Source organism: Gordionus sp. m RMFG-2023, chromosome 4, assembly GCF_954871325.1.
Source record: "Gordionus sp. m RMFG-2023 chromosome 4, tfGorSpeb1-WG-v2, whole genome shotgun sequence".
Lineage (NCBI taxonomy): Eukaryota > Metazoa > Nematomorpha > Gordioida > Chordodea > Parachordodidae > Gordionus > Gordionus sp. m RMFG-2023.
This window is the reverse complement of record NC_088778.1, coordinates 19,118,020-19,248,212: the sequence shown is the minus strand read 5'-3', so window position 1 is coordinate 19,248,212 and position 130,193 is coordinate 19,118,020. Positions and strand designations below refer to the sequence as shown.

At 26.4% G+C, this 130,193-nt stretch overlaps 1 protein-coding gene and 1 long non-coding RNA gene across 7 annotated transcripts; one reads left to right on the top strand and one right to left on the bottom strand.

Moving 5' to 3' along the window:
* The first annotated feature begins 16,992 nt into the window (after positions 1–16,992).
* Positions 16,993–81,853, top strand: LOC135927762 (pumilio homolog 2-like). Of its 3 annotated transcripts, XM_065463922.1 has the most exons (19): positions 16,993–17,084; positions 17,127–17,352; positions 35,899–35,967; positions 50,731–50,980; positions 51,061–51,185; positions 51,231–51,337; positions 54,739–55,339; positions 55,400–55,511; positions 58,718–59,179; positions 59,328–59,444; positions 60,126–60,707; positions 60,811–60,931; positions 60,976–61,116; positions 61,193–61,368; positions 61,801–61,883; positions 62,082–62,219; positions 79,515–79,762; positions 79,821–79,904; positions 80,233–81,853. In XM_065463922.1, the coding sequence occupies exons 2-19, from the start codon at positions 17,155–17,157 to the stop codon at positions 80,516–80,518; spliced, it is 3,900 nt and encodes a 1,299-aa protein (XP_065319994.1). In that variant the 5' UTR covers positions 16,993–17,084; positions 17,127–17,154; the 3' UTR covers positions 80,519–81,853. The 3 variants fall into 3 exon arrangements, with proteins under 3 accessions (XP_065319994.1, XP_065319997.1, XP_065319996.1); XM_065463924.1 differs by lacking the exons at positions 16,993–17,084; positions 17,127–17,352; positions 35,899–35,967 and adding an exon at positions 41,218–41,349; XM_065463925.1 differs by lacking the exons at positions 79,515–79,762; positions 79,821–79,904; positions 80,233–81,853 and having other exon boundaries at positions 62,082–62,225.
* Positions 81,854–83,878: 2,025 nt separating this feature from the next.
* LOC135927827 (uncharacterized) lies at positions 83,879–113,426 on the bottom strand. Of its 4 annotated transcripts, XR_010572189.1 has the most exons (6): positions 113,274–113,426; positions 110,219–110,324; positions 110,109–110,179; positions 109,978–110,065; positions 109,673–109,743; positions 83,880–84,786 (listed from the first exon to the last, which is right to left on the bottom strand). It is a non-coding gene; the product is annotated as an uncharacterized LOC135927827 (long non-coding RNA). The 4 variants fall into 4 exon arrangements; XR_010572186.1 differs by having other exon boundaries at positions 83,879–84,786; positions 110,109–110,324; XR_010572187.1 differs by having other exon boundaries at positions 83,879–84,786; positions 110,109–110,324; positions 113,282–113,426.
* Positions 113,427–130,193: the final 16,767 nt, after the last annotated feature.

The following is a 130,193-nucleotide window of genomic DNA, read 5'->3' as shown; positions in this document are numbered from 1 at the left end:
TGTTAATGCATTTTAGGATACATACAAAACATGTCTTTTAATATCACTATCTTGGCATCACCATAAAGCATTTAGAAACTTGCAAACCAATCCAAATTTGATTAATATTTAATCTTAAATTATATCCTTAATTACTGAATTAATGCTTGTGTATTTATATTATAGTATCAAATGTATTTACTGCAGAATACCAAAGTAAAATGTCAAATTAATATTTACAATATTCAAAGCTATTAATCTACAAGGTTCAGTTTTGGATAACACAAATAGTCCAGTTTTAGATAACACAAATAGTACAAGTAAATTTTAATTATATTGGTATAACTATTTTTTAACAAAGTTATGAACCAAGAGTTGGAGGAAATAAATGCCCATAAAAGAAATACCATTAGTCTAAGTAAATAGTATCTTTTAGATATATATATCATTTTTAAACAAAGCTATTATTTAAAACAATTCTAACAATCAAATGGTTCAATATAGTTTGATTAAATCAAAATACAACAAAAATATTATCTATTCTAACAAATATTTAATTCAATTTATACATTATCATGCAAAAAAAGGAGATTGCATTTTTATATATTAATTTAAATTTTTATTATGAGATATTTGATATAAATTTTATTAATAATATTATATATTAATAGATCTAGAGTATTAAGAGTTTGCTAAAATATTGTAAATTATCTGCAATTTATTTTTTAGTATATACTGTTCTTGTATTAATATAAATATTAATTAACATTTAGCTATTTAAATTTAATTTAAAATAAAAAGCATTTTTTAATTTATTTGTCAAATCTGTTACAACGAATCGCTTCAAATATATTTGTGGCCAATTTAGGTCATTTGACGTTTTTCATAAATGTTCATACGAAGAGGTGGACCCTAACCAACTAAACGTATTATCTTCAAGCGTTCGGTTATTTAACGCGACGTTATCCCAGCTGATAATTTTAAAAACAAATTTAAGATAAATCTAAAATAGTGATAATTTAATATATTAAAAACAGTGGCGTCGCTAGGAGGGGGGTGGGCGCTCAGGGGTTCGAGCCCCCTGGGAAATTTGAATAGCCCCTTGAAGCAAAAAAAATTTTTTTAATGGAATTTTAACCCCTTGAACTAAAAATAAATTTTTTTGATTGCCCCCGAAAATTTCTTTTATAATTCTATTAAGTAAAATATAGATTTAATTTTATTATTTAAAAATTAATAAGACTATCTAAATATTTATTAGATGAATCGCCTGTCGTGCGAGCCCATCATTCAAACACTAACAAAACATCCTGACCCCTTACTCCTACAGGCAATTGTTCTATGGAAGTCCCTCTCATTAGTCGATCGTCCATCGTCGGCATTACAGAAGGATTAGGATAAACCTCTAGTTGGCAAATCCGTTGCATTCCTTAAATCGAGGAGCCAACTAGAGGCCCATACTCTATTCTTCTCCATTTACGAAGATAGTGGATACGAATTTCTTGAGGCTTTCCTATCCCGAAACCTTGGCCAGCTCCTAAGCAATGATGAGCTACGTCACGCCATCGGTCTTAGACTGAATTGCGATATGGTAATACCTAATCACTGTATCCTCTATCAAACGTCGGCCAACTCCAAAGGCCGTCACTCTCTACACTGCAAACGCTGTAGAGACAGATTCATTACAAATTGCGGGAGAAAGTTAGTATTTTGCGGTAGAAATATAAAATTGCTAAAAAATAATTTTGCGGGCCAATTGACTTAATTATCCGCCTATTATTTTTTATAATTAGTTTATATAAATGCTAAGTCGGTAAATATTTTTCAAAATAAAATAACATCTTGATTTATTAAAATATATAAATTTATATAAAAAAATCAACGATCTTTTTTAAATATAAAAGAATGTAAACAAGATAAAATTCTATAAAAAAACAAACGATTTTAATTTTACAATGTAAAAAATATATTTTATGCGAATATCCCGCAAGACTGCAATTGGAAATCTATCGTGTGTGTGTATAACATTATAGGGATAGGCGCTTAATTATCACGTATCAAGTTTAAATACATAATAAGATATTATTGTACTCATTTCAATGATAATTATTTTATTTATTATAGTTCAATCACATTATTATAATCCGTGCAGGGGAGTGTATCTACATTCATTGCAAAACAAAAATATCCATCATAAATAAGAAATAATACAAATGCAACCACACAGTTGCGGCAATTGTAATCACTTATCTTATAGTACAACATTCACAGAATTACTTATCATTACAATGTAGGTAGAATCTTTCCCCATAATATTTAACGACTCCAAGATAAATGAAAACTTTACTTGTAGAACAAAAATAAGCAAGGATATCATCAATGTTTTAAAACCTGAATCCAGAATGTCAATTCTTGACGATTTGAAAGATGGGCATACATATGCAATTCTTTGATCCTCCGCTATTTTAACAAAATTAAGGTTTCAATTAAACTATAAAAATTTTTCCCCTCAAATAATTAAAAGCTAACCATATAATGGTAAAAATAGCAGATTTGGGAACATCATGAATGCATGTCAGCTTTCTGATCTGATAATGCCTCAGTGAATTTGGAAAAAACCAGAGTGTATTTATAGAATTAAGTCAGCAGAATGTTGGTTGCGATTTGTTCCTAATACCCGCCATCGATAGAATTATAAAATTTTATAAACCTATAAAAAAATATTTCTTAAATATAGATTATAAAAGCTGTTCTAACATTTTGAAAATTTTTTTCAATAATAAATGGCAGAGGTATATTTAGGAATGATTTTATATATAGGAAATCTACTACTATCTGTTAATGTGCAGTTGCAATCAGAAGAATCTTAACAATAATTCACAAAATTATGCTGCAGATGTGTTCATCTTTACAGTTGCCATTGCTAAAACTATATTAAAATGTTCAAATATTTTAAAATTACCGATAGACATTGATGTCTTGTTTGAGGAGATTGTAATGCTCTCTATTTTTGATTTACAATGTAAAAAATATATTTATTTTACGCGAATGTATAGATATGATTATATAAAATATAAAAAAAATATGGAAAATTAAATAGTTATAATGTTAATTATATTTTATTTGAGATTTAAATAATGGAACATAACGTTTACCGTCGTTATTGAGATATTTATATCCTGGCATGACATATTATAAATTTGTTTAACCATTAGCTCGGCCTCTAATGTTATTAAAGCAATCCGATTTCTCTCTTTTTTCCAGGCAGACCTCATCAGTCTAAAAATGCGCTCGGGTGAGGCATTAGAATGAGGTAAGGAGAAGACATAGTCGCATATTTTTCCCAGCATGGGGATTTATTGTTATTACGAAAAAATTCTACCCATTTCTCCTCAGCTTTTAGAGGATCTAACTTTAAGTAAGTATTCTGGCGAAGCATAAAAAATAGAGGGAATTACAAGCTCCTCAAACAAGACATCAATGTCTTTCGGTATTTTCAATATATTTATTAAATTACAAAAACCTCAAATGATGGTTTCTGTTCCAAGGTCATAATATTTATACATTTGTAAATAGAGTTATTAAAATCAAATTTAGATTGTAAATATTCTAAAATTGTCTTGATAAAAATATCTGCTTCATTTAAAATGTATTAATTGGAGTATTATTTGAACATTTTAATATAATATATTTAGCAATAGCGCCATAAAATATATTATCCATTTTTAACTGTAGAGATGAACAGAGCTGTAGCATTATTTTGCGAACCTTTATTAATAAAGAATATTCTGATTGCAACAGAATATTAACTACATAAAGTAGATTTCCTACATGTGAAACTAATCCCAAATATGCTTCTGCCATTTCCTACTCGAAAAAATTTCTCAAAATTTTTGGACAACTTTTAAAATCTTTATTAAGTATTTTTTTAAGGGTTTGTAAAATTTTAAAATTCTATCGATGTCAGATATTAATGATAACCACTTGATGGGTACATATCGCAACAACTCAACCATTCCAAGTCAGACCACTCCACTAACTCTTTTAATTCATTAACTCTTTTAGTTAATGAACTAAATTCGTTAAAACATTTCATAACAATTATTTCGACATCTATAGATAGCACATTCATTTCATTGCCATCTTGCAAGAATTATATAGTATATGGCATATATAGCTAATTAGAATTAATTCATTATTGTGTTGCCTCAATTCGATAAATACACTTTGGTTTTTGCCAAAATTTACAGAGGCATTATCAGTGCAAAAAGCTGACATGCATTGTCTCTCAGAATTATTATTTTTTTAAAAACGTTAAAATACTAAAAAAAAATTATTGCGGGAGAAATTAAAAAATTGCAGTAGATTTTTGCGGGAGATTTCCAATTGCGGTAGTTTTGCGGGAGAGAGATATCTGCGTGTAAACTAAATTGCGGGAGGCTCCCGCTGATGGGGGGAGACATGGCAACCTTGATCTAAATGTGGTTTATGAGCTGTATTATTTCATACTAAAAAGGACAGCAAAGAAAAACCAATAGCTTTTGCGTCGAGAACTTTATTAAAATCCGAAATAACCTATACCAATATTGAGCGTGAGACTCTCGCTATTATGTTAGCTATAAAGAGGTTCCAGGAATACTTAATCGGTACAAAATTTACAATTATTACTGACCATAAACCTCTAGTTCACATCTTTACCAAGGGTCTTAAGAATAATAGTACTATGTCCTTAAGATTCCAGAAGTGGAATATAACATTAGGAGGATATGATTTTAATATAAGGTATAAAGCCGGTAAATATAATGTTGTTCCTGATTGTCCCTCGAGATTGCCACAAGAATGTCATGATCAGGGTTTCCATGTCTCCCCCCATCAGCGGGAGACTCCCGCAATTTTTTAGTTTACACGCAGACATCTTTCTCCCGCAAAACTTCCGCAATTTGAAATTTCCCGCAAAATTTTACCGCGATTTTTTAATTTCTCCCGCAATTTTTTTTAAAATATTTTAAAGTTTTATATATCTATATTATAATTTTCCAATGTCCTCACTACGTCATCGTGACGTCATGTCATCGCTACGTCATGTCATAGGTACGTATTTATTTTTATTTTTTTTATTTGTTGATTTTATTTATTTATTTTATACAAACAGATGATCCTACCAACAGTCTTAATTTATTTTTAAATAGATTATATTTTTTATTATTTTTAGCGATTATTACTTTTAGCGATTTAGAACTATTAATAATACTGCTTAGACGATTCAACAAGTTAATCATTTTCCTTGAATTCCTGAAATCGGAGTGCCAGTTATTTAAAAAAATTCTCTAAATAAGGGCACTCTAGGATTTTCATGTAAAACAGGCTGAAGGCTATGGATCATACAAGTATATTGTAAATCTTAAAATGGGAATATCTTTTAAAATAATGATAATAACTTAATCAAAGTTTCCTTTTCACTGATTTCATAAGTTAAATATTAGAAGAAGTAAGATTATTAAATTAAGCTAAATTCTTTTTTAAAAAAAGAAAAGATATATACTCTTTTAACACTTTACATATCACTTACACTTTTCACTCCATACTCTTCATTATAATATCACAAAACCTTTCAGGCAACTAATCCTTATAATTACCTTATTCACTTATATCTGTTTGTTTTCTGAAGTTTAAATATTTAAATAAGAATATTAAATTAAGTTAATTATACTAAATGTTTTATCTACTTTATAAATTAAGAATAAGAATCTTTAATTAGGTTAAAGCGTTGTGTAAATTTAATCAAGAAAGTGTTAATTAAAAAATAGGAAATTTGAATGCAGGTTGATCTTATGTGGTTCAAAAACATTATGACCAATGTAAACTGGGTTACTCTTTAACACTTACTTTCACTAAGTATCACTAAATATCACAAAATTTCAAGCAACTACTTCATATAAATTGCCTTATTCACTCACATTTCCCTGTTTTGAAAATTTTAAATATTTGAATAAGTCTATTAAATTATGTTAAATTAAACTGAATATGTGGTTCAAAAAACATTATGACAAATGTAAACTAGGTTACTTTTTAACACTTACTTTCACTAAGTATCACTATATCATAAAATTCCAAGCAACTACTTCATATAATTTGCCTTATTCAATCACATTTCCCCGTTTTGAAAATTTTAAATATTTGAATAAGTCTATTAAATTGTGTTAAATTAAACTGAATTTCTCATCACATTTTCCTGGTTTAGAAATTTTAAATATTTGAATAAGTTTATTAAATTGTGTTAAACTAGACTGAATGTCTCATCTATCTCATAAATTAGATTATGAATTATTAAAATTAAACCAAATTGTTGTGTAACTAAAATTAATAAATTGCTGACTAATAATGATACAATTTAGGATGCTGTATGGTTTTAATTATTTAGGATGCTGTATGGTTTTAATTAACACAATGAATTCATTTTAATATAATGGCTACATAGACTTTTATACTACTGAGCAATTTAAATAATAAATGTTGCTTTTGCTCAACCTTATCTTCCAATATAATCTCCGGTAGAAATGAACGGAGAAAATGAATAACGAGTGCACTCTAATCTTAAAATAGAAATTCTAAACTTAATAAGGAAATACTTATCTAGGTTAAAATATTATATCTGAAAACAGATAAATATAAACGTAACGTAGAAATGTAAATAGTTTTATTCTTCCTTTTCCTACAATTTAAATCATTTATTTTTGGGGCCATTTCTATAAATGTTCACAAAATAAATCACCCTTATCTTATTTTGTTTCATTCGCATGACTTTTGCGCACAAATAAATATAAAATAATATTTAAGAATATATAAACAAACATAAAATAATTCTGGAAAATGTAAATGAATAGTGAATAATTCAAAAGTATCACTTTTTATCTCCTGATAAGACTTAATAATTTAGGCATGTCATTTTTTTAACTTTTTAATTAAATTTATATTATTTTAATCATCCTAACTATTTTTAAGGCTATCCAATTTGTCAGGCTACACAATATGTCCTTTTATTTCTTATGAATATTTTATCTAATTAACTGAAAAATATACAAAGTACATTTTTAGTATTTAACTAAACTAGTAGAAAGCGCGTCAAAAATGACGGGGAATGAGATTTTTATTCATTTTTTACGATAGATGTCATGCCAGGTTCAAGCTCACAATATTAGGAAGCATCCAAGATCTTATAATTTTTAAAAAGTTTATCAAGGCCAGCTCAACCCTTGATAATTTGTAAAAGATATTCCCAAGTCAGGTGCAAGCTAATATTAATTTTGAGGTTTCAAGCCCAGTCCTACCCATATAATTTTGAAAATTTTTTCCCACCTCGGAATAGTTAAATTTTTAATATCATCACATGAACGGGAAATATCTGATTTACCAATTAGTCTAATATGGGAAAAAACATGTAAATTCCGTATTAATGGAAACTGGGAAGACCTGGGCAACCACTTATTAGAGAATCATGACAAATAAAATAAAAATAACCGACTCTTATACTTTTTTGTGATATGATCAATTAAAATTATATCTAAAAAATATGTTGTTTATTATATAGGGTTATTGTTGTTTTTCAGATAAATTTAATGTATGTCTTGCATTTCTTAAATTATTTGTCAAAGAATTTGATAAGGGATATATATTTTTTTATGTTAAGTAAAAAAAAATTCTGTCTATTTAAATTACAAAAATGCCATTAAATACTAATGAAACTTATATTCAAATTATTTATATATTTTTAAAGATATTTTTTTTATTGACATATAAATTTAGGATAATTTTTTTAAAAAATAATGAGGATTATTTATTATGTATTTGATAAAATTAAGAGCAAATCCTTGTTGACATTTTAATTTTTGATGGAAAAAGCGACAAAATAAATCTGGGCGGTCGTCTGGAGAGGAAATAATTAATGTATAATTTTATATCATTTAGGGTTGTAGATGAATGACGGATTAACAAAGAAGCGTACAAAACATATTACGTCCTGATAAAGATGATATGCCTATGCCTTGAGATACTGGTAAAAGAAGAACGCAAAACGATATTTCTGTCAATGTCAACATTGGTATCCCCCTCTAAAATAGAATCATGAACGACAATGTTAACTCAACCATAAAACGGTCGTAAGTATTGTTATAAAGGCCACGACAGAACTACTGCATATATTTCCATTAATAAAGTTGATGAAATTGGCCGTACTGCACATTCAAGTTTGGACACGCAAAACTATATTTCTGTCAATGTCAGCATTGGTATCCCCTTCTAAAATAGAATCATGAACGACAATGTTAACTCAACCATAAAACGGTCATAAGTTTTGTTTTAAAGGCCACGACATAACTACTGCATATTTTTCCATTAATAAAGTTGATGAAATTGGCCGTACTGTACATTCAAGTTTGAACATTCCTCTAAATATTCATGAAAGTTTCTCTCAGTGAGTTACCTATAAGGTAACACTGAAACTCGGGAAATTTTTTAATAAATTAACTTGAGAATTATTTTTTTTTTACTTTAGAAAACTATCTCTATCTTATTTCCTCTTTATAATTGTTCAAATATTGATATATCAGCCATTAATAATGAACAAATGCAAAATAAACCTTTAGAATATCATAATAGGCTTGATAAGTCCCCCAAATAATTTTTTTGATGATAGCCCTCCAACTTTTAGAAACATGCATCTAATATTGATCCATCTACTGGTTTACATTATTTTAATGTTTGTTAATTTCAACAATAGTTTATTTATATTTTTGCCTGATTTCTTTATTTGTTTAGGCTAACCCTAATCCCTCACATTGCTACAAAACATGATGAATCTATTATTAAAGATAAGCAAAAAAAAATAATGACGATTAAACAAACGCCTTATTCGTTCTAGAGTTACTGGTAAACAAAATAATAAAGAACTACGCTTGAAATGAACTCATCTGGAGGTTTATTTTGTTTTTTTTATCTTATGTTTTATATCTATGTTTATTTTATTTTCACCCAGTTCTCCAAATGATATCTCCATCACCACTACCACAATCCCTATGCCACCTCTGCCTTTTTTTTAACAAATATATGCATTTAATTCCGTACTATCATTCACTTCACTAGGAGTTAATATAAATATTACTTTATCCGATTCTCTGAGAAACTTTCATGAATATTTAGAGGAATTTTCAAACTTGAATGTACAGTACGGCCAATTTCATCAACTTTATTAATGGAAAAATATGCAGTAGTTCTGTCGTGGCCTTTATAACAATACTTACAACTGTTTTGTGGTTGAATTAACATTGTCATTCATGATTCTATTTTAGAGGGGGATACCAATGCTGACATTGACAGAAATATCGTTTTGCCTTCTTTTTTTACCAGTATACCAAGGCATAGGCATATCATCTTTATCAGGACGTAATGTGTTTTGTGCACTGCTTTGTTAATCCGTACTTTCATCTACAACCCTAAATGATATAAAATTATACATTAATTATTTCCTCTCCAGACGACCACCCAGATTTATTTTGTCGCTTTTTCCTTTAAAAATTAAAATGTTAACAAGGATTTGCTCTTAATTTTATCTAATACATAATAATTAATCCTCATTATTTTTTAAAAAAATTATCCTAAATTTATATGTAAATAAAAAAAAATATCTTAAAAAATATATAAATAATTTGCATATAAGTTTCATTAGTGTTTAATGGCATTTTTGTAATTTAAACAGATAGCATATTTTTTTTTTACTTAACATAAAAATTTATATATCCCTTATCAAATTCTTTGACAAATAATTTCGGAAATGCAAGACATACATTAAATCTGAAAAACAACAATAACCCTATATAATAAACAACAATTTATTTAGATATAATATAAGAGTCTGTTATTTTTATTTTATTTATCATCATTCTCTAATAGTGGTTGTCCATGCCTTCCCAGTTCCCTTAATATCGAATTTACATGTTTTTTTTCCATATTAGACTAATTGGTAAATCAGATAGTTCCCGTTCATGTGATTATATTAAAAATTTAACTCTAGGCGGGAAAAAATTTCAACATTATAATGGGTAGGACTGTTCTTGGAACCTCAAAATTAATATTAGCTTGCACCCAGGGTTGCCATGTCTCCCCCCATCAGCAGGAGACTCCCGCAATTTTTTAGTTTACACGCAGACATCTCTCTCCCGCAAAACTACCGCAATTGGAAATCTCCAGCAAAAATCTACCGCAATTTTTTAATTTCTCCCGCAATTTTTTAAAAAAGTATTTTAACGTTATAATATTTATAAATAATAATTTTGAGAGACATTAATTGATTATTTTTATAATTTTAAAATAAATTTTAAACATTTATTCGAAAAACATGTCTAGTTTGTAAATTTCTTTCTATCCTGTTTTATTTTTGTCCAATAATAAATCAATATCATTTTATTCATATAAGTCAGTACAGGGGAGTATATCAACATCGATTGCAATACAAAAATATTCTCAAAAATAATAAATAATACAGATGCAACTACATTTGCGGAAATCCTATACATCTATCATGTAGTTCAACATTCACAGAGCTATATCATCACAATGTGGGTCGAATATTTTCCTGATATGACTCCAATATAAGGGCAAACCTTACTTGTGGCAGAACAAAAATGAGCAAGGCTATCACAAATGTTTTAGTACCTGAATCCTAGAGGTCAATTCTAGATGATTTGAAAAATGGGCATGCATATGCAATTCTAACAGATGCATCTAATAAGGGAAATATTAAAACATTTTCCTCGATCCTTCACTATTTCAACAAGAATAAGAACATTTTAATAACACTGTTAAAATTTTTTCCTCGGATAGTGAAAAATCCAACGATGTAGCTAGCCAAATAATGGTAAATATAACTGATTCAGGGTTATCAATGATTTGCAAGTCAGCTTTTTGCGCTGATAATTCCTCTGTAAATTTTTGCTAAAACCAAATAACTGAATTGAGGCAACACAAGAATGAATTAATACCAGTTGGCTGTATATGCCATATACTACATAAATTCTTGCAAGAAGGCAATGAATGTTCTATCTGTGGATGTCGAAATGTGAAGAAGTGTTTTAACTAATTTAGTTAATCAACTAAAAGAGTTAATAAATTAAAAGAGTTGGTGAAGTGGTCTGACTTGGAATGGTGTGAGTTGTTGCGATATATATCAGGTGGTTGTCATTAATACCTGCCATCGATAGAATTTAAAAATTTTATAAACCCTTAAAAAAATACTATTTTATAAAGATTTTAAAAGCTGTCCTAAAATTTTGAAAAATTTTTTCGAGCATGAAATGGCAGAAGCATATTTGGGATTCGTTTCACGTGTAGGAAATCTACTTCATGCAGTTAATATTCAGTTGCAATCAGAATATTCTTTATTAAAAAAGATATCACAAATTATGCTACAACTCTGTTCATCTCTACAGTTAAAAATTGATAATAAATTTTATGGCGCTATTGCTAAAAATTTTATATTAAAATGTTCAAATAATATTCTAATTAATACATTTTTAAATGAAGCAGATTAAGACAATTTTAGAATATTTACAATCAAAATTTGATTTTAATAACTTTATTCAGAAACCATCAATTGATTGTTTTATAATTTAATAAATATATTAAAAATACCGAAGGACATTGATGCCTTGTTTGAGGAGATTGTAATTCTCTTTATTTTTTATGATTCGCCAAAATACTTAAAGTTAGATGGTCTAAAAGCAGAGGAAAAATGGGTTTTATTTTTTCGTAATAACGATAAATCCCCATGCTTGGAAAAAATATGCGAGTATGTCTCCTTACCTCATTCTAATGCCTCATCCTAGCGTATTTTTAGCCTGACTAGGACTGCCTGGAAAAAGAAGAGAAATCGAATTGCTTTAATAACATTAGAGGCCGAGCTAATGGTTAAACAAATATATAATATGTCATACCAGGAATTTTATAAATATCTCAATAACGACGGTAAACATTTAGTTCTATTATTTAAATCTCAAATAAAATATAATTAAGTTTTAGCAATGGCGCCATAAAATTTATTGTCAATTTTTAACTGTAAAGATGCTGCAGCATAATTTTGTGAGTCTTTGTTAAGATTCTTCTGATTGCAACTACACATTAACAGCATGTAGTAGATTTCCTACATGTGAAATCATTCCTAAATATACCTCTGACATTTATTATCGAAAAAAATTTTCAAAATGTTAGGACAGCTTTTATAATCTTTATTTAAGAAATATTTTTTTTAAGGCTTATAAAATTTTAAATTCCATCGATGGCGGGTATTAGGAACATAACGCAACCAACATTGTGCTGACTCAATTCTGTAAATACACTCTGTTTTTACCAAATTCACTGAGGCATTATTAGATCAGAAAGCTGACATGCAATTGATTGATAATCTCGAATCTGCTATATTCACAATTATATGGTTAGCTATCTACCTTAATTTTGTTGAAATAGCGGAGGATCAAGGGAAATATTTTAATATTTCCCTTATTAAATGCATCTGTTAGAATTGCATATGTATGCCCATCTTTCAAATCGTCAAGAATTGACCTCCTGGATTTAGGTCCTAAAACATTGATGATAGCCTTGCTCATTTTTGTTCTACAAGTATAGTTTTCATTTATATTAGAGTTCGTTAAATATTATGGGGAAAAGATTCTAACAACATTGTGATGAAATCTCTGTGAATGTTGTACTACAAGATAAGTGATTAAAATTGCTGCAACTGTAGTTGCATCTGTATTATTTCATATTTTTTGAGTACCTAATTATGTATTTAAACGTGATACGTGATAATTAAGCGCCTATCCCTATAATGTTATACCCACACACGGTAGATTTCCAATTGAGGTCGTTTTGCGGGACATTCGCATAAAATATATTTTTAATTGTAAAATTAAAATCATTTTTTTTTTATAAAATTTTATCTTGTTTATATTCTTTTATATTTAAAAAAGATCGTTGGTTTTTTTTTATAAATTAATATATTTAAATAAATCAAGATGTTATTTTATTTTGAAAAATAGTTACCGACTATGTTTTATATAAACTAATTAAAAATAATAGGCGGATAATTAAGTCAATTCAAAATCCTGGCCGGGCCCGCAAATTTTTTTTTAGCAATTCTTATATTTCTACCGCAATTTTCTTATTTCTCCCGCATAATCAAAATTTCTCCCACAATTTGAAAATTTTGACATGGCAACCCTGGTCATGATGAAGTTATTAAAAATATCACAATAATAAATGAATTTGGGGATTTATATATCAATTTTAATTAAATTCGTAATGAAACTGTGAAAGATATTGAATTAAAACAAGTCATAAATGATATTAAGAACAACAGGCCTATTAAGAACAATGTCTATAAAAACAATGAATTGGAATTAAAAAGCAACAAATTCATAATTCCGTCTTCTATGAGAAAAAATGTACTACAGTCATTACATGAAGGTCAGTTGGGATCAGGAAAAATCAAATCCTGAGCCAAAGATTACATGTAGTGGTCTGGTGTAAATAATGACATAGATATGAAAGTGAAAAGCTGTGACGATTGTAATATATATCACGACAATCCTAAAAAGATATAAAAACCCTGGGTTTCGGCAACCAAATCATTTGAAAGGATACATATAGATTATGCGGCGTTCTTCAAAATTGGTTGATAATAGTCGATGCCTACAGTAAATTTCCAATTATTGTTCCTGTTAAAATATTACGACCGATGTTACTTTAAAATAAATTTTCAAAACTATTTCGCTATATGGAATACCTGAAACTATAGTTACTGATAACGGCACTAACTTTACAAGTAACGATTTTGAAAAATTTGGGTAGGAAGAATTGCCATATTTAATCTTATTAACATCTCTTCTTGAGAAATATTTATATGAAATCCCATGTCCAACTATTTTATTCTTTTTGCTCCTATGATTTCAGGATTTCTATATGCAATATTTGTAGAGGGAAACAATAATGACAAGGATACTACTAATAGTATCCCTGTATCAAATATAAATTTATGGTCTAACACGACCATAAATTTGGACTCGTTTAATATTTTATTTACTTTAATATTTATTAGATAATATCTTTTAATGAAATCAATTTCTCCGTTTTAATACTCTTAGTGAAGATCCAAAAAATCATTACTCTTAATATTCTTTTAATATAATATAAATTATATAGAAATGATTATGGTATCAAACATGTGCTCACATCTCTGCTTATCACCAGCAATCTAATGGCCAGGTAGAACGCATGTTGAGAACGTTCAAAACACATATGAAAAGGAATATTAAAAGTGACGTAGACATCACACTTGACAAATTTTTATTTAATTACAGAAACACGCGTAATGATACTACAGGAGTTACACCTTCTAAGAGAATGTTCAATTGAGATATTAGAGTTAAATGGGACTTATTAAAACCGTTGGAAGAGAAGGAGAACAAAATCAACGTTACTTTACCACGAAATAGAACCTTTAACGTAGGAGATTTTGTTTGGTACAAAGTACAAGGTGATGACAAATGGTGTAAAGGCATGGTCACACACAAAAAAAGTGACATGATGTTACAAATTAAGACAGATAAAGGTATTTTGAGGGGACACTTAGATCAATTAAGAATAAGAAATTGTTTTAACACACTTATTTATTATGACTCTAAGGATTCTTTTAAGGAGGGAAGTATGGACAAAAATATAAAAATTTCTGATAAAAATGATATAACACCGATTTCTAGACCAATGCGAATTAAACAAAAACCTGCTTATTTAAAAGACTACATAACTTAAAATATAAAAGTAAATTAAATATTAAAACGCATAAAGTAAATTAAATACTAAAACGCTAAAATGAAAACGGTAAAAATATTGTATAACAATCTTATTGATTTATCATTCTTCACTTATTCTTATATCCAACTTGATGAATTATATTTATAATTATTCGTAACTTACTGATGATAATAACAATTTTGAAAATTGATAATAACAACAAGTAATCTCAAGCAAGCTACATGACAAATCACGATACATGAGGACAACTTTTGATAAGGATAACAAGCTTACGATTATATAATACAATTATCTTCTTTTTAATCAGATACAATTTGTAATTATAAAAAATACAATCCAACGTGCAAAATCGATTTAAGCAAACCAACGATTGGGACAAGCCAACGATTATATGACTTATGAAACAACTTGATGACTTAAAACGATAAACCTTGACCAAACATTATGACAGCTTATATGACAGCCTAGAAGATTCTATAAGAAATCTTCTTTTAGAAGAAGGGGAATGTTGAAAAATGATTTTATTTTGTCTTAAATTTTTGTTGAATAATGATTTTATTTTGTCTTAAATTTTTATCGTATTTGACCTTTTATAATTTTACTTCTTATTATTTATTTTATTACTTTTTGTTTTTGTATTCAAATCTTGATGTAGAAAAAAAATATATATAGAAGCAAATTTTATGAATAAAATAGATTAAAAATAATGTTTTTACTTTTCTTCAGATAATATGAATAATTTGTAATATTTTGTAAATAAGATATATTTATTGTACCTTGACATCCAATACTTGCATAGGTTGTAAAATTTTGTAAAGATAAATTAAAAGAATATTTAAGGTTTTACTTTGGCATTCTACAATTGCATAGTTAACTTGTATAGATATTAAAAAAAAAAATTAACGTTTATTGATACTTTTAAGATAATTTTGATATACTTTTATTTATGTTTTTTCATTTAAAAAATAAAAATATTTAAGAGCAAATATTATCTCATATGTATGGGCATATAATTTAAATAAATATGTATTATGAAAATATTAAGACTAATATATATATATAATATTAAAACAAATATTATTTTTTTCCCATTTATATTTATAGATATCAGTTCAAGATTGTGAAGGATATTTTTCTCATGCAAAGGAATTTAAATCCTTATTTGGCCATGACGCCCATTAATTATTGTTAATATGACCGATTAATAATAACCTTTAAATTGTTTTTTTTTATGTTGTTATAAATTGATTTTTTTTATAAATTGATAGATTGATTTTTTTTATATAAATTTTGATATATTTTATTATGTAAAGCAGATTTTTTTAGTTTAAAAAAAGATGTAAAATTTAAAAATATATATTGTATAAAATTAAATAATTTATTTAAATAAACGATTTTTTATATAAACTAATCTTCTAAAATACTTTATGGATTACATCAAATATTCAAAGATACTTCAATTATATACAATACCATTGATGCACATATATTTTAAACAAATAAATTTATTTAGAATTTTGTAAAATAATTATAGATATTCCGCTAACTTTTATGAATAGATTATAAGTTTAATGGAAAACCTTTTTTTTATCTATTTTTGATTTCGATTTAAAATAACTTATTTAAAAATATAATATCAAGCAATAACTTTTAATTTGTACTTGATCCACCTACTCAAAAACAAGGACGAATTCTAATATTAAAATTTTTTTATGGTTTGACTAATAAATAAAAATAAAATTTTTTTTTCGATTGCTTCCCTAGTAGTAAACTTGACGCTTCATCACTGGTTAATAGAGATAATATAATTAGAAATTAAACTTTTAAGTTAGTCTATGAATTTGCTAAAAATGTATAAAACTAATTTTAGATATGTGAAACATAAAAAATGTATTTTTAGTCTATATCTAAGGCTCATATTATTTTTTAACTTTATATTTACATTATGTATTAAAATATGAAATTATTCTATAATACATTATAGCAATCAAAAAAGAAAGCAATCCATCGGAATAAAAATGATATTAATAAGCGTTTAAATAATATATACATTTTACATATTATGACAGTATAAAATATAAACAATTATAAGAATGAATTTATATTTGAAAATTAATAAAAATACATAGATTTATAATTTTTTTCGGTAATTGATTTAACATTTTTTACTCTAAGCATTATTTATTTGTTTTTAATCCCAATTTTTGTTTATCCTGTAAAAAGCCTTGTACAGATATTTTTGCATAGTATTATATTTACAAATATGTAAAATTTATAATTATATTTAGTGTATATATGTAGATAGTTTTGCTTAAAATGCACGAAGTTGCTTGGGAAAACAATAATGATATTTTTTCTCCTGTACAGGATTCGAATTCTAACAAAACAAACTCAACAAATAGATCGCAAGATGATGCTATGGTGCGTTATTTTTTTCAACGACCTCAAAATAATCCAGAGAATAATTTAATGAAACAAAAATGGGCCTTGGGAGATGATAGCATATTACATCAAGTTAAATTTTTTAGATAAATTGTGTTTTAAAAATTAATTGTTATTTTCATAAAGGCAATGAATTAACTTTATTATATCTATATTTATGATTGAATTATTTACCAACTTTCATACTTGATTAAACAAATTAATTTTGCTTAAATTTAGGATAAGATATATTCAACTCTTGACTTAATAATTAAAAAATAATATATATAATGTCTATCTTATATATATATTTTTAAACTCATTTATACTTATCCCCAATTAAACTGATTTTATAAAGCCAATAATGTTTTCTAAATTTTATTAAAATATTCTATCAAATATTTTTAATTTCATAAATTTTTACATTATTTGTAAATAAATATAAAAATTATTGGCTAAAAATTCAAAAATAATATGCTTAAACTATATTGGTGTCTTCTAGATTGTTTTTTCTGATTTAGCAAACTTTATATATTTTTTAAAGGATATATGGACTAAATTGAAAATGTTTTATATATTTGCTTAGAGGTGGACATTATTAGACAGTAGGGATTAAATTTTATTTACGGAAAAAACAGATAGCATCAGGAGAAGGTTTAGTTTATTGTTGTGACTGTTGGTTAAAAACAATTTAATCATTTTTGCATTATAAAAAATTTATATTTATTTATTTTTACTTTATGAAAAAATGGTTTATAGTATAGAAATATTAAAATGATCATTTCTGGTTTTGGAGATTAACCCAACAGTCAGCAATAATTTTTATTATTTTTATTGACCATTTTAGCATTTTATCTTTTATAATATAAATAAATAAAGTAGTATTTTAATCTTAAATTGAAGGAAATATAAATTGCTTTTATTTATATTTATTTAATATAATAAAAATAACATTTATTGATGTTTTAGTAATTATGAGATTAAGTATTTCAAATTATAGGTTTAAAATAATATAGTTTTAAATAATTTTATCATAATATACTTAAAAAATTAATTATGAATATTAGTGAACTTACAAACATGTCCACTTTAAATAACCTTAAAGTGAAAAATGTTCTATAATAATATATTGCATTTATTTCTATTAGTGCTGTAAATGTTACTACAAAAAAGAATATGTTATTGTTACTTGTTAGGCTAAAGAAAGGAACACATAGCTGTTACTCGTTACCTTTTTAAAAAAGGATCGCGCATTACTATTTAAAAAAATAATGGGATACTCATTACTTAAATAATTAAATTAATATACAAAAAATATTAATTTTTTTCCTACAATATAAAATATAAATAAAACTACAAAAAGAATATATAAGATAAGATCTTTTTATAAAAATTATATATATATATATAATTATAATATAAATAAAATTATACAAAATAATATATTATATCTAAGATAACATCCTTTTATAACAATTTTTTATTTATTTTTAGCAGCAATTGATTTTCAAAATTTTGATCAGACAAACATGAGTGCTTAGTGTTCTCAACACAGCTTTCACCATGCTAAACATATGTTCAATTGGTGCAGAGGATGTGAGATTTGATTTTATATTTAATAAATAAACATTTTAATTCAGAGATTAAAAATATTTAATGTTATTTTTATTTTGAAATAAGTTTAATAGATATCTTCACAAGGATCTTCATTCATTTCCTCTTCAAATTTTTTTTTATCAGAATATTCTGGCATGTGTGTTGGATAAAGAAATTAGGTCTGCTCTTTCTTTATCAAGATTTTTTCTCAAACTGGAAATAAGTTCTAGCATTCTTCCTTTGTTTAGCTCTAATTTTATTCAGGGCTAGTGTTGTTAAATGGCTTGTTTTGAGCCAATTTTTAAAAACGGCTAACTCAATACTTCATCCAGAAAAATATTGCCCAAGCTGGAAGATTTTGCTCATAGAAGGAACAAGGGTCTACACATATATTATAGAAATCTTGAGGTTTAGGCAATATTTTTCTGTCTAGAATATTGAGTTAGCCGTTTTTAAAAATAGGCCAATCCAATAGTGGATTAGTTATCCTGGAAGTAAGATATCCCAAATGCATTTTTTCTTTGCTCTCTAAAATTGAAAGAGTCATAGCAATCGGTTCCATAACCTATAAAATCATATTACATATCATATTTCTTAATTAACACTAACCATACAATATTCATCCATGAATGGATTTATCTTAAAATCTCTGAAATTCAGATTTAAAGATTGGCAATTCTCCTTAATAAGACTATAAATTTCACGGAGTTATAAAAAGAGTTCCATCTTGTTATAACTAACTGGTTTAATCAGTTATCTTCCCATTTTTTCCTTAAAAATGACTGCATAGTTTGAAGGTTTTTCATGTTAAATCCACAATAGCTTACACTTAGAAAATGTAATTTTTGAAATGGCTTTAAAATAGACATCGTTACTTGCCTTTTTAATGTCAATACTTGCAATGTGACTTAAATTGTATGCTGAACAGGAATGATGCTTAGATAAGTATACAATACTATCTTAGTATTTTGATTTTGAAATAGATCAAATAATAGCTGAAGAACTATTTCATCATCTGATTTCTCTCCTTGTTCATATACTCTATTAAATTTATAATAAATATATTATAATTTTTTTTACTTGAAAGCTTTTATATAATTTCTAGCATTGTCGATAATGCATTTGGTCACTTTATTTTGTAACATGGTAAAAATTTCAGATTGTTTTTGCTAGTTAATCAAATGTGTACTTTTGGTTTAGTCTTTTACAAACTAAGCAGGCTGAAACCCTCTCAAGAATGTCTGGGTGTAGCCAGTGTAACGTCATCCCTAAATAAGGACAATATTATCAATTTATAATATATATTTTTTATATACCGATGATAAACTGACCAAGAATCCACAGTTGTACTACACAATAAATCCATTAATTTCTTAATTTTAATACTAGGGTATACCTAGACATCACATTTTTAGTTGGCTGTAATTTTTTGATATTAATAAAAGCAGTGCTTTCTACATTTGAAAATGGTTGTAATTCTTCAATAAAATTAAAAACTAAATCATCAAAAACTGATTGTGTTATTTTTATATTTGATGTAGATGAATTCTGCATCTCAATGAGTGTGGTTGATTGGCTTCAATATATTTTATTAATATTCAAATGTTCATTATTCTCTTTCATTTTTTAGGAATGCACAGTCTATAATATTTTAATTAAAATATTAAAAATAACTTCGCTTTTTCAATAATGGAAGATAAATCTTTTATAAATCTGATTGCATATCCCTCACTAGCTTATCGTCATGGAAAAGTAAAACATTTAAAATTGAAATTATGATTAAAAATGATAATTTTCAATTTCCTATCTTGAATTCAGAATTATCATTTAAAAAGGAATCAGAAAATATCTAGGTTCAGTTCTCTAAAACTATATTGCTTCATAATTTATTTAAACAAAGTTTTTTAAAATCACTATTATATTCTTTAAATTTATTAGCAATATGAAGATAAACCAATAGTAATACTAAAACAGGAACAAAAGATATTGTTTAAACCCAATATAATATTTTTAACCTATACTAATATTTTGTCATCTTGGTTTTTTAATATTGGTTGCCAGCTCTAAAATTGCTTATATTTTAATTTCGTGATATGCTGTTCAAAATATTATGAAAGAATACTTCTTTTAATGGTTATTTTATAATACACATGATTTAATATTCTATTAAAGTAAAAAATAATATATTAATTCCTCTTTTTACCTTCATATGCTTTTTTAAGTTTGAACTGCTGGACATTGAGATTGAAATATTTGCATTGGGGCTTATACATATATACAAAGTGTAGATTTGTAACCTTATTTTCTTTATTGATATAAAATATGTTTCAAATTGGGGCCAGCGAAGGGTTAAATTATCTTCATCTGAGGAAGTAATTACCATGGACATAATAATCTTAAAATAAATTATAAAATATAATAATGATTTGAATTTTGATTGAATATTAATTAGATTAACATTCGGCTGAAAATTTAACAACGAGAATTTAAAATATAAACGAAGGAATAGTGGTTAATATGAATTAAAAACTCGGCTTAGTTTATTTATATTAAAAAATAATAGTACAATAAAATGTTTCCTTTTTTTCAATTTTTTTAAGAAATTTAAAGTAACTTTTTGCATTACTGTTATTCAAAAAAAAAGAAACGCGTTACTGTTACTCGTCACCTCTAGAAGAAGGTAACGAAGTTACTTTTTAGAGGTTACTTTACAGCACTAATTTTGATATATTGTTATTTACCTATTTGCTGATATTCATGTAATGAAGGTAAAATGTAATAGTAATATTAACCTTTAGGATGGGACATGATGTCCCAGACTTTTTTTGGGCTGATGGTGCTGAGTCCCCCCTTATGAATAAAATATAAAATGATTCAAGACTTAACTTTTTATATAGTCAGGAGCAACACCAGGGCCATACCTCAAAATCGAATAATTCAGAGCCTAAGAGCTTCTCCCAAACATTCCTGAACTACCCATCTGTCATCTAGCCTGAGAAAAGATTGTCACAATCCCTTGAGAGGAAGGCAAATCTCCTATTTGGGACTTCGCTTATGTCACCTCTTTCCCATCAGACAAAAATTTGAATCCTTTCCTAACCACTGAAACAAAAATAAAATATCAAACTGTATATTCACTACAATGTATTATCATCAAATTGGAATTTTCTCCCTTAAAATACAAATTTTTAAAACTTTAAAAATCTAGTTATTTACTAAAGAAATAAGAGAGTTTTTCATCCTACAGCAAAAAGTTGCAAATTGATATTTTAAATATAACTGGATCTTTTTTGGGAACCAATCTAAAAAATATTTGACTATGCTATTTAATCTATTTTTATTAAGATTTTTATATTATTATATTTTGACTTTATGCTTAATTTTTATAGTATTATATGCTTGATTTTTATAGTATTATGTGCTTGATTTTTATACTATTATATGCTTGATTTTTATAGTATTATGTGCTTGATTTTTATACTATTATATGCTTGATTTTTATAGTTTTATATGCTTGATTTTTATATACTCGATTTTTATATACTTGATTATATACTTGATTTTTATATTATGTTTAAATAATTTTTTTTTATAATATTCTACTCATAACCAATTTTGAATCATAAAATATTATACTTTTTTAATATTTACTTTATTTATATTAGGGACCTGCAGAGCTCTAAATATTAAGCCTGACTGGGATTTAATAAATATATCTTTCAAACCTGGATATTAAAAAAAAATTGGTCTAGCCCTTTCTGGGAATTTTTAAATTAATCCTGGCCCAGATTTTAAATTTTAAAATATTTTTACTGTCCACCTGCCTTGGGATTTTTAAAATTTCATTATTTTTAATAATTTTAGCCTTATTTTCTGAATTATTTCTGAAGAAAATGTAAAATATGAGCAGTAAATGAATTTTGAATGATTCTAGTTTCAAATGATTAATTGATTTTAATATAATTAAAATAAGCCCAACCTTATAATTTACGTGATACATAATGAAAACGTTTCACCCTCTAGTTGTGGATACAACAGATCTATACTAAGTTTTCCTCAAATCCATCCAACTGGATATTTAATATAAAGAAGGAAATGAGGAGCCCTTCACACGTTTGTGTGCAAGGCACATGTACGCATGCTCGTAATAGTCCTATGCTATTACTTAAATCCGTAGGCTAATATAAAAAGAGTAGGGCAAAGCTTATATTTAACTGTCTATCAAATAAAATATACTGATGTTAGCATTTTGTAATATTGTTATTCCATTGAAATTCCCACTCCATTTTCTACTACGGAAAACTCAACCCCTCATATTTTTCTAGCCTTATAATTTAATTTTTAACTTGGCTTGGATTTTAAAAATTTTACTGTTTTATGGCAATTTGCTAATTTCACATTCTAGTACCAAACTATTTTAGAGGTAGATATCGTTTTTTGATCCAATTTTTCAAATCAATAACTAAAATTAAAAATAATAGAACTCCCATTTATTTAGTTAAAAACAAATTTTTAATTTTGGTTTAACAGTTTTATTTGAAGATATTCATAATAATATTCGTTTTAAAAATGAATTATTCCTGCTCACTGATAACAAATTAGATTTTATTGAAACAGTTTTTCATTTGACAAAGTATAAATTAGTTCATGACCTATCGATGTTTGGAAGAAGGGTATGCAATAATATCTCGGCATATGTTCCTCAGATGGAAGAGGTGAAGTAAAGAAAGATACATTTTGGGACACTATTGTAGGTGACACCGAGACTGGCAGATGAAGAGGGGATTCTGGCGTGTCTGAATGGACATGTTGGAGCGAGTAATGTGGATTATTAGGGAGTACATGGAGGATTTAGTTTCGGCACTAGAAATCCAGAAGGGGAGAGAATTGGATTTTGGTGATGCTATGAATTTGATAGTTTGTAATACAATGTTTAAGAAAGAATCAGTGAAGCTGGCGGCTTACAAGTCGGGTAGTGTTAAAAGTGCAGTGGGTTATTTGTTAGTGAGGAGATGTGATAATAGCATAGATAAAAATGTGAAATTATACCGGGAGATGAATGTATTGAGCAGCACTGACTAGTTATAGGAGATCTCACTTTTAAAGGCGTCAGTGTGCCAAGGTTTGGAAATTAAGGAGAGTACTAGACAAAACATTGGCGATAAGAGAGGTGGGCATAGCACAAGCATCTGGGATAAACGACAACAGTGAAAAAACCTAGACGAGAACAATGAGGTGTTACGTGGATGGACAAAAGATCCGATTAGACATAAGGAGACATGGTTGTGGAATTCGGAGGTTTAGGTTGACCAAAATCTTACTAATAAATTTTTCCTTTATACTAGCTACTTTATTGGTTAAATTCAGACATTAATTAAAAACAAAAAATGCCATATTTTAGAATTATAGCTTGTTTAGCCAATTTTAACAAAGATTATGTAAGGACCACCGAAAATCAATAATATATAAGAATTTTCTATAGGTGGGGCTAATTGACTGAATTTGACAAGTCAATTATCCGACTTGCCAAAACTGGTTAAAATTTTGCCATTGATTTTTTATGCCTAACTTTGACAGTCATTGCAACTCCCATGTAAAACTATTACTTTGTGATTTTGTTATCTTCAATGGTTCTAGTCTTACTTTTTTAATAATCAACAAACTGGCACAATTTTTTTACATGCCCTGATCATACTTTCTTTGCTTTTCTATAATGATTATTAATCTTTAATAATAATCTTTATCCATAATTAGTCTATAATTTAATATGAGAAATTAAATTAGTAATAATTTCGCTTTCAATATATTAAACATCAATAAAACTTTTGTCATAACTATATAAAATATGATTTGTTGAGGAATTGACAATATATTTTTATTCAACTTTATCAATATCTTAAAACACCAACAAATAAATTTAAAACTTGTGATTATTCGTAAAATTTTCATTTCAGTCATTATCACTATGATAGTAATTTTGCAACAATTGTAGAATCACTAACCTAGTGTTTTTAGAAGATAGTGATTTAACAATTCTACACCGGCCCGAATTTGTATTTTTTTAGATTAAGCCGGACCCAGATTTTAAAAATAATATTTGTCCCTTTTCCGGGTCGCTGTTTTACGACAGTGGCCCCTACACTTTCTGAGCGATGAAAGCAGAATATCCCCTAGTACCCCCCTCCCCATTCGAAAAAATGGTTAATTATTTTTTGATACCAATAAATTTCAAATTTTTATTGCATCAATCTTCATATAATATAAATAAAATGTAAAAAATATATATTTTAAAAATATTATTTTTAATAATTTAGACAAATTAGGGGGAGAGAAAGCGAAAGAATTTATAATTTCATCATTATTTAATTATTTAAATAAATTGATTTCCATTGATAAAATGGTTAAATTATTAAAAAATGGATCTTTCATGATATTACGAAGTCTTGTTTTAATTAATTTAATTTTACTTATGACCCTTTCAGCAGTATATGAGGTATTAGGAATGGTTAATAAATATTTATATAAAATTGTTAAATTAGGGAAAGCAGAAAATTTTTAAAGTAGACGACGATAAGGTAAAATAAATGAAGGATTTTTCCAGACTGTATCATAAGTCTCAGAATTATCATCATCAGAAGAAGAAGCTAAAAAAGTATTAATAAAAATATTTTAATTGAATAAATACAATTCTCAGATTCTGACAAATCTTTAGATTCTTTAACCTCTAGATCACGTGTAATAATTACATCCCCCGTTTTAGCAATCGTATAAATATTTCTAAACTTCAACATTTCTTCAAAAATTTGACTTGAATTTAAATGGTAAAATTCTCAGATATCCGCGAACTCATCTTTAACAATTGACTTTTCCGCCATTCCCTTTAATGAAGTTTGATTTAAAAATATCATCGATTCATCATTAAATCTTTCATTAAACTGCATAGTAATCAAATCAAGTGCAACATAAAGCACTGGTTTTAAAGCTAAAACAAAATATTATATTTAATGATGAAAGTATATATATATATATCTCCTTTTTGGATTGTAATGTTTGGTCTAGAACCTTTAAAATCAAAAGGTAGATTTCTATAATCTCGGATAACAACCTAATTTGCTAAACATCGTCCAAAATTTATTAAAATATAATAATAATACCCCCCCCCCACCAGAGTTGTTGCTATCTTTTCTGGTAGCTATAGCTAATAGCGGCTACTTTTTTTGTTAATTTTTTAGCGCGAAGTAGCTAAATAGCGCGCTACTTAGCTACTTTCAAAGGGTAAGTATAAACATGAAAATTTAATTACAATATCATAATTAATTATAATTTTTACGATTTATTATTTAATTTTGAAATTGAAATATATTTTCAATTAGTAATTTATATTTTCATTTGTATTATAAACCTAAATCACGTGTTAATAGATCGTTATGATTCGGACAATGATATTAATGAAATGGAAGATACCAGGGAAGAAAATGTTCTTATATAATACAAATTTCCCATTCCTTAGATTTGAAAAATTTTTTAAAATAAATATAAAAACCAAAACTGGCTTCAAATTTATTTGTTTAAAATGTAAAAAAAAATTTCCTCAAATCAATCCAGTTACAAGAAACACATAAAAGTAAATTGTCATTTTTGCATTAATAGTGTTTATTTTATAAGACTGTTGATGCCAATAGTTTTAAGGAAATGGAGAAACATCTAAATAATTTTGGTATAGGCGACTCTACATCCAAAAAGACTAATTCAATTCAAACCAAATAAATTAATACTACAAATGCCAATATTTCTCAGAATTAGGCTGATAGTTATTGTTGATTTTATAATTGATACAGTTCAGCAAATGTCCTTGGTTGATATCCATCATTTGCCATGATGATTATTATATTTTATACCCATATCAAAAAAAATATTTTTTACATCTCCCACTCTTCCACCCCTTTCCCTCCCCCATGGTACAACAATTTTATGTCGCCAGACACTAATGAATAAAATAGCAGATAACTTTAGATATGAAAGATGCTCTAATAATAGAGTTATCAGAGATATCATATATATATGTACCACGGCAGATAGTTGGACACATAACATAAGGTAAAAACTTATAAAATGCAACAAATTACCATAAATTTTATTTTTATTACATAAATTTTTTTATAATCAAAACTAACTATATTTTAATATTTATAAATGTTGATTTTTATATATTTATTATACAATAACATTATAAGCAAAAAATAAAACAAATTTGTTTCTAAATTTTTTTTTTTTAAAAGTAGCTTAAAAAGTAGCCAAAGCTACTTTTAAAAAATAGTAGCTAATAGCGCGCTACATTTTTTGACAAATAGCCATAGCGGTAGCTCGCTAATTTTTTTGATAAATAGCGATAGCGTACTTTTAAAAGTAGCGATTAACAACTCTGCCACCACTTATTATTAAGTTAATATGTATTGGAATCACGAGGTCAAGTCCGATATCATAAACCAGAAATGACTTGGTTATGGATGGGTGTAGTAAAACAATAAAAGAATTATATTTAAAAATAATAAAATCTAAGTTTTTAGAAGTAGTTACTAAGGACCCCCCTCTCCCCTTGTAGGGACTGAAAATAAGAAAAATAGTGCAATTCTTAAATAAAATATGTGATTTTTTGGTCATATTAGTCTTCTTATTTAAAATATTATAGCTTTAATATTAACTTATCGTTTTATACAAGTTTTTATCCAAAATATAAGAAATACCATGTATAGTAGGAATAAGCCATGAAAGGGAACCTGGCCTAGGTCCGCAAAAAAGAAGGCGAAGCGAAACCCTTCCCCCCCTCCCCCATACCATAATAATAAGGCCGTTATAAAAAAATTGCCTAGATGATTTTTTATATTTCATATCATTATCAATCGTTAGTATAAAAATTTATTTTAAAAAACTCTATATTTAGCAATTGAATGATATTAAATATCATTATAAATACGATTTTTTATATGCTTGACAAAATAAGATGACCTGCAGTTTAGGTAAGGGTTAAATGTTGGCTAATTCGGCTCAATAAGGCTCGTGCCGTGGAAAAAATATTTTAACATTAAGGCGTTTTAATTTATATATATTAATTTCTTTCAAATTTGGGCTGCTGTATTTTTAAAACTTCGAGGCCAAAATGATCATTTTTGGCTAAAAACTTGGTTTTGTCGATTTTTTAGCCACCTAGAAATCGGCTTAAACGGTTGTAAATCTAGTAATTAATTAACTATTCTGCAGAGTCACTTATAAATTTGTTTATGTTGTATGACTTAAAAAAATTTCCATTTAGTATACTTATCTTATATTTGTAATTATATTTTTCCTGTGTAGCATTTTCATTTAATTTTAAAATAATATTATTTTAATGTATTTAAATTAGCATATAATTTTTTTAATGTATCAACATCTTTTTGAATGCAAGTTGATTAAGATATAGATATTTTAAAATAATTTATATCTTGAATACAAGATCTTTTCGAAAGGTTTAATAAAAAATATCCGCGATACTATCCAACCCTGATTGGCATCTGCTGTGGGAAAATTGCTTATTACCTAAGGAAGGTGGGGTACGAGTTCTTACATTTCGTCAAAAAATATGAATGAAATAAAATAATTTGTGGCGCCGGATGGATTTATTAGTTAAATTTTTTCTCTTAATTTACATAACTAACCAGTAGTCGATACATCAACAATATAAATTATCCATTTTAATATTATAATTCTAGATTTTTACGATCCACGATTCGGAATATACTGTTTCTGTTCCGTTCTCGTTCGATAAATTTATTTACCCGCGATCGGAAATTCTGTTTGAGGTCTCTGGGTGATATTATGGCTATATAATATAATATTAATATGAATGAAATAAAGATTTACATTTGTTCAAAGCATACTTAAATTAAAATAGCAAATATAGTTTATTCTTAAAAATTAAATTTAAAAATCAGTAATTTTTTTTATATTATCTATTTATAATATAGCGCTTAAATATTTATATTCATCAAATGTTTGAACAATATACAAACAATTTAATGTACATCTAAAGATAGAAAATAGGACAATATATTTGGTAAGAAAAAAGTAATAGATTTTCTTAAAATTTAGAATATGTAAATGCATAAATAAAATCAACTCATAAAAATAAATAATTAAAAGCGACCTCTAAACTACCTAAGTTTTTAGTGAAATTTTTTTCTTGATATGATATTGAATAAACCTTTGGGATTTGGAAAATAATATAATATTAATTACACGTTGATATTTTGAAATTGCTTTATCATTTTTTTATATTTCTTTTCATATTTTATCAATTGGTACGCTTATATTAGGCACGTGTGCTGCGTTTGAGTAACCCCGCCCCCTCCCAACTAAAAAATTTGGATGTCGGCTAAAATATTTTTCCAAAATATTACTTATTCATATCTCTTATCGCATATATTTATATTTATTTATCACCTTTACATCATAGATAAATAAATACGCTACTAATTTATTCCATACTTTTTGTAGACTTTAACGTTAGGCCTGATAAAATTCTAACGGGCCGGGCCACTTGTGCAAGGATTCTTAATGGGCTGGGCTTTGCAGATCTATAGAATCTAGATTCATTTTAGAAGTATCTTAACAAACAGTAGGTGTCCTCCATACTCGTCGTTTTTTTCTTTTAATAAAAAACAACTCAGAATCCCAAGGATAGCGACTGTATACCGTTTATTATATTATTGGGTAGAGTTTATTAGATGGATGTTTCTTTTAAAAATTTATTTATTTTCTTACTTCAATATTTGCCATGTCTGTTACTTTGATATGCGTTCGGCGTCGCGTGCTTACTTTACTCGTCTACATGGAATTCAATGCACTTCCAATAATAGATTTAAAAAATTTTATGATAGAAAACGATCAGTTTTAGGCTGGACAGTATTTTTGTGTATCTAGTGTAAATAAAACAACAAAAATGAAAATTTATTAGATTTAACTCACTAGGAAAGTGGATTAAATTTTTAACAATAATATATCCCCTATTTTAGAATTAATGTTATTTTTAATCCTCCAAAGTAGAGGTAGGCACAACTCGACTCATACAAATTGAACGAAATTATGTTGTTTTCCTTCATAAAAAAAATAATTACGGCGAGATCGGATAACTTGTACTAAATATATTTTACAGGCCAGATAAAATAATTATGGGCTCGGGCTGAAAACCCCGATAAAATATCTCCACGGGCGCCCACCTCTGCTCCAAAGCCTGCGCTCTATTATAGAATCCAATTATTAATATAATAATTATATTTTAAACATAAATTAAGTAAATTAAATATTAATGATTGTAAATATTAAATAAACTATATATACATGTGCAAGCATTAATTAAATATTTTATTATAATTTTAAAATTTTATAACAAGTTGTCCAAAAGTGTCAAAAAACGTAAAAGGTTTGAACATTTAGAAACTCGTTCAAAATTTTTTTTCTCATACAAACTTATTAGAATTATATAGTGTTGTAAACGAACGCGTTCTGAACGAAGTTCCCTTTTTTGAAGGAAATGATGAATGACGTTCCGTTTTCTTACGAACGCGTTCGTTTTTTACGTTATCTTATTTTTTTTTATAATAAAAACATTTATTAACTTAAAACTTTTAATTTTAAACAGGGTTTAACAGAAATCTTTAAATAGATTTTTTCGCTCATTTAGCAAAAAATCTATGGTCAAAATAATTGAAGATATTTTCGTAAAATAATATTAAAAAATATTTTTTATTTTGCTCAGAAATCTTTTTTGAGTATGCCCCAGTCGCGTCCGCAGGAATTTGGTCTGGGGGGATAATAAATTTTTTAAGAAATATTATTGTTATTTAAAAATATCAAGCATAAATTTATTAGAACTTATAACTATTTCTAATATACAATTTTAAATTAATGTGAATTATAAAAAAATTATATATATAAACTGGTAATATAAAAAACTATAAAATAAATGTGAATTAAAAAATATTAAACGGTTATAACTTGTGGCATATGAAAAACTATAAAATAAATGTGAATTATAAAATATAAAGTGAATATAACCACCATTGAATCACTTAAATGACGCAAAATAGAAATTCGAATTTTTTGAGCCTTTAAAATTTATGAAAGTATAAAAAATTTAAATGTTGTAAATCTAAATTAATACACAAAAAGTTTGTTAGGAATAATTGTTAATTGTATGTTATATATTTACAATGTAAAATCCAATCTTCATTAGGATTGAGATAATTTTCAATTATCTCATCCTTGCTTGGCGTCAAATGCGTATGAATATTCAAAATATCCAAACCATTCAATCTACTTTCAGAAGTTGTACTTCTTAGGTATATTTTTCAAAGACCTGATACCCAGGCTGGGCCCGAAATTTGAAAAATATTTTAATATCCAGGCCCGGCTGAATATTTTAAAACCAAATATTTGAAATCGCCATTATTAGCTATAAAATCAAAAATAAATATAAAATTTTATTTAAAAATAAACCGGACCGGGCCTGAATTTTTTTTTAAAAAAAACCAGGCCGAGTCGAAAAAAATTTTGAAAAAAAAATCCGGGCCGTGCCCTGCAAATGGCACCTCTGCAGGGCTCTGTTATCTCTTAACATCTGCAGGGCTCTGTTATCTCTTAAAAAAGAGAATGTTCTCTTATTAGTTTACTACTGGAAGAGTTGCTAATATATATAGAACCATTTTAATACATTGGAAATATAATCTAAAATGTGTTTAAGATGCAAAGCATCAATAGCATTTTTTGGGACTATATCAACCATATATTCAGCTAATAAGGCATCATAAGATACTTTAATATCCATGATAAAAATCTAAATATTCTATTTTTTATATCACCATCTGAAAAACGTTGGACAGGCATTTGTGGAAGTAATATTTGGAGATTGGTAAGTGCTGCATGATGAATTAAAAACCATTCATTTATTTGGGTTATAATGTATCTAAAAGAGGGGGCATTTGTTTTATAATACTCTTTTAATGATTCTATAATAATGTTTTGACGATGAGCTTGCTGCAAGTCGAGGGAGACAAATATTAAACACGTATAGTTCTGCTTTTGACTCAACAATAACATAAAATATGAAATTCTTCATCAACATTAGCCATAATTTCCTTGAGTTTTAATAAAATGCACTCCGCTATTCTCATCTTCTTAATCAATTCAATGTCATGTTTTTGAAAAGTATTATATAAATAGTTGTAAAATTAAATAATACATTCTAATGAGAAAAAAAATTGGAAAAAGTATTGAATCCAATAATTTTCTTGCTTCTGAGGACAGGCCATCGTGATGTTTCAGTAATAGCATTAATAATCATATCTTCTAACTCCATTAAAGCTGTTACTGCTTGATGCGGAGACTCCATCTCGTTGGACAAGCTTGCAATTTGATTCTCCCTGATGGACAAGGAGTTTCAGAATAATTATTATTTGACTAGAAATTTGAAAATGGTAGATAAATATTACGCCACTAGAATTTTTTAAATAATAGGTAAATATTACGCCAAGGAAAACTTGAAATCGAAATTAATTGATAAAATAATAGATGAATGTGATAAATATAAATATATATTTAATATTAGATAGGAATAAATATTAGCAAATATAAATTAATATAAACAATAATATTTTTGAAAAATATATCCGGCATCTGTATTTTTTGGGGGGATTTGTCCTCCTGCCCCCCCCCCCCCCTCATTTCCTAAATTTTTTGATCTTCATAAGAGACCCAGATTTTAAATATGACTAAAGAATATATGATATTTATTTATATTAGATTAAATATTAAATGAAAAATAATTATTCCGAAAATTTTGAACAACATGAACCCATCGATTTTTACCAATGAACGTTGAACACGAACACGTTTGATTTTTTGGAAATGTTAGAATTATATAATGATATACACATTTTTTAAATTTTATCTTATTTAAAAAATAATATTTACAATCCTCTTTCTTTTGTCAAATTATATTTATAAAGAGAAAGAATACATTTCTGTTACTATCAAATAGCAATGTACAAAAATATGTTGAAAAAATCAATCACTTTACAACCCAACCCGACTATCTCAGATTTTGCTAATTAGGTATATAAGTTAATGAAGTGTTGTAATTGACGAATCCAATATATTAGCCCCTTAATTTTACTAGAACCGAAGATATAGGGTTTCGAAGTGACTCTGCTTGGTCATTTTTCGAAAAAAATGATTTTTTAAAATTGGGATTTCCATTAGATGCACTATATATATCTACTATGGCTCATTTTGTAGCCCTAAAATTAATTTATATATTTTTTTTTAAGTGCGGTCAAAAATTTGTAATTAATTTTTTTAAATGTTAATATGAATTTTTTTTCTTCCAAATTTCAGATATTTTGTAAAGAGTACCTAGAACTGTTCATATAAAAATTTTCAGTGGTAAAAAAAAGTTAAGTAGGAAAAATGCTTAAAATAAAAATACCGCTAGATGGCATTAATAATTTTAAATAGCTTAAAATTTTATTTTGAAAATATAAGTTAATTTACCTTTTTTTATATTCCCTAATATAATATTTGTTGTATAAAATCGCATTTTGGCACAAAAATAAAATTTTCGCTAGGTAGCGCAAGTAATTTAAAAAAATGGCTAATGATTTAAATTTCATTATATGGTAATATGTGATTTTTCTGAAAATTAACTGGACCACTTCCCAGGTCACCCTATATCCCTTTGTAATATATTACAATCAAAGTTATGTTGCCATATCTGATTCGCTGGAAGATAAAACTGCTTATTTCATAAAAAATTAATAAACTTTCTAAAAAATTACTTTTTACCGGAGCCTAAATACATTTATTATTGTTCCGATATAGAAAAATTTTATAAATTTGTGTTATCATCCCCAGCAGAATGAGATTTCTTTGATACTGCGCATGGGAAATATGCTTGCGATGGAAGAGGAACTGTGAAACGCTTAGCTGCACGGGCCAGTATACAACACCTTATGAAATCAAATAAATTCCCCTTGCGATTTCTTCAAATTCGCCGAGGAAAACATAAAAAATATACATTTTTCTTATACATCCCATGAAAAATACCAAGAGGAGTAAGAATTTTTAAAGGATCAGTTTTCAAAAGCTCTTTCCATTCCTGGAACTCAAAAAATTCATGTAGTTTATCTTTGTTAGCTTATCACAAATAATTACAAAAAAATATTCCAGTGCTGTTCAAACCACACCACAAAATATTAAAAATCGAATAGGCGAGATATCAACCAAAGATATAAAAGGGTATGTAACATGCTTTTATGATAATGAATGGCGGTGGCCTATATGCTAGCGATTATTAGTGCTGATGAGGTAAAGGTAATATTTTTACACCCTAATGGACTTTCTAATTCCTTTTATTATCCTTAAATACCTGATATGCTTCTTCCAAAAAATTATATTCTAACTGTTGTCAACCTTTTGACCACTACAGGACGAACTTTTAATTTAACTCGTGAAGAATTCGAAATGGCCATATACAAATTAAATTTAAGGAAATCAATATAACTAAGCTTCTATATTATAAGTAATTTTACTATGAATTAATAATACAATAAATATTATCGAATAAATAAAAACATCTAATGATTTTACAAAAATGAGGTTTTTAGCATTACTTACGCTATCTAGCGGAAATTTTATATAGATTGACTTATACTTTCAAAAATTAATTTTAACGCTATTTTAAACTTTAATGCTACCTAGCGGTATTTTTATTTCAAGCATTTTTCCTACTTAACTTTTTTTTTACCACTGAAAATTTTTATATGAACAGTTCTTGGTACTCTTTACAAAATATCTGAAATTTGGAGAAAAAAATTTATAAATTAAAATTAGTTTTGTTTAAAATACTTGGAAAAGTTTACTTAGGGCTGCAGAATGATCCATGATATATATATATATATATATGTGACTCTAATATTAAAGTTATCCCATTATTAAAAAATTATATTTTCTAGAAAAATGGCCAAGCAGAGCAACTTTGGGATCTTATATCTCCTGTTGTAATAGAGTGAAATGGCTAATATTTTGGATTCGTCAATTACCACACTTCATTAACTTATATACCTAATTTTAGCAAAATTCTGAGATGGCGGGGTTGTAAAGTGATTGATTTGATATGGAATAACCCGATACTCATTAATAATTGTTATAAGAGTTAGAATATCAAGCTGTTAAGGTTTTCAAGAGGATTAACTTCTCTTGATATCTTATCTCCATTTTGTGATATTTCATTTTTTATAAGACAACTAAGTGCAGATTAAAGTGCATGATTTTTTGAAATCCATTATCCAATATTTGTTTGATATAAATTAAATTTTAAATGAATAGATGTCCAAAAATTATATACAAGATCACCGTATATCTATTATAAATCCTGAAATAATAATTTTTAATATAAATGAACTAAACCATTCTAACCTAGGTAAGATCAGGTACGGTTCGGGTTTAGTAAAGGTCGACCAGGACCGGTTCTGACTGCTCCATAATCCAAAAAATTTAATGAGACGGGACTGTTGGCGGACAAATTTAATTAGATTAGATTTCGTTTCTAATTCTGTAGACCCCATTTTCAATTTTTTTTTTCTTGAATCGGTCCGATTTATTGGGTTGTTAAATTTTTTTAAAAGGATTCAGGCTTCTGGTTAGTAAAAAAATTTTAAAAACCCGTGTTTTATTAATAACTAGTTTATATTTAAATAAAATAATATACTATATTAAAATAAACAAAATTATAGGAGTAAGTTTAAAATTTAATAAAAACGATTTTGATTTTTAAAAGACTTGATTAGAGTCGTGATTTAAATCAAATGATTTTTATACCCTGATAGTCAATTAAATTTGCCATATTTTAATTAAATATTAATTAACTCTTTATAGCTGCAATAGATTAGAAATTGAATTTCCCAGGATTTTAGAATTCCTTAAAAATATTTAATTTTTATCATAATTTTTTAGCCCCGAAATTTACCCGTCCCCGATTTTGAAAATGAGTTTCAAGCACTTGCACTAGAAACGAAAATTCAAGTAAATTATTTTTTATTCTTATTTTCTTTATGATATATTTTTGTATATCAGGCTGCAATATCAAATCATGAATTGAATAGTTTATATAGTAGTATATACCTTTTTTAAAGATATAAGTCAAATATTTATAAGAAGTTGGTTTATTACTCTCTCTGCAAATGAAGATATTACCGCCCCATACCTAAAAAAGAAGGAAATCATCAGCATCAAAAGAAATCTAAATTGGCACTCCCCCCATTCTCTTTGTAAATACTCACTCTTTTTATGACTAGCCTTTTTTTAACTCCATACTCCCTAATTTTAATGACTAATCCCCCCTTTACCCTATGGTTGAAGAATAGCATTTATCATTTTAATCAGACCTTATTTATAGGCATATCTAGAGGGAATGTTAGAGGGTTAAAACCTCTTGGTCAAAAATATTATTTTAAATGATCAAACAAACCTGTTGAGAAAGGATTTTTCTTATTTGTAATGTACCTAAGTTATGATGCTAATATAATAATATATAGCTTTTTAGTCACATAATAGTACTTATTCAAATACACATTGACTCATTTCAAAGGCATAATGTCGTTTTATCTTCTAATTAGCATTGAAAAAGGATACTGTGTTTGAAAAAAAGACTATTACTAATAAGACTATATTTAGAGCAATTTTATATCAAATTGGAGAAAACAATTTATGGCGATCTCCCTTGAATTTAATGAAATTAGGTATGTGCAATATGCCATTGAAGAGTATTAATTTGCCATTAGTTTTGGTTTTGATGCCTACAGGCATAGATGTGATGTGGACATTTTTTATTTTCAATATATTAAATATGAATAAAGATCAGACATCTCATAATATTAGCTTTCAAATTATATTAAAATAATATATTTTGAAAAATGGCTTTAAACCGGTAATAGAATGACGAAAATCGATATATCTCAGAAAAGGCACCCTGATTTTTTTTAAAAAAATTCAAAATTCTACGTTTTCATATTATTTTTAGGCATTTAAAAAATTAATTTTGTTATCTCAAACAGTTTTTTTTAGATATTTAGGATTATAGAGAGAGTATATATTTAATTTTTCCCAATATCAATTTTTTAACAGTGGGTTTTAAAATTTATATATTTTTTATGTTACTATAAATTTGTATATGTGGACTGTAGTTATCAATGGTCTGCAAGCAAAATTCTCAGGCCAGTCCTGTGGATTTATTTTTGCGAGACCCGACCCGTTTTCAATTTTTCACTAAGTTTGCCTGGCCCGGTTTTATTTTTTTACTAGAGTTGCCGCCCGGTTTTTTAAAATATAAGGCAAACAACTATAATATTGGAGAGTAGTTAAAAACACTCTACTTTATGGATTATCACTTCTATTAAAAATTCATCAAGTATAATACATGACAAAGTATGCATTCTTTCTGTTAATAATTATACCCTTTGTCATCATTAAAATTTTAAGCCACAAATATTATTTTAATAAAATTAGGCTTTAGAATAATTTATATTCTCTAATCCTTAAGTAGGCCAGGAATTTTGTCAGCCTCGGCCAATATATTTTTTTGAGAGATTACCCCAGGTATAGCAGACCACAAGTAGTTAGTTATCTTATTCTTAATTATATTAAATGAGCAAATTTAATTTTTATACCTAAGTCTTGAACCAAAAAATTCTGGAATAATTTGTTCTGCTCTTATAAAAATGGATCCTATTTTATAAAAAAACCTAACTTTTATCTTTATATTTGGTTTTTTATTTACTTTTGATCCTTCAGAATCAGCATTTTTACCTACTAGCGATTTTTGGTTTGCGCCTTATATAAACCTATTAAGAAATAAAATTCTATGATTAACTATTAAAGAAAAGAAGATGAAAGGGGAATGAAATATCAATTTTTAAACCTAATTCATAACATCTTAATGAATTCTGAACATCATGATTATTAAAGTTGAGCGATCTGATCTGTTAATTCTCACTTTTAAAGTTAATGATTATCTATCTATCTTTCATTGATCTTGCTTATTACAGAACATGAGGAACATTATAAGAAACCCCAAATTTTGCGCAATAAAATGTTTATAATCGAATAATGTTAATTCATCATTTAATATTTGATGTAAATTCCCTACAAATCATTATTGATAAAATATATTAAAAATGTAATAAAGCAAATTTACTGAATCCTATTGAATATATTATTTTATTTTATATTTACAATAAAATTTTAAATTTCTCAGTATTAAGATTTTGGCTTATGGACAGGAATATCATTTTTCATTAAAGACCGAATTCCAGGTATAATTGTCAAATTCTAACAAAAATTATAGAAGCTTAAATAATTTTTTCAACATGAGCAAGAGATTCCTTACTAATTTCATATTTGTAGCGGTTAAAATTAAAAATCAATTTAGGTTACTAGTTAGAACATTGTAAAAGAGTGTTTATGGGAAAAATCTTTTAATTTATTAAACAAAATTGAAGTTTTAAGTACCAAATTAAAATATTTTTAAGTTCGGCCCAAACAAATTTTTTGTATATATAAATTTATCAAGGAATAATAATTTTTTGAAAATATTTAGCAGGTTTCAAGTTAAACATGTATTGCATGCATACAATAAATATCCTTATTATGTGAATTATATTTTTACACACTTATACTTTCACTTCTCGTGATGGTAATGTGCATTATATATTTTACGTTATTAAAAACGCTAGAAACTAAATTATTCTATAATATAAGGTAAAAAGTACAAAACGTAGAGGATTAAAATATTTTAAAAAAAATTTACATTCAAAATATCGTTACATTTTAGGTTAATATGTCAAATATTATATAAGTAAAAGAAAACACATTTCATTATTCCTTAATTTGTATTTTTTATCACTAAAGTATTTTATATTAAAAAATTGATTATGCTAAATAAAACTTAAGATTAATTTTGTTTAAGAACACAATTTAGATTTAAAATTTGGAGGTAGTTATAATTTACCGAATATATTATTAAGGATTTTAAATATAATTATTGATTCTGTCTACTCTTTGTTTAAATAGTTTTAATATTTGTATTATATTATCAAGTTTTGAAATATCACTATAATAGTCTAATTTTGATAAAGTAACCGGTTTCCAGTGTTGTTAAACGCTACTTTTAAAAGTAGCGCGCTATCGCTACCACTATTTTATAAAAAAAAATAGCGCGCTATTAGCTACATTTAAAAAAAAGTAGCTAAAGCTACTTTTTACGCTATTTTGGTTTTTTTTAAAAATATTTTTTACATAACTTTATTTCCACAAATAAAATATTGGTATAAAAACATGACTATAATTTGTTACATATATATACATATAATTTATTTAATATTGCCCTTTAATAATAACATTTTGTACTCGACGATCAGAAAGTATAAGCTTTGCCATACTAAATAATCGTTCAGCACAAGCACTTGAGGGTAACGCAGTATTAAATTTAATAAACACACTTTTTATATGAAAAAAATCATCAAAGATATTTAAATGACTATTTTTAGATTTAAAAAAGGCATCTAGAGGTTCAATAATATTATTATTATTTATTTCAAAAAAATCGTCTATGGAAGGCTGCGGTTTTGATCTTGCTATAGTATTAGTATCGTGGTTAGGCATGGCATTTTTTAACATTACCATCAGCCTATCAAGTTGCCCTTTAGATTCAGTTTTAGATTTTTTGGATCAATCCAATGTGTGGTCACTCCTAAATAAGCTCTAAAAATATGAATATCATATTATAAATCAGAAAATAAATACCTTCTATTGTGTGTACAACAATCTGATGTTGTACAGATATAGGAGACATCTGATAGATTTAATATTAAAGATTCTTTCTTTCTATAAAGCTATCCAAAATTCTTGCCATCAATGTCTGCCCGCAAAATATCTTGGTACGTGGAGAAAAAGTGTTTATCATCTTTATAAAAGAACCATTATCCATCAAGGATAATGGTTGAACAGTTACTATTATAAAGTTCATTATGACTTTGTCAGCCAATTTTTGAGATACACCTGGTGTTGGTGAATTCAAATTGCTTAATTTTGTTTGAATTAAATTTGATTTGGAAGTGGATGTATCTCCTTCCATTACCCCAAAACTTTTGAGATATTTTTTAATCTATTTATAATTTGAGGTGTGAACAGTCTAAAATTATAACAGTAATACTTAGAATAAAAAATATGTAGGAGATATTACATAAAAATTATTGAAATAACTATTTTAAAATGTTTTAAATAATTTAGATAAAATTGAATATATAAAAAAAATGATTGGTCTTTGATTTAAATTTATTTTAAAAATTAAGGATTAGCCTACACATTGATATTAAATTTGTTTAATATATTTAGCTTTAAATGTTTTTTCAAATTAAAGCTGCTTGTATGATTTGAGGATAAAATTTTGCGACACATCTTGCATCGAAACCGATATCCAGTAGTAATTTTATCTTCAAGATTAAATTATTTTTTGAATTTTGGGAAAGGATAATCTATATTTTTATCATTTTCCAAAGAAATTTCGCTATCTTCAACAATCTCACACATTTTTAATAACTAGATTTATAATGCTAACTAGATTTATAATGTATATTTTTAAATATAAATTTCAAAATTAAATAAAATAAAAGGATTATCATTTTTAGATTTAATAAAAAATATATTTTAATAATTTTTAGATGTATTTATTATGTAAAATTGAAAGTAGCGAAGTAGCGCTTTTAAATTAGTAGCGAGCTACCGCTATCGCTATTTTCTAAAAAAAGTAGCCCGCTAAAGCTACCGCTACTGAAAAAAGTAGCGCGCTATTTTAACAACACTGCCGGTTTCCCAAATTTAATTACCAACATTTTCATTATAAATAGGCCATCAATTTAATCATTATTTTTAAAATTTCTGTGAATAGAATGGCCCTTTTTACTATTAAACATGAAACTAGGCTACTATCTGCTATAGGAATTTATTTAATGATTATCGGGTTGTCAAATTTGATAGTAATAATTTAATTTATAAAAAATTATGTTATTATTATTTTAATAAAATTTTAGTTGTTATTCTTATTTATTTATACAATAAATGACATAATTATCTCTTCTCTTTTCCCTCTTATCCATTTTATATCAATTATTTATTAAAGAAAACTATTTTTATATAAATAGTAAGAGTAGGGAAAATTCATTATAATAATAATAATATTTAACAAATTTTTAAATAATGTGGATTTGTAATTTTCAACATTACATTATACACTTTATTTAAATAAATTACAAAATGCATTAGTATGCCTTAACATTACAACATTTTTCTTAAATATTATTCGTTCGTTAAATGATATCAGTTGATCAGGCCGATCCTACGATAGCACTGGTAAGTAAAATTATATTTTTCCCCAAAATTTTCTTTTTGCGATGCATGTTAAATAAAATTTTACCATTCCATTTTAATAAATTCTAAATAATTATATATATTATTTAATAGTGAAAGTTTCATTTCTTTTATTTTTTTATGATTGAAGAATATACACCAAGCAATTTTTAATATTAATTCTGTAGTTCGGCTTGAAGATTTTAACTAACGGGTTATGATTTTTTTTTCAAAAATTCGCACAATTTTTACGGAATATTCGCGATTCAAGGATTTAATGATTATTTGGAATTTGGCATTCCAAAAATAGCCCATTATTTGTTAAAATAAAACAAAAATAATTATTTTTAATTAATTAAATCCTTATAAGCTTAATTATATAAAAGTAATATAATTACAAAATGTTTAAAAAATTAAAAATATTAGATGAGAAAAAAAATACAATTAAAAAGAAGAGTTCACTAATATTGCAATGAACCAATGAGAGAGAGTTATGTGAATGACAATAGTAATAGCTTGCTCGAGGAATAAAACTCTATTATTTCGCCACTTATATCTGTTTATTAATTTATTTTTAGTTATTTTTTTTAAAAATATTTAATTTTAATAAAATTTACCTGACTTTTAATAAAAGAAATCTCTATAAACCAATGATAACATGTTTAGATATTAGCTAGACTTTCGAAAATTATAAATAAATAATTACATTTATAGAAAGAAGCTAGAGAAGTTAAAGGGTATTACAATACTTTTGCATATAGGACAATTCATTTTCATATTTTGCCTTTCCGCCATTTTAGAAAAAATATTTTCTCTCAAGCATTATTTTGGGAGATTTAGAAAACATTTGAATTATTAACTATTTTTGAGCCAAGATTTATAAATTAATTCAATCCCTTATTATTATATATAAAATTGAAATAAATTTTAATTTTTTTACAATTATGTAATAAAATATGGCTTGATAGACATGCGTTTGGTTATTCGTTACCCCACGTGAATTTTAAATATTAGATTTGCCTTTTAATTTAGATACTTAACTTGAAACAAACCAAAATGGAGAAAGAAATTTCGTTTAAAATGCGGTATTTTTTAAAGTTTTTATAAGAGTATATTTTTTAAGATAATTTGAACACCATGTAACTATAGAGATAAAGTCCATTCAATTTTTATCATGCTATTTATAAGTCCATACTAAAATAGCTAAATCTTATTTTTAGAATTTAAATTTGGCCTACATAGCATATTGTTTTTCAATTATTTTTTAAGACGTAAATAAATATTTTTATATTAGGTTCATTGATATGTTTAATTAAATAACATTATTATCTGTTATAAGAAAGCTTAATGGTTTTAAAGGGAGCATTTTTAAAAAAAATTATTATCATTTATACTGAATAAAAAAAATTTAATTTTGAGATTTTTTGCAAACAAAATTTAATCTAAGCAATATTTAATGCAGAGGTATGTAGATTAATGAATGAATGTATATTACTTGATCATCCAAACAGCAGCTGAGATATGGGCCTCTAAATATCGAAAAAATGGGAATTAGGGCAAAATGCACTCCCTTTAATTTTAAATATCCTTGGATGTTATAATCTCTAAAAGATTCATTTAAATTTATTTATATAGACTAATGGTAGGCCTTTGAAATTATATAATGTGTTATAAATTGTTAAAAAATATGAAATGGTCATCAATAAATATTTTATATAATAATTGTAATATTAGTAAAAATTATGTTTAATATTTAAAAGAATATTTATTTTGATCTGGAAAAGTTTTTTTTTGAGGGTTAATTTATTTGATGAATTGAATTTCTCTCATAAAAATCAAATTAATTTTTGATTATAATTTATCGAAGACAAAATTTAATTTTTATATATTGTATCAATAATTTCCATAATATCAAAATAATTTAACTTTAATTTAATTTTCCAAGTGGCATAAAAGCATGAAACTTTTGTATTCCGGAAAGGGTTTGGCCTTTTATCTTTTGCATATACATAATTAGTTCCTGATGTTTTCTTTATAAAAATCAGAGAACTACTGAGGTACCATTTGCACTAGAGATCTGCAAAGTTAGGCCCGGCCCGAGTCCGGTACGGCCCGAACGAGCTTCGTGCCGGGCTCGGGCCTAATTCTATTTAAAATAATCGTGTTCGGGCCGGGCCTAACATTTTTAAAAAAAATCGGGCTGGGTCGGGTCGGATCTTAGAAATTTTATTAAATATATCTAAATTTATCAATTTTATATTGAATTTTTTATGTAAAATAAAAAATTTTGATTTAATTTATTGAAACTAAACTCTATATAACATATGTCTTTTATTTTAACTAATTATAAAAATTATATTCTATATTTAAATAAATTCGGGCTGGCCGGTAAATTTATTTAAAATAAATTTCGGATTCGGGCCGGACCGGCAAAACTTTTTTAAAATAATTTCGAGCCAGGCTGAAAAATAAGGCCCGATGCAGATCACTAATTTGCACAGCCCAACCCCAACCAGGATTTTATCTTTGGATTTTTTTTAAAAATATACTAGATTTATTATTAATTTTTATAGCCAAAAATGGCTATTTAAATTATTCGATTTTAAAATATACTGCCCAGCTTGGGTTTTTTTGGAAAATTTTTTTTTAGGCCCAGCCTGGGTATATTTAAAAAAAATTAAAATACGGCTCCATGTCTCTGATAAAAATTAAATGAATCTATGGTGTTTAATATTTGATTCTCATATGGACGCTGAAGGTGCTAACCTTTTGGTAATGCTTGTTAGGAATTTTACGAAAAAATGTCATCCCGCTTTGATTTCAAAATCAAGTTCATGATGACTTAGATTAATTTTATTCATTTAGTACTAATCCATCAGAAAAAGGCATTTTTGATATATTTTTAAATTTTGATTTTAAGATTGGTTTTAAAATGACCTTAAATATCAATATGAGTTTCTTTAAAATTAAAATAGTCCCTTATGATTGCATAAAATGAGTATTTTCTTCAATGGTTCTCTTTTTTGACCTTTATTGATATGAATCGGAATTTTACCAGGTATACGACTCTTTTAATCGGAATTATAAAATTTTCCAATAATATAGTGTAAAACACATCCAGACTTAATAATTTGGATTGGATAAAACTAGTGTTGTACACGTAACTTCAAAAAAGAAACGCGTTACTTGTTACATCAAAAAAGGAACGTGCGTGCTGGCTATTCAGAAAGTAACGCGTTATTCATTACTTGAAAAATTAAATATTTTATACAAAAATTTCCCCTATATAATACAAAAAAAATATCATAAAATACCATATTTTTATAAATTTTATTTATTTTTAACAACAATTGATTTTCAAAATTTTGATTAGATAAACAAGAGAGTGCTCAACACATCTTTCGCCGTGTTAAACATACGAAACTGGCGCTGAGGATGGGAGGGTTGTATTATATTTAATATAAAAAAATTTTAATTAGGGGAATTTATTAAAATTAAAAAAATCTTTATTTGAAAAAAGCTTAATAGATCATCTTCAAAATAATCTTCATTTAGATCCTCATCAAATTTTTTTTCTATCTTTATCCGAAAGTAATCTGGTATGTTTGTTTTTTAAAAGAATAAAAGTGTTTCTTTGTCAAGATTTTTTCTCATAATTGGAAATAGGTTTAAGCTTTCTACTTAGGTTGACCTAATTTTATCTAGGGCTAATCTATAAGTAGCGGATAAATTATTACTGATAGTTTATATTCATCTTTACGGATATGTTCGAATCTACTGAAAATAAATATAAATTGTAAACAATATTTTAACTCTTTCAGGTGCATTAATAGACTTGTAAAACTTGAAATTATTTAAAGGAATTTTTTTTAAGTTTTAATGTTTTGTACTCGTAGTAGATATCACAAATGTTCTAAAATCGAAAGAGCCATAGCAACAGGTTCCATAACATATAAAATTACATATATTTTTTAATTAACACTAACCATACAAAATATATATGAAACTTGTCATTATCTGAAAATCTCTACAATTCGGATTTATTACAAGATTCGTCAAGTTATTTTCCTTCATAAGACTATTAATTTCACGGAGTTATAAAAAGAGTTCCATCTTGTTATAACTGGTTTATCAGATATCTTCCCATTTTTCATTAAGTATGTTTATTCCAGAATTGATGAAAATTTGTGATGGGATATCTTCGTCTGAAGAAATATGTACAATTGACATTATATTCTTTATAAAATAAATGATAATCATATCTTGATTGATCAAGATTAACAATCTTGACTAAAAATTTAACAACGAAAATTTAAAATAAATAAAGGGATTTTGTGGTTGATCTGACTTAAAAACTCGGCTTTTATTCATAAAATTTAAAAAATAATTTTTTAATACAATAAATATGTTTTTTTCATATTTTTAAGAAAAAATTTATAACGTTTTAGTTCCGTTACTCAAAAAAAGAAGCGTTACTCATTACTTCTAATGAAGGTAACGAATGGCGTTCCTTTTCTTAAAAAACTTTACAGCACTAAATAAATCATTTCCTTGACAATTTTTTTGCCATCCATACCATAGATTCAGTCGTAGAAAATTTTTCTTTTTTGGGTCCAAGAATTTGGCAAAACCGTCAATATCTGTATTTAATCATTTCGTAAATGTGTTATTTCAAATTTATTTTTCAATTACACAATGATCACATTCATCGTTATATTAAAATTATCTCTGAAAGATATTTCTTAGGCCTTCATAACTTATTTGTTTATCCAAAATATGCTAATCATTCCCACCTTATTTAATCTATATTATTTAAATAGATAAAATATTTGATAGATTTTATCCTAAATAATTACAATGATTTATCAAATATTTATTAAGAGACTAATAATTAAAATCAGAGTTTTGAACCGCGAAACCAGAACAAACTGTTATAATTTTTTGAACCATAATCAAACCTTTAAAAAGAAATATATAAAGAGCGGACCAAAATAAATATTTTGAACCGGGTTAAACCAGTTCATAACTGTTTTTAAAAATATTTAATTTTAATTTTGCTTAGAGGCAATTTAAATTCATGATATTCTTTCAATTAAAATTTTTATACAATTAAATCGCCATTATCTACATATCATTCAATACCAAATTTGTTTTTACTGAATCCCGGAAAAAACTCCCAGGAAAATATATCCCGGGAAAAAAACCTCTATTTTTCATATTTATAGAATTTACATAAGACCTTTATAGGTATATTATATTTGGATTATTATAATGTATAGACAAATTAGTATTTAAAAAAAATATATTATAAAAATATAATATTGAGCTAAATTTCTCTAGGTTCTAATTCATTATTTAAAGATTTCATATACCCTCCATAAAAAATGCTAGATAAAATGCTGAAGTTCAAATTGGTACTGGGAAAAAAATACTCCAGTAAAGAAATTTATGTATTCTTATTTTCGTGAGGATTATTTGCTATAGTATTAAATACAATATTCATCTTTAATTACGATATTAAGTAGACTAAATTTGACAAAATTTTGTAATAAAATATATTTATTTTATTGGTAAATCATGATTATGTATATACATATTTAATAATTTAGATTTTTTTATAATTACGCTACCTGACTGTCGGTAACTATGGCTTGGATGTCTTTATATTTGTTAAGAGCTTATCTGCATCCTGCTTATATGGCGAGTAGCTCCTTCTGATTGATATCCGGGTTTGCTAGATCCGGGATACCGAGGTCGTGCTTGATTATCCTCTGCTATTCCGATGTGTGTAAGGGAGGCGTCTACTTGGATAATGGCATTCACCGCGAACACAAAGGGAAAAGGTTTCATCAAGGCTGCGATGGACACGACTGCCTTGGGGTAGGCCTTTAGGTAGTCGATGGGTGGTGTCTTTTCCTCGCACAGCATCGTGACATAGTATGGAGCAAATACTTTCGAACGCCCGGTATTAGAGTAAATATAATGATTTAGAATACCTAGCACTTCCAACGCAATGTTCCTTTCTATATCATGGATTGGAGGATCAGCTGGCAGAATCTGAGTATGGCGCGATTTTCTTTGTCGACCGCTGCCATTTTTATCTCGAAGTCGATATCTAATACTAAATATGTGATCTTCTCCGGGGATGACTACTGATTCGTCGTTTATCACCAAACCCCAACGGGGGCCATATCGAGGAATACTATGTTGCTTTCCTTGTGGAATATGATATTGTCCAGATAAACTGAATAGTTTGCTTTTATGGAGAGAAGGCCGCTCCCATCGGCAAAGTTTTATATCTGAATTGAACTTGGCCGCGGCGGTAGCAAAGTCGAAGCTCCTGCTCTGCGCCAGGGGAATTGAATAGAAGGTCTACTTTAGATCGATCTTGGTGGCCTTTGATGCCGTGGCTAGAAGCAGCGCTATCATGGGAATAGTCCTTAATCTGAATGGGTATCTGATACAATTTCTAGAAACGATATCACCCGGGGTGCCGTCCTGCTTGGGGATAAGGAATAACGGCGAACAGAATGGGGTGTCTATCCTTTCAATAAAACCTCCGTCAACCAGCTGGGATATAATGGGCATGTACTTCACCGCCAATCTGACGAATCGATTACGGAAGAAACCTCCATTATCGTTTATATCCTGGTTGTCGAATTTCGGGCAAAACCCCTCAGTTCTCCTGGTAAAGGGCGACTGATCCGGGTGGGGTTTAAGTGTTGATGCCGCTAGTCCTAAGGTTGCCCCAAGGTTGATTTATACGCTATCCGTCGTATCCACATCCATGAGCCTAAGCAGTCTGTGGATCAGCCAGATCGAGTTGCTATCCACCGTTGGCGCAGACGGTGGCAGAATGGCAGCTGCGTAAAGGGTAATGCGATCCGCGAAGTTGTTCCCCATAATGATCGGTTCCCCGTTATGATCGAACTGTTCTGCGACTGACAGGTCATGAATGGTGTCATCACTTGCTGTGGATACTTCGTCTTCTCCATCGTCTGCTCCATCCTTACTTCCTCCCTCGCCGGCGAAAACTTTTGGCGCCTCACATCTTTAACGTTGAGAAAGTGCTTCACTATTCTGATTAGCTTCTTTTTATTGACTTCCGCTAGGATATTGAGAGTCCGTACTTCTCTTCAGATAGTAGGAATTCAGTGGTGAGGTCTACTAACAGGGAGGAGGGGGGTTTTAGCTGGGATTTCTATCTTATCTAGCTTTCCTTCAATAGATGGAGGTAGCGTAGGTTTAGTTTCTATATCATCGATCTTGTCGAAAAACCCTGTCATTCTTTTAATCATATTATCTACTTTGTGATTTAGATTGGTTACTTTATCGTCCATATTCTTTTTATTGTTTAAGGTGGCCGCCTTCAAATCCGCCATTTCGGCTATGATTTGGCTGTCTTTTTCGGACATGGAGTTCGATTTATAGTGAGACGTCTTAAGAATTAAATTGGATTAGCTGTAGAATTACTCTCCGTGCTTGGCCTTACATGCGATAGTCGGGGTGATCGTACACAATTTTACAAACAATTTAATTTCGAAAAATATAATTGTGTATGCCTATTTATAGGGCTACGCAAAATATAATAAAATATTTCTCTCATAATTTAAAATTTTTGTCTGGGAAGTTACAAATCGGGTGATAATTATAAATAACTAGTAGATAGCCCGTCAAAAATGACGGGGTATGAGAATTTTTTCCCTACTTTTATGATAGTTTTTACCTAATATTTAAAAATAATATCCAATTTTTACCCCTTCAGGTCAGGTTCAATCCATTAAAACTAAGTGTAAATACTATGGTTTGAGTCAAAATATATTCAAAGTTTTTACTTAATAATATCAATATCATTTGTTAAATATTACTGATCACCTATGCCCAATATTTAATATTAAAAAAAATTCCCAAGCAAGGTACGCCATAATAATTTTGCAAAATTTTTCCAAGCCTAATGAAAGATCATAAAATTTTGTTAGTTGAGAACTGAAAAAAAATATTTTAAAAATCATAATGAATATATAAATACATTCAAAATCAGATTTTCATGGGCCTTGATTTTTTGATCAGACTCAGGCCTGCAAAAAAATTTCTTTTAGGCCACTGTCTGACCCATAGTTAATAGTAAAAAAATTCCCAAGCGTCTAAGCTGATGATAATTTTGAATAATTTTCCCCAAGTCCAGCCCAAAATAATTTATAAAAATATTTTCCAAGATATTATCAACTCCCCAAGGATTAAACCACCAAGTGATCTTTTCTGGGATTCGAACCCAAAGTCATCAGATTTGTGCCGATTAGTCTACAGACGCTTTTCAAAATTCACGATTTTTTAAATATTTTGACACGGTATCTATATATATTATAGATATAGATTATAGATAGATAGATATTATCATCTCCCCAAAGATGAAACCACCAAGTTAAATTAAGAAAAAAAAATAATAAAAAAAACATTGCTGGGATTCGAGCCTAAGTCCAGATTTGTAAGCGACGCTCTTGCCGATTGGGCCACAGCCAATTTTCAAAATTAACGATTTTTTAAATATATATTATAAATCGCGAAAGTGTGACTGTCACAATGTGACAAGGCTTTTATATATATTATAGATATTTTTAAGATTTTGGACGCAGCCTTAGAACAATTCTAAAAAAATATTTATATTTTAGAATTTTACTAAGAATATTTTTTTAAAAATATATATTAGAGATCTGTTATGCCTGGCCCGTTTCGACATTTTAATATTTTTGAACAAATTAACCTGTCCAAAAATTTGTACGAATTGCTAAGCCCGGCATATTAAATTTTGGTAACTTATTAAAAATAAAGTTTTAATTGTTCGAAATGATGCTTTAATTAGGTTTCATTTGTTTGCCACCCATTTAGAAGATTGTTATAAAAAGTAGTCTTGTTTGATGATAGAACCTTCTGGTACATCTTAAAACAAAATTTAGTGTTATTTTTTTTTATCGAGATTAAAATATTTTGCAAATTTAGGAAAAGGATATATTATCTTTATTTGCCAGGGAAATAAATTACTTTGTCCATATGATCTGTACAAGCATTATATTCAGTATTAATCTCTATTACCAACATTTTAAATTTATAATCATTTTGGAAACTAGATTTACAATTCATATTTTTAAATATAGATATCAAAATTAAATTAAATAAAAAGATTATGATCCTAGAATTAATTATAAATATATTTTAATAATTTTTATATGTATTATATAAAATTGTAAGTAGCGAAGTATAAATAAGTAACGATACACCGCTATATCTATTTTAAAAAATTTGCGCTAAAACTATTATTGAAAAAAGTACCACGCCAGTATCCAAAAAACGAATATTCTAAATATTTACGAATATTTTTTTGTTAAGATATCCCAAACTGCTAAAAAAATATGGGGCGAAAATTCAAATGATGCGGTGAACAATGAAAATATAGTGAATGAGAGGTTAGGTATGAAATCTATGCATAAGAGTAGACTTTATCAAGAAGGACATCTTAAACGATCTGAGGAGAATAATAAAATTAGGGGTGGTATATTTTTGGGGACTTCACATTGGAATTCAGCAGGACCTTGGAATTCTCAGCTCAAGTCATTAGATAATACAAACAGAGTTATAGGTATATATTGCATTTTTTAAATAAATCAAGGAAGTATTTTGTTTTGTAAGACAGATAATTTTTCATTTACTATATTTTAGATGGAGAAAATTTATCAACTTATATGATAAATGGTAGTTTTGATCCCAAATCACAAAATGCTGAAAATAGTGGCTTAGATATCAGTATGGTTGAGTATGTACTTGGTAACGTTGCGGCTAATCAAGTGCTTTAATATTTATTTATTTATTTTCATATATAAAAACTATAGGATTTAGCGCTTTCTTCTAGGCAATCACCCTTTGAAAAAATTTCTAATGGTATAGTAAATGTAAGCTCCTATTCGGGAAATTTACACAACCACGATAGATCTTTTAGGTTAGTATATTTTATTTAATAATTATGAATACATATTTCTTTTCTGATATATTGATGCAAGTCTAATTGCAATTAGTGAAGGTTACGGTCCGGGTTTTCCTCCAAATGGACATAACCGGTGTTCTCGGAAAAGAACGGTCCAGGACAGGACTTTATAGTCCGATTATATAAAAAATTTGCGGATGCTCGACTGCTTTTAATTAATAGTCACTTAATTTATTTCCAAGGTTATCATTTTATTAAATATACAAAATTATAAATTTACAAATGCTAATATCATATTGATAAGACATTTTAAATATTTATACAAATTATGAATTCAACTTACGTATTCATGACCACTTTTAACCGAAACCAAACACTGGTTCATCAATTGATCCAGACACTGTAGCTTTTAAGTATTTATCAATAATAATTATAGCGTTGATACGTTTTATTTCGAAATGCATGATAATGGTTCACTCAAGGATTGCTGTTAACAATAGCTGATTTTTTTATATTCGTTTATTTAATATCACATGCCTTATTATATTTGATTATTTATAAAAATGATTAAATTTTATTAAAACCAATTTTTAATGTCTTAACCCTAGCCATATTTCAAATCTTTAATTAACCCCAACCCATATCTCTCTAGCCTTTAGTTTTAATCTTTATTTCATTAAATTAAAAAAATCTCTTTTAGTTGAGATTTTAAAATTATTTCTAACAAAGAATATTTTTAAATACCGATTTAAAAAAAATATTTATGAGAGGTGATGCCATTAATTCCACTCTAAATGGAACCGTCGCGTTCCTGAAAATTAATGAAATCAAAATATTAGAATTCTGGGGCTTTCAAATATTAGTATTTATAAAATTCGACGTTTTGAATGAGAGATCATTCCCGCTCCAAATTTAATTAATAATTATTAAATGAAGATAGCAAATTAATTTATTAAAATGGACAGTTACTTAATAATCGTTATAGAATAATATAAAAAAACTAAAAATTATAAAAGTATAAAAACTAAAACTATTAAGTAAAAATTATAAAACATTTTTCTTTCTTAATTTTACCTTTTCGATCTCACTATTTATACTAACTTTAATCACTAAAATTTACATAATATCAACAATAATTTCATATAATTTTCATTTAATATAATTGCAATTTAAACCTTTTAATTAGCCTTTATTTGATATGCAAATTGTTTTTAATTATACAATAACTTTTCTTCCCTTTCGATACACGTCTTTGACCGTATTGTCTCTTATTGTAATGATAATGGTAATGTAAATTTTCTGCATAGCCTAAATATAAAGATAGAATCGTAACCCTATAGAATGCATTTGCTCTGCATAATTGTGGTAAAAAATTATGAAATAACTTGCATATAACCATATAAGCTATTTATTGTATCTAATATTGGAAACGCTTTTAATCCCTTTAAAGTTCAATATAACAACATATCCAAATGTAAAAAATGACGAAATAATTTAAAGTTGTAATACAGAATATTGAAGTTATAAAAATAAATATCTTGTTGATCCATTTGTATTTATTCAAATGAATCTTAATCTTGAAAAATTGTGAATGCCTACAAAATCGATAAGATATACGACCGAGGCGTATTTTAATTTTTTTTAAATATACCCAGCCGGGCCTGTATTTTTTTTAAAAAAAATACCTTAACCCCGTATATAAAACCAAATATTTTAAATCGTTATTAGCTATAAAAATTAAAAATAAAAAAAATATATTTTAAAAATTCCGGGCCGAGCCTGTAAATTATTTTTTAAAAGGATCTGAAAATATAAAAGTTGAAAAAACCCTGGTCGGGCCATGCAAATGTTACTTTTGCATATCTCTGAGTTATATATATTCATCGAAAAGAAAAATTTTATTCTTTGTGAAGAAGATTAAATTTTTATATTCCCATTCTATGGCTCATCCGAAGGATTGATTTCTCATGAATATAAGCATATGAGGCAGAGCCCTCCACAAACTTGTCTGACAGTCCGCTTGAAGCTGGACTGGACCTATTTTTTAAATTTTATAATAGCTAAACCCAACCCTAACCTATTTTTCCTGAACCTGGTTCACGATTTTGAACCGAACCTGGCCAAAAACTTGTCAAAGCATTTATACTTTATACCACTTTTTATCCAGTTCAAAACAAAATTGTCTATAACTTTTCACTTTCCCTCATGGATTAAAGAAAGTTTTCCTTATAAACTTGAAACAACTTTTAAAAATTTCGTATACTTTTCTAAGTCTTTTTTCAATTTCAAAATTGGCACTATCGGTTTTAAACTATTTTCAAAAAGTTTGTAATACTAGCCTACTACCCTTAACTTTATTTTTAAATGTTTATATTTTAAAAGTGCTCTTAGCTGCAACTTAAGCTATTTATCATATTTTTCTTACGAACCAAAAAATTTAATCTCAAATTTATACAGATGATATAAATTATTACAAAGTGTTGTTAATTTTAAGCCGATTTTTAAAAACGAATAACTCAATAGAAAAATATTACGCAAGCCTAAAGATTTTGTTCATAGAAGGAACAAAGGCCAAGACATATATTATCAAAATTTCGTGACTTAGGCAATTTTTTTTGGCTAAAATATTGAGTTAGCCATTTTTAAAAATCGGCTCAAAAAGAGCCGTTTGACATTACAAGATATATATCATTTTGAATTTATTTTTAAAATATAAAACTTGTTTGGTAAGCTATAAATACAGCATTGTCGCCGGGGCGATGCATAATAAAATTATCCAGCTATGCTATAGTTCTTGAGCGATATCGCGGTATTCCACACTTACTAGTTTTGTTAAAAAGCCCTATTCGAGTCGATTTAAAAAAACGGCCTGATTAGGATTATAACCAAAATAACATTATGTAAGCCTAAAGATTTTACTCATAGCTGGCAGAAAATCTCGGACATCTATTTGCCAAATCTATTAATCTTATTCGGGCCGTTTTGAAAAATAGACGGCATTTAATATAAACGAGGTCTAAAGCTACAATATTTTTCAATGTTATATTCGTTTGCTAATAAAACAGGTTGAAGGATTTTTTGTCTCATGCTTTTTGGCTTGTTAAGCACCCTACATGGATTATGATCTTAACTTGTTTAAAACTATTAATAAAAAAATATTAGTATTTCGTTAAATTCCTTCTCTATATCTATTTTTATTCGGATAAACAATTTAAAAACAATATTAACAATGGCAACACTTTTCTTAAGATGGACAGATCATTATATCCACTATTGATCCTTTAAGTAATTTCTGCCCGGAATAAAAATATCTTTTGAGTATGGTTTTGCCATTAAATGGAACAAACAACTATTTTATCAGCATATATTTAATAATATACTGATATAATTTTTATTTTAAAACTTATACATTTTAGCCATACTTTATCAACCTCTTCTGAGCTACTAACGATACAGAATACCCATGACAATACAATAAACAGTAATATTAGTAATGGTACGAATGATTCTATAAACTCGAATAATTACAATGGCCACAATTCTTTATCGCTATCTAATAATGAAAACAGTCCTATTAGTTATAGAAGTGTTGGTAGTGGTCTAACAGCTTCTTCTCCCCTCTCCTTACTTTTAGCTAATGAAGAATCTACAAATAACATTGATCAACAAATTCCTAATCAGAATATCAAGCATCAAAATATGTATTCCCCCATAATGATAAATAATAAACAAAATATGAGAGATGTTATTAAGAATAGTAACATTTTACCACGCAATTGTGATAACGAAATCTTAAAACGCGATAAAGAGAACAGTGAAACGATTAACAATCTATCTTATAAAAATAACGAATCCGAAAGTAGTATATCAATAAATAACGATAACAATAATACTAACGGGTTTAACGGAGGACCACCACCCATAATTACGAATTCTTTTATTTCGCCTGTTTTGGCGGCTGTCGCCGCTGGAATGATTCCTCAAGGTGTTGATACGCAAGTGGATTATTCATCACAAGTACATCGAATTAATATTTATTACATATTTCAACCCTATTCATTAACCTTATTCTCTTAGTATCTTTTACAACAACATCAAAGAGCACAGCAACAACAATTATGGCTAGCCCAGCATCAATACGCAACGGCCGCAGCTATAGCTTCACAGCAACAATCCCATCAAATTAATTGTATATTTATTATACATTTTAATTTTTTTTTGTTTTAGTGAGATATTTATTCTATCATGCATTAAATTGCAACTATTTTAATTCTTGGTGCATATTAATCATAAAATTTTGCCGGTTAAGATTCCTATATATTCCAAAAAAAACGAATTAAACTATGGAATAATATCCTCTATTAAAATAAAATTGTTGTTTTATTTTATATATGAAAATATATGATATACATTTCTTTAAACTCTATTCCATATATTATGAATAATAAAGTTTCGTGATCTAAGTTTAATTTTAGATATTTAAAATATTTTTTATTATCATTAGGTTGTGGCATAAATATAAAAAATACTATTAATAAACTTTCATAACTATAACGAAAAAGAGAAATAAATTGTTTTTATTGTAAAAATAAAATGTGGTCTAAATCATTTTTTCGAATTTACGAAAGGTGATTAATTTTTAAAGTTAGAGAAATTAATAAATTTCAGCTTAAAGTTTTTAAGGTTGTAAATTTTGCCAGAAAAAAGTAAGCAATGTTAATTTATATTTTTCAAATTATAAACAGAAATGGGCAATTATATTAATCAAAATGGGATATTTAAATTAAATTGAAATCTAATAATAATTTTATATAATTTACAAAAAAATAACAAATTTTGGCCATATCTCATGATTTTATATAGTTACGAAAGTATATAAATTTTGAGGTTTTTTAAAACATAAATAAATCATAGCCTTAAATAAGTTTTTTAAGAAGTAAATTTTTTTAAATGGGGATCATTCTATGTCAAATTTAACACCGTTAATTAAAATTATTTTTATCAATTAAGTTTAAATTTCATATTTATGACATAATAGGAAAAATGTTTTAAAAATAATATATTATTACAATTCATAGTTCTACCAAAGATAATAATTAAAATTCGACAAAAATTTTGCGTAATTTTCCTTTTTTATTAATTTATTAATATTTTATAGTATTTTTAAACGGCTCGATTTAAGCCGATTTTAAAATAGCTATCAATGTTTTAGCCAAAAAATATTGCCTAGGTCTCGAGATTTCCAATAGATGTTCCAAATTTTTGTGCCATCTATGAACAAAATCTTCAGGCTGGCATACATTTTCTGTATAAAATATTATTAGCCGTTTTTAAAAATCGGCAATGGAGCCCTTTAATAACACTAATACCTTACTTATTCTATCTTTAAAGGAGATGTAAAAAATATTAAATTTATGGCTGTTATAAAAAATTTGAGAAAGGGAAAATTAGTTAAATTAGCATAAAAATAAAATAAAAAAATATATTTATAAAAATATTTTGCTTTATAAAATCGGTATTGGTTATTTTAAGGCCCCGAATATTAAAATTTAATATCCGCGCCGGTCCTATGCCGATGTATAATATAGGTGCAGTCCTTTATTATTATTATATATTTTACAAAAAAGTAATCCATTAATTCCCCTTTTTTATAACATAGATGCACCCCATCCCACATTTTTAACCAAAACCGATACAAAAAAAATAATGTAGGATATTTATTATAATTCTATTATCATTTTTAACTTATTTATTTATATTTATAGTTAATTTATTTTAAAAATAGGGGGAAAAAATTAGCAGACATTTATTTATAAATTAATAACTTATGGGCTAAAAATTGTATTTCCAAGTATCGGCTAATCTGATGTTAATTATCGGTATCCTACTTTAATGATAATGTATCCGGTTTTTAATATCCTGTCGAATCTTAGTATTTTCTGAAATCAAGATAAATTTGCAAAATTTTAATATGCTCATTCTTTTTAGCATCTAATTTCATCGCTCTATAAAATTTAGGAAATTACTATTAAGCATAAAAAATATTCAATTTAGATTATAGATAAGGAATTCATGATTTAATATAATATTTATGAAAAATATTTGTCATTATAATGCAAAAATAATAATAAATCCACATTTTCTGGATTCAAACAAGTTCTTCTTTGTTATAAAAGCTTTTATGCAATGCTAATTTCTCATTCAGAAGAAGCACTAGTTGCTAGAATTGCCAATATTTTTCTAGCTAATCTTGATAGCTTTGATAAATTTTTCTTGTTTCCACCAAAGTAGAATATCCGCACTTAAATGAGATAATTAAATAAAAAGTGAAACCACTAATAATAAAAAAAAAGCAATTTAAATTAATTGTTTATAAATCGTAAACTAAACTAAGTAGCCTAAAATCTTCCTAAATTATACAAATCAAACTCGTTACTTTGAGATTTAGATATTTTATGCCATTAAGTAAGGTGTTCTCCTCTGTAACAACCTCATTCCCCCATCTATTGTAGTTTTATTTTGATACGCTATTTCAAACATCATTTATAATTTAACCTTTAATTGAAAATTTTTAAACTCGCCCGCCCATTATTTAAATTTTTACCCTCCCGTTCTTTAAAAAATTTGCTGGCGAGAGTTTAAAACCCGCTTGTTGCAAACCTCTAGCCCGAGTTACATTCATATCTATGAAATTAAATTATAATTTTTGTTAATAAAAAATTATTGTAAAAAACATTTTTCTTAAAACATAAAAATCTGATATTATTGTCAGTTAGTGATATCAGTTTTTCATGGAATAATACAGTTAATCGCGCGATATCCTTAATATGACCAAAAAAATCTTTATTTCATTAATACTGATCAAATATAATTACTAAATCATTAAAAAATAATTAATTATCATATCAATAATAAATTTTAAACAACACATTTCAATTATATATTATCCAACGCAATGAATACTGCCCATTTTTATTGAAAAACTTAACGAATAATATGTCAGTTTTTTTACATCAAAGTTATTTCTAAATTATTTGTGGGGTAGGACGTTTTATAGTTTCAACCCAAATAATTAATAAGTTCGATGACCAAAATAAAACTAGTTTGGAATATATTTTTTTTACAAAATATAGTGTTGAATCATTGAGCCGATTTTTAAAAATGGCTAACTCAATATTTTATCCAGGAAAAATATTATGCAAGCCTAAAGATTTTGCTCTGGACATCTATTAACAAAATCTCGAGGCTTAGACAATATTTTTCTGGCTAAAATATTTAGTTAGCGGTTTTTAAAAATCTGCTCAAATCGAGCCATTTAACAACACTAACAAAATATAGTATGATTGATTTATATTCATATTATGATTAACAGATGTAAAATTATATGTATTATAGCTGGATTAATAACTCACCAACAAGTATTTGGATTTCAACCATGGAATTTTTACTCTCCTGCCTTTCTACAGAATTATTTTCAACAACAATTTTCTTCCCAAAATAATGGCAATCAGCAACAACAACCTTTCCCTAACAACATAGCTGGAAATAACAATTCAAATGCAAATAATCAACAATATCCTCATATGCAGCAATTGATATATAATGCTCTATCCTCAAATCCTTGTTTATATATACAGAATTCTAATGACAAATATACCAGTCCTAATAATCAATATAACATTATTTCTAATAACTGTAATAATAATTCTAACAATGTTAACTTTGATAATAATACATCATCAATGCCTTTACCCTTATTAAATCCTAATTTAGATACGAAAGTCTCATCAGAGTCTCTTAACACTTCCTTAAATCAGTTATCAGCTTTTCAACAAGCAGCTGCTCTAATGGGGGCAGGTGAATTTATCATATTTGATATATCATTTTTTGCCATTTAAACTTAAGGTTTTGAATAAGAATCATAAACTAATTAAGTGTAATGATCTTTTATTACTTTTTTCTGTCCTGAAATATATGTCTTATCTTGATATTTCTTTCTTATTAGGAGAAAATATTTCAAACCTATTTGCAGCGCAATATCAAATGATTTCACCATCATACACAAGCAATCAGATCCAAATTCCGACCTCAAATCAGCCTTGTTTCAATACCACCTTGGCACGTAATTTAATTTTGAAAATATTTTTACAATGCATGAGACGGTATCACAACATTTCGGCGCGCGACATTTTGGTACAGCAAATTTTCGACACATTTTATTCAAAGTATTTTTTTTTAAAATTGAAAACCCTAAATTTTATTTTTTTCTTAAATAAAAACTTTATTTTAAAAAAATTGAAATGATTAATTTTAATTTTTTTGGATACATAATGGGCTAAGCCTGATGATGATGTTGGCTAGGATTAGATATATTTTACCAAAACTAGGTGATGGGTCATTTAATTTTACCCATATCAAATTAGGTCTGGGATATGGCCTACATGGACTCAAGGCAGTATATATGAGATGGCTAAGGTTAGAATTATATTCATTAATAAATATTAAAAATTTTAGTTTAACATAAATTCTCAGGTGCACCTTATAAACCTGGAATATGGAATGGTTAAATATTTTTTTTTTAATTTTGACTTCAACGCCAACAAAATGTCGTTCCTCACCACTGATTTTTTATTTTGTACTGCATTTATTTATATATATCAAAATTTTAATTTTTTAGTGGTTATGTGCCGAATTTTCGCTGCATCGAATTTTGCGTACAGAATTGTTCGCGCCGATATGTGTAACCGCATAAAACAATTATGACTAGTAACTTACATAATTTACTTATAAAAATAAACGAAAGAAAATGATGTCACTGAGAATGAAGATTTACGCCAAAATCACGGAACCTCAGATGAAAAAGTTGAGGAAAACGATAGCAACGCTTGTGATTCACTGGGCAATAATACTTCCAGCGCTGCAGCAGCGGCTGCTGCTTACGCTTACCATCAATTTATGAGCAACTCTGGCACTAACGATGCCAATCAAATCATTAACATGGCAGCCATGGCTGCTGCTTATTTCCAACAACATCATAACAACAATATGACGGCACAACAACAGCAGTTGATGATGATGCAATTGGCAGCCGCGGCTCAATTACATCAACAATCTTCTCTCTCCTCGGCCAACTCCATAAACAAACAGCAGCAGCTTAACATGATAGGAGGCATGATGAACATGCTTAACTTGGGATCTTCACCCATACCCCCTCATCCTAGTCTGTCCAATGCCAATAATAACTCTAATGCAGTCATCACTAACAATCAACCACAACCGAATTTTTATCCTGGAAATAATCATTTTAACTCCACTTACTTTAATGACAATGTTCATCAGACCGGTTTAAATTCTAATATCCTTTTAAACTACCCCTTTAATAACAGTAAATCTTAATATTCAAATTTGATATTTTGAAATTTTATTCTTGCTATAATTTATGATCTTCCTAATCATTATTTTTTCTCTTTAATCATTACATATACTAGATTCTTTGAACAAGGGAGGACGATTTATTCCGAATAATTTAGACCCTGATAATAAATTTAAAGCTCTTAATAACAAAACAAATTCTGGGAATATGCCATTATGGGTTCGCCAATCTAAAAGGTTAATTTAAATTATTTTTACTTGTAAGTTTTTGTAAATATTAGTGAGACACATTCGCGAGAGAATTTAATAAATCCTAGGAGCAAGTTGTTGGAAGATTTTAGGAATAATCGTTTCGCTAATTTACAATTAAAGGATCTTGCGAGTCATATTGTTGAATTTTCCCAAGACCAACACGGTTCCAGGTTTGCTCTAATAATTTTATATTTAAAGGAAATAATAAAAATCTACTAATTATACAAAAACTTATCTTTAATTAAGATTTATCCAGCAAAAATTAGAAAGAGCTATTGCTGCTGAATCTATGATGGTTTTTAATGAAATTCTTGGTCAGGCTTATAACCTTATGACCGATGTGTTTGGCAACTACGTGATTCAAAAATTTTTTGAGTTTGGCACGATTGATCAAAAACATTCATTGGCACAAAAGATAAAAGGTAGGGTTTTCATGATTAAATCGAAGAACACTTTAATAAATTTTACATTTATGTTTTAATTGCTATATTTAATTACTAAAAATGGTTTTTTATTTTTTTAAATAAACTACACACTAAAATTTATTTTAATAATATTATGATTTAGGGATATATAGAGAATCTATAATCATTTCCATTTGCTTTTATTATTGAATATTCTGATACTAATAAGATTAACAGTTTATATAAAAATATAAGTTAAATTAAAATCAAACTTTATTTAAAGTAAATTAACATAAATGTGCTTATATAGGATAAATGAATTTTTAGTGAAATTAAAAATTTCAAGTAAAATATATTAATTTAATAAATTTTTCCAAGGCATACACTATAAAGTTATATATTTTCTTAAATTTGATTTAAAAATTATGATTTTTGTCAACCCTAATTAAGGTCACGTTTTACCATTGGCTCTTCAGATGTATGGTTGCAGAGTTATTCAAAAAGCTCTAGAGTCGATACCCCCCGAAGATCAGGTAAATCATCATTCTACAAGAATTAACCATTCTTTTTAACTATTTACCTATAAAATAAAATTTTTAACAATTATTTTTTTATTCATTAAAAGTAAACTTGAAATAATTATATTGAAATTTATAATTTCGGGCTAAATGAGTCCTTTTCCAAATTTTTTATAAAATAATAAAATAAATAATCATATTTATTTAATTAAGAATGAAATTGTGGCAGAATTGAATGGTCATGTTCTTAAATGCGTTAAGGATCAAAACGGAAATCATGTTGTCCAAAAATGTATCGAATGCATCAATCCTATTTCACTGCAGTTTATTATTGACTCTTTTAGAGGACAGGTTTAAATTCATACGTTACTTAAATGGTATACGAAATTGAAAAATCGTGTCTTTATGCAGTGGCGTAGCCAGGATTTATTAAGGGGGAGGGCGCTTTTTAAAAATATGATTCGTTTTATAGATTTTCCCGACCTTATTTTTATTTTGCCTTTTAAAATATGTAATATTTTTATATAATCTCTTTTAAAGTTGGCTGAAAAATAAAAGCACCAATTCTAAAATCTATGCCAATATTTTATGATTTATGTACCTATGAGTGCTTCACTAGGGTTGCCACTTGGCAATATAAAAGGAAAAAATTATTAGTAATAACAAAATTTTGCCAACCTTATGATTAAAAACGACCGAAAGCATTTATTCTGAAAATTATATCAATGTTCAGTACTTAATTCCATTGATGTGAACTCTTCTACAAAAAAAAAGTACTCGGGTTCAGAGATAAAAAAGTGTTCGGGGTTTGGAGGACATAAAGAAATTATAACTTAATATTAATAAAATAACACAATTTGTTTCTCATTTATTTATTCTACTCCATATATTTCATAAACATAATTTACTGGCAAGAAGTTATATTTTAATTTTAAATGTATTTTTCAAACAATCGTAACATAACATCTTCCAAAATATTCTCTTTAAGATTTTCGTACAAATCTGACAATATTATTTTAAATGATAATAGATAAAACAAATGTGTTAACATAGCTATTTTACCTTTTATACATTCGAATCTGGAATAACTATTTGTACATTTCTTACATCTTTGATTACTAACCGCCAATGTCAATGACCAAAATCTATGATTGGGTGAAACTATTCAATTTCCTTCTATCTTTTAGCTTTCGTTTAATTTGGTGTTTAGAGAGCAACCATGAATTCACTACACTGTAATCTAATAAATGGAAGATAAACACATATAAAAACGTTTTCACTTAATATATAAATTCTGTAGAGTTCAATCAACACATCCCGGAGATCCACCTTGCCCATTATAAATGATGATATGTTAATATTTCATAAAATTTATATTATGGGAAAACATGAGAAAAGTGCTGTAAACATTTCTAAAAAAATCGAACCCGTTCGCGTTCATGAAGCGTTCAAAATTTTATGATGAATTTTTTTAAAATTTAATTTAATATCAATAAATGTATTATATTTTGTAACACAAAGCCATATTAAAAAATAATAGTTTTATTTTGATAATATAATTATAAATACAATATAATATAGCGAATAACGATATTTTTATTTATAAAAAATTTTTCTTATTAATTTTTAATAACAATTGTGTTTCAAAATTTTAATCTGATAGGCAAGAACGCTTGGCTAATACAGAATTAGCTATACTAAAAACGCGCTCTACAGGGATAGATGAGGGGATTGCAGTATTTTACTTAAATAAACAATTCTTTTAAAGAGGAATTTATTAAAAACATTTAATGTTTTGTCCTTTGCTTCAAAAAATTGTGATAAGTAATCATCCTCCAATCTGTCCTCCACTTCTTCGTCAAAAAAGAAGGATATCTAGGAATTAGCACTTCTTTCATTATTATTTTTAGGATTTTCAATGCCTTTTTTCAATAACGCTATAAGTCTATTCTCTATCTGTTCGTTCTGCGGGAGTTTTATCCAGGGCCATTGAAGCTTGAATATTGGATGTATAATTGATGATAAAACATTTTGATCTTCAAATATATGTTCAAATTTTTAAAAAAATATATAATGTAATTAATCTGAATAGGGTTAATACCTTTTATTAATCCCATTTAATATTGCGTATATCAATGGCTGACCATATTTTAGGCCACTAATTTTTTTTAACTTTAAAATAACTATCGTTATAGTTCGCGTCAAATGGCCCAAATGCATTTTTTCCTCACTTTCTAAAATATTGAGCGCAGTTGCAATAGGTTCCATGATCTTTTTTAAAATTTATTATAATATTTATTCTAAAAAAATTTATTAGGACTTCGGTGCAGTAATCTTCCAAAAATATTTTATCTAATCCTCCCATGTCACATATTTTGTCAAACAAATTAGAATTTTCATTTACTAATGAGTCTATAAATTTCAAAGAATTATAATATGAATTCCATCTTGTAACAACAGGCCTTATAAGCAACCTTGATAAATTATTCTTTAAATCAGCAGCAAATGATGTTGATTGATTTTGTTTATTCCCTAAATTTTTGCACTTATCAAATTCACTTTTTAATATGTTTTTAAAAGATATATTTTCTAATGCTTTTTCATCGTGATGTTTGGGCAGATAAATAAAGTTTTCCTCTCTATTTTGATTTTCAAATATCTCATTTAATGATAATGATAAAATTCATCTTCCTCATCTTCAGATATTTTTTCAACTATTTATTTATACCTAAAGACTTTTAAGAAATATCTTGCATTATCGGTGACACATAATCTTACCTTATTATGTATTTTAAATTTCTTGAGAAGGTTTGAAATTGTTTCTGCTAAATAATCAAATGTATGTTTGCTAGTTAGTCGTTGGCAAGCCAAACATACCGATTTTTTTTCTAAAGTGACTCCATCCAATCAGTGGACAGTCATTCCTATAAATGAACTAATAATATATTTTAACAAATTGATAAATTAAAAGTATTCTGTAAAAAAATACCGATGGTATGATGACCATGAATCTGCTGTGAAACAAAGAATTGTTTGTTTGGTTAAGCAAGTTTTTATTTTATCTATCATGATGTTATAATCTTTAGATATTTTTGCTACAATGTTTCAGCGTGAGTGACATAACTTTTTTATTTGGTTGTAAAGTGTTTATCATTTTTAAAAAGGCAGGTTTTTCAACTATATTAAAAAATGGCTCTAGTTCTTCTATCACGAAATTGAGAATTGCATCATCTACTTGTGACTGAATCACTTTTGATGCATTTTTTTTTTAAATTTAAAAGGAAGGGTCTGTTATTTAAATTTCTCAACTTTTAATTTTTTATCACGAAATTGAGAATTGCATCATCTACTTGTGACTGAATCACTTTTGATACATTTTTTTTTTAAAATTTAAAAGGGTCTGTTATTTAAATTTCTCAACTTTTAATTTTTTATTATTTTTATCACTATAATTTGTTAAATATTCATTAATTTCTTGCAGCATAATATAATGAGAACTCTGTAAAAATAAAGGAATTTTTTGATAAATTATGCTACAGATATATATTATCAAATTGGTAATAGCAAAGTAATGACTTATAAAATATATATCTAAAATCAGAGTTGGGCGGTACCACGAAAACTTTTTCTAAGGTACAAGATCCTTTTGTATCTTGTACTCAGTATCTTTTTGACATTTTTAATAAGATACTAATATCTGTATCTAATATCCTTTATTTTGAAAGAAATCTTTTTCATTTTCTTGACAAAAGATACATATTCTTTTTAATATTCATGTTTAAAATTTTACATATCACAGTATATATATCTTATTTTTTTACAGGAAATTTGTATTAATATCAGTCTCCCTTCCCTATCTATGCTAAGAATGAACTAATACTAATATTAAAATGCCTGATTATTATAATTAACTAATTAAATATTTTATTAATTATTATAAATATTCATTCTTCTTATTATTCAATTTTAATATTTATATTATAAAATTTGTAGATTCTTTTAATTCAATAATCATTATATTTTATTTTAAATAAATAAAAATATAAAATCCTTCATAAAAATAATAATAATTAGAATTCAAAAAATTAAAAATAAATTTTATTGTATAAAATATAAAATCCTTCATAAAAATAATAATAATTAGAATTCAAAAAATTAAAAATAAATTCTATTGTATATGTATATATATAATTTAATAATTTTTACTTATAATAATTAATAAAATAGATTATTAACTGGCTACTTAGTTATACTTATATTATATAAAATAATTAATATTACTCAAATGTCGTTTCAAATTTGAACTTGATGATTTGGCACATTTTGCATTTGGTGAGTATTGAATTAGTTCCTTCAATATAGGAACTAACAATAAAATATTTTTCATATTTGGGCCATGGTAATTTTAATTCATCTGATATTGAATTCATAATCTGATGATGATGAAATTATATAATATCCATGCTTACGCTAACCTATTAAATTATTAAAATATAAGTAATATATTAAAATTAATAAACTTAATGGTTCTTAAAAACTTAAAATATGAAAAATGAAAAAGTAAAAACAGCTGATTAAAAAAATAGACTTTTTTTCATAAAAAATTAATTTTTAAAATAAATAAAAATAAAAATATAGTGTTTTTAAAATTGAACGAACGTTAAATTCGAACCCATTCGTCAAAAAAAAGGAACGCGTTCACGTTCAAAATAGAGGTGAGCGCGGGCCTAATTTTTTATTCACCGCCCGCTCACGGTGGCAATAAAAAATATTCACGCTTATCACTAAAAAAATTTTGACCCGACTCTCCCGCTCACGAAAGGCACTATTTTGATGCACGCCCGAAAATTCACGGTGTTTTTAACTTTTTCAAAATTTTAATGCTATATTTTTTACAATTTTTTGAATTTATTCTAATTTCTTTAATTCCATAATAACAAAAAATAAATACATATTATAAATCCAAATTTTTACTTAGAAAAAGAAGAATGTCTAATTTTTTTATTTCAATTGTGTACGCCTTTTCTCTAATAGGCGATTGGCTACAGAAAATGACCTTTCACTAGAAATGGAATTTGCCAGGGCTGACAAAATTTTACCTTCTAATTTTCTCAAAAAAGGAAATAAATTTTCCTGCTTCCAAAACTTCAAAATATTGCCATTGTTATTTGTTTTATGGGATGAATCTTTTAAATTCACAAGCTTTCATCGGTAGATGTTGACGCTTCATCAGAATCATCTAAAAATATGTTTCATTTAGAATATATGGTTTTTTTATGAATGAAGGATATTAGGAAAGTTATAAATGACAATTGGCATTGACTTATGCATATCTAATTTTATATCATTTCCCATTTTCAGATTGTTTTGAAATATCTTCCTTTTCTTCGTCTATTAAAAACTTAAGGCTTTTAAAATTAGGATCTAGAATTAAGCCTACCTTAAGTGCTTGAGAATAAATAAGTAAAAAATCTCGCGACAAAACACCTAAACATATAAAGAAAATAAAACTAGAAGCGTGACACCAGATGTTGTTTATAAAATGCCGGAATATTTTTTGTTTTCAAAAAATTTTCTTTTTGAAAAAAGAACTAAATTAAAAAAAGTAACGTGATTCACGGGAAATTTATGTTTACGCCCTAATTTTTGGGAAAACCCGTCACGCCTAATAATTTAAAATTTATTCACACTCACGCCGTGCCCACCGTGACACGATGGGTCACGCGTAATTTCACGGCCCGCGCCCACCTCTAGTTCAAAGTTCGTTAGGAACTTCGTTCTTTAACAACACTAGAAAATTCCAATGTTGCCAATTGACATTTTCGTCATAATAATCATATTATCATATAAATATTTATTATTTATTAATTTTTTTTAAAAAGTAATAATATATTATAAAAACATTATATAGCTTTGATTTATATTTAATGGCTATCGATTTAAAAAATTACATTTTGGCACATAAAATAAACTACTTTTTAAATTTGTATTTTGATATAATAACAATGATAAAATGCGAAATATACAGTGTTTTGTAAATTAATGTGTTCAAAAATAAAAGGGTTTGTTAGAGAGTTTGAGTTCACATTCCTGCTTAATTGAATTTTCCTGGGGGGGGGGGATTAATAAATTTTTGCCTGGTTCCCTTAGCCTATCAGAGACCTGCAGAGGCACCATTTGGTTTTATATTTTTTAGGCCCGCCTCGGAATTTTTTAAAATTATATTCGACCTGGTATATACAAAAATTCACCTATGAGGTATTTTACCATATTTTTCAGCTAGTATTATCGCTTATTATTTAAAAAATACATGTAAAAAGCTAATATTTTGAGAATATTATATTGAATTTATAAAAATTATAAAACTGTTATTTATAAAAATGGATATTTTTAGCATATACTATATTTTATATTGCATTTATAAAAATAAAACTAATATTCATAAAAATGGTAATAATATTTTGAGCATATACTATATTTTATATTGCATTTATAAAAAATAAAACTAATATTTAATTTATAAAAATGGGAAATATTTTGAGAATATAATATATATATATATATTTTTTTAAACTTTATTATTTATTCATAATCATTAAATTACAGAGGATTAAAAAATATATATTAAAATGGATATATTAAAAATTAAATATAAAAAAAATAAATATATAATATATATATAATCTATGAAGAAATTAAAGGACTATAAAAAAAATATATATTTTAAAAAAGAGGGGGATATATATCATCCAAGAGAAGAGTGAATACTTAAAAAATTAGACCGGCAAATTTCCAGGGAAATCTGCTGGCGAAGAAATTCTTCATTGGGGTCCCCAATTTATAAAATAAAAATAAATCGCTATTTAAGAAAATGCATGTATAATAAATAGTATTTTGAAAATATAATCTAATTGCACAATATTAATATAATTTATTTTATAATATAAATTTTTAACAAAAGAAGATAATTGTATTATATAATATTGTAAAAAAAAATAATGAAAAATGTTGGATTAAAAACTTTCATGACTCAAGGTAAATATAATAAATGCAATAAATATTTGACAGTTTGTAAAGTAAAAAACCAGCATGATTGACGAAACCCTATACTCAAGAAAGATTAAAAATTCACAAATTATCATGAAGAAAGAGAAGCATACTATCAGGTTGAAGATTACTTCTTCTTCCTTCAAGAATTCTCCCAGTAGTGGAAAAATTCGGCTCACAGCTTGCACTTGAAGCAGGAATTGCCAATACCCGTTTTGCCAATTTTGCTAAAAAATTCGCTTTGATGAGCCGCCCACCACTCTAACAAATTATCCACCTTAAATGTTTCATCTATTTTTTTATTTATGTAATTATAATATTCATCATCGGGTATTGACATATTACCAGAATTACCATCGCCCCATTTGTAATAAAACGATTCAGTTTGTTTAAAAACAGTCGTAATTTGACTGGTCGATGGTATTTCATTTACTTCCTGAGCCTCTTGTAATTTAATATTATCTTTTATATAGTTTTCCGTCATCTTGCGATCTGTCCCTGACATCATACGTAATTGCTTGAATTTGGGACAGAGAAAAAGAGAAATAAAATGATACTTGTGTAAAACAAATTTTTCAATTAAAAAATGCTTTATATTAAGTAAAATCAATTTTATTTCTCCTTTTTCGCTTTGAAAGGTATTACAAACTTCAAGAAGTGATATTCCTTTATTTGATTGTTTTGGTAAAATATATTCTAAAAATTTAGATATGAATTATAAAAAAATATATTAATAATACTTGAATATTGGGGCTTATTTAAGTATTCCTTTATTTGATTTGTTTTGGTAAAATATTTTGTAAAAATTTAGATATGAATTATAAAAAATATATATTAATACTTTGAATAAATTTTCAGGAAATTAATAATTAGATCGATCTGTGGGTTTTAGGTAGTGTTAACCATCACCCAATATTATATTAATCATAACTATAATATAATAAAATCTTATAACCATTAACTCATAATGTAAAAATTTTTATAAAAAATATTAAGCCCCGGCCCTGCCCGGATATATTTTAAAAAAAAATTTTTAGGCCCGGCCCGGGTATATTAAAAAAATTTAAAATACGGCCCTGGCCGGGCCGGGCCGCAATCTCTGGCCTATATATAGCTAGAAAATATTCATAAAGGTTAGGAGGTTAATTTTAATAAAACAACTTATTATCATTATTTAAAATGTACGAAATTGGTTACCAATTTAATAAATTGTTATATTGATTCTTGTTTTATTCATAATACATAACATCAATCATAATCAATCACGGAAAAAGATATATAAAGTAGCTAAACCTTAACCAGATATTATATTATAATAAACATACATATAAAATCATCATATATAATTAACGATAAAGTAATTCATAATATATTACATTATAAACATACATATATATTTTAATTATTTCAATCAACATTAAGAAATATATGTAAAATCATTCAATTATAAATATAATTTCTAATTTATTACAACCAAGAAATGATCTTTATATATTGCTTCTTTCCAATAAAATATGAATTTTAGTCATTAGTTTTAGTTTAAAAAATTATAAATGATGTTATTTAACATTTTAAACTCATTAAAATCGCCATATTGAGATTTTTGATATTTTAAAATTCATATTTCCGATTTGGTAAAGTTATATTTTAATTACTTAACAAAAAACATAATTTTCAACCCGACTCCTTCAGATTTTTTAAAAATTTTTATAAAGATTTTGTATATATTAAAATTAAGATCAAAATAAATTTTAGCCTTCAACTTTAAACAGCGGCAAAGATACGGGCCTCTAAATTTCGAAAAAATTGGGCATTTTGGGCAAAATGCACTCTCTAATTATAAATATCTTTAGATACAATTAAGCTAAAAGCTCGTTTAGATTTCTTTATATATATATTAATAATAGGCCTTTAAAATGATGTATGTTAAAAAAATTTAAATGCCAAAAACCGTAAATGATCATAAAATAAAATTGTCATTTTTTTTATTGAATACCTATAGGATTACTTAATAAATATGCAAAATTTCAAGTTGGGTCGAGTGCAGGTTTAGGAAATTTGGTATTTTAATCATTAGTATATTGAAAATATTCTTAATATATATTTATTTTAATTTTTTTGAATATACCCAGGTTGAGCCTAAATTTTTTTTTAAAAATAAATATCTATATTGGGGAAAACTACCCGGGCCGAGGCCATATAATTTAAAACCTAACATTTTAAATTGATCTATAAAAATTAAAAATAAGTGCAATATGATCAGGGTCCTGCCTGAAAATATAAAACCATGCCTCTGGTTGCGGAAAATTTTTTTAAAAAAAAATCCGGGCCGTGCCGTGCAAATGGAATCTCTGCAGGTCTCTGATATTATCAATAATTGTGATATAAATCAAAAGATAGCAAATATTTTATGATTAATATTTAAATGAATATTTATTTAAGCTATGAAAAAGTATTGTGGGGGCGGGGGGGGGGGGCTATTGTTAATAAATTGATGAATTGAAATTAATTTTTTTAAATGAATAGTTATTTAAGCTATGAAAAAGTATTATGGGGGGGACTATGGTTAATTATTTGATGAATTGAAATTAAATTTTTCGAAAAATATATTTCAAGAGTCGTTCTATCTACAGATAACCATTGTTTGAAAGTGATATAATCAGTTGCACTATTGTCAAATGATATCTCATACTTTTCTCTTATATTGTGGAAACCCGCGCAAAATTTCCATTTTCTAAAGTAGCAATCAGGAGTTGCAGGATTACAGAGAGATTGAGCAATATATTTAATCCTGATAATATCATTAAACATTAATTGGGAAAATCTTCCGCCGTTCAACATCAATTTGAAATTTTGATGAATAATGCACATAGCAAGGGTTCCTGGTCCTCAGCTAAAATACATTTTACTAAAAAAAACATATCTCTCCTTTTTATAAACTAAAACAAAACATTGCTATCACAATAATTCGGTACAATTATTTAATGTTTAAATTTGTGTTATTTTAATATATATTTTTAAATAAAAAATGATTTCTTATAAAGTAAATTAAGCCCACTTTTATGTCACCATGTTTTTCTTTTAAAATTAGAATATTGTTCCCTAAGATTGCATAATGAGTCTTCTACAATTGGCACTTCTCTCCTTTAACCTTTATTGAATTAAAATAGTTTTATCCAGGCATTTTACCACTATTTTCATCGGAATTATAAAATTTTTCAATGATATCTATAATATCATCTTGAAAAACATTCCCAGAGGAAGTATCTTTCTTAGACCTTCACAACGTATATAAATGCAAATTTTAGGAACGAAGTATATATTACATAAATAACAATAGTCCTCCACCCTGATTCAATCTTTAAATACATAAAATATTTAAAATATTTTCGCTTAATATCTGATTTATCAAATATTTATTACGAATTTTTACAATTGACTAATGATTAAAATGCCAACCAATTTTTGGAGGCCGATCCGATCCGATAATCCTCGATATTAAATTATCGGCGGATTACCTATCCGATATCATATCTAATTTTGTATTCTGTAAAGATATCAATGGTTTTAATTTTTTAATATACTTTTTATTAGTATAACATCTATAATTTAACTATACCATAACTTATGTCATTCAAATATATCACAATGATCAGTTATAGTTTATATTCAATTCAATTGCAATTCTAAAAGTATATAAAATATTTTTATTGTTAAATCACTTTTTTAAATTATATACATAATAAGTAATAAACAAATATAAAATTTGAAATAAATATTTAACATTAATATATCGAAGATTTCTTTTTAGAAATACCAAAATTTCCAATTTACCAGAGGTCAGACTGTGACGAAGGTAACTGTCAATATCACCAGCTTCGCTAAAAACAGATTCTGAAGAGATTATCGCACACTTTTATAAACAGAATGCGCAAAAAAATAACAATTTGGCATAATTAATTATTATTATTAAAAAAATATACATAAAAATAGATTTCGATTTTATTTATAAAAATAAATGATTTTCGATAAAACTTTTTTAAAAAATTTATAACATTTTATATTTGTTAAAGACGCCACTATATATCGGAGCGGATCAGAAAATTTTATAATATTGGCCGATAATCGATATTTTAAAATGAGTGAAATATCGGCCCGATCCGATAAAAATATCTATGCTTCCCTACTCCTGGCCCAACTTGAAATTTTGCACATTTATTATTAGTCCTATTCTATATATATAAAATTTGAGAGAAAATAAAATGCCGATTTTATTTTATTATCATTACGGTTTTTGGTATTTTGATTTTTTAAACAATATATAACTTTAAAGGTTTACCATTGTGATCGACTTTTAGAGACCTGTATCTCAGCCGCTGTTCCGCTTTTGGAGGTGGAGGCTAAAATTTTCTTTTTCTTAGTTATAATCAGAGACATATAACAAGGACATTTTTGCGTCCCGTTCCAGTTTCGGGCATAAACAATTGTTCCGTCCGGAACGTTCCTAGAAAAATATCTAAATATATTTTTTAAATCTACACATTTTAATTACATCGAAGCAATATTTTCTAATAGATTATCATTTATATTGGTTCATTGTGATGTTAGTAAATTTGAGTGTCGAAAAACAACGTTCAGCACTTACTGACTATATGGAGTTGCTAATATGATTTGGACCAATTCATATAGGATCGAATTTTTATTGGATTCTCAATATTCTAGCAAATTTTTTGATTTATCTAGACGGCTCGAATTTTTTTTTGTAGTTCATAGAATTCATTCTTTTTGTAAGTTTTGCTGTTTTCATTTTTATCCTTGAACCTTAGAAACATTTCTAAATCATCATAATTTGAAAAATTTAATATTAATCCGATTTTTTTAAGAAAAAAGTCTTATATCAACTATTTTTTATTTTCACATTTCATTTTTTTTAAAACACCATTATTATAATATATTAATTTGAATATTATTGTTATTTTAATTTAATAGATTACCATAAGCATGGATATTATTATTTCATCATCATTATCTGATTCTGAAAATTCAAAATCAGATGAATTAACATTACCAAGGCCCAAATTTGATAAATATTTTACAGTAACATCCTATATTGAAGAAACTAATTCAATACTTACCAAATATAAAATGTGCCCAAAAAGTAATATATCAGTTTCAAAATCTTCAAATTCCAATTTAAAAAGACATTTGATTGTAATATTAATTATTTTATATAATATAACTAAGTAAAATCATTAAATTATTTGACCCCAACAATAACGATAGTTATTTTAAAATTAAAAAATTAGTGGACTAAATTATGATCAACTAATGGGATTAATAAAAAGTATTAAAATTAATTACATATATTTTATTTTTTAAAGATTTGAACATATATATAAAGATCAATATGTTCTTTAAGCTTCAATGGCCATGGTTAAAACTTCCATAGAACGAACATATAAAAAATAAACTTATAGCATTATTTAAAAAATGCTTTGAAAACCTTAGAAATGATGCAAAAACTGTTAATTTCGAGATATCCTTTTTTTTGACGAGTAAGTAAAGTTAATTCTCCACGTTAAGAGCTGCTTATTGAGTATAATACCGCAATCCCCTCATCTGCCCCAAGTGTTCCTGTCTATCAGATAAAAATTTTGAAAACAATCGTTATTAAAATTTTAAGAAATTTTTTTATAAATAAAACTATCTTTTTATTCGCTCTATTATATTGAATTTATAATTATATTATCAAAATAAAACTATGTTATATTTTAATATGGCTAATATATTATGTTAAAAACTGAGACATTTATTTATATTAATTAAATTTTTAAAAAAAAATCATAAAATTTTGAACGAACGTGAACACGTTCATGAACATGTTCTTTTTTTTTGAAAGTGAAAGTGAACGCGTTCGATTTTTTTGGAAATGTTTACAGCACTATTATTTTCAAATAACAGGTAACAACTATCATAAGAGTAGAAAATTCTCATTCCCCGTCATTTTTGACGGGCTCAGCAATGCTGACTAACGGGAGCTCTGGTATTCTTTATATATTTTTTATTTTGCTCATCAGGAAAGACGGGATTAAGAATATCTTATGAAGTGTGATTCACAAATTTACCTCTTTTCTAAATTTTAATGTTTTTATAAAATAAAGTATATGTACACAACTAATTACCCCTTAACCCCGTTATTCTTGACGGTTATTACCTAGTTTTTTATAAATGTCATATAATTTGCTTACAATTTATAAACATTTCAATTATCCTTACAAATTTTATATTAAAATTATAATTAACTTTTTTTTCAATATACGTATTCGACACACCTTCCTTTAATAGGCCTAAATCCATTCTGAACTCCCCATACAGGATAGCTATCAGGGATCCAAACCGAACCATTAAACCGCTAAAACCCGGTATTTTTTCTAGCCGAACCTGAACCGAACTGCTTTAATGCCTCTGAACTGGTTCAAGCCTTATTATTTTATACTTATAAAATAATATGTATGTTAAAGTTAATAGTTACTAGTATATTGCAAAAATTTTAATTATATTCGAATTGTTATAAAGATTATTACATTTGATTGATAAGTGTCAGTCATAATTTCTATAAATTTACTATATTGCCATTTTACAACATTTTTTAAATATTTTAAACTTATAAATTATCCTAGAGAAAAATTATATTATAAATGGCACAGCAATATAATATTACTGATTGTCAAATAAATACGAAAGGTCGAACAAATCTTGAGCGTCACATAAAACGAAACCACCCTCTAGAATTCGATAAAATTAACAAAATATCACAATAGCCTAATAAAATTAAATAAAAGATGTCATCAAGCCAACAAACAATAGAAGAAACATTAAAAGAACAAGCAATATCATTAAAACTAAATAAAAAAAATAATAATCGATGCTTTTACTGAGTTGATCACCTTTAATTGCAGACCATTCAAGCAGCATACAGTGAACCTTATTTTACAGCTTTGGAATGGGAAGCATTTATAGGGTTAATAAACATCCTAAAATTTAAAGTAGCTACCAAGAACTTACAACTTGAGCAGCTAACTTTATGGGATTTTTATGGCATATTGCTAAAGGTTAAATTAGAAATTTCTATTTATACTTCACCCTTTGCTGGTTCAATAATAGATGCTCTAAATTTTAAAATGAAACAACAATGCCTTTTTATCATGCCTATATCTAGATTTAAGGTATGTTTTAAAAATATTATATTATATCTTGTAATTAATTTAAATAATAATTTTATTTACATTAATTATTAATTTATTTTACATTACATATTTTTCTATCTATTTATTAAAAATAATAAGATTTTCTTAATGATATTTTTAACTTTTATTATATAGATACAAAGTGCTTTTGACTTAAGAAAAAAACCAAGGCAGAGAGCATATTATTAAAATATGGCATAACATGGAATTAAACTTTGTTTTAAGAGTGGTGGATTTTAGTGAAGGTGAATCAATGCCGGTTAATATACTTAAAATGATTTGGTAGAAAGTCTTCTTTTAAGAAAAGATGGTAACAAACAAAATCTGTTACAAAAATCGGAGAATATTAGAAATATTTTAGTTAATTTATCTAAAGAAAGGTTAAATAAAAAATATGAATATTTTAAACTATTGGAGAGATCAGAGTAATTGATACCCAGAATTATGAAAATTCTCTGATATCATAGTGCCAGCTACCTAATTTAGTGCGGAAAGATGTTTCAACAATTAAATTTATACTATCTCCTAGTTAAATATTATTTTATGTACACTTAATAAAAATTAAGGTTTTATGTATGTATTTTTTATTTTAATGATGAAATAAAATATATATTCTTCCCTATACATAATTCGAATGTAGGTTTGAATACAAAAGTGTTATAACCGGTTTTTCGAGGTTCGAACCGATCCGATATTATTATTTTTACCGAACCTGAACCTGGAACCGTTATTTTTATCTGAACCGAACTAATATTCGTTTCGGTTTGAATCCCTGATAGCTAGCTATACGTTTGACTGATTCTAAAACATTGAGTTATCCCCATCTTTTGCGAAGGCCACTACTAAATACTTCTTTTGTCACATTGTCTACGATCAAACCTCTATGAAACGGTAATCTCTTGTAACGATAACAATTTCTTGTAACAAAGATTTCTTATACGATAACTACTACCTGTATCTTAACGACCTCTTATAACAATAGATTTCTTGTAACGATAACGATCTCTTGTAGCAAATTTCTTTTAGTTATTACGATGTTTTGTGACAAATTTCTTTTAGCTAAAACGATCTCTTGTAACTAAACGACTAATTCTATACTCTTTTGAACATGCGTTACTTCTACTATAGCTACTAAAATATGCTCTTCCGTTTCTTCTACGACCATTTGCCTGGATATTGTAACAATTTATCTTAATTGATCTTATTCTTTGTCTTAAGGTCGATGGTCATTTCATAAATCCCCCTCCCCTTTTTTAGAATTTCTTTGCTGAGTTAATTAGACTGAAGTTTTAGGCCTATAGTACATACGGTTTCGGCACCAATGCTTAAACAAGTAATGTTTATTATGAACCAAGATTGAAGATGCCAAATTAAATTATTAAAATATATAGTTAATCAAATCATTCTAAAATAAAATAAATTAATTAAACGGAAAATTTGCTTACAATTTAAACATTTCAAATATCCTGTCAAATTTTATATTTATCTTTAAAATTATAATTAACTTTTCTTTTTCAATACACGTATTCGACACCGACTTTGAAATGAGATTAAAAAAATGGTTGATTGGATGATAAACGAAGATGGCATCTTTCCATTAAATTGATGGATAGATGATTTCTGCTCATCTCAATTATTGTAACCCTGTTGATGTAATGTCATGGAGTTTGAAAGGAAAGAGAAAGATCGAAAATATGAATTGCGCGGTTTTTCATCAATAAAATCATACGAAATTTTTCGGCTCGGCCCGGATTTTATATTTTCTGCCGTCCCTGATTTTTCTAAAATATTTTTTATAATATACGGGCCCCGGTATTTTTAAAAAAAAGTATTTTCGACCCAACGCGGGTATTTAAAATTTTTTTTAGGCCCGGTCCGGGTATATTTAAAAAAAAATAAAATACGGCCCGTGTACCCGGTCTTAGGGTCTGGTCTACAGGTCTGAGAAAAAGTAACAAAATCGACTATTTCATTGATGCAGGTATTATAATTTTATCAAAATTGTATTAAATTATTTTGTAGCCATAGTAAACTCATATTTGATTAGCCTTGTATGACTATGGAAGACTTTAGTAGGGAATTAATATCTGGTATGCTGGCAGAAATGGTATTTTATATGGAAAGCTTACCAAAAGTAATAAAAAGAGTTTCCTTGGGGGGTTAGGAAATATGCCGCCCCATTTATCTATAAAATCAGTTCAAAGAAGAAGGTATACACATTGCTTAGCTGTTAATAATGGATATCGCTCAGATTAGTTATTTTCTGTTCGTGATGAAATTGTTTTAAACCATTTTATGAATAAAAAATCATAAATTATTTATATGCACAATGGGATATCAGATGTCCCACTTTAATTTTTGTAATATCTTATGAGATATTTCTAAAAATAAAATTATAACGAAATTATAGATTTTTACTGATATTTTCAATAAAAATTTTACCTCTCATAAATTTCTGTGGAAAATGGGTATGGTTTGGAAGACAATTTAAAGAAAAAGGTTATTGGCAAAATAAGAAAAAATTAACATGCTAGAATGGAAAATATAGAAAAGTTAAATATCTGGTTTGTGAAAATATTTAATGTCACATTAGTATATATTAATTTTTCGATGAATTTTCTGAACCACAAAAATAAAGCGAATTAAAAACAAGACGTTGCACTTTAAGCGTATAGTGAGCAAGCGTTTGGACTTATTAATTCTGAAACCTTATACCGAACCATTAAGTCGCGCTTAGTACATTTTATTGTTTATTCTGTTGGGGAAAAAATGTCAAAATTTGCATTATGCCAGACTAAATATGTGTTATGCTTTAATATTTAGTTCTTTACTTATTAATTCTCAATCAATTTCGCCAGTCAAAAAAAGTAACCAGGTATCAAGCCAAATAATTCTGATATCATGTCTTAAGCGTGGAGAGGTCCGACCAAAAATATAAATTATAACATTTTAAAAATTAGGTTTAACTTTACTATTTTTTATTGTTTGTTTAGGAATATTTTCGTTTGGGGAATTTTTTTCCGGGGATAAAAATATAAATTATAACATTTTAAAATTTAGGTTTAACTTTACTACTTTTTATTATTTATTTGGGAATATTTTCATTTGAGGAATTTTTTTCTGGGAATATATTTATGGATAATAATTTTTCCTATTTAATTTTCTAAAAAAAATAAATTATATTTTTAGGATATATTTTTTTACGTGGATTTTCTGTCATTCGTCTACACCACTGTCTTTATGAAAATTTTAAAAATATCTTATATCAATATTTTATTATTAATAATATTTTTTATTATAGAGATGTACGTACGTTATTCATCATACATTGAATAATTTTAAAAAAAACTAGGTATACCTGCTATCAATTCATCCATATGGTTGTCGAGTTATTCAACGAATCTTAGAACATTGTTCCTCTAGTCAGGTTAAATTAATACTGGAGGAAATGCACGAGAACATTGAAAAATTGGTTCAAGATCAATATGGTAATTATGTAATACAACATGTTCTTGAACATGGACAGCTTGACGATAAAAGCAAAATTATACAATCATTGCGTGGTAAAATAGTTCCTCTGAGCCAACATAAATTTGCTAGGTTAAATATTTAAAAAATTAGAAGATAATGTTTTGTCTATAATTATTTATTTATATAGTAATGTTATAGAAAAATGTATTATTCATTCTTCGAGGGTGGAAAAAATGATGCTTATTGAGGAAATATGCAATACAGGCGAAGGGTATTTATTAATTTTTATTACATATATAAAATATTTATTATTTTGACAGGGTATCGTACTGAACCTTGAAATAGTAATCAACCATTAAAATAAAATAATAAAAGGAAAGAACTGAACCGTTAATAGATATTTTCGAATTGTTTAATGTCGTTTTAAATAATCATAATTATAAAAAATCCAAAACTTATAAAAAAAATCGCCGACATGAATTGCTAAACAGATAAATTTGTCCCAAAATAACCGGAACGAAACTAAATCGTTGTATAAGAAATATAGTAGCTACACCTTGTTTTATAATTTAAAATATATAATATTTTGCTTATATTAGGAGCAACTGCGCCCTATTGATAATGATAAAAGACCAATTTGCAAATTATGTTATTCAGAAAGTCCTTGAGTTGTCAGATTGCAATCAAAAAAAACTTTTGCTTCATCGGATTAGGCCCCATGCTATTTCGCTTCGCAAATTTACCTACGGAAAACACGTTCTAACTAAACTCGATAAATTTTGCTTAGCTGCTGCTCATGCATCTACCCCCTTGACTTCCCTTGAACATGATGATTGTTGTTCTAATAATTTATCATTGTCACCTTCTTCCATCAATTTAGTCTAATTATCATATACATATGAATTCAGTTTATTAACTTAAATTTTTCAACAATTTAATTACTAAATAATTTAAAATGGATATATTTTAAAATAATCACATAATAAATCATGTAATAGCTTTAAATTGTTTTTCATATTATTTTATTTTGATAGTTTTAAAATAATTATTTTCTAATTAATGAATTTTTAAATAATGATTTTGGTTTAAAATAATTAATGATATTTATGATGGTTAAATTAATTTCGTTATCTAACTTAAATCACTCAATATGTAAGGCTCTTAAATAATATTGATTTGTTTATAATCTATATTTCGGTGCTAAGGATTCATTAAATAAACCTTCCTCTATTTTATTCATGATATTACGATTTTTAATTCTTTGCTTACATTTTTTAAAATATTTGCATTTAAAATGTATATATTTTGATATTATTTTTAAACAATTCGCTAGAAGACTACATAAAATAAATTTATTTATGCGAATAATGCGTTATATCATTTGTATTTATTATATAGTGATTATATTATTTTTTTAAATTTATATTGTATCATTTGTAAAATTGTTACCATTTAAATTTAGCAACATTTTGTAAAATAATGAAAATTATCATTCATGTTTATTTTTATTTTATAAAATTTTAATGCTTATACAATATCCTGATAATATTTAAAGAATATTTTTGGTTTATTATAATGTAAAGACCACTTTTATGTAAATTATTTTTTGTAATATACATTGTTAGTCAGTCTATATTATATGACTAATATTCATATTTAGCTTCAATTTTTATTTTTAACGCCTTAGGTAAGAATATTTATAATATTTCTTTCTATTATATATTGTAAATTTTTACCCATATTTTTTGTATTAGAATATAATGATTTATTCGTGATGATTTTTATTAATAAAATATTTTCAAAAATAAGTTATTGTAACTTCCAGACGATATGAATTATTTTTAACAATATTATTGTGCTGTAAACGTTACTACAAAAAAGAAGCGCGTTACCGACCGTTACTTAAAAAAATTAAATATATACAAAAATAATATTTATTTTTTTCCTACAATATATAATAAGATAAAACTATACAAAAAGAATATATAAGATCGTTTTATAAAAAAATATTCATATATTTAATTATAATATAAATAAAATTATGCAAAAATAATATATTATAAGATAACATCTTTATGTAACAATTTTTTATTTATTTTTAGCAACAATTGATTTCAAAATTTTGATCAGACAAACAAGAGCGCTTAGTGCTCAACACAGCTGGTTAAAAAATGGGATGTTATATATAGTATTTGAACAATAAAAAAATCTATAATGAAATTCTCTGTAAAATTTTGTTATTAGATAAATCCTGACTACGCCACTATTTCAAATATATATATTATTTATAAGTTTTTTAAAATCACTATTTTTTATTCTTTAAATTTATTAACAATTATAGTCAAACCAATAGCAATAATAAAACAAGAAATGATATAAAAACTCTATATATTACTTTGAACCAAAGTCAATATTTTGTTAATCTTGGGATTTAAATGTTGGTTCCCAGCCCAATACTGTAGTGTAATTTAATTGCTTATGTGCCGATCCATATATTTTTCACCGATCAAATATTGCTTCAAAATCGATCCGATATTTATATTGATATTTCCCCCTCCCCCCTTTAAACCAAATGTAATTAAGAAATCAATATTTATGCAAAAAATCAAATTATGCATTTAATTTAATTTTTTTTATTTCTAATTGAGACTATAATAAAAAACATATATTTGATAATATATCCATTTTATGTTGGTATGAATAATAATTGTATTTAATATATAAAATTATAACATATTAGATTTTTTTTAATAAATACGAGAGCCTCATTTTTTTAATTATAATTGGAGTTGTTAAAGTATCTAGTGGATACTATATCTAGATTAGTTATCAGCATCGGACCTAATTTTTCAAGCTTGGCCCAAACCCAATTTTTTTTAAAAAATGTTTTGCCAGACCGGCCCGAATTTATTTAAATATAGAAATGAATTCTTTCAAAATAAAAGATATATGTCATATGGCGTCTAGTTTCTATAAATAAAATCCCATATTTTTACTTATAAAATTCAACATAAAATTTTTAAATTTAGTATTTAAAAAATTTTCAAGGCCCAACCGGGCCCATAAATTTTTTAAAAAAAGAGGCTCGGCCCATAGCCCGTTCGGACCGGGCCGGGTAGTAGCCGTGCCTATTTTTGCAGATCTCTAATCCATATACCAAAATGTATCTGTATCTAGATAGAGGTATCTGTTTTTAGATACAAATCTGTGAAGTTGGCGGAACGATCTGAGGATCAATTAATAAAACCTATGACAATATTTAGAGTCTTAATTGATCTTCAAACTAGACATCAGCGGAATTAAAGGTTAATGAGTTATAAGGAAAATGTGAAATTTTGAAGCTGACGGAACGATTTGAGGTAAATTACCGAAACCTATACCATTGTGTAGCCCGTTAATTGATCTTCTAACCGGAAAGCAGCGGAATGAACCGTTACTGGGTTATGAGCAAAATAAGAAAGTGTTAAAACTTTGCCAAAACCGAAAATATAAAAGATTGTAATCTGAAACTTGGCAATTATGTAGTATTCAATGTGTACATTAATAATCTTTAAACCGGATATCGATATCACTAAGCGTAACCGAGTTATAACCTTTTTAAAAACGCAAAGTTACCGGAAATATTTTTATAAAGTGAGTATCAATTACCGAAAATTATGCCAATGTGTAGCCCATTAATTGATTCTCTATATTCAACGGAATGTCAAAAAAATTAAAGGAAAGTGAGTTATCAACAATAAATATTTCAAAGTCAAATTTAGACCTGTCAAATTTGCATTAAAGATGAAACTTATATCATTTTTTACTTATATCATTTTTTAGTGCTCGGTTGATAACAAGTGCTTAAGAAGTTTAATAGCCGAAATCAAAATGTAAAATTTATTAACAAAATTATTTTAAAAAGAGTCGGTACACCAAAACAAAATCTATAAAAGTGACAAACATCCTATTTTTGCCATTATTTAGTGATAGTAAATTTTTTTGAGAGTAATAAATATTTAAAGGTCAAATTTGTATCTCAGAAATCATGGACTGCCCTATTAAATTTTTTCGATTTGCGAAGCCAATAATAAAGCTCGAAAGCCTATTATGTTACTCTTATAAAAGTCTAGTCCTTTGTTTTTTGATAGATCTTAACATTTTTAAAAAAATATATTCGAAAAATGTAATATTAATTTTGAATTACAAATGTCTATCTAGAAAAATTATATATTATTTAATTTAGCCAAGTATATCGGCCTTTTTGACTTGTACTTATCGTTATATTTTAATCTAAGCTGAAGATTTTTTATATAATATAATATGAAGTAATGGTGAATAATAATTACGAATAGTAATATATTAATCAAAAAAAGCAAAAACAATGAAGGTAATTTGTTAATCGCAATATATATCTATTATAAGCGTGGGGGCGTTGTGTTCTAATTAATAATTGTTGAAATTTTTCGGCTTGAGTATCCTTGGATATTTCATAGGAGATATGTGGAATTGATTGAGACTTCATCCAATCGTCAGGTTGTTATTATTTCTATGAGCAGGCCAGATATAAAAGGGGAGGGGGGGGGGGTTCTATTGTTTCTAAACCGAAGAGGGATATCTCTAAGTTGGCTTGGTCACTAATGTTGTTGATAATGCTAGTTTCGTTGGCGTTATTCGTGGGTAGAAGCGGAAATATATAAGATCCAAGTTCGTCGGCTGGATTGTCCGTACTTAATTTAAATTTAAGGTGATAAGTCCTCTAACGAGTGGAATGAGAATTGCTCGAGGACCCAGATTGTGGATGATGGTTCCGACATTCCTGAGATCAATGAGAGTATGGATGGTTTCCGATCCGAATAGTGAGGCATTGGTTTTAATCATTTGGGTGGCATTGGGCGCGGTCGCCGGTTCAATGTCTTGATGATTCGTCGGCAGGTATGTCATCTGTGGGCATCCATTGGATATTTTGCAATATGGCCGTGAAATTAGGGAAGTCAAGTCTTATAAAAATCTGAGTAACGACGATCTCGATTGCGGGGGAATCTGAATCCGCCTTTCTTGTATACTTAAGAGCAGCGCTGCTTCGGTAAAAGACACCGACATGTTATCATAACCCCAGAATGTTAGTACGATGAAGTCATTGGAAGCGTCTTTGAATTGACTTAATTATCCGCCTATTATTTTTTATTTAGTTTATATAAATACAAAGTCGGTAACTATTTTTCAAAATAAATAACATCTTGATTTATTAAAATATATTAATTTATAAAAAAAACCAATAATCTTTTTTAAATATAAAAGAATGTAAACAAGATAAAATTTTATAAAAAAAACAATTTTAATTTTACAATTAAAAATATTTTTTTGGAAATCTACCATGTGTGTATAACATTATAGGGATAGGCGATTAATTATCACGTATCACTTTAAATACATAATAAGGTACTCCAAAAATAAGAAATAATACAGATGAAACTACAGTTGCGGCAATTGTAATCACTTATCTTGTAGTACAACATTCACACAGATACTTATCATCATAATGTTGGTAGAATCTTTTTCCCATAATATTTAACGACTCTAATATAAATGAAAACTATACTTGTAGAACAAAAATGAGCAAGGCTATCAATGTTTTAGGACCTGACGATTTGAAACCATATATAAATATAGCAGATTCGAGATTAACAATAAATTGCATGTCAGCTTTCTGATCTGATAATGCCTCAGTGAATTTGGTAAAAACAGAGTGTATTTACAGAATTGAGTCAGCACAATGTTGGTTGCGATATGTTCCTAACACCCGCCGGAATTTTAAAATTTTATAAACTTTTAAAAAAATATTTCTTAAATAAAGATTATAAAAACTCCTAATATTTTGAAAGTTTTTTTCAATAATGAATGGCAGAGGTATATTTAGGAATGATTTCACATGTAGGAAATCTACTACTAGCTGTTAATGTGTAGTTGCAATCAGAAGAATCTTAACAAAGATTCACAAAATTATGCTTCAGATGTGTTCATCTTTACAGAAAAAAGACAATAAATTTTATGGCGACATTGCTAAAACTTAATTATATTTTATTTGAGATTTAAATTATAGAACTAAATGTTTACCGTCGATATTGAGATTAGTGATCTGCATCGGGCCTAATTTTTTAAGCCCGGCTTTAAAATGGTTATGCCGACCCGGCCCAAAATTTTTTTTAAAAGTTTTGCCGGCCCGGCCCGAACCCGAAATTTTTTTAAGATAATTAACCGGCCCGACCCGAATTTATTTAAATTTAGAAGTTAACTTTTATAATTACTCAAAATAAAAGACATATGTTATATGGCGTTTAGTTTCAATAAATAAAATCAAAAATTTTTATTTTACATAAAAAATTCAATATAAAATTGATAAATTTAAAAAAAATTTCAAGTTCCGACCTGACCCGGCCCAATTTTTTTAAAAAATATTAGGCCCGCCCCGAACCCAATTATTTTAAATATAATATGGCCCGAGCCCGGCCGGACTCGGGTCGGGTGCGGGCCTAACTTTTCAGATCTCTAATTGAGATATTTATAAAATTCCTGGCATGACATATTATATATTTGTTTAATCATTAGCTCGGCCTCTAATGTTGTTAAAGCAATCCGATTTCTCTCCTTTTTCCAGGCAATCCTCATCAGGCTAAAAATGCGCTCGGATGAGGCATTAGAATGAGGTAATGAGAAGACATACTCGCATATTTTTTCCAAGCATGGGGATTTATCGTTATTACGAAAAAATTCTACCCATTTCTCTTCTGCTTTTAGACCATCTAACTTTAAGTATTTTGGCGAATCATAAAAAATAGAGAGAATTACAATCTCCTCAAACAAGAAATCAATGTCTTTCGGTATTTTTAATATATTTATTATTAAAAACCATCAATTGATGATTTCTGTTCCAAGGTCATAATATTTATACATTTGTAAATAGAGTTATTAAAATCAACTTTTGATTATAAATATTCTAAAATTGTCTTAATAAAAATATTCATTTAAAATGTATTAATTAGAGTATTATTTGAACATTTTAATATAATATTTTTAGCAATAGCGCCTTAAAATTTATTATCAATTTTTAACTGTAGAGATGAACAGAGCTGTAGCATGATTTTATGAATCTTTTTATTAAAGAATATTCTGATTGCAACTGAATATTAACTGCATGAAGTAGATTTCCTACATGTGAAACGAATCCCAAATATGCTTCTGCCATTTCATACTTGTAAAAATTTTTAAAAATTTTAGGACAGCTTTTAAAATCTTTATTTAAGAAAAGTATTTTTTTAAGGGTTTGTAAAATTTTAAAATTCTATCGATGGCAGGTATTAATGACAACCACCTGATAGGTATATATCGCAACAACTCACACCATTTCAAGTCAGACCACTTTTTCCAACTTTTTAAATTCATTAACTCTTTTAGTTGATGAACTAAATTCGTTAAAACATTTCATCACAATTATTTAGACACCCACAGATAGTAAATTTATTGACTTCTAACAAGAATTATGTAGTATATGGCATATACAGCCAATTGATATTAATTCATTATTGTGCTGCCTCAATTCGGTAACTTTGGTTTTTGCCAAAACAGAGGAATTATCAACGCAGAAAGCTGACATGCAAATCATTGGTAACCCTGAATCAGCTATATTTACCATATGTGGCTAACGACATCGTTGGATTTTTCACTATCCGAGGAAAATTTTTTAACAGTTTTATGGAAATGTTCTTATTCTTGTTGAAATAGCGAAAGATCAAGGGAAATGTTTTAATATTTCCCTTATTAGATGCATCTGTTAGAATTGAAAATGGATGCCCATCTTTTAAATCGCCTAGAATTGACCTCTAGGATTCAGGTACTAAAACACTTGTGATAGCCTTGCTCATTTTTGTTCTGGCTCAAGAAAGGTTTGCACATATATTGAAGTCGTTAAATATCATGAGAAAAAGATACGACCCACATTGTGATGATATAGCTCTGTGAATGTTGAACTAGATGATTGTATACGATTTCCGCAAATGTAGTTGCATCTGTATTATTTATTATTTGAGAATATTTTTGTATTGCAATCGATGTTGATATACTCCCCTGTACTGACTTATATGAATGAAATGATGTTGATTTATTATTGGATAAAAATAAAACAGAATTGAAAGAAATTTACAAACTAGACATGTTTTTCGAATAAATATTTAAAATTATTAAAAATATAAAAATCATCAATTAATGTCTCTCAAAATTATTATTTATATATTAAAAATGTTAAAATACTAAAAAAATAAATTGCGAGAAATTAAAAAATTGCAGTAGATTTTAGCGGGAGATTTCCAGTTGCGGTAGTTTTGCGGGAGAGAGATGTCTGCGTGTAAACTAAAAAATTGCGGGAGTTTCCCACTGATGGGGGAAGACATGGCAACCCTGATTATGATCATTAATTAATCATAAAATATTTTATAAACAAAATAGTGGTGTATTAATTGTATACACTGTTTTTAACTACCTCCCACTCTAAATATTTTGGCATTGGTTTTTTCCTAAATATATTCTTTGCAAATCATCATTCTTTTAAGACATCCCCTTATCGTCATCAATCTTAATCTCTTTTTTCTCACTTGGAATCAATTCATTTTGTTTTATACTTTTCGCCTTCGATTTGCTATTTCAACCCATAAGTGCCCTCCAAAAAGGACTTAATTAACATAATAACAAATATATTAAGTCCTGTAGAAGTATAAAGTTTTCTTTCAATCTGTCGACAAAAACAAGAATGCTTGAGTTTATGTCATTTTACAGAACCCAAAAAGTATACACATAATAACATAATGAATGTATTTGCTATTAAATTCTAATTCATCATGTTCTTTAAAAATATGCCTGCATTAATACAACTTAATTTATTCATATTTATCTTTTCAAAAAATGAATATGTCACCATAGTTCACTCAACAAAGAAAATACTTGTTATAGAAATTCAAAATGCCTAGCTTTTATCATTTTTATTATAAAGGCAATTAATCTTTGCAAAATTACAATTACTCTTAACAATAATCATCGATTCAGAATGCAGATTCATTAAGGCAGCTGTAAATGATGAAATAATTTTTGTATTTATATATATCAGAGACCTGCAGACTGACTTAATATTTTAATTTTTTTTAAATATACCCGGGCCGGGTCTAAAAATATTTTTAAAAAATACTCTACTTTAAAACCAAATATTTTGAATTATATATTTTAAAAAAAATCTATGCCAAGGACTAAAAATTTTTTTTAAAAAAAAATCCGAGCCGGTTCTGTAAAAAACCTAAAAAATTTTGAAAAAAAAATCCGGGTCAGGACAAGCCGTACAAATGGTACCTCTGCAGGTCTCTGATATATTATAATTATTTATAGACAAAAGAAAAATATTTAAAGCTTTTTAAACACTATGAGATTAAATGAGTAAACTTTACCATCAGATATAGTTTACAAAGCTAATGCCTCTAAAACTAACACACAAGCAAGAAACACCTATTCATTTATTGATTTTCTTGTCTAATATTATGAAGATTAGCTTAAACACAAAATTTTTGATTTTTCAAACATCTGAAGATCCCAAAATTCTATTTTAAGTGATATTTTGAATAACACTAACCTAGCAGGTGACTGCAAAAAAAATCAATAATAAAATATTTAAAGTCAATGTTTTAGATTATGAGTATTTAGTTGGCAAAATGGTTCCTTATAAACACCAAGTTAAATTTTCTATATATATAACACCGTAATCAAGAAATGAACGTTTTCGTATATTCTTAATGTTAATTTTGATTTTTCCTATCAACTTTCCTATCATCTTAATGTTAATTTTTTTAAGAAAATTTTTTAAACATCACGGGATTCGAACCCATGACTTAACGTTTTAAAAACGTTCTTCCCACTCAGCAACCTTCTATATTAAATTTTGTAATATAATCTTTTTAATATATGTTATTAATTTGTTATTAACATATTTTTCGATTAATTTATATAATTTAGATCTTATTGTGTTATATTAAAAAGAACTAACCCCACCTCAAATTATGATAAGTAAAGTTTTCTAAAATAAATGATTGTTACGAGATTATTTATTTTATTTTAAATTAATAATTTAATTTTATATAATATATTTTAAAATTTTACATTTTCTTATCAAACTAAAAAATCAGGTTTATATAACAATTTTCATATTAATATATAAAAATTTATATAAAAAAAATCAATAGCTTGGTTTACTTATCCCATGGTCCCGGGTTCGAATCCCGGGAATGATCATGTTTTTTTCTTATTCTAACTTGGTGGTTCCATCCTTGGGGGGATAATATATAGGAGGCCGGACTCGACCACGTGATTCCGTATTAATATATTAAATAATAATGATCTTATTACATTTTAATAAATTTTGGTCGGTATTTAGCAAATTAGGTTGGTATTTAGAATATTTCCATACATTCACTTGGTAGTAAGCATCATTAACCTCATATTCTTCGAAGTTAATGAATATTTTTTTTAAAATTTATCATTTATTTGAAAGTTATTGACTACTTTTAGCGGTTTGACTAAACTACAAATGCTAAGGTAAACTGCAAATGCTTAGGTAAAAATTTTTGTAATATTCTCTCTTAATTGGAGCGAGGTTCATTTTCTTATTCTATAAATAACTTATATTGTTAGATATATTCAATAATAAATGAATAGACTTTAATAGTTGTATTTCCTTTTATCTCATAATAAAGAGATTAATCCTTTGGTATAATTAAATTAAAAATAATTATATACGTTTTAAATTTCATTAATATTAAATCCGCAAGTTGGCGTATTATTATTTAAAAAAATTAAATAATAATACGACAACTGGCGGATTTTTTATTATTGTAATTTAAAATGTTATTATATTACTTTTTTTAAGATAATTATATTAATAGATTTAAACTTTTATTATGAGATAAAAGAAAATACACTGTCTATTCATTTATTATTGATTATGTGAAATCTAATAATATAATTTTTATATGATATTCATATCATAAGAAAACAAACTCACTCCAATTAATAGAAAATATGTCAAAAAAATTTACCTAAGCATTTGCAATTTACCTTGGCATTTCAGTTTAGTCAAACATGTGAAACACGTCAAACACCTTTTTAAATAATAATATAATATGATTTTAAAATATACTAAAACAAAGAAAATTTGTAATTTTTTTTCTTAAAATAATAATACGCCAACTTGCGGATTTAATATTAATGAAATTTAATATGTAATTATAATTATTTTTAATTTAAAGGATTTAAACTATTTATTATGAGATAAAAGGAAATACAACTATTAATATCTATTAATTATTTATTGATTATATCTAATAATATAATTTTTATAAGCTATACATATCATGAGAAAATGAATCTTACTCCAATTAATAGAATATATATCAAAAATTTTTACCTAAGCATTTAGTTTACCTTGGCATTTGCAGTTTACCTTAGCATTTGCAATTAGCCAAACCCTACTTTTAGTTTTGTCTTTCAAAGAAAATGAAAGACAATTAGTTTTTTATGAATTATGTATGTATAAGACGAGAGATAATTTTAAATTGTATATCATGAAATGGACATTAATGTTTTTGGATTATTTTATATAGAAATAATTATTAATTTTTTTATGTAATTTAAAAATATTTTTAATAAATTGCAAAAGTAATTTTAAATAAAATTGAAAAAGTGTTATTAAAGAATCGCAAAAATGGTGTCGTCACCAAAAACAAAAAGAATATAAGATATCTAAAAAGTAATAAAATTTCTGCAAAGAATATAAAGGATTAAAAAAGGCAAAAACAAATTAAATATACTAACTCATTTTTGTATTTTATCATTGGCAACAATATTAATTGCTGGTAACAATAGTTGAGATTTTTTTTATAATCAATTTCTCGTAAAATCTCCAAATATGATGATTTAACGAAAAATATCATAGGGGCAGTGGTAGTTTTACTTGCCTGGATTTTAACGTATCTATTAGGAAGGAGAATAAAGGGAAATCGAAGTATAAAATTTGGAAACAATCATTAACTTGCAGGTCATGATTGACAGGAAAATGTTTTAACCGTTACATGTCGCCTACAATATCTGATAAAAGTCGGTCAAATGTTGTGTTTAAAATAATGGAGGTGGTTTTGCACAAATATTAAAGAAGTAATCTGAAAAATCAAGCATTGACAATTGTCATGGAAAATCGTATTGATTTAATAAGTTGTTTTAAATGTAGAACGGTTGGACATATTTCTATTCAATGTCAGTATTGATTATATGATAGTGAAAATGCAAAATTAGATTGGGCAACCTGAATTTCGGTATAAAATAATAATATAAAAAATTTTTTTGAATCCTATGGAAGGTTGGATTAATAATGAAAATAATTTTATCGAATCCTATGGAAGGATGGACTTTAAAAATAAAAATGAAAATAATTCTGTTAAATCTTATGGTAGAGTGGATTGTAAAAATAAATAAACGCGGATTTAAGCACGGGATTTTAAAAAAAATATATATACAGGGTTGCCAGTTCAAAATTTTCAAATTATGGGAGAAATTCGGTATTTTGTGGGAGTAATATAAAAATTGTGGGAGAAATATGAAAATTGCTAAAAAAAAAAATTCGCGGGCCGAAGGCCCACAATGGCCGGACCTGCGGCTGGGATTTAGAATTGACTTAGTTATCCGCTTATTATTTTTTATAAATATAAAATCGAATCTATTTTCCAAAATAAAATAGGTAATTATTTTTCAAAATAAAATAGACAACTATTTATAATAAAATAGCCAACTATTTTTCAAAATAAAATATCCAACTCTTTTTCAAAATAAAATAGGTAACTATTTCCCAAAATAAAATACGCAACTAATTTTCAAAATAGGTAATTATAGTACGACACAAAATTTCTTAAATACTATCTTTATTATTAAAATAACATATTGATTTATTATAATATATTAATTTTCTTTAAAAATAATAACCAACGATCTTTTTTAAATACAAAAGAATGTAAACAAGATAAAATTTTATAAAAATGTAATTTACAATGTAAAAAAATATATTTTATGCTAATGTATAAATAAGATTTATAAAAAAACAAACAATTTTAAATTTACAATGTAAAAAATAATAATAATCAGTGCGGGGAAGTTGTTCTACAGTATTTAGTTAATACAATGGGGGAAAGGAATATGATATTTTGAGGCATCGAAAATCTTCAAAGCATAAATCAGTACAGGGCAGTCTATCAACATCTATTGCAAAACAAAAATATTCTTCAAAAATAAGAAATAATACAGATGCAACTACAGTTGCGGAAATGGTAAATACCTATCATGCAGTACAACATTCAGAGAGCTCAGCGTCTACATGACAGTATATTCACTGGATGCAAACCCCCCTCAAAAATATATATCTACCCCCCTAATATAACAAAATGTTATCCATAGATAATTTAAAAATGTAATGGAAAATTTTGTAGATTATTATAGCCTACCCCCCAAAATGCCTACCCCCTATCCCCTCCCCTTTATAGATATTAGGATGCAAACTGTTCCTACCCCCCCCCCCCCCGCCCACCTCCGCTCATGTAGACGCTGAGAGAGCTACTTAACATCACAATGTTGGTAGAATCTTTCCCCATAATATTTAACGACTAATATAAATGAAAAGTATACTTTGTAGAACACAAATGAGCAAGGCTATCATCAATGTTTTAGGATATAAATCCAGAAGGTCAATTCTTGACGATTTGAAAGATGTGCAAACATATGCAATTCTAAAAGATGCATCTAATAAGGAGATATCAAAACATTTCCCTTGATCCTCCCCTATTTCAACAAAATTAATGTCATTTCAATAAAACTATTTAAAAATTTTTCTCCAGATATGAAATATCCAAAGACATAGCTAACCATATATAATGGTAAATATGGCAGATTTGGCATTATCAATGAATTGCATGGCAGCTTTCTGATCTGATAATTCCTTAGTGAATTTGGCAAAAACCAGAGTGTATTTACAGAATTGAGTCAGCATAATGTTGGTTGACAGGTTCCTCCTAATACGCGCCATCGTAGAATTTTAAAATTTTACAAACCTTTAAAAAATAAATAGATTATAAAAGCTGTCCTAATATTTGAAAAAAAATTTCAAAAATAAATGGCAGAAGTATATTTAGGAATTTTACATATAGGAAATCTACTATATGCTGTTAATATGCAGTTGCAATCAGAAGAATATAATTTAATAAAGGTTCACTAAATTATGCTGCAGAAATACCAAAGTAAGAATATTATTACTATTATCGGATAATTATTAATAAGATTTAATATGATGTCATGTTTGAGGAGATTGTAATGCTTCTTTATTTTTATGATTTGCCAAAATATTCAAAATATTAATTTTACAATGTAAAAAATTAATTTATTTGATTTTATGCAAATTTATAAATAAGATTTTATAAAATATAGAAAGTCAAATAGTTATAGTTAATTATATTTTATTTGAGATTTAAATAATGGAACTAAACGTTTACCGTCATTATTAAGATATTTATAAAATTCCTGGCATGACATTTTATAATTTTGTTTAACCATTAACTCGGCCTCTAATGTTGTTAAAGCAATTCGATTTCTCTCCTTTCTCCAGGCAGTCCTCATCAGGCTAAAAATGCGCTCCGATGAGGCATTAGAATGAGGTAAGGAGAAAACATACTAGCAAATTTTTTCCAAGCATGGGGATTTATCGTTATTACGAAAAAATTCCACCCATTTCTCCTCTGCTTTTAGACCATCTAACTTTAAGTATTCTGGCGAATCATAAAAAATGGAAAAAATTACAATCTCTTCAAACAAGGCTTCAATGTCTATCGGTAATTTTAATATATTTATTAAATTACAAAAACCATCAAATGATGGTTTCTGTTCCAAGGTCATAATATTTATACACTTGTAAATAGAGTTATTAAAATCAAATCTTGATTGTAAATATTCCAAAATTGTCTTAATAAAAATATTTGCTTCATTTAAAAATACGTTAATTATAGTATAATTTGAACATTTTAATATGATATTTTTAGGAATAGCGCCATAAAATTTATTATCTATTTTTAACTGTAGAGATGAACAGAGCTGTAGCATGATTTTGTGAATCTTTATCAATAAAGAATCTTCTGATTGCAACTGAATATTAACTACATGAAGTAGATTTCCTACATGTGAAACTAGTGGAGCACTGCAATTCTAGATAACGATATAAAATATATTAAGTAATTTAAAATATATTTATAATAATTATACATACTGTTCTAACTTCTATTCTTTCTAACACGAAAATTTTGAAAATGTCGAGTGGAGAATTGGAGAATTTTATAAAAAATATATTTTAGAACGGAAAAATAAAATAAAAGAACTAGACATATTTTTCGAATAAATATTTAAAATTTATTTTAAAAATATAAAAATAATCAAATACTGTCTCTCAAAATTATTATTTATATATTAAAAACATTAAAATGATAAAAAAAAAATTGTGGGAGAAATTAAAAAATTGTGGGAGCTTTTTGTGGGAGATTTTTAATTGTGGGAGTTTTGTGGGAGTTTTGCGGGAGTGAGATGTATGTGGGTAAACTAATTGTGGGAGACTCCCACTGATGGAGGGAGACATGGCAACCCTGTATATATAGGGATAAGGTCACACGCTGTTATTTGAGGTTCAAATGATGCTAAAATAATGATACACAATGAATGCCCAAGATGCTACGAAATAGGAACTCAAGTATAGATAACGATTACATATATGATACCTGGCAGACTGATGTGATCCATTAAAATGATGGTTATGGACTGTAATTAGTAGGCAAATATTTAATGAGGAACCATTAAGAAAAAGGAAGATTGTAGATTTTAAATTATTTATTTAAATTTGTTTACCACCCAGTGTAATTTGTATTTGTTGGGGAAGGGGGGCATATCATATTTTTAAAAGTTAATGGATATTTTTTTAAATTTAGCGTGTGTTGGAATGTTATTGGCTGGAAAGAAATAAGTTGATTTAATGATTTTACAAATATTGTATAATAACGTTGATATCCACATTAATTTTTTACCACCCCCACCACCCTCCAAATAGGCCTCTTGATATCAGATAGGATTATTATCATTATCTATGTATATAATATATTATATTAACATCTGATTGTTGTTGCAAATATAAAATCAAATTAATAAAGATTTTCTTAAAAAAAAGTATATTTGATGCAAACATCTAATATTATCAATTGTTTTTTAAATTTAGATAAATTTAATGAAGATATACAACGATATATAATATGTTACATGTGTGATAAATACATAGATATTCGAAAACTTCAAGAATTTAATCTATTACCTTTAAATAAAATGATTTCATATTTATCATATGATGAATTAAAGATGGATTCAGAGTTAGATGTCTTTGTTGGAGCTTCGAAATGGTTAAATTATGATTTTAAAGTTAGACAAAAATTTTGTTTGTCAATATTGAAATGCGTACGTTATACATTAATAGAACCTGGAAATCTATTTATTCATGTGTATTCACAAAGTCATTTATTTCAAAATAAGCAATGTATGGATTTATTGTTTAAAAGTATGGTCTACCATGCACTAGAAGGTAAAAATTCTGATGAAATAGGTTCTAAATTAGATAATATAAGCAAAACTAGTAATTATTCCTTCCTTAAAACTCTACAGCCCAGAGATAGAGAGAGAACTCCCAAGCTTTTTATTCCAGATATGGGGATTAATTCTAATATAGTATCTTATTCATCGTTTTATTCAAATCAATGTAAACAAAAATTACCTTTATTTGATAATTTTCCTAACACTTTCATAAATAATTCATTTCAAAATGTTGATGGTGCAATCAATCTATGGTGTCAGAGCTTTTCTAAATTATCTACTTTAAATTTAATTGAATCGAAGGTGAAGCTTGCTTCTTACAGCGATCCCGTATTTAAGGCCGATATTAAAATTCAAGATCAATTTTTAAATATACAAAATAATGATAGCATCGCGATCCATATTTCTCCAAATGATATTGATTATAAATCTCAAATAAAATATTAATTATTTAACACTACTATATGATATGAATTATCTGATAAAGTTTTAACGACTATTATATTATATTTAAAAGTAATTTTTAAAATTCACTCCAAAAATATTATAAATTCATAGTGATAAATGTAGATAATAAATATATATACATATAGTGTATATCAACTAAATATAAGAATTAAAACATTAGTGAATTATAAGAGGTAAAAAAGAGTATGTTGCCTGCAGCGATCAAATTTATGAAATAAATATAATTCACCTTGAAGATTGTAATAGTGATACTTTGTCTTAAGTAAAAGCCTTTTAGCGGGGCTTTTCAGAGTTATTTTTAATTTGATGACCAATTCCATAAAGAAGTTTTCCACTAAATCATCATATGTGGTTTAAAAATCAACAAGGCTCGATCCAACTGGCATGTTAATATTTTTATAAAAAATCTTGCCCGGTAAAAAAATTAATTACAAGATTCCATTTCGCATATTAGATTCATATTCATTTTTAAATAAGTCTAATACAAAATATATCTTCTTAAATATTTATATTGGAGGATATTCGATAAGAACCAAAAGTTAAATAGGAGGTTTATGAGAGGATTAAATATAGTTGATAAAGAAAATGTTTTTCGAATTGCGAGATGAATATTTTACGAATATTATTATGTAAATAAACGCATTAATAAAATCAATTTTTGCCAAAACCCCTAGTATCATTCAGGATAAAAATGCGTGTGAGGTGTAAAACTGCCTTAGATCATGTGCTTAATCTCACCAATTGGAAGTAGTATGTTAGATATTTGCATACTGATCCTGCTCTCTCTCTAAGTTTAGAGCATGAAAATCCTAAATAATTCTTTGCAAAGGTTACCTATCTGGTTCGAATGCACTTAGCCCTGCCCGCGGCAAATTATAAGGCTTTGGTGAATACAATTGACCTGAAATCATTATTCGATTTTTAAATAATATTGGCTTCAAAAAATAATGGATAGTAATTTTAGAATATTAAATATATGGCGACTTAAATTATCATTTTATTAAAGTTATTAATAATATTTTATATTATAATATTAAAATAATTAATTCATGTTCTAAATATGTATTTATTATAAAATATGGAATACTATAAAACGACAACACTTGTTCCTTTATTATGTAATACTAAATACTCATTGGAAATATTTCACAGGTATTCAAATCCAACCTTTTCAAAATACAATAATAATGTTATCAAATTTCAAGAGGATTATTAATAAGGGGACCTCCTAGACCCTGCCCGCTTTTGGATTGGTATCCACAAAATAATTCAGGAAATTTAATTCAACTCCAATCTCACCTTAAATTCCTGGTCTCAATGATGACATTGTTGCGGGAAACCTTTCCACAATCATGTCTATCCCACCAATAACCGAGAAACTATCACATATTGCAGGACCCTCACTCAATCACATTAAGTGCTAAATATGTTTCCTAAATCCTACTCCATTCCATTAGACACTATCTACCATGTCTTTAATAGGTGTGAGATGACACATCTCGGTTCACCCATAGGGAGAGAAAAAGTTATCGAATCTTTTTAAACAAATCCCTTAACTATTTGTCTAAATTAATCATATTATTTAATTACCTTCCTGCACATGAATTCTTTTTTTTAATCAAAAACTATTTTAATATTCCTAAATCCTCTACTACACCGATCTACAAATGTAGCTATTTGATTGTTTCTCATAAAATCCAACCGAAATTCGAGTTCGGGCTGGTTCGGGCCTAATATTTTTTTTTAAAAAATCGGGCCGAGTCGGGTCGGGTCTTGGAAAATTTTTAAAATATAGCAAATCAATTGGAGCCAATATTTTTTTCGTAAAATAAAAATATTTAATTTTATTTGTAGAAACTAGACGCCATATAACATGTAACTTTTATTTTGGGTATAATATCATTCAACTTTTTAAATCTTTTCTAAAAAACAAGGCGTTAAAAATATTTAATTTTATTTATTGGAAACTAGGTGACATATGACATATATCACTTATTTTGGGTATAAAATTAAAAAAATTATAATTTTTTCTAAAATTTAAATTATCATTTTTTATAAAATTTAAATTATAATTTTTTTATAAAATTTAAAATATAATAAAAAAATTCATGGATATAATTTTTTTAAAAGCTCACATAAAGAATGGTATGCCCCATTTAGGTAGGAGCAAAATATATGAAAATTTTGAAAATGTTTTTCAGTATAAAAATAAAAAAACTTGACAATGTTAAATGTTAAATGTAAAAGTATATTGCAATAAGTATATCTCATAATTCTCAAATAAGACGTCACAATGGCAGAATGACGATTTATCTATTCCTAAAATAACTCAGTATATTCAAAGGAAAACTATTCAAAATTAACTTTAAAAAATGTAAATTACATAATAATATTAAAATACACTAACTATTGGGACTATCTGAATGAACAGGGTTTCCCATTCAAAAAAGAAAAAGTCCATTCAAAAAAGAAAAGTGTCAATAAGTCCCAAAGGTTTAGGAAAAAGTTCGATCAAAAAGGAAAAGTGTCAAACAAATAAGGAAAAGGTTCAATCAAAAAAGGAAAAGTGTCAATCAAAAAAGGAAAAGGTTCAATCAAAAATTTAAAAGTGTCAAACAAAAAATGAAAGGTTCAATTAAAATAAGAGAAGTGTCAATCGAAAAGTAAAATTCCCAAAAGGAAAGGAAAAATGTCAATTAAAAAAGAAAATTCCCATTCAAAAAAGGAAAATCGTAATTTTTTACAATTTCTTGTCAATTTTTCTTAAATTTTTATTTATTTATGTTATTCCTTCTTATTTTATTTCTAACTTTTTGCGATTTCTTTACGTTATTTTTCTTACTGTATCTTTTCACAATTTATTTCTAACTTTTTGCGATTTCTCAGGAGCGTCGCTAGCCTTTACAATCTCAGGGGGCTCAACTAAAAAAATAATTATTCTGAATTTTAATTTTCTCATTTATATATTATGCATACAAAATAAACTGGCATATAAATAATTAAAACAATACGAGACATTTCTAAAAATAAAATTTTTTAATACAAAATCTATTTATTACAGTATAAAATATTTTCGATTGCTGATATAAAAAAATTTGCGTCTAAAGAATTACAAGTGATAAAAAAGATAAATTAATTCATACATATGTCTCAATTGATAATAGTTTTTAAAACCACATAATGCAATAATATAAATCTTAGCAACCTACATTGACAAAAGGTTATCAAACTAATATAACTCTGTTACCATTTTACACATTTTAGAATGGACTAATAAGGAAAAATATTTAGGCCTAAACCAAATCAACAATTCTTTAAGAAGAGAGTATAAACGACCAATCAAATCATAAAACTATTAAGTGGTTAGAGCTTCCTTTTAGATAACATGATGGTAGTTAGATAAGTAATCGAGAAAATTATTGTGAGATATTAAATTTCTAAAAGATTATCATCCATTTTAAATAATATATAATATATAAACGACTACACAGTTGACCATTATTGTTTATCTAAAATATGCAATCATATGCTCTCAGCCGTTGTAGTAATAATCTAAAATTACAAAGCAACACAAATATAGATGATGGTTAATTTGCAGTAATAGCCATGACACTCACGATGTAAACTAGTATCAGAATTTATTATGTTGGATAAATTGATAAAATAAAAACACTAAAAATCTTTGGAAGAAATAATTGTGCAAATATATTGAAGCCTTGAGTTATTTACACGGCAAGGATGCCATATTAGAAATGAAACATTTTATACCTATAAAAGAAGGACCAGAATGATATGATGAAACAATTAAGATTCTATATAATATTGTCGCACCACCTCTATTTGGTATATCGTATCTTAAAATAAATGTAGTTTGTAATAATATAAAAATATACTTGTATTAAAAATTTAACTCATAACTGTTTTGAAAAAAGAAAAAAATGCTTTTCTAACGTAAAAAAGAAAAGAAATCAAATTTATTACATCTATTGTAGGATGAATAATAAAATGTTTATTTTTAAAATTATTTATAACTAAATAGATGGCGTTAAATACTTGAAAGCAAATTTTCAAAAGCATTTATTAGTAAAATTCATTATCTATCAAATACGTCTATAAAAGTGGAATTTTATCTAATATTTTATAAATAACTGTATATAATAGAGAATTATAAACTATATGTCTACTTACTTACTTTTTATTATACTTATTGGACCTTGAAAATATTTTTAGGAATAGGTATGATAATAAAATTTAAAAATAAATATACAGTCAGAGTTGTACAAAAGATCTTCTTTGAAGATTTTTGAGCGAGATCTAGCTCAAAAATTTGAGCAAGATCTTTGAAGATCGTAAAATTTGAAGATCTTTTATTTTTTAAAAATTTTGTGTAACGATCTTCAAAGATCTTCATGATATTTATTTTTTTACCCCTTTATTAAAAGCCCAGATGTTTTTTAATTTTCATCAAGGCAGGAGGAGAGGTATAAAACATTAAAGAAATATTATATTAATAAAATTGAAAAACATCTGGGCTTTTAATAAAGGGGTAAAAAAATAAATATCATGAAGATTTTTGAAGATCGTTGATCGCAGCGATCTTCAAAGAGCTACTTTGAAGATCGTTACACAAAATTAATAAAAAATAAAAGATCTTCAAATTTTACCACAATTTATTTTGAGCAAATGTACAACTCTGTATACAGTGGCTTAGTCATTTTGAACTCTGCAAATTACAATATTAAATTTTTTCGTTTTCAATTAATAAATGATCTTTATTTAATTAGGGTTATAAAATATTTTAAATAATAATAGTCAATTAGGTTTCAACTGTTAATGCTAAATTAATATTTAGTGAGTGATATTGATATTCTATTTTTAACACAAAATTTGATTGCTAGCTGACATAGTGAAAATATAGTTTATATGTATTAATTTAATCTAATATTTAAAATAGTATACATTTAATAAATATTTAGATAGTCTTATTAATTTTTAAATAATAAAATTAAATGGATATATTACTTGATAGAATTATATAAATCTTACAGGGGGCAATCAAAAAAAATTTATTTTTAATTCAAGTGGTTAAGAATCCATTAAAAAAAAAATTTTTACTTCAAGGGGCTATTCAAATTTTCCAGCCCCCTAGCGATGCCAATGCGATTTCTTTACTTTATTTTTTTTACTATATCTTCTTTCAATTTATTTTTTCTTCTCATTTTTGATAATTCTATTGTCTTTTTAAAAATAATTTATAAATTTAGGTCCATTTTTTTTAACAATTCTTTACGTTTTTTTTATTATACATACAATATTCTTTATGATTTTTTCTACTTATATTGTAATTTTTACATACATTTTTAACCTTTTCAATTTCTTTAAGTAATTTTTAACCTTTATTTTTTTCACAATTCTTTACAAAATGTTTGATAGAATGTCATCATTTGGGCTAGTACCTAACTTCAACTGTGTTCTTTAAAAATAAAGTGAGGTTCCTGGGCAGGGTTGCCAGGTCAAAATTTTCAAATTGCGGGAGAAATTTGGTATTATGCGGGATAAATATAAAAATTGCGGTAGAAATATAAAAATTGCTAAAAAAAAAAAATTGCAGGCCGAAGGCCCGCAAAGTGCCGGCCTTCGGCCGGGACTTTGAATTGACTTAATTATCCGCCTATTATTTTTATAATTAGTTTATATAAATACAAAGTCGGTAATTATTTAAAAAAATAAAATACGTCTTGATTTATTAGAATATATTAATTTATAAAAAAAAACCAACGATCTTTTTTAGATATAAAAAGAATGTAAACAAGATAAAATTTTATTAAAAAAAAAGATTTTAATTTTACAATTAAAAATATATTTTATTGAATGTCCCTCAAAACGACCGCAATTGGAAATCTATCGTATGTTTGTATGTATAACATTATAGGGATAGGTACTTAATTATCACGTATCACGTTTAAATACATAATAAGGTACTCTAAAAATAAGAAATAATACAGATGTAACTATAATTGCGGCAATTTTAATCACTTATCTTGTAGTGCAACATTCAAAGAGATACTTATTATCACTGTTGGTAGAATCTTTTCCCCATAATATTTAACGACTCTAATATAAATGAAAACTATACTTGTAGAACAAAATGAGCAAGGCTATCATCAATGTTTTAGGACCTAAATCCAAGAGGTCAATTTCTGACGATTTGAAAGATGGGCATCCATATGCAATTCTAACAGATGCATCTAATAAGGGAAATATTAAAATATTTCCCTTGATTCTCCGCTATTTCAACAAAATTAAGGTCGTTTAGTGAAAAATCCAAAGACATAGCTAACCATATAATGGTAAATATAGCAGATTCGAGATTATCAATAAATTGCATGTCAGCTTTCTGATCTGCCTCAGTGAATTTGGTAAAAACAGAGTGTATTTACAGAATTGAGTCAGCACAATGTTGGTTGCGATATGTTCCTAATACCCGCCATCGATAGAATTTTAAAATTTTATAAACTATTAAAAAATATATTTCTTAAATAAAGATTATAAAAGCTGTCCTAACATTTTGAAAATTTTTTTCAATAATGAATGGCAGAGGTATATTTAGGAATGATTTTACATGTAGGAAATCTATTACATGCTGTTAATGTGGTTGCAATCAGAAGAATCTTAACAAAGATTCACAAAATTATGCTGCAAATGTGTTCATCTTTACAATTAAAAATTGACAATAAATTTTATGGAGCCATTGCTAAAACTTAATTATATTTTATTTGAGATTTAAATAATAGAACCAAATGTTTACCGTCGTTATTGAGATATTTATTAAATTCCTGGCATGACATATTATATATTTGTTTAACCATTAGCTCGGCCTCTAATGTTGTTAAAGCAATCCGATTTCTCTCCTTTTTCCAGGTAGTCCTTATCAGGCTAAAAATGCGCTCGGGTGAGGCATTATAATGAGGTAAGGAGAAGACATACTCGCATATTTTTTCCAAGCATGGGGATTTATCGTTATTACGAAAAAATTCTACCCATTTCTCCTCTGCTTTTAGACCATCTAACTAAGTATTTTGGCGAATCATAAAAAATAGAGAGAATTACAATCTCCTCAAACAAGAAATCAATGTCTTTCGGTATTTTTAATATATTTATTATTAAAAACCATCAATTGATGATTTCTGTTCCAAGGTCATAATATTTATACATTTGTAAATAGAGTTATTAAAATCAAATTTTGATTGTAAATATTCTAAAATTGTCTTAAAAAATATATCTGCTTCATATAAAAATGTATTAATTAGAGTATTATTTGAACAATTTATAATAATATTTTTAGCAATAGCGCCATAAAATTTATTATCAATTTTTAACTGTAGAGATGAACAGAGCTGTAGCATGAATTTGTGAATCTTTTTTAATAAAGAATATTCTGATTGCAACTGAATATTAACTGCATAAAGTAGATTTCCTACATGTGCAACGAATCCCAAATCAAAATTTTAGGACAGCTTTTAAAATCTCTATTTAATAAGTATTTTTTTAAGGGTTTGTAAAATTTTAAAATTCAATCGATGGCAGGTATTAATGATAACCACCTGATAGGTATATATCGCAACAACACACACCACAAGTCAGACCACTTCACCAACTCTTTAAATTCATTAAAACATTTCATCACAATTATTTCGACATCCACAGATAGTACATTCATTGCCTTCTTGCAAGAATTATGTAGTATATGGCATATACAGCCAGTTAATATTAATTCATTATTGTGCTGCCTTAATTCAGTAACTTTGGTTTTTGCCAAAAGTTACAGAGGCATTATCAGCGCAGAAAGCTGAAATGCAAATCATTGATAACCCTGCAGCTATATTTACCATTATGTGACTAGCTACATCGTTGGATTTTTCACTATCCGAGGAAAATTTTTTAATAGTTTTATTGAAATGTTATTATTCTTGTTGAAATAGCGAAGGATCGAGGGAAATGTTTTAATATTTCCCTTATTAGATGCATCTATTAGAATTGCATATGGATGCCCATCTTTCAAATCAATTGACCTCTAGGATCCAGGTACTAAAACACTTGTGATAGCCTTGCTCATTTTTGTTCTGCCACAAGTAAGGTTTGCACTTATGGAGTCGTTAAAAGATTTGACCCACATTGTGATGATATAGCTCTGTGAATGTTAAACTACATGATAGATGTATACGATTTCCGATGTAGTTGCATCTGTATTATTTATTATTTTTGAGAATATTTTTGTATTGCAATCGATGTTAATATACTCCCCTGTACTGACTTATATGAATGAAATGATACTGATTTATTATTGGATAAAAATAAAACAGCAAAGAAATTTAAAATTTATTTTAAATATATAAAAATAAAAAAGGATAGAAAGAAATTTACAAACTAGACATGTTTTTCGAATAAATATTTAAAATTTATTTTAAATATATAAAAATAATCAATTAATGTCTATCAAAATCATTATTTATATATTAAAAACGTTGAAATACTTTTTAAAAAAATTGCAGGAGAAATTAAAAAATTGCGGTAGATTTTTGCGGGAGATTTCCAATTGCGGTAGTTTTGCGGGAGAGAGATGTCTGCGTGTAAACTAAAAAATTACGGGAGTCTCCTGATTGGGGGAGGCATGGCAACCCTGTTTCTGGGTCATGATATTGACGCCAAGGGCATTCATGCTAATCACGACAAAATTGAAGCAATAATTAAAATGCCAGAACCAAAATCAGCTGCTGAATTATCAACATTTCTGGGAATAGCTGGCTACTATAGAAAATTTTTTGAACAATTTTGCAGAAATAGCTTATCCTCTATATAAAATCATCAACAAATAAAAATGGGCTTGAAACTTAGAACACTCTAGAAGTTTTAATGATCTTAAGAAGTTGATTATTCCTCCTGCCTTGACCTATATTTACCCTGAATTACCTATAGGAATTGCCACTGAAGCATCTAAATGTGGTTTAGGAGCTGTATTGTTCCATACTGAAAAAGAGGGCAAAGAAAAGCCAATAGGTTTTGCGTCGAGAACTTTATTAAAATCCGAAACGAACTATACCAATATTGAGCGTGAGGCACTCGCTATTACGTTCTATAAAGAGGTTCCAGGAATACTTAATCGGCACAAAATTTAAAATTATTACTGACCATAAACCTCTTGTTCACATTTTTACCAAAGGTCTTAAGGAAAATAGTACTATGTCCTTAGACTACAGAAGTGGAATATAACCTTAGGAGGATATGATTTTAATATAAAGTATAAATCCGGTAAATATAATGTTGTCCCTGATTGTCTCACGAGATTACCATAAGAATGTCACGATGAAGTTGTTGAAAATATCACAATAATAAATGACTTTGGGGATTTATCTATCAATTTTAATAAAATAAGTGATGAAACTTTCAAAAATATTGAATTAAAACAAGTCATCAATGTTATTAAGGACAACGTGCCTATAAAGAACAATATATATAAAAACATTGAATTGGAATTAAGTATAATTAATTAAGGATTGTCTTTACAAAAGCAACAAAATCATAATTCCATCTTCTATGATAAAAAATGTACAACCGTAATTAGATGAAGGTCACTTGGGAGCAGGAAAAATCAAATCCTTAGCCAAAGATTACATGTGGTGGTCTGGTATAAATAATGACATAGACGTGGAAGTAAAAAGTTGTGATGATTGTAACATATATCATGACAATCCTAAAAAGATACAAAAACCTTGGGTTTCGGCAACCAAACCATTTGCAAGGATAAACATAGATTATGCGGGTCCGTTTTTCACAAGAATTTGGTTGATAAAGGTCGATGCCTTTAGCAAATTTCCAATTATTGTTCTTGTTAAAAATATTACGACCGATATTACTTTAAAAGAAATTTGCAAAACTATTTCGCTATATGGAATTCCTTAAACTATAGTTACTGAAAACGGCACTAACTTCACAAGTAATGATTTTGGAAAATTTTGCAATGATTATGGTATCAAACATGTGCTCACGTCCGCATATCACCAGCAATCCAATGGCCAGGTAGAACGCATGGTGAGAACGTTCATAACATATATGAAAAGGAATATCAAAATTGACTTATATATTGCACTTGACAAATTTTTATTTAATTACAGAAACACGTATAATGACACTACAGGAGTTACACCTTCCAAGAGAATGTTCAATCGAGATATTAGATTTAAATGGGACTTATTAAAACCGTTGGAAGAGAAAACAAAATCAACGTTACTTTACCACGAAATAGAACCTTTAACGTATGAGATTTTGTTTGGTACAAAGTACAAGGTGATGACAAATGGTGTAAAGGCATGGTCACACACAAAGAAAGTGACATGATGTTCCAAATTAAGACAAATAACGGTATTTTGAGGAGACACTTAGATCAATTCATAATAAGAAATTGTTTTAACACACTTATTAATTATGACTCTAATTCTAAGGACTCTATTAAGGAGGGAAGTGTGGACAAAATATAAAAACTACTGATAAAAATAATGTAACACCGATTTCTAGACCAATGCGAATTAAACAAAAACATGCTTATTTAAAAGATTACATAACTTAAAATATAAAAATAAATTAAATATTAAAACGCATAAAGTAAATTAAATTCTAAAACGCTTATTAAAACGCTAAAAATATTATATAACAATATTATTGATTTATCATTCTTCTTGTATTCTTATATCCAACTTGATGAATTATAATTTCTAATTATTCGTGACTGACTGATGATAATAACAATTTTGAAAATTGATAATAATAATGACTTAGTACTACAAGCAAGCTACATGATAAAATCATGATATATGAAGACAACTTACGATAAGGATATCAAGCTTACGAAAACAAACCAACGTGCAAACTCGATTTAAACAAACCAACGATTGGGACAAGCCAACGATTACGATGACTTATGAAACAACTTGATAACTAAAATGATAAACTTTTGGAAAGACTAACTTTCTATGCCAGCTTAAAAGATTTTATGGGAAGATTTTTTAGAAGAAGGAGAATGTTGAATAATGATTATTCTTAATTTTATTTTGTAACTAGTTCATTTAATATGTACTTTTTATTTTATTTCGCCTTGATTATTTTGTAAGTTAACTTTTGAAAAAATACTTATTTAACTAGTTCTTTTAATATGTACTTTTTATTTTATTTCGCCTTGATTGTTAACTTTTTGTAAGTTAGTTTTTTTATATTCTAATTTTTGTATAAAAAAAAATATATATATGTTGTAATTGTTTGAAAAAAAGAATATCTAAAATAAAAATATTATTTTTACAGGTACTAAATATGCTTTATATTAAAATTTAGGAGAAAAAGTGGTAAAATTGTTGCAATGTAACCCGTGAGCATGTATTAGAAATATCAAATTTAAATTTGTGATAGGAATCATATTGGGTAAAATTAAAAATAGAGATGCTTTAAGATTTTTGAATTTTAAATATGAAAATTAATAAATTTTACTTTGATTGAATATAAATTAGATATATGCAAAGTTAGGCTCGGGCCTAATTCTATTTAAAATAATCGGGTTCGGGCCGGGCCTAATATTTTTAAAAAAATTTCGGGCCGGATCGGGTCGGACCTTGGAAATTTTATTAAATATATCTAAATTTATCAATTTTATGTTGAATTTTTTATGTAAAATAAAATTTTTGATTTCATTTATCGAAACTAAACGCTATATAACATATGTCTTTTATTTTAAGTAATTATAAAAATTAATTTCTATATTTAAATTCCGGGCCGGCCATTTTTTTTAAAATAAATTTCGGGTTCGGGCCGGGTCGGCAAAATTTTTTTAAAAAAAATTTCGGGCGGGGCCGGGCTTGAAAAATTAGGCCCGATGCAGATCACTTATATAAATACTTATGCTAAAATTAATATGAGATAAATGTTTATTTTTCAATTGGCTAAATATAATTTATTGTTATTTTAAATTTAATAATATTCATTCTTACCATAATTTGAGGTGAGGTTAGTATTCTTTTTAAAATAACACAATAAGATCTAAATTATATAAATTAATTAAAAAATATGTTAATAGCAAAATAACATATATAAGAAAGATTATATTATAAAATATAATATAGATGGTGGCTGAGTGGAAGAAGGTTTGCCTTTAAATCGTGAAGTCATTGTTTCGAATCCCGTGATGTACAAAAAATTTTATTAAAATTTAACATTAGAGATATATAGTCTTCATCGATTTATTTAGCATTAAGCGGATAGGAAAGTTGATAGAAAAAATAAAAATTAACATTAAGATGATAGGAAAAATAAAAATTAACATTAAGATTTTACGAAAACGTTCATTTCTTGATTGCGGTGATTATATATATAGATTCATCATTGAATTCACACGCGAATGACATAGCATCCAATATTAAAAGAAATTTTACAATTAAGTCGATTTTCATAGTTAGAAATATGATCGAAGTTTAAATTTTTTTTTTTACCCCGTCCTAGCTTGCTGGAATTTTCTCTCCGAATTTGGGGTTTGATGATATTTAAGCAAATTGATTACTAATTCTAGTATACATCATCTTGGACAGACAAATTTGAATAAAACTAATTCCTAAATTTAGGCGAAAAATTTATAGCTAATTTCAGGGGACGGGGTATAAATTCTAAAAAATGGTTTTTAATAATAAAGTAAATGTTTTTAATAAACAAGAAATTTATTTTGAAAAATTCGATGTTTATCACATCTTGGATTTTTTTTTTATGGGAACACTATCTTATTAATTTAATACTAGTTTTTTTTATATATACCCGGATATATGATTTTCTCTTAAATTGAGGATCATGATGGAGATCATTTCGTTAAATATCGAACCTTCGATCTTTTTAAAAATTTATTTTTTTTATTTAAAATGTATATAACAAAAATAAAAAAAATTATTTAATAAAATATTATTTTTAAAAGAAAATCCACCTCCATTCTATTTTAGCATTATCCGCAATATTTTAAATTTTTCTCATATACTTAATCAAGACAACATTTACGAATTTGATTTACAACCTACAAGTTTTATTTATTCAATTAAAAATTAAATAAATTATATTCAGTTATTTACTAATTCAATTATAGATCCTGAAGAAAATACACATAGGGTTATTGAAGTGGCAGACATAAATGTGAACCTTTTGACTTTTCCTGAGCTCCTTATAATTATGTTAATTATCATTTCTTAAAATTTATATTTACTGTGTAAGGACAGTAGCATATTAGCAGCAATAATTAATCCAAAATTTATGCTTAATTGACTTTGTATCAATCTGGCACAAAATCTGTTAGTATAAAAAAAGGTTAATTACCCATTTGGAAAACCTGCAGGATCAATCACATGGATGCTTATTCAAATGTTTGTACAAATAAAACAGATACTTTCATTGGGGCAAAATCTTCGCCAAAAGTATTTCCCTTAATAATGTTTTTTATTCAAATGATGATTCGATTAACATTTTGAATATTGATATAAATAGAAAAAATATAACACCTTAGCCATTACTGAGCTAAATATGTCCTTAGTGGAAGACGTGGATGTTTGAATGTAATAATTTAGAAATTTTTATTATTTAAAGGCTAATTTTGATTATAAATAAATATATTAATATTGTTAATTCCATTACAATAAATTTGATTTGCACTTTCTGACACCAAAATAAGGAAGATAAATACTCTAATCGTTTTATCTACAAATGGCCATTTTATCCTTTAACATATAAATTTTTAAAACATCTTAGCATAAAAATCAGACTTTAATAAATAAAACGAGAGCATTTCTCTTCTATGTCGAATGCAGATAGAAAAATCTTGGTAATTAACAGATTAAGGTTATTAGTATCAATAATCACCCAAAAATCGGCAAAAAAATTTGAGATGAATTACTCTTGAATTTAAAATTATTTTCAAATATAGTTTAAATAAAATATATTTAGTATAAATAGCATAATAATTTCATCAAAAATGACTGAAACATCTCGAAAATTTAAAAAATTCCGACAAAAATCGGTACCAATTTACACTAAATTTATAATAGATATTAATATTCAAAGGATATCATCATACTCATATGCCATGCTATTTTTAGAAAAATTATAAAGAAAATATTAAATTATACATTTGTTTTACATAATTTTGAATCCACAAATTTTGAAAGACCGCCTAAATAGAAAACTTGTTTTTTTGAGCCAAAAATAGTTCGTGGTTTTCTATAAAATTAATTATAACTTTTCTTTTATAATGTTAGTTTCATCTATTAAATCACAAGAATACCAGCATAATACTGTTATATTTAATCATTAAATATTTATGCCAATATTCCTGAAACTTTCATAGGAATTTTTCGCTATTAAGTTGTTATGAATCATTGAACCTATCCTAATATATATCAATAAGTTTTCCTTAATTGTTAATTCTTATCATATTTTTCTTTTTAGATAGAGTATAAAATACAGATTGTAATAAAATATTCAAATTTAAAAAAACTTGTTTATTTCTCATTCCATTATCCATAGAAAATTTTTATTTTTGGTGTATAATAAACATATGTATTATTATATAATATCCTAAATACAAAATAAAATTATAATTACGAAAATGGCAATGGAGTTACAAAAGTTAAGTTATGATGACCTTGGCAATGTTTAAAAGTTACAAAGTATATATATCAAAAATAGTAGTAATTCTAATTATGATTAATAAAAATGAAGGCTATCCTAATTTCATTAAAACAATGTTAATATAGGAGCACGTATATGTATCAGTGATATAGAATATATTTATGTAATGGGTTTGGTTTATAAAATCAATTCATGTATTTTTTAAACTTTACTAATACATTAAAAATGATTTCAAATATTAATATAAAACATTGAGTTTATTTTTATAAATCTGTTCATTAAACCTAGAATGATTTATCCAAAATAATATTTTATAAAATTATTTATTTAAAAAATTAACTCCTGCTTCAATGTAATATAGAATTATATAGTATAAAAAGAATGGCAGGACTAGGGCTCCGTGGGACTTATTTAACAGATGCCCCAAACCTCTTTGGCTCGCTTCGTGTAAGCTTATTTATTATAAATGTATATACAAATTAAAATAGGCATTAATCACATATAGAAATATATCGGTATATAATTTCTTAACATTTGTTCACTAAATTCAGAGATACCATAAATATTATATATAATAAAAATCTACAGATATGGATACAACCTTTGGCTAACAAATTTCTTATTGAATTATATGTTTTTTTAGTTAAATAGTGTCCTTTTTCAAACACATTGACTTTTTTTATAAATAGTGTCTTCCTCTTGTTTATTTAGCATTGAAAAGGAACAATGTTTAAAAGGGGACATTATATGTTTGAAAAAAGATACTATGTATTTGAAAAAAGACAATATTTAACTAAAAAAGCTATATAATATAAATTTATAATAAAAAGTTATATGATACATGTTATCAGCAATGTGCATAATCAGGTAATATATTATTGAATTGTATGAAATTTATAAAGTAGGTATTTTACCTAAGCTGAAACATATGAGATTTTCATTTTAAAAAATCTCTAAATAAAGGGTTTAAAGTAAAAAAATAGTAAAATAATTTGTTGAATACATTATTAAATTTGAAGTTCTGATTTGCTAAAAATTATTTCCAGTATATCATATAATTTCAGACAAAATTTATTCATAAAATTTTAAGTTATTTTTAGTTTATATACTAAAATAACACCGATTTAAGTGAAATATTAACTGCACTGACATTAAGCACATTGCTGCTAAATAGTTATATTCAACAAATTTCGAATGAAAAAATTCAATTGCGAATGCAAAGAATTAAAGTATTTATTGTAAACAAAATGTCTTGTATCTAATAATTTTCCTGATCATTAAAATAAAACCATTCAAAAAGCAAAATAATAACTCAAAGATTAATCTATATTATAAATTCTTGGCATTTTGAACTAGCTTCTCTCAAAATTTATCAAGAATAATCTGGCACAATATTACGAGATATTTTGGAAAGAAAAAGCGATACATTTTGAGAATATTTAACCTTTTTATTCATCAAACAACACATTCAGAAAAATTAAAATTATCAAAAACTTTTAAATTTACGACACGTTTTGAATATTTTTCTATCATATAATATTTTTTTATGCGAGGTCCTATTGTGATTTTGCATTGAAATATAAGTACTATCTTTTAAATGTAATTTACCTGAAATCTGATCATTTTTTAAAATATTGACCTTAACTATTTTTTGAATATATCATGTAATTTTATAAGTTATATTTTTAAAAAATAAACATTTGTAAAATGTACTAAATTTAAAACAAAATTAAGAGTAATATCTTACAGTGTTACCCCCTTGATCCTAATTCTGCTATCGAATAATTATCACAAATTTTTTCCTTCATATTGTAAATTTTCTACTAGCTATATCTTAATTTTATAACAAAAAAGGTTAAATATTTTCATTTTTGTTTGTTTGTAATAAAAAAATCTAAAATTAAAAATTAATGGCTCATTGTTTTTATTTAATTATATTTTTCTTTTATAATAACATTCCATTTTTATTATAATGCCTATGAGATTTTGTTTTAATTTATTCAAGATAACATTCAAGAAATTTTTTGTGACTAAAAATCTAAGTATAAAAATAACCTACTATAAGCATGTTTACAGAATTAGCCAGCTCAAGTTAATTGCTATGCACTTATATGATGAATTATTTTTTTTAAAAAATGGATTAATTTAATTTATATCTTATATTCCATCTAAAATTTCCATATGAATGAACGCCAAATCAAATCTAACATTGGGGTATTTCGTGATATTATTTATCAGATAGAATAACGAGTTTTACCAAAAGATTTTCAAAAAATCAATTAGAATGAATGCTCAATATTTCTATCTCATAGGGTTTTTTGAATTTAAGGCTTGCTATGTTTACATGAGATGTTTTGTCTCTATTTATGCCTATCCAATTTTTCTTTGCATTAGAATGTATCAACCAACATTCAACATATTTAATTATTAGAGTATTTTATGCAATTTTTCAAAAAAATGATATTGGTTTAATTGACATTAGTGATCTGCATCGGGAGTAATTCCCCCCCCCCGACCCGAAATTTTTTTTAAAAAAGTTTGTTTCACCCGGTCCAATCCCGAAAGAATTTTTTTTTATTTGTCTCGAAATACCCGACCTGAAATGACAATTATTTTTCCGCTCAAACCGAATTTTCAAATATAGAAAAATTTAATTAATTTTTTAATGTTAAATAAAAAATATTATATTAGTGCCTTATTTCTTATAAGAATTTTTAAATATATCAATTTATTTGACAAAATATAATGATATCATATTAAATTATTTAAACCCTACCCGGCCAGGCCTGAAATTTTTTTAAAAATATAATGCTCGACACAGCGAACCGTAATTATTTTTTTTTATATAACCTAAAACTTGGTACGGGCTGGTTTCGTTATTTTTTAGACATAGTTGACATCATGATAATCGTATAATGTATATTAGAGCTAAAAGATGTTATGTCAAACATTGATGAGGAATTTTATATATTATTTGAAACATTGATGAGAAATTTTAATATTATTTGATTGTTCACTCCAAGTCAAAGCAAATCTTTATGAATTATAATATAGTTCACTTCCCATATATTAAGGTTACCTCGTTTTCACCGAAAAGCGGCTAAGCTCAAAATTTTGCCAAAAGAAGGCCATACCTTTCAGTCAACCTATACCGCAATCTTGAGGCTTATTTATTTAGCAGCTATTTAAAAATCGGCTAAATCAAAGTTTTTAATGATATCACCCTTTTGTATGATTTTAAGTTAAATAAATGAAAGGTTATTTTATATTAGGACCACTATATCCTTTAGCACTTGCAAAAATTAAAGAACGTTTTCTTCTTTAAAAAGGAAAAAACCATATAAAATAAGTTGACACCAAATAGATATATATTTTTTTTAAATGCTCAAACACAAAAGATTGCATACATTTTTTTGTAGATATGTTTCCGGTTTAAGTGTAAATTTCTAAACAATATTTTTTGCATTAATCTATAATATTTAAATTTTCTCTGTCAGGTCCGTCCCAGACTAATTTTGAAAAATAATTTTAGGCTCAGACTGGATAGAGCCTAATATTTTGAAAAAAAATTGGGTCAGGTCGGGCTTAAATTTTTCACTCAATTTTGAGGAATAAATTGATATATTTTAAAATTCTTACAAGAAACAAGGCGCCAATATTTTATATTTCTATATTAAAATAAAAACGGGCCGGGTAGACAAATAATTTTTATTATATTTCGGGTTGGGCTTTTTGGGGGAAATTTAAAATAAATTTCGTTCAAAGCCGGGTCAGACAAATTTTTTTTTTAAATTTTGGGCCGGGTTTAAAAGATTGGGCCTGTGGACCCCGAAGTTTTCTTTGTCTACATTTATGCATTTAAAATATGCAATATTTCATATGATCGTTCATATAAGTAATTTTTTATAAATATTTTATATAAATAAATTTAACTTGATAAATTGTGAAAAACAAGTTTTGTTTCACTCTATGGACAAAAAACAAAGATTAAAGATTACTTGGATCGTATGCCGTTTTTTAAAACCTATAAAGTACATACACAAAGAATAAAATATTTGCTATTTAATTTTAATTATCAAGTTTTTTAAAAATATGTCTGAATTAAACCAATTTATTCAGAATGATCTTTTCAAGTGGAAACGTCAGTCTCAGTATCACCATATTTCACCCAACAAAGAAAATAATATTTATGCAATTAATCTTTACAATATTACAATTATATCCCAACCTAATCATCGTTTTCAGAATACAGATTCATCAAGGCAGCTTAGAGTTGATTATAATTTTTAATTACATTTTTCCAACTTTAGAAAAATATTAAATGATATAATTGATCTTTAAATTTTTAACAAAAATAATTAGATATACAATTAAGACCAAAACTCCTTCATTAAAACCAGGCATTAATAAACATAAGACATTAAATATTGTTATTGCATATCTATTTATTTTTCTCTTCACAATATTATTATATATATGGTGAATTTCATATCAAATCAATCAAGGTTTCAACCCGACCCCCTTCAATTTTTCTTAAATTTTGTATACTGGTAGTATATAGTATATACTATAACTAAGAAAAAAATAAAATTTTACCTTCCAACACTGTTTACCCGCTGAGATATGGCCGTTTAAAGCGTGGAAAAATGGTACATTTTTGACAAAATGCACTTCATTTATTTTCAAATATCTCGAGTATTAATTAAGTTAGAAAAATAATTTAAATTTTATTTTGTAGCTTAATAAAAGTTCTTTAAAATGACATAAAAATAAATATTATGGACATTTTATTAATATCAAAAACCGGATGTGTAAAACCGGAAATGGCCATAGAAAAAAAAAGGTATTTTTTTTTAAATTTTTTTTCTTTAGATAGATATTACACTGCTTTATATTTGTACAAAATCCTAGATTGGGATGAACATGGGTTTAGGAGTTATCACTCTTTATATGGCTAAAATTGAACAAATCTAACATTAATATCATCATATTTTAATTTAATGAATAGTTATGAAATAATGTTAATTTAGTCTAAATAATAGGCCCTTTCTTTTTTTCATCTTTATCTAAATTTTTGAGAAGTGGCTGGAATAATCAGCTTTGTTTAACACTTTAGTTAAATTTTGTCTAGAAGTTACTTGAAAATAATTCTAAACATATTTATAACTTTATTTGGTATTACATATAATAATCAAAAATTTATAATTAAAATATATCATATATTATAATCATCCAAGGAATTTTAATAAATTATGACTTTAGTTTTCGTCTAGGGGAATAAAAGCTTGGAATTTTGTGTTCCAGATATTCTTTTTGCTCTCAAAAATCTGCTTTCAAGATGACTTTCAATTTACTCCTTTGATATTATTTCTTGTATAGTTAAATAAATCTATTGTTGTCAATTTGTGATTTTCATATGGAAGTTGCAAGCTTGCTCGAGCTGCTAACCGTTTAGTAACGGCCCCCAAAATGTCGCATGGATTTTTACCTTGTGCGGTTTCAAAAAATGTCACTCAGCCTTTATCCCAAAATTATTTTCATGATTGTAGAGATTAATGAAATCTTTTATTTTTATATTGGTTACTGCTCCATCAGAAAAATAATAAATTTTAGCCACTCTATTAAATCCTTCCTTCAAGAATACGATCAATTTTTAAAATAAATTGTGCTTTAAACAATCTGATATAACCACTAAATTTACATGTTTTATTATGTTGTTCTCACAGTAATAAATTATAAGAGTAGTGGCTTGATTATTGGTCTGATTTAATCCTTGTGCATGGTTCTCCACTACAAATGCATAATTTTCTGAAAAGCCTGCAATAACTAAGAATTCGCTAACATTTAAATTGAATTTTAAAAAGTTTCGAATTAATGATTATCGTGAAGCTATAAACAAATGAGGAATTAAATTGTCAATTATTTAATTAAATAATCTACAAATTCGTCAGCGGATTTTGTCAGTGTTTCGAGGGTAGTTCAATCAACGGCTATCATTGTTTGAATGTTTTATAATCTATAGAATTCTCGTCAAATAATATATTAAGCCTTAATTTTAATTTTGAATATATGGGGGAAAATTTATTGTTGAATTTCAATTTTGGTAGATTATTTTATGCTAAATAAAATATTTAAAATAATTTTGTCAAGTAATTTTAATTTCGAGATAAAATTTAACTTAAGTTTTAAACAGCTCATTACCAGCAGTGTTGTTAAACGCTACTTTTAAAAGTAGCGCGCTATCGCTACCGCTATCGCTACCGCTATCGTTTTCAAATGAGTAGCGCGCTATTAGCTACTTTTTTTAAAAAAGTAGCTAAAGCTACTTTTTACGCGACTTTGATTTTTTTTTTAATATTTTTTTTTACATAACTTTATTTCCACAAATAAAATATTGATATAAAAACATGACTATAATTTGTTACATATATATATATATAATTTATTTATTATTGCACTTTAATAATAATAACATTTCGGTACTGTCATCCCCAAGTCTAGAGCGACAATCAGAAAGTATAAGCTTTGCCATACTAAATAATCGTTCAGCACTAGCACTTGAGGGCAACGCAGTATTAAATTTAATAAACAAACTTTTTATATGAAAAAAATCATCAAAAATATTTAAATTAGTATTTTTAGATTTAAAAAAAGCATCTAGAGGTTAATTAAAAATACTTCAGTATATTCTTTAATAAAAGTATGCTCCTCCACATTAAAATACTGTATTCCCATTTGATCCAATATATAATTCATTTCCATTTTTTTCTCATCTAGAAACAATGCTAAAAGTTTCATAGCATTGTAAACACTATTCCATCTTGTAGTGTTTGGTGTCAATAAATAACGTCCTAATTTTTTTTTGAAAATATCAGACGTCTTTGATGACTTATTTTGTTTATTCCAAAGAGCTTGGCATTTAGAAAATAATCCTCATTTAATAATGCTTCTTCAGCATCCACTGTCGCAACTAAATTTAGGTTGTGGCAGGAACAACGATGATGGTAGGTAACATAGAAGACTTTATTGAAGATCCTAAATATTATAAATTTATTTTATATTGGTGAAAAATTAAATATAAAATAATTTAAAACCGAGGATGTCATGAACATCAATTATCACAAACTCCATTTCATCATCCTCTACTTGTTCTCCATCTTCAATATTTTTGTCAGGAATATAACTAGTATTGTTAATATTATTATCTTCCCCAAATACTCTATATTATTTATATCATATTATAAAAAAATTATAATAAATTTAAAACCTGAATTAGACCCATTATCCATAATCATCTTACAAACCTTGTTTTGAATTTTGTAAGACCTATGGATTTCTGCAATAATATTGGCTAGAATGTCATAAGTTTGACAGTCAATTATATTCTTTAGCTAACGCTACAGATTTTCGTTTAAGATTTTTAGGATCAATCCAATGTGCAGTTACTCCTAAATAAGCTCTAAAAATATGACATATTATAAATCAGAAAATAAACATTTTTACCTTCTATTGTGAGTCCATCAATCTGCCGTTGTACAGACGTAGGAGACATCTGATAGATTTAATATCAAAGATTCTTTCATTTCCTTAAAGCTCTCCAAAATTCTTGCCATCAATGTCTGCCGGCAAAATATCTTGGTCCGTGGAGAAAAAGTGTTTATCATCTTTATAAAAGAATCATTATCCACCAAGGATAATGGTTGAACTGTATCTATTATAAAGTTCATAATGACTTTGTCAGCCAATTTTTGTGATACACCAGGTGTTGATGAATCCAAATTGGTTAATTTTGTTTGTATTAAATTTGATTTGGAAGTGGGTTTATCTTCTTCCATTACCAACTTTTGAGATATTTTTCAATTTCTTTATAATTTGAAGTGTGCACAGTCTAAAATTATAAAATACCTAGAATAAAAATTATGTAGGAGATAAGTACATAAAAATGATTGAAATAACTATTTTAAAATGTTTTAAATAATTTAGATAAAATTTATGAATATATAAAAAAAATGATTGGTTTTTGATTTTAATTTATTTTAAAAATTAAAGATTAGCCTACACATTGATATTAAATTTGTTTAATATATTACATTTTAATGTTTTTTCAAATTAAAGCTGCTCGTATGATTTGAAGAGATAATTTTGCGGCACATCTTGCACCGAAACCGATATCCACTATTAATTTTTTCTTCAAGGTTAAAATATTTCTTGAATTTTGGGAAATCATCTATATTTTGCTCATTTTCCAAAGAAATTTCAATATCTTCAACAATCTCACACATAACAAGATTTATAATGCTTAATATAAAATGTAAAATGAAATATAAAATAAGATAAAAGCTAGGACATACCAATAACGGAATTTTAAAAATATATAATTTAATGAATGCGCAAAATATAAATTAAATACAGATTGCTATTTAACAACTGTTTTTATCTAATATATAACAATAATGTATATTTTTAAATATAAATTTAAATTTCAAAATTAAATTAAATAAAAGGATTATAATTTTAGATTTTATAAAAAATATATTTTAATAATTTTTAGATGTATTTATTATGTAAAATTGAAAGTAGCGAGCTACTGCTATCGCTATTTTTTTTAAAAAGTAGCGCGCTATTTTAACAACACTGATTACCAGCCACTTCTCAAAATTTTTTTATAAAGATAAAAAAAAAGTAAGGGCCTATCATTTAGACTTAATTTTTAAATTAACTGACTAAACTGCAAATGCTAAGGTAAAATGCGAATGCTAAGGTAAAATGCGAATGCTAAAGTAAAAGCTGCGATTGCTTAGGTAATAAATATATTATCTTTTATTTGTAGTGAGATCCATTTTCCTATGATATAAATAACTTATAAAAAATTAAATTTTTAGATATATTCAATAATAAAGAAATATACATTAATAGTTGAATTATCTTTTATCTCATAATAAATCGTTTAAATCTTTTAATATAATTATATTAAAGATATTAATAATTAAATTTTAAATTTCAATAATATTAAATCCGCAAGTTGGCGTGTATTATTATAAAATACTATTATAAAAAAATATAATCATTTAAAAATTTATATATCAGAATTTATTCCGAAAACATTAAAGATTCATTTTAATAAGCTGAATTATCATAATACGCATGGTGGAAGGCAATATTTAAAACAAAATCATGCCGATAAAGTATATTGTTAATATTACTATATAAAATATTATTTTGTGTCAAATGATATTCAATAATACCAAGTTACTATTTAAATAAAATAATTAAAATATTATTTATCTTGATTTATCTAAATATTATAGATATAATAACTTGGGGTTTTAACGTAGGCTAATATCTAATGAGAATTGTTGGTGGGTTAAGCGTCCATGTATTTCTTTTTCTTAAATTTTGTTTTGTGAAGTTAATCATTATAGTAATATAATTTGATTGTTTAAATGACCATGAAATGGGTCTTTAAGTGTTTCTGAGTTCAATAATACAAATAACATTGAACTGGAGGTTATAAATTATATTATGAGAAAGTTGAAATACATTATAAATGCTTAATTATTATCTTTCCATTAAGGAATTTTTTTTATAAATATAATACTGTAATATCTTCATCAGCTTCAATTGAAAGGCTATTTAGTCTTGGTAAAATGCTATGTATGCCAAAATGGCAAAGGGCTAATACTAAATTATTTGAAAATTTTGATTATCTTATAAAATAATAAATCTATTTTAAATACTCTTTTACAAATTAATATTTCAACTCCCATTAAAAATAATAGTCTCCCTTCCCTATCTATAAGAATGGGGCTATTACTGTTATTAAAATGCCTGATATATTAACTCATCATTAAATATTTTATTAATTATTGTAAATATTCATTCTTACTAAATGAATATGTTATGTTCTTCACAAATAAATAATAAAAACTATATTTTATAAACTATTCTAATTTTATTTTGATATTTTAAAAAAAATATTAGTATCTGTATCTAAGATTAATTTTTTCACATCTGTATCTAGATTCTTAAGGACCTACCCATGTAATATAAATATTTTGTTACGTGATTATCCATTTCTGATTGAATATATTAAGATATATGACGACTAAAAAAAAATCTATTGTTATTGAGGTAAAAAAAGGTAAATGAATGAATGGCATCATGTGAAATATTTATATAAATATGATTCTAATTATAAATATAAATTAATCATTTATAGCAAATCAAAGTCTTTAGAAATCAACTGAAAATTCGAACAAATACACCTAACCCTCCCCCCTCTACATTCTTTACTAAAAATCAATATATCATTTTACAAATAAAATATAATGTCATTTAAAATATCCGGAATCCCTTATCTAAATTATATTTTTCCCATAAAAATGGTAAATCTATACATTTTTATGCTAGGTGTAAATAATCTACAAACATTATATGTTCGATAAAATTTTTCTGTGATATCTTATTCATTTATTGTATTAATGGCAATAAAAACAAATTGGCTATTTAGGAAAAATATCAATAGAAAGTATGCAAAAATTATTATAAAAAATTAATTTATCTTATTTTAACCATTAAAATGTGATCATATGTAATTTATAAAAACCTATATTTGTTCTTGCAATTTTTCGAATGATAGATAATATATGGAATTTAGCTTACTTTTTAAGTAATAATACAATATTAGAATATAATAAAACAAAAAATAATTTCAAAATTTTTTATAAAATAATAATACGCCATCTTGCGGATTTAATATTATTGTAATTTAAAATTTAATTATTAATATCTTTAATATAATTATATTAAAAGATTTAAACGATTTATTATGAGATAAAAGATAATCCAACTATTAATTTATATTTCTTTATTATTGAATATATCTAAAAATTTAATTTTTTATAAGTTATTTATATCATAGAAAATGCATCTCACTACAAATAAAAGATAATATATAAAAAAATTTACGTAAGCATTCGCAGTTTACCTTAGCATTCGCAGTTTATGGGTTTGCAAAACCCATTATTTCATAACTATTCATTAAATTAAAATATGATTATATTAATGTTAAATTTGTTCAATTTTAGCCATATAAAGAGTGATAACTCCTAAACCCATGTTCATCCCAATCTAGGATTTTGTACAAATATAAAGGTGTGATATCTATCTACAGAAAAAAATTTTGACTTTTTTTTCTATGGCTATTTCCGGTTTTACACATCCGCTTTTCGATATTAATAAAATGTCCATCATATTTATTTTTATGTCATTTTAAAGAACTTTTATTAATCTTCAAAATAAAATTTAAATTATTTTTCTAACTTAATTATTACTTGAGATATTTGAAAATAAATGAGGTGCATTTTGTCAAAAATGTATCATTTTTCCGCGCTTTAAACGGCCATATCTTAGCGGGTATAAACAGTGTTGGAAGGTAAAATTTCATTTTTTTCTTAGTAATAATATATACTACCAGTATACAAAATTTAAGAAAAATTGAAGGAGGTCGGGTTGAAAATCGACTTTTTTTTGTTGATTTGATATGGAATTCACCATGATAAAAGTAAAATTTTGCCTACATAATAAATTTTGCCATAAAAAATAGGTAAATAAATGTATATATGTCGTATTGGGATATGGAATCATGTGGGATTCGGAATCCCCACGTTTTACTCGGGATCTAAAATTATTCCAAATCCCCATGAAAAAAAAATAAAATAATATAATTACTTTTTCTTCTCTTTTTTGCGGCTGGCACCATATAATTAAAAGGCCAAAATTAGGGATTTAAAAAAAGAATTTAAAAAAAAGTAAATAGTATAAATTAAGGCATAATAAATGAAAAGGGTTGAGGTTAAGACATTTTTGTTTTAAAAAATATTAAAATATATTACTTTTTCTTCTCTTTTTTGCGGTTGGCACCATATAATTAAAAGGCCAAAATAAGGGATTTAAAAAGAGAATTTAAAAAAAAGTAAATAGTATAAAATTAAGGCATATAATAAATGAAAAGGGATGAGGTTAAGACATTTTTGTTTAAAAAAATATTAAAATATATTACTTTTTTTTCTCTTTTTTTGCAGCTGGCACCATTTAATTAAAAGGTCAAAATAAGGGATTTAAAAAGAGAATTTAAAAAAAAAGTAAATAGTATAAAATTAAGGCATATAATGAATGAAAAGGGATAAGGTTAGACTTTTTTGTTTAAAAAATATATTTATAAAAAATCCGAATTATTGCAACAATTATTCAATGCAATATGGCATTCCGTTGAACATTTAAACAGGGACCCTTTATAACGGTTCAGTTTGGTTAAGGTTCAGTATATAAATAATTATAATGGTTACCTTTTGGTTATGGTTCTTGAGAAGAATTTATAAAGGTTCGGTTCGGTTTAGCTAATTATAAAGGTTAGTAAGAATTCATTACGGTTAGAAATTTTTTTTTATTGAAGCAACATCATCTTCTAATTAATTTTTATTATAAGCATCTATGAATTATATATAAAAAAAATATATAAGATTCAAAATAACTCTAAACATATTATTTGAACTTATAAGTAATATATTTTCAAGTATAAATGGATTCCTTTTTGTTTGTTGTGACGATAACACAAATTTTAGCCCCGAAAAAGCCCTTTCTACAGAAACTTGTGTTGCGGGAACCTCCAGTACTATAAGAGCACGTTTATATAATTCTGGATATTCAAATTATTTCCATTTCTAAAATATAAAAACTGATCCGGTTTAACCGTTTTTTATAAAGGTTCTTTTTACTCCTTCAAAAAATAATCATAATATAGGTTCGGTTACGGTTATGGTTCAGATATTTATAACAAAAATAAAAAAATTTTAAAAAAATATTTAAGGGGATTCGGAATCTTTTTTTTAAAAAAACAATTAAATTATATTTTTTTGCCACCTGGCTGGCACCAGAAAATTTTATTTTTTAGAGATATTTAATATGTATTACTTTTATGCTTTAAATCATTAAATACTCGAAAAAATGGTTTTAATATAAATTAAATGTAAAAAAATAAATGTGGCAATAAAAATTTTCACGCCCGCTTACCACTAAAAATATTTCGACCCGACCCGCCCGCTCACGAAATATTTTGTTTCACGCCCGAAAATTCACGGTGTTTTTAATTTCTCAAAACTTTAATGCTATAATTTTTTACACTTATTTGAATTTATTCTATTTACTTCTTTAATTCCATTAATCCATAATAACAAAAAATAACTACACATTATAAATCCAAATTTTTACTTAGAAAAAGAAGAATGTCTATTTTTTTTTATTTCAATTGTGTACGCCTTTCCTCTAATAGGCGATTGGATACAGAAAATAACCTTTCACTAGAAGCCGAATTTACCAGACAAAATTTTACTCTCTAATTTTCTCGAAAAAGGAAATAAACTTTCCTTCTTCCAAAACTTCAAAATATTGCCATTGTTATTTTTTTTATTTTTTAAAATTTTATTTTGATAATATTGATATTGGTATTGGTATAATTTTTTAAAAAATGATAAAACACTAAAATATTAAAAGAAATATATATATTTAAAAGAAATATATATATTTAAAAGTATTTAAAAGAAATATATATATTTAAAAGAAATATAATTTTTAATTAATGTTTTGTAGCATTGGGTAAATTATTTTTTATATTAAATAGTATAGATCTAGGTCTTTTTTTGTAAAAATTAATTTTATGACCAATTCCTTATTTTTAGTTGTTGATAGGAATTTTCGTCAGATTGAAATTGGTTGTACACCAATTTTTTAATCTTTCTTATAGAATTTAGGTTGTGCTACTAAAAACTTAGCTGCTTGGTTAGTATTATTTTATTAATCATAAACATATATTTTTTTTAAATTATATTTGGTATTCCCAATACACAATTTTAAAAAATTATCTAAAATAGAAATATCAATATCATGGAACCATAGATTTATCAACAACTATATTATTTTGTTTGGTTGTATGATGAATAATTAAATTTTCATCAATAACATCTATCAATTGATCAAAGGTGACCTCCATAACTTTATAATTGGAAAAAAATAATTCTTCAGGACATTCATAACCAATCGCCAATTTTGTACTATCAAAAACTGTAATAGGAGGTGATAGCGGCATGCTGATTTCATAATTAACCATAAATATATCTGTAATGAATAATTATGAACTTAACTTGTTGTTTGCATAAGAAACTATTTTTCCCTTTAAAAAAATCACAAAAGCCAAGACTTCTATCAACAAAATACTCATAATCTAAAACTTTAACTATGAATATTTTATTATCGATTTTGGTTGCAGCTATATCTGCTAGGTTAGTGTATAAAATGTCCCTTATAATAGATTTTTGGGATCTTCAACTGTTTGAAAGGTGTTTTTTTCATCTTGATAATATTATATCCTTTAATATTAGTATGGTTGCTTCAGCATAATTTTAAATTATTATTTCTTGTTATAATATTACTCCTATATATAGTAGCCTATTCTAGCTTCCTTTCAAACAAATTTGAATAATATTTCCAATTTAGAATGTTTATTTTTTCATGGGCTTTTTGTAATATTTCTTCATTTTCTGCATAAAGGACCTAAAATTTATATAATCTTAGTTTTATTAGTTATTATTTATCTATAAGTTCACAATAAAAACGCGTTATAAACAATTATCACTGTTGTTAATAATATATATAATTGAGTAAATAATAATATGGCGTTATTTACAATTATAAAGTATCATGGCTGATTGTGTTACGGAAAATTTTTTGAGGGGTATCCCCGATGGGTTGTTACGCAAGATTATTTATTATAAAATTTGATAAAAGTAAATATTATAATCTTGCGACGCCTATTTATAGGCATAGGACCTTATTTCTCCCGATCGGGGTTGTGTTTGCCTCCTCGTAAAAGTTCTTCCGCCATTAGAGAGGGTAGGACTTATAGGTGACTAGCTCCCTCGCCATGGGCGTCTATTGACTTGGGTCTATAAGGGGATTTATAAGATGTATTAGGTTTTTCTCCTAGGCGATCCAAGTTAGATTGCCAGCCAAGTAGACGTATTTTCGGAATCTGATGGATAGCATTATTTTAGTCACAAAGGCCGGTCGAACCTCCCTTCTTGACAATGACGTAAGCAACTTGGCTGTCTGTTACAGTCGAGGGTACCGTCCCATACTTATTGATTTCAGATTTACATCCTATCCATATGACCAGTAGTTCTTTCTGTTTATGTGAGGGGTAGGGAATTCGGGTATTTCCAAGGAAAGCTTCGCCTCCTCGTAGGTAGAAGGATGATCTTTCCTCTACGCCGTCCGCTTATACCAGATGAATATCTGACGCATCTATGTGTATGATCGCGTTTACTGTGAAGATGAAGGGAAAGGGTTCCATAAGTTCAGCGATTGCTGCCACTGCTTTAGGTTACGCTCTAATGTAATCGATTGGGTCGGGGGCTTCACGCTGAGCATCGTATGTTAGTAAAGTGTAATGACTCTAGAGAGGCCTGTGATTGAAAAGGTATAGTGATTGATTATTCCCAATACTTCTTATGCTGTATTTTCGAAAGCCATTGCTTGTAGAGTATGCTTGTAGAGTATGCTTGTAGAGTATGCTTGTAGAGTATGTTTGTATAAGATCAGCTGGCTGAATTTGAGTTTTTTCTTATTCTCTGCGTATACCATTGCTGTTTTCGATTCGAAGTCATTGCTTATTCCTAGATAACATATTTGGCCTGTAGGGATTGTTATCGATTTAGAATGGTTGACTGTCAATCCCCACGCCGCCGCTAGGTTCAAAAACGACATGGTATCCTCGAAGACTAAATGATCAACCGGGTGAAATATTATTACGTCGTCAAGGTAGACTGAGAAGTTCGCCTTTTTGACTAATTTATTACATAAATCTAACCCGATGTTTTATAATGCATATGGGGAGAATCCTGCTCCCATTGGCAAAGTCTTGTATCGAAATTTCGAAGATGCCGTTTCAAATCAAAAGAATCTTCGCCTCCCACTCTGCGCTAACAGTACCGAATAAAAAGCTGATTTCAAATCGGTTGCTTTCCTGGCGCTGGCAAACATGGACGCTATCATGGGAGTGATTTTTAGTTTACGGATACTTGTAAAGTTTTTGGAGATGTTAGAAAAGTCCGATATTACTCTCGGCGATCTGTCTTGTTTGGGAATGAGAAATAGGGGTGCTTCTATGACCCCACTTTCAACCAGCTGATTGACGAACGGCATATATTTAGAGGCTAATCTAATAAACCGGTTTTTAAAATATCCTCCATGATCTGCAATGGCTCAGTGGCGTCACTAGGTGGGGAGCGCAGGGGCTCAAGCCACCTGAAAAATTTGAATAACCCCCTGAAGCAAAAAAAAATTTTTTTTTTTAATGGTTCCTTAATATCCCCTTAAACTAAAAAGAACTTTTTTTTATTGTCCCTTGTTTATTATAATTCTATTAAGTAATATATAGATTTAATTTTATTATTTAAAAATTAATAAGACTATCTAATTTTTATTAGATTAGATTAATACATATAAATTATATTTTCACTATGTCAGCTTGCAATCAAATTCTTTGTTAAAAATAAAATATCAATACCATGCATAATGTTTAAATATCAATTTAGCATTAACAGTTGAAGTTTAATTGATTTTTATTAATTAAATTATTATATACCTAATTAAATAAATATAAAGATTTATTAATTGAAAATTAACAAATTTAATATTGTAAGCCGAGTTTAAAATCACTATTTAAATAAAATGACTTTGCGATTTAAAAATTTAAGCATTAAAGACTTTATGTAAAAAACTAAAGATAAAAGTAGCAATAATCTTGAGGACCAAAGAAGAGGATTCAATAATAAAGCTGGTGATGAACAAAGTATATTTTATACAGTTTTTAAAATTCAAACTTTGATTTAGTTGAAAGACGATTAATTGTAGTTTTAAAAGATATAAATATTGAAAACAAAAATGTTAAAAGAAAGAAAATAGGTAAATAAATTTATATATAAGTCTGTGTCCAAAATGTTTTCAAAAAATCCTTAAAATTTTCACAAATTAATAACAAAACACTTTGGACATTTAAGTTTTAAAAAATAAAAATTTATTAGTTAATTATCTATTTTAATGGAAGGTTTCTTTTTCACTTGATCATAATTGAAGTTATATGTTTTTCCTATTTCCTCCCAAATTTGCCTAATTTCTATAGAATTTCTATTTAAGTCATTTTTCACCAGAGTATTAAACAATATTGATTTCTTTAGTTTTCAAGTTAAGCAAAAATTGCTTTACAATATATTTTCACCTTTCAGGAGCAGGACACTAGAAATGGAAATTTTTCTATTATAATCACATAAGGTGATGTCAAAATATTAACTAAATAAAACATAGTAAATATTTTCTATATAAATAGTCAATATCTTAAAAAATCATACACTATTATTCTTTTTACATTAATAAAGATAATATTGGCTAAATTGTTTACTCAATCATTCTTTCATAATTTGATAATTATATATTTATTTGTTTATCCTAACTTAATAATAAACTATATTTTAATAAAAATGCTAAATAAATTTAGAATAGTTTGCTTATTTGTATATATTTTTGAAAAATGGACACTATAATATGGAATATTACTTTTTATATATTATATTTACAAAAATAAATACACTGAAAAGAAATACATTTTAAAATTAATCTTATTTAGATTCATTGAATAATGAAGAAAGTATTGTGAATGACATGATTGTAAATAATGTAAGTACAGAAAGAAAAAAAAGGTAAAAAATTAATTATATAAGATATTTTATTTATAAAATAATAGAAGTACTATGTGTGGCTCAATCTGAAGATATATGTGAGATCCAATGTACAGATAACTCTGAATGTACTAATTTTTTAAATATAATTAAATTAAATATAAAATTTTATATAGACATAGAATCTGAAGATGATACTACAACAAGCCAGATTCTTGGTAGCAGTAAATATAAAGGTATATTGGATAAAGAAGTTTTATTGCAACAAATTACATTTGAAGAAATACATTTTAAAATTAATCTTATTTAGATTTATTAAATAATGAAGAAAGTATTGTGAATGACATCATTGTAAATAATGTAGGTACAGAAGGAAAGAAAATGGGTAAATTAATTTATATATAAGATATTTTATTTATAAAATAATTGAAGCAATATGTGTGGCTCAATCTGAAGATATATGTGAGATCCAATGTATAGATATCTCTGAAGGTATTAATTTTTTAAATATAATTAAATATAAAATTTTAGGCATGGATTCTGAAGAGGATACTACAACAAGCCAGATTCTTGATAGCAGTAAATATAAAGGTATATTGGATAAAGAAGTTTTATTACAACAAATTACATTTGATGAAATACATTTTAAAATTAACCTTATTTAGATTTATTAAATAATGAAGAAAGTATTGTGAATGACATGATTATAAATAATGTAGATACAGAAGGAAAGAAAATAAGTAAATTAATTTGTTTATAAGATATTTTATAATTTTTAAAAATATATTAATATATAACCCAGCCGGGCAAAAGCGGGCCGAAGGCCCGCAAATTAGGGGGTATGGAAGGCGAAGCCCCCCATAAAATTTTTTTAGTTG

Excerpts from the sequence above, each read along its gene's own strand:
- LOC135927762 (XM_065463922.1), top strand. The coding sequence starts at position 17,155 with ATGCACGAAGTTGCTTGGGAAAACAATAATGATATTTTTTCTCCTGTA. Across the intron at positions 51,338-54,738 it reads AACCACGATAGATCTTTTAG|CCATACTTTATCAACCTCTT; the intron begins GTTAGTATATTT and ends TATACATTTTAG. Across the intron at positions 55,512-58,717 it reads ACAATCCCATCAAATTAATT|CTGGATTAATAACTCACCAA; the intron begins GTATATTTATTA and ends TATGTATTATAG.